Raw genomic sequence first — 144,179 nt, 5'->3', positions numbered from 1 at the left:
AGTATTGGAGTATGGATCTAGCACTAAATCCTTGAGAAGTAAGAATAGCTGGTTTTCATTTAAATGTTCTAATATTAGTGCCAAGACATTAACAGATCCTTTGACAAAAAATATTTAAATGTTACTAAAGCTCTCAAGTTCTGACACTATGTAAATTGTCTAAATATAGAAATAAAGGAGAACTATTGGTGATTTAAATAATTTTCTTTTAAATTCGGATTGATTAAAGAGTAAATCAACAAGTTTATTCATCTGAGAAGATTTCTTTCCAATACTCGGTGCAACAAACACATTTGGGTTGGTACCAGAAAAGCGTTATGATTTTATACCCAGCTCCAGGCGAGTGTGCTGACAGAAAGCAGTGCTGAATCTCTGGCCTTCAAGAAACAAGGCCAGTCCTGTCTATCAGTCAATTAGTACAACACACACACACACAAGAACACACACAAATGAGCTATATCCATCCAATAAGCCTTCAGATCCATTTAATGTCCTGGTAGATAAACTTTTCCACTTCCCATGGAATTGTACATACGCGTGTGCGTGTGTGTGTGTGTGTGTGTGTGTGTGTATTATTATTATTACTAGTAGGAGGTGGTGATGCCCTGAGGCTGTACTTTGCTCTGATGAGATCTTGACAGCTAAGGTTTATTCCTCTGCATCACTTTCTCAATTTACCTCCCTCACCGCTTCTTCTTTTCTCTTCCATATTTAATTGCTCTTCCAATCTGTAGCTCTCAATTTCTTGTCGATCAGTTTAGTGGGCCTCGCCCCTCCATCCTCCCCTTCCGTTTCTCATTCTAAAACCCTCATTCAAATTTACTTCTTTCTTTCCTCCCTCACTTGCTGTGTCTGCTCCTTTTGCTTGCCGTCCACTTTCAGGTCCACCTTCAAGTCCTCTCATCCTTTTATATTCTCCTTCTATATCTGTAGATCTCACTCGTCCCTCCCCCTCATCTCATCTCATTTTCAGGCTCTCCCTCTGTAGCTGATTAGCAGTGTAGAGGTCAAACCATGTGAACCCTGTGAAATGAACAGCTTTACTTCTAGCCCAGCAGAGGTGTGCAAATACTGTGCGCGCACACAAACTCGCGCCTGCAGACATACACACAATTCACTGGCATTGAGGAAAAATAAATGTCTGCTTTCTTCCACTTGCTGTTATGAACTTGACAGTCATCCTTTCCTAAACTGCAGAGTGTAATCTTTCTAGAGCAGCATCTCGACTACTCTAATGCTCCGGTTTGTGTGAGTAGATATAAAGAACAAGCACCATACACACAAACTTAGATACACAAAACCATAATGACTCTGTCGAGCTGTTCTCCGATATCAAGATCGAAATGTGATTACCCTTTTCTCAAACCAAAATTAAAGCAAAGCGCGGCTCACAGACTGGTCTCCAACTGCTACGATAATACACCACAACGTGTTACAGTGATATTTGAGCCTGTAAACTCGTGCTGCACAGATATATAAATCCATTATGCCTTACAGTGTGACATTTCAAAAGGTCATGCATTAAGGTGATGATGAATTCATAGAGCCTGGGAGCAGAATGTATTGTGGTCATATGCGAGACCTACTAATGTTTTGTATTTCTGTGATCAGATCAAATAGTAGGTTGTGTTTTTTTTTATATTCATACTCCACATACAACAGCATTGTTAACGCCTGAGGAGAATTTTTACGCAACTCCTCTTAGCTTGTCTAAAGATTGTCAGACATCTGTGTCACCCTTCTTCATCAAAAAAGAGCTGAACAGAGGACAAACACTTCCATTTGCCCTCGATTCAGCTTTTCTTGGATCCTTTTTGCTTCGTTCTTTTGTCTCCATCTTTATCTGAAGTCAACACAGGCACAGAAATCATCTGAGTCATTGCTCCAAACACAGACTGATGTATATGCTGTTAATGCTGGCCCCCCACTATAAGAGGGCAGATTTCATGTGTGATTGAACAATCAGGGGGGGAATTCCCGATTCAAGCCTGATTATCTGCCAAAATGATTGTGTAATGTCAGGGGTTTACAGATATAATTACTGAGTTTCTGTAACATGTCGGTGACTGTTTTCTCTTGATAATATAATTTATGCTCAAGTATTTGCATAAAAAAACTGCTCAAAATAATGCTCAAATAATCTTCTGTGTGGTAACATGGGTGACCTGTATTTTCTTAACCTCATTTAGTGGTCAAGCAGTGGAGTTTATCCCATTAGAACAATTTCCTCTTGTTTTCTAGTTTCATGTTTGCGGGCTTTGAAGAAATGTGCACTATGAAACAGATTTGTGAAAAGACTCCCCTGCATGCTCTCACCTCTCACCTAGCCCAAATTTCAGCCATGCATAATTGATGCTTACTCACTCTTCTCCAGACACACTGATTCTTACTCTCCACCACATCCACTTACAAGGATGCTGAGGCCTTACATGAGTGGAAGTGTGTTGAGAGTACACGTGTGCGTGTGTCTGTACTCCATGTGTGTGTTCATGCATATTTCTACCCCTCTCTCTGACAGGATGGCTCAGAAACTGTCCCACAAGTGTCCTCCAGGTTCCACCTTGTGTGGCTACATGCATAGAAAGTGTAGATTGGATGCAAGCGGCTCTCAAGTCTCAAGTTGCCTCCGCAGAATGTGCAACGCATATAAAGACCCTCACACGCACCTTCACTCTTAACGATTCCGGTGGTGCACACATGGGTAAAGGTGGTGCAAACTAGTGTTGGGGAATCTTGTTTTGGTTGCACACAGATATGTGGGGAGGGAAGTGCCATCATTAAATTGCTAACTAGAATTGCCCCTCCGGTACAACCAAGTGTCTCTAATTTACCCAACACCCCTTCTGGCAAGTGTTCCTGCACTGTGTGTCATAATTCCCTGCTGGTACACCCAGGCACCCCTCACCAAGTGATCACTTGGTCATCTTAAGTGCCGCTGTGGTACACCCAGATTCCTTGGTTAGCCAGAGTGCAATTCCAGTAGTCCCTACAGGCCCTGGTAAACCAAAGTGCTGCTAAACCCGTCTGTTGCAGAGGTGCCCTTCAACTCATCTCCCTCGTCTGTACCTCATCCTTTCTATTCCCTCCTGTTTTTCTCTCTTTTCTGCATTTGAAATTCATTAGCTATGACAAAAGGAGAGAACCCAAAGCCATCACTGTCATTCACATGAGCATATACGCAGTAAATGGGGTAAAAAATGTATGTTTCTGGGAGTGGGCGCTCTCATTTGCCAGAGAAGAAATGGAAGACGAGCAAAGGGTAAGATAGACGTGGACAAAGTATGGGGTACAGATGGTAAATGAGGGAAGAAAAAGAAAATAAATTTGATTATTGGTCTTCCAAAATGAATTCAAGGCTCATCTGCACAGGGTGATGTTGGTGTTTACGGCCAAACAGCTTCGGATAAACAAACTCTGCTCTGAAAGGAGAACAACCAGACATCATCATCTGTTGTAGAGAAGGGGGGGGGTTTAAAAAAAAGACTAGAGTTACCAACTAGAATCACAATTGTATGTGAAGTTGCAGTATTCAGATGATTTTTGCAATACAGATTGTGAAAATACCTGTATTTGTGTGTACCGTCACTGCAGGAAAAAAACAAGTCAAGTCAAATTTCTCAAAAAGTTCCCATGCTTGGCTAATAAAACTGATTGTGAACAAAAAGTTGTCGTCGTGACAGTTGACAGTGACTCAAATATGGATGTTGCTGCAAAGAAGCTGCAAACTCTAAAACTTCAACCCACGGCAGCAGAAGGTCTGTGTAGTCACCCCTGTTTCAAGGTTTCAAGGTGTAATGAAATCTCCTTCAGGCATTCGTGATTTGTTGTGTCCACAAGGACGGGATCTACGTGAGGCTGCAGTGACCTTTACCTTTGACCATCAAAATCAAATCAGTTCATCCTCGAGTCCAAGTGAACATCTGTGCCACATATGAAGAAATTACTTCGAGGCTTCACAAGAGAAGGACAGAGCGATGCCTTTTGTTGGAGAAATGACAAGATCATAGAAATATCATTGTAAAGTACAATGTTAAATTACCAAAAAATAATAATGAATCAGAATTTTAAAATGTCAAAAACAGGACCTCAGTCAATGTATATGTACATTGACTGACCCACTCATGACCTTTTAATTTCAATCTTTTCTGGTCCTATTCTCCTTCCCTTCTATTATCTCATACAGATTCATATCAGACTCAGATGGTTTTTAACTGAGACAGTTTATCGCTCAATTTACCTCAAAAGCTTAGGTACCAGTCTGGGGCAACATAAAGACAGAAGGAAGGCACTAGGAGCTGATTAGTCTCACTTGCCTGAAGGTTGAAGGCTCAATGCCACACGGACTGGGAAGTTAGTGAAGCGGGCATGTGTGTGTTAAACTCTGTGCAAGACGATTTGACATTGGCGTAAAACAATGCAGTTTTCTTTTTGTGCATGTTCGTGTTAAAATGTCTGCCTGCTGTATTTGCACATCTGGTGAAGGGCCTGTTTCTGAATTGGACTGTATAACCATCAACCACTTTACCGCAGAGTGACACGTTAGTGTGTGTGTGTGTGTGTGTGTGTGTGTGTGTGTGTGTGTGTGTGTGTGTGTGTGTGTGTGTGTGTGTGTGTGTGTGTGTGTGTGTGTGTGTGTGTGTGTGTGTGTGTGTGTGTGTGTGTGTGTGTGTCCTTAATGCTAGTGTTTCTGAGTCTGTGTTTCTGACTTTCTGTTTGTGTGTTGGCCTTGGCGGTGCCAGTCAGGCATGACAGGAGGAGAGAATTATAACCCGTAGGCACAGAGGGACCTTCTCACATAACAGTGTGGTGTGCGTGTGTGTGCGTGTCTGTAGACAGTGACCTTCTCTCCAGACTAGTGTCACAGACGGTAGGTTTTGGTACCAGCCTCTGGCTTTATGGCAGCCTATGGGCAACGTATACTACTGTCTGGGGAGAGTGTTTAAATTTGAGAGTGTGAGTTGTGTGTGTGAGTGTGTGCTTGCAGACCTCCCTTACCAAACCACCCCCCTCATGGTTTTCTTTCTTGCCCTTTCACTCAGGCAAAATTTCTCCCACGTTTTTGTGTTGTTCTATGCATGTCCAAAATGCTTGAGTTTATGTTTGTCATTTCCCCCCCTCACTTATTGTCAAACAGTTTTTAATTCTGATACAGGGAAAAACAACATGGTCACTGGTCTCACATTACTGATTTAAGATATTCTCTTCACCAATTAAAAAAGAATATACATACATTTACTCTGTACTTGGGAATTACTGATGAAGGATGTGTAGTCAATCCTTCCTTCCAATACATGCCACTCTCTTCCATCCAACTACCCATCCAGCCTTTCACCCGTACAGTGGTCTATAAATACTCGACAGGCAGAGAATGCTTGAGTAATGCTAGAGGCCAGGAATCACTTACAAGGGAAAGCTAACATTACAGTCTGTGCCAATTAATGAGCTCCATGAAGTCATGGGAAAATTTGTAAAAACACAAAAGGAACTTTTAATGTCTGCATTACATCTGTGTCATAAAGTGTCTTATTGTCTGCTCGTCTACTACATCTGAATGAATATAAAGACCTTGCACTCATCGCATTCATCAGGCAATTAGTACGAGCTCACAGCACAGTCTCCTACTTCCTAACTAACGTTCATTGAATCCAATTCTCAGAGTGCATATGTTCATATAACACATTTTATTTCAAATTCAAGCCTCTCTGTGGGGGAGGTTTGCTTTGTATTCAGCTCCAGTCATGCAAAACCTCTCCTACATACATATGCACAGATGCTCTGTTATAGTCTCTCTCTCTCTCTCTGAGCCTCCATAGGCCCAATTAGAAAGCCATGATTACTGACAGACAGGAATGAGTGGATGGAATTGAAAACAGTATCCCTTTTTTAAACCCACATTTGATATTTCATTGCATTAACATCCCTAAACATGACACTTGTAGGAGGGAGATAAAAGCAGAGGAGTGGGGAACATAGAGGAAAGAGGAAGAGGGAGCGGAGGAAAGAAGACATGTTGGAGAGAGGAAGAGTGAGGTGGTCAATTTAGTTAATTTAGCAAAAGCACAAAAGCCATTAAAATGAATGCACTAATTGTATAATTCATCCCTCTCACGAACACAAATGGAAATATTTTTTAAAATATGAATAACCCGTCAAACCTCAAGACAGTGGACATGAGACATTACATGTGTCTAATTACTTGAAGAGGCAAAACTAGCACCATAACTAAAAAATAACTAATTCTGAATTTAAAATGAAGGGAAGGTAATGAGTTGAAACTGAAATGACCCTGAAGTAGACTGTACTATACCAGACAGAGGTGAGGCTGAGGTTGCAGCTAATTGGAAATTTTAAGTGGATTAATATGTTGGTTGTGGCGACTCGCTCCACCTGCTGCTGCTGCTGCTCTACACATTCACATGCACACACAACCCTCGCTGTCTCTGGCTGCCAGAAAACTGCTGTGGCAGCAGAAACCTGACAGGGGCTCAACTTGACACATTTTCCCCTTTCTTTTTCTCTCCATGTCTTTCTCTAAGGAATATGCACACAAACACTGAACTGCCCACCAAAATCCTCTGTATATATGTGTCTGTGTTCATCTCAATGTTTCATTCTTTCCCATTATGCCAAAGTGTGTGTGTGTGCGTGCGTGCGTGCGTGCGAGAGAGAGAGAGATATACCCAGAGAGGCATACCTCACGGTGGTTTGTTATCACCAATGGCCTGCTAAATGAATCAGAGCCCCTCAGGCCTCTTGACCAGACCACACACACACACACACATCATGTTTCACAATATTGCAGAGGCATCACTCACTTGGTCAAACAGACCCAACAGCACCCCGTGGAGAAATATTGAGACCAGGTGAGAAATATCCAACACACACTCCAATACAAATACACAAACGGACACACGTACATGAGTACAAAGCAAAACACGCAAAGCTTGTTTGTGTGTGTGTGTGTGTGTGTGTGTGTGTGTGTGTGTGTGTCCATGCAATGTAGAAGAGTAAATTCTTGTTCAATTTCAGGCACACGCTCAAAAACACACTGACATATATGAAAGCACACACACCTATTTTCCCCCCAAAGAGTCAAATCCTATTCAAACATCCTCACTCTCGTAAAGTACATTGTTTGATATCACAAACACTCAAAACACCTTTGGTCCCGATATGCCCGTGTGCGAGTGCGCGCACGCGCACACTCGCAAGCACACACACACACTCGCAAGCGCGCACACACACTCGCAAGCGCGCACACACACTCGCAAGCGCGCAAGCGCGCACGCACGCACGCACGCACGCACGCACACACACACACACACACACACACACACACACACACACACACACACACACACACACACACACACACACACACACACACACACACACACACACACACACACACACACACACACACACACACACACACACACACACACACACACAGTCAAACCGTATTCCTCCTTCAGAGATTGACGTCTAGATCAACTAAGGATGAACATGTCGCATGCATATTAAAAAAGAGGAAGTTACAGTGTTTCTATTCTTTGAATCACTTTCTGGCAGACACACTGAATGTGTAAGCCTCAGAGCAAAACCATAAAACACACGTCTTGCTTCTGAAACATGAATTTCTCTTTAGCAAGCCAACTCGCTTGCCCCAATGGGGGAGAAAAAAGTTCGGAGCATGTCTGCTTCTTCGGAAAAAAAAAATAGGAAATTTCAGTTCTATTTTTATGTCAATCTGTGTGTTTGTTGCCTAAAATAAATAACATTAACCTGACAGCAGCACAGTGGTAGGTAAGTAATGGTGGAGAGAGCTTAAATATACCAGGTACTGCCAATTATTAAAAATAAAAGAGGTACATCTCAGTTTTGACTTTTTGACCTTAGTCAATAAGCCTTTCATTCAACTGCGTTTGTTTTATGAGCTTCAATGTTAGGCATGTTGTAGAAACTTTGTCACAGAACATTGGGCTTAGAAAAACTCTAAATAAACATTTAACCTTGACTTAATTAGTTTTCGGCTCCTGAGCAGGAAGTGTTCATCTTTGTCTTTCAGTTTCTTCAATCCTCAGCTGCAGTTTTAAAACAGCAGACAAACACGTAACATGTGTAGCATGTAGCTGTGGTTGTGTGTGTGTGTGTGTGTGTGTCTAGGAGTGTGAGTGAGTGAAAAATATTTTTTTGTGCATAAACCTTGGCAGGTGTCCAGCTCCACTTGGACGGAGCTCAGTGAGAGAAGGGAAAGACTTGTCTTGTCTTAGCGGTTAAATCCCCTCTGAGACGGCGAGTGAAACACGCTCCAAGAGTTTTATGTATTGTTGTGAAGCTGCCTTTTTATGGAGTTAAGCAGTGTTAAGCACCCCAAAAGGCTTCCTCAATCGCCTCGCCAACAGGTATTATAATACACAGGCTAGAGTTCACTGACAGACCATCAGCAGAAAAGGCTGTGTCAACTGTTTGCAGAGGATTAGGCAAATAGCATTAAACAGAATTATGTATGCTGGTTGAACAACGCATCTAATTAGCAATACCTGCGTTGTGTGCAAATTCAATTGTTTATAGATAATTAACTACATTTCAATTCCAGAGAGGTGTAAATGCATTTTAAATTCATTTTATGAATAAATAAATAGCCCTACAGACACCTGGACAGGTGTAAAATATTTTTCATTTAAGCTATAGGTGTGAGAGAGAGGATGTAAGTGTTTAGCCTTGAGTCACTGTCAGAGATATTCTATGAGAAGGTCGAGGCTGACAAAGGGAGAGACACTGGCACAAGGGGGATTTGAAACTAACAATCACGCCAGGACACAATCGTATGTAACACTGGGCAACAGGGCATCAGCAACTTGATGACGTCAAGAGTGAGTTTGTAATCATGATGTCACCAGTCCAAAGTTTCAGAGCAGCTGGTAGCATACAGTATGAAAGAATATTATATCACATAACAGTCAGAACCAAAAACAGACAGAAGAGACTGAGAAAACTAGATTGCCATAAATTGCCTTGAAAGCCAGTGTACGATGAACTGACGTCAAGCGAACAGGAAGAATATAGCCCTAAATTATAATCAAATGAGCAAGGCACTGAAATCAGAGCTTAGTCTAATAAAAATGATGATGACAGGCACTTCTGATTGAACTTTGCAGAAATAATATGAGTCAAGGTGAATTCTGGAGACAAGAGAAAGAGAGAGAGTAAGGGGAATTGTAGAGACATCCATGTTTTCTTTCATGCATGCAACGCAGTACATCAAATTCCTCATCACAAACGTGCCTTTCTTAAAGAGACAGGGGATCACCAAACGAGATTGTCTGATTCAAACTTTCATGGCAACGTCATCAAACAGTGGTTGAGATATTTCAGACAGCTCGTGTAAAGCTGTGGTGTCAGTCAAACACGGTGTACACCGTGTTCCAGTGCAGTTGTTTCTGTTGCTTTTCATCACCGTGTGACATTTGACAATGTCCTCATTCTTTAGCCTGATTTTCACATTCAACATGAAAAGGGGTGATGGGAGGAGAAACAGTGGAGAAAACGCTGCTCAATGAACACCAGGTCTGTTTTGAAATGCAAATGGATGAAAACACTTATTAATACGTGTGATAACTTTATAAATAGGGTGCGACTGTATGTTTATAAACAGCAGTCCGGCCTTCTCATGTGGATGGAAGTAACGTTGGACCGTTCATATGTACATCTCCTCTTTGTTCATCATGTAAACATGGGACAGACTTACCACCACTTTTACCTAACCTCCCTCTTCTTCTGTTTCTTCCCTTTTCCTGTGCACAAGCATGAACGCTGCCCGTGGCAGGAGTTTTTCAGCGTGCACAAAGATCAGACAGATAGTGGACCGTGAGGAGATATTCACTGAATTTGACATGATGTGTACTGGATTAGATTCAGCGAGTGTACCTTAAAGTTAGCTTCTGCACACAGCCACTGATGTGAATCTGTTTCCATCCTTTTTTCTCCAGACTGGCTTCTCTGCTCCAGCTCCTTTACTCTGCTTCCCCCTCTGCTCTACACAAAGGCCAGTGTGAACTAATCATACAAATTGTAATTAATTGCAATAGGGTCAGCTAAATGCTCTCCTGGTACTATGTTTTTATTTAATTAAATTTAATTTGCAGTCATTGTTTTGAGATTATCCACATCAACAGCTGACACACTAGAGTTGGATTTATTCAAATCAGAAACCAAATCAAAGTCACACTCAATGGGCCTTCAACATTTTGCATTGTCAAAAAAACTACATAATCAATCATGTAAAACATGGAAGAAAAAAAAGGCAAACCACAGACCTTACAGAGACGGAGCACTTTTTGTCTCTTTGCGTTACTCTCTAGCTGCTCCGTGACAGACAAGAGGGAACACATCAAAGCTCTTTCTAAATGTCATCCTAATTATCACAGACGTTATGCTGAAATATCAAAAAAACATCCCAAAATACCAAAGCCTCAAGTATACTCTCATCATGTAATCCCTTAACCTGGAGGTGAGTCAGGCTATCTGTGTGTGTGAGATTCACTGTGAGTCACATCCGACAATCAGCAGCGATTACCACAAACTTTACTGACTTCAAAGAATAACTAGTTCGAGGACAACTTGTACCAGAACTAAAAGTGGTGTATTTTTGACACAATGATTACAGGTGGGCTCGCTTCTTACATACTGCTACGATGCATCTACTACCACTACAGCAACTAGGATTATTTCTAGTCCTGGTGCCACTGTTATAATGTTCACTGCGAGTACTACACTGCTCCTCCTTAGTACAACACCTTTTCTTTAATCCTTGTAACAACAGAAAGTGCTGCAGCAAAACAAAGGGTTCACCTTCACCCCCTTTATTCACAGACAAATGGTTTCTTGTATAAAGTATGGTTATCTATGGCAATATTCTTCAAAAAAGTAAAAAGGGGGGGAGACATATCATGTGAAGCATTAACAACTTCATGACTGTGCCCAGAATCATTCACATTTCACTATATGGTCCACTACAGTGAGTTTGCCATACATACATAGTGAGAATGTGTTGTGCACATGTCAACTGAGAATTTATTATACCATCTAGTGGACTTAAATTATCCCACAAAGCATTGTAAAGAGCTCAGAGCTAAACATCATTAAGCATCGTGCAGACAAGGAAAGAAGGTACATTTAGATGACTGTTCAAAGAGATTTATGACCTGTGTATCCTCTGAAATTGTTCTTAGTTTTGCCATGTGACACACGACAGTGTGTTTTTTTCTATATAGAATTCCCCTTACAAAGTGAATAGTAGATGAGGATTTTTTTCACATAACATATCTTGACATCTCATACACAAACATCTGCATTTTTTTCCTGTGCTGGCACTGGGACACTTGATAAAGCAGAGCCATCATTAGTGCTGTGAGTCATACCTGTGCTTTCCCTGCTACGATAAGTTCCAATGTATGAGTGAAAGCTGTATTGCGCGACTACCTCCGCCCACCTTCAACCACAGCAGAGGTCTAATCTGCTGACTGACTCAGCTGCGGGCCTTTCCCTCAGACGCCAAACTGCAAACGGAAGTTCATAATGTTTCTGATTACTACTGTGTGTAAACATATGAATGCAACAGGCTTATGTTTCATTCATTATATGTGACTAAGCATGTAATTTAGGATTAATGTCACTGATTGTGCATTGAAACCAGGGGACCAAAGCACAGCTGCACCTACAGCACTGTTGATGTTAAGAAACGTCATTGACGGACTAATGAGGTTAATATATGAATGTGGAGTTCAATAATTCACCTGTGAAACTGGTGGATTGTGACGCATGACGTTTTTGGAAAGTTTCGGAAACAATTTAAGCTTTTTCCTCTGGATTCATTAAAAAAGGCAACAGTGTGGGAGACGGCCGCAATGAGTTTGGTTTTCCAACAAAGATACAATAAGACATCGACTGACTTTTATCCCATGGTGATCTATTCCGTCACACTATTGACCACCATTGATGTAGCTCTCTACCCGTATAATAGCATATTATATTAATAATACTAATATGAATATAGATTAAATAATAGCACTGTGTAACTGGCTGCACCGCACAGTTAAATGCACCACCTAGCAGCACTGCATCTGAACTGCCCTCCGACTGTGCAGGCAGGAAGACGAGCAGTGTGGACCTGAATGTCATCTGTTGGATTCACTAATGACTAAAACTGTTCTTTCGCTGGATCCGGGAGCTGTGTGCAAGGAAACGTGCACATGCTCGGCCAGCTGCTGTACACAGGAAGCTCACATACATTTTCCAGATTCCAGTTTCAGCTACTTTAAATAGGCGGGAGAGAATAATAAATGACATGAATAGCCAAGTCACAGATCCTCCTCAGTTATTTCATGGTGAGCATGTTAGCAGCCCTCTAATGTCCATTACCAAGAAAGACGTGTGTGTGTGTGTGTGTGTGTGTGTGTGATTTTGGGAGGGAGAGGAAAAGTGAGTGCATGGGGCTAATCAATAGTCTAAAGTCTTAGCCACACCGGCCTCTTACTAGCTCCCTCTGCTTCACTCACCTCTTCCACTCCATGTTCCCCCTCTCCTTCCCTCCAGCGCTACATTACCACAGGTACACAAAATAGCCGATAATTTGGGGATGTGGAGAGAGTGGGAGAGGAAAAAGAGATGAAAAGGGTGAAAGTGTGAAAGAGGAGAGAGGGTTGAGAGGAGTGTCAAGAGTGTTAAGTTTGGGATGAAAAGAGGGATTGAAGGATGTGAAGGGAGAAATGACTAAGGGGGGGGGGTGATTAAATGGTGAGACAGAGGGGAAAAGCAACCCTGGAGAGAAAGAGAGAAAGATGAAGGGATGCAGGGTGTTGAGTTTGAGTTAGATCCAGGGGAGGAGAGAGATAAAATGAGGGCTTCATAGTGAGAGGTGAGAGGTCACACTCTCCTCTGGCAGAGCTGTGGTTATTCCAAAATTCTCTCTCTCTCTCTCTCTCTCTCTCTCTCTCTCTCTCTCTCTCTCTCTCTCTTTTTTCCTCAATGATCTTCCACTCCTCTTTTATCCTCATCTCTCCTTCTGTTTCATTCTCCCTCTCCCTCCTCCCTGTGTCCTCCCTCACTACTTTCCCTCTCTCATCCTCTATGCATAATTCAAGCTGAGATTCCAGCATGACGGGCGTGGCCATTAAAAATACATGGGGACGCTGCGCCGAGGCCGTTTAGTGCTGCCTTACCTCAGAGGAGCAGCACCACCGGCTAGGGCAGCAAAGGCAGAGCAAGGGAGGGAAGAGCAGGGGGGAGGGAGGGAGGGAGGGAGGGAGGATGGAGATACAGAAGAGGAAAAGCCTATAAGCTTTAGAAAAGAAGGGAAAGGGAAAAGCTGGTAAAGGTGAAGTTGTATTATACTTTCCTTTCAGCAAATATTCGCTCATATTCACTTTAATTGAAGCCCTGAAGACAAACAAATCCAACCATGTGCTTCTTGTTTGACTGCTCTCCACCTGGCATCAGCAAACACGCAGGTCAGAGTCAACTTTGTCTAACTTGGACATGTGCATGGTTGGCCAACAGAAAAATGGAGAAGCCATTACAACTTTTTCAATATTTATGGAACACGCGTTGGGCGATGTCCGACAATTTGAAATATGTTGATGTGAAACATCACGACAGATAATGACAATGGGTGACAGACAAAGACCTGCCCCTTCTTTGCCTCTGAATGAGGCATTTTTTGTTCATGGACAGCTGACTTAATTCATAATGCTATATAATGAAAATAAATGACCTACAATTCCCAAAACTCAATTGACACAGTACAAGGGCCTGTCCATATCACCAACCACAAATTTCACAAACTCAATTTCTGGCTCTTAACTCTGTAGTTCAGTTCTTTTTGTTCAAAGGTCGTGTCCAATTTATCCGAGATCCTTGGTGTCAGTATCCTCTCTGGCCCATGCACTTTAAAAAGATCACACAGCAGCTTTAACCCTTCATTTTAATAACATCAACAATAACCGAGGGGACTATGTCACTCAGCTGAAAAGACAAAAGGCATTTGTCTTTTGATGACTACACAGACCAAACTAGAAGCATTCATAGCCATACCCAAACTTCAAATCTCTATAGGCCTTTTAGTGTCACTGATTCAAAAGTGAAACTGAAGCAGCTAAATGGAATTCAGTTGGTTGGTCTTTGGAATCTTATCAGACACCAAAACACTGCTTAGTGGTTTACACTGCTATCAGACATGAATTAACAACACCTCCAAATGATCAAAACAACAATTATTTAATTCACTTCCGTGACAAATTAGTGCCAGACCTTTTTTTTACAACCTTGCAATCACTTGGATTCATAACGGGCCTGTATTCTTTCCACGCAGTGCTAATGTCAATTTGAAAACAACATGTGGATTGCTGGAAGACGGGGAGGAGAGGAGAGGGAGTGTAAGAAGGAGAGAGGAGAATCACAGGAGAATGTTGCTGGGGGGCAATGAATGTGGATTAAGGCAGGGAGAAAGAAATATTTTCTGTCTTTCTCCTTCTTGACCTCAAGCTTAGGGGGGTAATTGGCAAAAACCTGCGAGTAATGCAGTCTATCTTTCTCCCTCTCTCTCTCTCTTAAATACACAAAAACAAACATGCTAATACTCCCAACTCTCAGTAGAACAATCCCACACGGGAGCAACAGCCCAATATAAACAGAGAACATGAACCAATATGCCATAAATAAGCTCCAATTTTACTCCCCATCAATCAATGAATCGATGAAATCGATTACTGACATTTGAATACACAAACAGATGGAAGGCATGGGAACACAGTAACTGTGTGTGACAGAACCAGAATGAGGAAGATTGTCATTTCCAGCATATGCCATGATCTATATAAATCTCCAAAAGGAGGAAATCTATTTTAACCGCACACATGCACATGCATGCTGTCAACGTGCACACACAGATGTTTTTTGCAAGAAGACATTGTCTGTTTCTGCTAATGTTCTTTCCATGTTTTTCGCCTTTTTCCTTTCATTAATAATACGCTGCTGCTAATAACATGGTCAGAAAAAGGGTTGCAGGAGATAGTGAGCAGACAAGGAAACAGCAGCAGCAGAAGGAGAGAGAGAAATTGAGGCATGCCAAGAGCAGCAGAGCAGCGATGTGGAAACACCAAACACTTAACATCGTTTTTCCTTCTTCCTCCCACCTGTTCTCTCTGATCTAATGTAACATCACAGCGAAATGTAAAAACACCTCGTGCAAACCACTTTTTCCCACTCAAATCTTCCGCCGCTCGTCTGAACTCTTTCCCTCTGACGATTACCATTTTACTGCCTCTGTTACTCTTATCCATCACCTTTACTGTCTTGCTTCTGTCTGTCTGTCTGTCACTTTCTACTGTCCGTGGGATGGAAAAGAAGCAGAACCAAAACAACAACGAAAAGTAAAAGGGAAGGTGGATGAGAGGAAACAACATAGTGACACTACAGTGGACTAAAAACAGATTAGGAGGCAAATCTGAATAATAATGAGGAGACAGAAAATGTGAAAAGCTTCACACCATTTTATCTCCATTATTTGTTTTATAGCTTTCATTCCAACCATTCTTACCCGATGTTCACTGCTCCGTATCAAACATACACAGGATATCTTCTTGAATTTTAGCTCTACAGCAGCAACCACTTATTTAAAATGTGTACTTTTAATTTGTATTTTTGTACAAATTTGTTTCTCTAAAATGGTATGAACAAGTATCATTCAGGAACTGGTTCCAAAGTCAAAGTATATCTGTACTGGTATTGAAGATTTTTGAATGCCCCTCGTTCCTTTACATTTCAGTAATAACAAATGTAACAACCAACAAGAACATTTGGTCTTTTCCAACAACAGAAACACACCTAGCAGACAAAACAGCAAGTCAATACATTTGGACTGGAGGTAACAGATTCAACAGAATCCCTGTTTCCCTATTTCAAACAACTTCCCTGGTAATTTTCAGGCTGCCACCAACTTTAACACCTGTATAGCAGCACTGTTCCCTGTGTTTGTGTGTGTGTGTGTGCGTGCGTGCGTGCGTGCGTGCGCATTCTAACAGGACTGAAAGATGACCCAAACAGTTTTGTCACCTATAACACAGCACTGAGCCAATATGCCACAGTCCCCTCAGTCAGGACGTTGTCACGAGTTAGTGTTTTTGAGATGCCGACCTCGCTAGTGGGCCACACAGTCATTCTCCAAGGTTCAGATTAAATGAAATAAGCTAAAACAACAGAAAAGACAAATGGGCACACAGATCTGCACACGCCATTAAAAGCTAAGCCAGGGGCCTGACGGAGAACAGCTGACTTGGTGGAGGTGCCAGTTCAATTATCTCTTGAGCTACGCATGAAGTTAGACAGCAGTGAGGCTCAGAAGCAACGTAGGACACATCACCTGAGAAACAGGACATGAAGTGGGAGAAGAGGTTATTTTACCAAAGCTAACAAATGAGGATTGTTTAGTGCCGTTCCACTGTGGAGAGATAGAAAATGACACACTGCATACCATTTGTGTGTTGACATTTGTATATTTCTTGCAAAGATTTTAAGTTTGCAATGATATAAAAGAGAAAAGCAGCAAATCCTTATGTTTCTGAAGCTTCATTAAGTACATATTTGGCTTTTTTAATTTTGCGAGTGGAGAAATTATTAAATACAAAACACAACTGTTGCTGATCATTTCTATTAAATCGATCTCTACTGTGATACATGTACACATCAGTACTCAAAACTGAAAAGACACTTGAGTTTATACTCTCCAGATAAATATCACTGCATGTATCAGATACATGACTTACTTACTGCATATTCCACACACAACCAAGACCAGGGTGGAAAAATACTCTAAACCAACAAGCACAACCTCTGCATAGGCACATTCAGTCACAAATCACAACATCATCCAATACATACAGAACTGGAGACAGTCCAAACTATTGGGCTTATTAATAAGTGAAGAAAACGTTGTATGAAGCCAATATATATATATATATATATATATATATATATATATATATATATATATATATATATATATATATATAAAGCCAATACATAAAGCCAATATCAGTGAGTACATAGCAAGGAGCTAACTGTCAGACGGTGAACCACCTGGAAAGACACGAGTTGTTTAGAAACTGACAGACAGACGCGATATTTCACTCACATGATTTGATGTCGAAGTCTCTGGTCTCTTCCACGCAGTTGAAAATATTTATAGCCAATCCATCGGCGACGTGGTGACGTGGCACGGCGCGTGTCGCTGTTGTTGTTGATGTTGTTGTTGTTGACGACACACCTGCATCACTGCTAGGTGGCTAGCTAGCTAGCTAGCTAGCTAACTCGTCTCGCATTAGCCACAGTGGGACAGGGACCATTGGCTTTCCGTTAACTTTCTCAGCGTTTACAATTTTAAAAAAAAAAAAAATATATATATATATATATACGTCAACTTTTCCCTGTTCGTGAAGAAACGCCGGAGGTGCGCGGGTCGCGCGCACCCGACCCGTGACCGAGGTCTCTCCTCCGTCAGCGGACCGAGGTGTGCTCCGGTGGGGAATGATCGGCAGCCAATCAGAGCCTCGAACTCGCTCAACGGTAAATTAAACAATGGTCATTTATGCTGAAGTGAAAACACCTGCGATCACTGCAATGAAAGTGCCCCCGCACCTGTGATTTCAAATTTAAAGGGATAGTTCAGGGATTTTTGAAGTGGGGTCGTATGAGTTACTTTTGCATGGTTAATATGTTACCTTATGGAGATGGTGATCGGTGATGTCGCTTAACGGACTGTTGCAGAGGGGACCACCGAAACACATTTTAAAAGGTTACCTGCATATATATATATATATATATATATATATATATATATATATATCTGTTCAATTGTTCGCTAAAGGACGTATTTTTTTTAGCCGTTTTAGTTTGCACTTTTTTTTCAAGCGTACTTCGGCCATGAATTTACTGCTTAATGACATCGCTGATCACCATCTCCATAAGGTAGCATATTATTAAATATGCATAGGTAACTCATACAACCCCACTTCAAAATCACTGAACTATCCCTTTAAGACATTACTGCATGAAGAGGGTTCCTAAATAGAACTGATACTTCTTCAGTATCGGCAAGAATAACACATTCAGCAAAAACTTGGGGAGGTCAAAGACACCACAACAGAAAGTGACTGCAAAAATGTCATCCATCAATTTCCCCTTTCATAGTCTTCGCTCCAATACAAAGTACAAACTCATTTGTACATTGTAACATGACTGCAACCCCATTTGCTTTACTCCAGATATCACGCTGTAAAGTTTTGGAGCCGCACTCCTCCCTGTTCCCCTCCCTCGCTCGCTTTCTTCCCCTCCTTGTCCAGTTCATTTATTTCAAATGAGAGAGTCCATTACCGCGGCATCATCCCAACGCAGATCCGCTGTCTTCCAAAAGCAAGCGGTGAAGTGATGCGTGCGGAAGACACTCCATCGGGGGAACCGAAGTTACGACAGAAACTCATGTCGGGACGACAGCCAAGTGCTTGAACCGTGTTGTCCTTTTTACGGAGCAAGGCACACTATATGGCATTTAAGCCCCTTAATACACACGCAATTGAGGCCTCCGTGACACAAGATACAGGCAAACACAGATGGCCAAAATTATAATCCAATTTATTATTATTATTTTATTCCTTTCAGGCGATAATTATCTAAACCTTTTGCGTCGTTTCTGCTGCAGCCAAGCTCTCTCGCTCTCATTTTTTCACCGTGGACAGTTTGCCTTGTCGAACAGGGGTGTGACCAATGGCACGAGTGACGTGTGCGTGTGCCAGGGGTCCGGGTATTGTGCATGCTGGCTCGCTGGCGTCGCCACCCGGCTGCTCCACATTCGCCCATGATTGTTGGCTCGGAAAGCCAAAGCACTGGCACAGGTCCTGTAAATCACACCGGGCCTCATCCTTTCACCCCAGAAACATGCCTGTTTTGGTCTCAGGGATGGATATAGAGGAGAGAAAATATTACCAGGGAGGGTTAGCGAACAGGCCCGTCTCTCAGCGGTCGTGGCATAACAGGAAAAAATTAGGATGTGACAAATCACATTAACGTTGGTTGCGTTTAATTTGTGTCGTGAATTTCGTTCACTTTAATGTTATTAGTTACACCAGTGTGCGACAAGCCCAGATTCCCACTGTGAAGAAAAATGAGTAAAGAACAGCATGTGTCATAAATATATCGTCCGGCTGTGATGTGTGAAAGCATCGCTCAGAGAGCAGATAGAATCTCACTCCATTTTAATGTGCTCTACAGGTCCTTCTCGATAAACACTCACGTGAAGATACTACACACAGACAGAGTCTATCTCACTCGCTCCATCTTTATCTCTCACACACACACACACACATTCAATTAGTACTTCAGTAAACCTTCTCACACAGGCAGGCGCACACATACTCACATCTGTGGTCAAGTAAATAAATCCACACATTAACACGGTCAGCAGTTTCACTAAACACATTTTTTAATGACTTGATCAGAGATCCTGATTAAACTTTAAATTACCTTCCTGTCTTATCAATTACCAAAACTGTGGAGATTTTTTTTAGATTTCTTCACTGTCTGTGTAGATTTAGGGGAGAAATTGGGATTTGGTGCTATGCCATAAAATCATAAAAGCACATTTTACACCTGGAAAATGTGTCTATTGAACTTTGCTGCCTGTCATTTCCCAAGTCAGATCAGAAGGATTTGCCCTATTCAACAAATCCAATTTACTCTTACATACTGTACGGCTCTTATTTTGTAAATGAATCACAACAAGGCAACACTTAACGAATGAAAGTAATAAATAATTTCAGACAATTAGGTCTCCCTTCACTAACCATTTGCTCATTAAAGTCTGCCTTCGTTAGTCGAGGTTGGACGATCGCGTCCTGCGCGTTGTGAAGAGTGAAGCAATGCGCACACACACACACACGCACACACACACACACACCAGCCCAGACACAAACAAGGAGCCGCTCACGTGCACGAGTCGGCACGAAACGGAGACCCTCTCATGTCCTAATGAGTTTTTCTGCTTGCTGTTCAGTGTGCTCTCTGGCTTCATTATCATCGCCCTCTTAATGCATAATGCCTCCATGAAAGAAATCAACACCACATCATTACACTCTGGAGGATGCCACAGTCTCTCCTTCTCACTTCTCCTGTGTTTTTACCCCTCTGACTTTTCCCTTCTGTATCTTCGTCCCATTGTCTTCACGTTAACCTTCATCTAATTAATTGTCGTCTCTCTTGTTCTGCCTTATTTCCTCTCTCTGTTCCATCTCCCTGCTTCTCTCAGGGTCTCCTTCACACTCTTTCCTCTGTCCGCTGTCTGCCCTGTCATTATTTCATCACACAGTCTGCTTGATTAGGACAAGGCTGCGGACGGAACTCCGCCTGACCTTGAGAATTAATAGCAAATCCGCCAGGAATTGCGTCGGAATTGGCCCTTTGAACAAAATGACCACGTTTCCTGTTAATTGCATTTTAATGTTGTCATCCTTTGCGGCGCCGAACGCCGAAATGATTTGTAATTCAGAGGCAGCCGCTGTGCATGAAAAGGAGATTGTTCTAGTGTGGCTTTGAAGTGCCCAAAAGCTCCAGCCGGCTCTACGTTCCGAGGGTTTCTGCAAACATTTTGCCGCCGCTAATTTGAAGCGAGTGTGTGAATGTAGTTGCACGCGTGTTTGGTGACATACTGTGCACGTAGAAAGATGAGGATGCATATTTGTACTGTATATACTTTCATTCTCTGTGCCTCCTGGGAGTGTGTGTGTGTGGGGGGGTTCATGTCACATGTGATATGGTGCAGAAATCCACTTCAAACAATAAAGAGAGCAGTGCTCAGGAAAGCAATCATGGTGGCGGCAATACACAGGCAGCTGAATATATCAGCGATATCACGCGGTGCAGCAGTTAATTCCCAGACAGACAGAGAGGACAGGAGGCTGCGGCTGAGTTATGGAAGCAGTTGGAAGGCTATGCCACTATTCTTCATACTGGCGCGTATGGGTAGACACGTATGCACATGTAAAACATACTTTACTGAGATGAAAACCCTTGAGTTGTTGCACATTCTCTCTACACACACACACACACACACACACACACACACACACACACACACACACACACACACACACACACACACACACACACACACACACACACACACACACACACACACACACACACACACACACACACACACACACACATTGCCCATGCACAGCTAGAGGCACATGAGGAACTATGGGGAGGGGGCGTGGGAAAAGCCTCTGCTTCTGACCCTGGCCTCGAAACACAACTTCACACAACTTCATACAGCAGAGACACTACTGTCTACTCAAAGAAAACAAGTGTGTTTTGTGTGTGTGTTTGTCTTTGTGTGTGTGTGTGTGTGTGTGTGTGTGTGTGTGTGTGTGTGTGTGTGTGTGTGTGTGTGTGTGTTTGCGTGTGTTTGAAAGCCTCAAGCAGAAGGAAGTGGAACTGAGGCTGATTGAATGCACGGTAGAGACTTCAATGTGTGTGTGTGTGCGTGTGTGTGTGTGTGTGTGTGTGTGTGCCTGTGTTGTGTGTGTGTGCATAAAAGCAGTGTTTCCTAAATTCCCCGCAGCAAAGTCATTCCATTTGCTCTCACCAGGGGACAGCCACCACTTATCAATTTATGAATTGAATTTCATTTTCAGCTTCCGACACGCAGCGTGTGGGTGTCGCTGAGTGAAAGGCGCCTTTCAATTCATTGTAAGACAGTGAGGACTTCCTTGCAAAAGAGCAGACAAAGACCCACACACACACACAAGCGCACGCACGCACGCACGCACACACACGCACAAACACACACACGCGCACACAAAGTGAGAGAATCCATTAGTGATAAGATTGATGTGAAGGCAACTATCACCTCCGCCCTCTTAAAAAAGAAACACCATTTGTCATCGCAGCCATAGCTGATGCTGTTTAGCCGTAGCTTTTGGTGTTCATACAGTGTGTGTGTGTGTGTGTGTGTAATTAGGTTTTCCAGTACAAATATTGGGTAATGCTCTGTTAGCTGTGGCCAAGGTTTGCCTCAAGGTAGTTTTGGAGGTGACCTGAAGTCTCAGGGGTTCAGCGATCCATAATGCCGCTGTAATTACCAGCCATGCACAAACACAATCAATATTCGGGGGACGAAGCACGTGGTTTCTGAAGAGGAGCGAGAAATAAAGACAACATAGAAAGAGAAAAAACGTCTTGACACATTAGACCCAAAGTAAACAGCTGCTTTTTCACACGCCCCGGAACAGCTGGAACGATTATTATTTAAAAGAGAGGTCTGTTCTGTACAATACAAACCTGAGGCTTGCGTTGCAGATTTCAATGATCAGTTACATGATCACAATTAAATAAACACGATAACCTTTCAGAAACTGTTTGCTGAACCATCCCGGCCATCAACACAGCTGTTCCAGTGCAATGGGGAATTATGACCAACAATTTATGGTTATGTCATTTTGTTTTTTTAATCTCCCAATAGTTTGGATCAAGGTTTCCCGACCTAATCAGATTGTGATCCTGTTGAACAAAACTACATTTCAAAGCCTCATTCGGTTTTCCTGGAATATTCAAATCATTTTAGAGGCCAGCAGAGGTAAGAAGAAAAAAAACCCTCCATAATTTCTCAGCTATCTCATGACACCACCTGGGCATCCTGACTCGGTTGGGCTCCTACATAATCTGCCGCAACTGTTTCTGTAATTTGCACGGCCCTTCATCTCTTGCCTGGTGTGTCTTTAACTTTTGGTTTGACGTTTTCAATGTAATCATAACGAACAGAAATTGTAGCCAAAACTAAGAAAATAAGACCTGCAGTCATCTTGGTGTCTTCACACGAGCCCCATTTTCTCTTTCGTTCTTTTTATAAACTAAATTCCATTGGAACTCCCTCTGAAATCCGCCGCTGCAACGTCCTGGTATCCCCATAAGGATTAACAAAGTTTCATCTTATTATATCTACTGTCACCCACCCCCCCCACCCCCCCCCCCCCCCCCCCCCCCCCCGCATCCCCCGGTCCTCTCTGTATCATTCCACAAAGCAGCAACGGTTTTAAAGATAATCTTCAAAAGAGGAGCCAAACAAAAGAAACACCAACAACTTTTGTTCGACATGATTTCTCTACGTTATGACTGTCAGCGCTCGGCTCCCTCTGTGGCATGAGCCTGGTGGAGGGAGAGAGGGGGAAAAGCAGCTGTTTTCTTGGGGATTTGGACGTGGAATATTTCACACAATCTGTTGTTTGAATCTCCTTTGTCTGCTGCTAGATTAAAAGACACACACACACACACGCACACACACACTCTCTCTCTCTCTGCGCTTTACTTGCTTTCTGAGCCCCTTGTGTTGAGTGGGCGGCTATAGCTGTGACTGGCACTGTCAGATTAGACCATTTAAAGGACATATGTTTATTGAGGAGTGTGTGTGTGTGTCTGTGTGTGTGTGTGTGTGTGTGTGTGTGTGTGTGTGTGTGTGTGTGTGTTTTCCAGACTATTTTCAGACTCTGACGAATGCTACATTATCCATGTTAAACCATGCTGAGAGAGATACAGTCTTGTGTCATATAACACCACCGCCACAGGCCTCTCGTTGATATCAACACACACACACACACACACACACACACACACACACACACACACACACACACACACACACACACACACACACACACACACACACACACACACACACACACACACACACACACACACACACACACACACACACAAACACACACACACACACACACACACACACACACACACACACACACACACACACACACACACACACACACACACTCTCACACACACACACACACACACACACACACACACATATCTTCGCTAAATACTTAAGACTCCCACACACACAATCCCTGGCACATATTTGTTATATACCGATGGACACATAAGATTCACTCCCACAATAACACACACACACACACACACACACACACACACAATGCACTAAATCGTATTAGGCAAATGAGAAGGAGGCAGCACGGAGCCAGAGTAGCACTTGGTTCAAGTGCCGTTGATGAGACAGATCCGGGCATAAATCATGTTTAGTTGTTATTGTTGTTGTTTAATATGCAAATCTTCCATTCAAAGCACAAGCCGGTTGTTAACAAGTGCGTTCAAACACACACACACACACACACACATACACCCACTGAGAGTCGATAGATGAGGATGTGGAATGCGCTGGGCGTCACTACTGGAGTCATACTTCATAATCATACAGCTATCCATCAGCCATGTCCCACTAATGATGACAACGCCGACACACGTGCGCTTAAGCACGCACACATACAGACACACGCCAGGAGAGTAAAGTATTCTCCGTCACAGCTGTGAGACACAAACGTGAGCGGCACAAATAGAGAAGACACACACTGAATACACATGAGCGCTGATAAGGAGGCTCAATTTGGCCCACACACGTACTAGAAGACACACGAACACAAAGAGATGTTCTATCATCACACACACACAGACACACACACACACACACACACACACACACAAACCTGTGCTGAAGTGAATGAAGTGGCTGTTGACAGATTTCAGCAGTAATTGATACCCTTGTTTGGCAGCCATTTTTATTTGGCTGAACCAGAAGCCAGGAAGGATCTAAGCTCTGCAGCACACAGGCACACACACACACGCAAGCACACACACACACACGCACGCACACACGCACGCAAGCATGCACACACACACACACACACACACAGCCCGTACTTACAAGTCTCACTTCACTTGACACATTGTGACTTATCTCTTCACACACACACACATTTGAACACACGAGATGAAATCACACTTTACGCGTCTAAAGACAAATGCGCAAGCTAAAAATCTGCCCTTCCCTCCTGATCGGTACAAGGAAGAGGTGGCGCTGCTGCGCGAGGAAAGGATGACTACATTTTAATTGGTTGTCATCATTGAACTTTATCTGCTCGGTGATGGTGAGGGAGGGGAGCGCTATGGAGGTGTCTGTCGCGCCCATCATTCAGGGAAAAGTGTGTTGCCGAGAAGAGAGGAGAAGAGAATCTTACCTTGAACAGGCGCAGGATGTTGGCCACCATGATGGACACCGAGCTGGCTGCCGCTCCAATCACCCCTACAATTTTATCCGGCTTGGTGAAGATCGGAGGGTCTCCGTTAGCACAGCGAACGTCGGAGCCGTCCCTCTCGATCAAGGCCTGCACAAAAGTCAGGGACTGCTCCAGAGCATATGTATCCCTGGAGCAGGTATCCAAGATCCGGGCCCCCAGCGTGATGTTGGGCAGCAGCTCCGGATCCTTGTTGATCAGGTCGATAGCGAACATCATGGCCTCCAAACGATGGATGCCCTTTTCCTTTTTCAGCTCCCCGCAGGGCGTGCCTCGGTCACCCCGGGAGTGGACAGGAAATAATCCTCCGAGGATGATGTCCCCATCCAGTCGGATGGAGTGGGCGTACTCAGGCGCCGCCTGAGGGTCTATGGGGATTCGCTGAGGGGAGGTGACAGGAAGGAGCCAAGTGTACGAAGTAGCCACAAACAGGAAGATGACAGAGGGAGACTGTGGGTAGGAAGTGGGGTTCCACTGCAGCTCCATGATCGGCAGATAAGACACACAAGCGCAAAGGTGATCTTGGGGGAGTCTTTAAGGTGGGGTATTCCAAAACCGAGGTTGTGCCTTCGGGAGCAAGGCCTTCCTATTCGTCAAAAAGGGAGGGTTGGTGGACCCCAGGCACGGAGCTAGCCGAGCCCCATGAGCGAATCATAATCCAGAAGAGACAGCAGGATAATAATTTTAAAAGGTGGCGGAGAAGAAAATGTGGCACAGATGTTGGAGAAAATCAATTTAGGGCCTGTAATCCACAAGTCCTATCTTCAGTGGAGCCTGTTGAAGAGAGACAGAGAGGACGTCAAAGTATCAGTGTGATGTGAATGCCAAGCGGCTGCACTGATGTACAGTCCGCCTGACAAACAAGTGTAAACCACCCTTGGGCAAGGCAGAGGTGCAGTCAAGCATGCTAAAGCCCCACGAAGCCACAAATACACAATGCTCGTTGGCCTGCACACACTCACAATGGGCACAGTCTTTCCAGGAGACCCATCAAAGATGTTCACCGTCATTGCATAATTGAAAACTCAAAGTCTGTCGGTTTTCACAAACACACGCTCATCTCTTGGCCTATCGATGAGCGGAGCAGCTGTTGGAACGACGGCCGAGAGCCACGGCGAGGCTCCTCGGGCGACTCGCGCCAAAGGTGGCAGGCGACCTGCTGCGGCCGAGACGATGGAAGGAGACACGTGGGACGCGGACACAGAGGTGAGACAGGGGGCGAAACCAGGTGAGACGGGGCGAGGGAGACGGCGGTGAAAAGACGGAGAGTGGCGCCTCGGGGGAAAATGCGCCGCAACAGGTAGATTTAACGTTGAATATGGTTTCTTTGCATTAGCGGCACTGAGTGTGCCACTATGTGCTTGCAGCCCACCGCAGGGTTATTGCACCTCCATCCCTGGCAGTAATAATGTCATGCTCTGCCCGCCGAGCTGCGCATTACGCGGCCGTATACCTTGAGTGGTGCTGCGAGTCGGTTGAGGCCAGGTCGGGAAATTGGTTGTGACAAACTGGTTGGTTCCTGCATGATACAAGCGCTAATGTGCTTTCATTAGCCGATGCCCTGGGGATTTATTTTCTCATTTGCCCGCCTTGATCCAAAAATCCCTGTTTTTATATTTTTTGCATGGAGGCTGTTTAAAGTCAGAGAGGTTTTTTTTTTTTTATCGGGTTAGGTGGGTTAATTGTTGATTTCCTCCTTACACTTTCCCTTAAATCTGCCGTGAACAAACACACCGTCATTATGCAATATGATCTCTTTTTTTAAAAATTATTATTCATGGCTTTACCTCAATACTGTCTCAAAGCTTAGCTACTGGGATGGCTCAGTCAGGGCCGGTTAATTAGCCTTTTAGCGCTTTCCGTTACTTATCTTGTCGCAAAGACGCCGCGGTGGCGAGACACCGGTACTTGTCCTCGGGGCTCCCGAGGATGCTGGCAGCCTGGGAACAACCTTAAAAAAATCCCAATTTGAACAAATAACCCAGAGTTAAACTTCTGGTAGGATTCATAAGTGGCCAAAGGAATAACATGGTGAAAACAGACTCGTAGGGACCATTACGAGCGCAGGCGGCGCCATTTTTCTATCGCCATTACACTGTGCAATCAGCTTCAACATCATAACCACAAGTTTGAGCCCAAACTTTTTCTATTTCCAAGCTACAGGCACATGAGAAGAAGTCAGAATATCAATTCCAAAGAAATACTGAGATTCAACTTTTTCATTTTTTGGACATTGGTGCATGCATTGTACAGTACGTGTCCATGAACCAAGGCTACAACCGAGTCGTGATACCTAGCAGACAACCAGCCCAGGGCCCTGGGACCCTCGGGGGCTTCCAAGACTCCTGGTTCACCTTGTGGTGATATGATTCCTTATGAATGTGTCTGTCAATACTGCGTGCCTGCATCATTACCCGGTCTTGAGGGAGGGTGTCAACAGAGGCCTCCACCATCATTTTTTCCCTGAGGGCAATTTAGTTGGTTAACCCAGTCGTGCTGACATGATGCTACATCCTGAGATCAGCATCTACCCCATTAAGTGCTACACTGTTGCCCCAGCGGCTTCCTCACGAGCTCATTATAATAATAGTTTAAAAAAAAAAAAAGAACCGACAGAAAAGGCTGGGCTTACACTGAACGCAAAGCCTTATTCGAGATACTTGAAACTTTCGAAAACATTCAGCCGGCCTGCCTAATTTCCCCCTCAAGGGCCCCTCACAGGTTTTGGGCTCAGATCTCATCACAGCGTGAGCCTCTCTCTCGATGAATTCCATTTATAATTCGATTCTGTCCCAATTAATTCATCAGTTTCCCTCTCTAAATGGAATTAGGTCAACGATACTCATTCACAGCCAAGCCCCCGCTAGGATTAAAAAACCCCAGCTTTATATAGGTTAGCCGGCTCTGATTCATCTGCAAAACACCACGTATTCTTCTCCGCAGCAATATTGTTCATTCCACACTTCTTCTCCACTTGGCTCGGGCACGCAGTGGGTTCAAATGAGGCTCGGGGTCCCTGTTATTGGGGCTCACTACATGCAGTTATTGGACTGACATCTGCCCCTTCATATCTGATCGGGTCCATTATGGCTCACAGACTCGTGTTCTGTTGATCCTCTCTCCCATGGTTTCACTTGGTTCGGAATTGGATCTTCCCAAACACAAGGCCGCCGCGTGTACTTAGGAGGACCTAATGGCGATCTTGGGGAATGCATTCGTGACTTAGGACTTTGAGATTGCTTTTAGCAATGAAAAGTGCCCTATAAATAAAAAAGTATTATTATTATCATTAAAATGTCAAAAAAGATATGAAGATGCAGTCAAGATGTAGCTGCATGCAAACGCCTGAAAGGAGAACAAAAAAAGAACCTTGTGTCGGGGCGATATGTGATCATCTCGTCAGTCGTGACTCACTCTGTTTTATGTCTCATTTGCACTCCGATTGGGAATTATCACATTTCCAGGGATGTGACAGCCAGTGACATCTACACTATGTCTGCATGTTCCCATGTCGTCGCCTCACTCCTGATGATATTTCTTAATAACCTGAACCTCAGCTATTAATCCCCTTCAATCTTAACGGGGGCCCAGCGCTCCCGAGAGCGTCCTCGTACCTTCTGAGGCTTTGCAGAGGTTCAAAAAACTGGATTTGTGCTCCTGCGCGACAGCCTGAGAGGAGAAGAAGAAGAAAAAGAAGAAGAGAAATGAAAAGAAAACGGCAGCGGCAACGGCGGCAGCAGCAGCAGCAGCAGGCATCACGAGGGAGAAGGTTCACCTCTGCTGTGATGGTAAGTGGCTCGAGGATGAGGAGGGTCGGCCCCCGAGGAGGGCTGCGGAAACTTCATCAGTCTTTTTCATTTACGCCCACCGGCCCAGGTGACTGTTTCCCGCCCCTTGTTCGACACATGGTTCTACCTCGTCACCTGGCCTCTCCTTCCCTCCCGCTCCTTTCACACCCCCCCCCCCCCCCTGCTCCACACCTGGCCTCCTCGCCTTCCCCTCTGCCATCGCCTCCTCCTCTCGCCTCCTCCTCCTCCAGGGAGAGGCGCGCTGCTCTTTCCAGAGAGTGATGGCCCTGTTCTCTCCCGATCCTTCCCTCCTCACCCCCGCCCCCCCTCTCAAAAGGGGGTCTTCCTCTGAGTCGCTCGACAATTCAGGGTCTATGAGACGAATACACACACGTCGGTCGATCCGAGCCACACTAATACTAATACTAATCAACTGCATTTGCATTTCCCCGTCTCCTATGAATGCCATCCACGGGCGAGACGCACTCCCTTGCTCCCTCTTCTGTCATCGTTCAACCGTTTGGGTTCCTTCCGTACGTGGATACGAGACACAAAGGAACCCCAGCATGCATTGCTAAGAGACAAGAGATGCTGTGGTTCACCCATCTTCTTTTCTTCTTTCTTTTTTTTCTCAAACACATGCCTCTGACGTGCTTGAGTCGTGCGTGTCTGGAGAGAAGATGCAGCCCCACGGGTTCAGATAGGAGACTGCACGTGAGATCAAAATGTGCACGCTCATTACGCAGCCCGATGGGCTTCTTCCTGTTGCAGCACTGGTGCTGTTCTGATTGCACCCTCATTAAGACGGTGCACATCCACACAGTGCAACAACCGGCGCAGTGATACAGTATCTTCAGGGAGAGCAAATGATGGAGCTTGTTTTCTCGTGCACCCCCCCCCCCCCCCAACTCCAAGAAATGCACAGACATGTTGAGTTACTATCCCTCTATCCCTCTCTCTCTCTCTCTCTCTCTCTCCCTGTGTGCCGTCGCTAAAGACATGTACTCACCCTCCCTCACGCTGCAAAAAGCAATCCAAGTGAAATAAGCAAAATTGTGAGTTATGATCAATAAGCGCCTACGGTGGAAACAGGGCAGCGGGACCAGCTGAGACAGTGACGGAGGAATGTGGGGATGCCACCGGCAAACAGCAGTGCAACAGCATTCAGTCATGGAGAGAGAAAAGAAAAGAAGAAGAAAAAAAAAGGAAAAGAGACAGAAAAGAAAGGAGGTCAAAAAAAAAAGAAAAGAAAGAAGAAGGAATAGGGAGTTAGAGTAGATGTGATACCTCAGGAAATCAAATTCATCCGGCAGTGTGCGAAGGGTGAGAAGCTCCGTCTCCAGCCTCCTCCGCGGAGTCCTCGGGGTCCCTGCCCGCCCCAGGCAACTTCCTTGCGGAGCTCAGCACTTTCTCTCTCTCTCTCTCTCTCTGTCTGTCCCTCCCCCCGCAAAAAAAAATAACAGTCCTCCTGGTGTCAGATTTTGCTGTTCTTCCCACAGCAGCAAGGAATATTAGACCATCCGCAAAGCCAGAGACAGGAGAAAGAATTAAGAAAAAAAAATAATATATATATATATATATGTGTGTGTAGTCGATGTCTAGAAAGTGATCCGTCGTGACCAGCAGAGATGATGCTGCTGGAGAAGGTGCATTATTGATATTACAATCAAAATAAAAAAAACTGCACTTGTTTAAGGAGACAATAGAAGGAGGCTGCCTGTAATGAAGTCGATACCCAAGAATGAGTCTCCGATTCACACAGAGAGAGAGAGAGAGAGAGAGAGAGAGAGAGAGAGAGAGAGAGAGGGAGAGAGAGAGAGAGAGAGGAGGGGGGGTGGGAGCAGAGGAATTCATCACACACGGACTCTGTCACTCATAATCAATAACGTTGCCAAAGCCCACCTGGTCTTCCTTCTCTTCTCTTCTCTTCTCTTCCTCTCCATCCACGGTCCTGTCCGCGCGAGCGTCCCGCACTTTGCGCATGAACCCCCCTGTTCCCGCGAAGTCCTCCGCTCCCGCACGGACGCGCGCGCGCGCGCGAGCCCCTCACACTCCGGCTGCTGTCGGTGCTGAAAGGGACAGCGCACGACTCCGCAGCCGAACGACGCGCAGGCAAACGTCTGCGTTTAACACCCCCCCCCCCCACCCTCACCCCGACCCCACCCTCACCAAATCATCGTCTAATTGCACCGGCAGGAGCGCGCCACCGCGTTCAATCAAGTTTATGACGAATCAATGGGATCGATGGTCTCCACAGCGGAGGGCTTGGGTTATTTCTACACATTTATAAGTCATCACAATACGCTCACGCAGGCGTTGCACCGCACTCGTTAATTGTCTGAACTTCAATCCATTTTTTACTGCGCATTGATTCCGCTAGTGAAACCAAAGCGCCGTGGCTTTTTTTTTTTTTCCTTGTTGCTGGGGGGCTGGTGGTGAGTGGAGTTAAATAAAGGAAGCGCGCCGCATCTGCTGCGCAATAACACTTTGATAAGCGCAGCGAGGAAGAAAACGCAGGCGGTCGAGCACACACCCGGGTGTTTCTCTCGTGTGACAATGTGGAGGAGGACGGCGGGCAACACGTCCGAGTCTGTGGCCGCGCGGCTGCGGAGAGGAGAGGAGAGGGAGGAAGAGACGCGGTGCAATGGCGCCACCTGGTGGAGGAAGTAGCGCAGGTGCAAGAGAGAGGGGAGAAAAAGAAGGAGCAGGTGGAGGAACTGGAGCAGTTGCAAGATGATCTTGTGGCACATTAGTATCATCCACACGTTCTGATGTTCGGATGTAATACACTTAGTATATTTTTTATACTTAACTGCAGTTTTCCTTCATTCCATGGTACATTATACTACTACGACACCTGGAGTATATGCTAGATACTTGACTTTGACGTTTTTACCTAGTTAATAAAGAGCATTATTCTAGACTAATCTACACAGTAATATGAGGGGGACGGCTCCAACTTCAAGTGCAATCATGTAATATACGATAGTATCACGCTCACAGAGGCCATTTCTCTACTTCACATACTTTTTAGACATTATTTTGCTCGTGACTTTTTCTTTTCCTTCATATTTCAATGCAGGACTTTTACTTTTAATAGAGAATCTTTACTGCATGGTATCGCCATTGTGCTGAGGGCTGTGGGAGACAAAAACAAATCAATGGTTAGAATTGAATGACTTTTAAAGCCCAAAACACAAGGGTCTTACATTTCCCATGATGCAGCCATCTTTTGTCAGACAGCCCGTTTGTAAACGTCACACATCCACTTGGAAATTAAGTGTAAAAACCCAGTAGTAGACAGTAAGTGGACATTTTAGTTGATTATTTCTCAGATCCTTTCACGACCTGCACAGAAAAAAACACTTGGCGTCAGTCTTTGGGACGTCACAGACAATGACGTACTGCAACACAGGGAACAATGAAGAAGGCAAACTAGGAATCTCAAGAAAATAAGTGAATATGTAAATGTCCAAAGAAGCAATTTCTGTGAAGGCAAATGAAATCTCCTCTCTGGAAATGCAGCGAACAATCATGAATGATGGAGGAGCTGTATCTGAAAAATAAATAAATAAAAATAAATAAATAAAAATAAAACCACACGACTCCTCTCGGAGGTTTGAAGCAGTACATTTTTATTCATTAAGTGGTTGGTTTAAACATTCCTGTCACATCTGAAAGGCTTTTTCTAAACTCTTCTCAGGTTCTCTAGGATGTGAGCTTAATAACATATTACGACTGACGATGAAAGAAATGACAAAATCAAATTGAGAAGGAAAAAAGGAAAAAGTCTTAAGAGACTCTTGAGGTTTGATTCCCGTTCTCCTCTTGACTCATCCCAACAAAAATGGCCTCTTTCAAAAGGAATGAGACGCAACAAAAACAACAACAAAAAAAGACGACGTTGACTAATCACGGAACAGATCAGCGTCGGTATTAAACAGTGACATTAGAAACTAGTCCGACATATGGTTGAAGCATATGGTCGACCAACAGTTACGCACATGTCAATAACTATTGTGACTATTAGAACTATTATTTATAGGATGAATCCATATATACATGTTTTCAAGACTGTCGCGTTATAAAAATAAAGTTTGGTCTTTCCTCTTTTGTTTCTTCTTCATCGTCCCGGTTTTGTTCCATTTCATGGCTTACTGTTCGAAAATTAAGACGTATCTATACATTTGGTCGTCCTCGCTCTTCTCCTGCCAGTTCTCGTTGTGTGCCAGTGTTTCAGAGACTACCTCAGCCCCGCTCGCGTTCGAGTACGGAGCCAATGCAGCATTTAGTCTTAAAAAGAATAAATAATAATAATAATATGGAGATTATATGGGGAAGGTTAAAAAGTTTAGACAAAGAAAAATTTGAGCGCCTGCATTTGTTTGTTTGTTAATGGAACAAAGAGTTGAATGTAAATTTTTAAGTTGAGCCACGACGCTGCGCTGTTGTCATTTTGTCTTTTAGCTCTGATTGGTCAAAATGTTTGAGTGATGTGTGGGACGCATGGAACAGAAACACAGTGCGGTTATGATTCTCTTTTCCTTTCAGTCTTCCAGTTAATGGTTTCTCATGTTAAAAAAAAAAATTACTCCTCATATTATGTGCAGATCCTCTGCACAAGTCATGTATCACGTAGGGCGCGTTTTGCCTCTCAAAAGATCAGAAGAAGAACAGAGCTGATGAAATTTCATGTAAAGTCCTTATTGGAGCCTTGTAACCTGATGCTCCTGCTGTGACCAGGCAAAGTCTGGGCCTGACAAGGTCACGGTCAGACAGGGTTTGGTCAAGGTAAAGGAAACGCCTGAAGTGTAAGAAGAAACGCCAGTGACCACAGGAAAATGAGAGGAGAAAAAGTGCACACATAATTCTTGGGGAAAACTGCAAATATACTTTTTGGCTCCTCCCGTATTTTGACCATACCCTGTAGTTTATGAACATTTGATGATCTAACAGAAGACTGCATATGGTCACTGGAAATCACAAACAGGTCACGAAATAAAGACTACGAGCTGCTAACATGAAGAACATTACAGATCCGGGGGAAGATCTGTGGGGGAAACGCGTACATGAGGAGATCGAGGTGACGTTCAACACTAAGGCACGCAGCCGGGAAACACTGAGGGTGTGTGTTCTCTCTCCGTCAGGACACAACTGAGCTCCTGTTGTCAGGAGAACAAAGGGGAGCAGAAAAAATGGTCAGGGATGGAAATGTATCTCGCGTCGATCTGTCGAGCGAGTGGTTTTTGAATATATCAATCCGAGGCCGCCCTCAATATCCTGAATACACAGACGACATGAAGGTCAGCTGATTTGAAATGCTCAAAGTGAAGGACCCACACATGAATATCTGTGAGAGTCAAATCAGATTCTGTTTTCTTTTAAACAAAAGAAAAAACCTGTGATTCCAGTTATGATTTGCTTCTTCTCTCTTTCCCTCTCTACAGAGAGCGCAGCAGTACAAGTCAGTAATCTGCGTATGGATCCATATCTACATAATGTAGCGGGCGAAGACAGACATGTACAGCAGGAGTGAGCAGTCTCTTGGTGGATAGCAGCGCCGCCGTCCAGCAAGCTGTCTGGCTTCATCGTGAAAATATACAAAAGTCACATCAGATTCCAACAATATATTTGGTTCTTGAGCAAAAGGAGAGAGAGGAAAAAAAAAAACTTTTGTACTTCACTTCCAGTCGTTCTCCACTGTTCCTCATGTTTCTGTTTGCTTCTCCATTTCTGCTCTCGGTTAGTTCCACGAAGCCATTCATTTTCCAAATTGAAAGTTTTGAATCTCCTTCTTCTTCTTCGTTCGTGGGCTGCTCGTCCGTCGTCCCCGGCGGCCTGCAGCGGAGAGAAGAACAAGGTGAGGAAAGAGAGAATACGGACTGTGAGGGGAAGGATGAAGGGACGTGAGGGAGGGAGGGAGGGAGGGAAGAAGGAAGGAAGAGGTACATTGCTACGAAAGATGCAGGGGGGAAAGAGGAGCAGCAGTCTGACAGAGGAGGAGGTTTTGTAATGAGAAGCGTGATTCACAGAGATATAAGCTGAGAGGAAGGTTGCAGTGAGCGGCCGGAGTGCTCAATTAGAGGGCCGCAGAGGGATTGTGGTTTCACATCTCTGCCCTCGGACATGGTCGTCTACACAAACGTTAAAACACACACTGGGATTCTGAATACAAAGGGAGAGGAGGAGGAATGGACGGCGGTGACGTGTCAAAGTTTGTTCTTACGCCGTGTCTTTTCACCACACCAGGGATTTGGAGCGAGTGCTGACTCCTTTCCTCTTGCTGGCAGCGGCCGTTGCCGCGTTACGATGGCTTCGCTTGTGAGACTCCAGGTACAGCTGACGAAATACAAATCACAGTCACAAGATCATTTAGATCAATTAAACATCAAATTGCAGGCAGAATGCAGGTGATTGGAAAAAAACACAACAGCTCCTCACCAGAATCGGCTAAAGTGTCGGGATACAGAGGCAACGACAAACAAATATACTAACAATGAATCTTATATTTGTATGATGGAGTACTATTATTGAAAAAGAGTGTGCATTAAAATGAGGAATGTGGAGCATCTTGTTAAGTTATACTAAGTAAAGGTTTCACAAATAATGAAATTGTGTATATTCTGAAGAAGGAACCACGTGGACTTGGAGGAAATTGTCTCTTTTGTGATAAACTCATTCTAATTATTTGACATTTCATTTCAGCTGCACTGGATTCAGAGTGTTTTCACTCAGGTAAAGCAGACTACTGGCAAGAATTCAAAACTCTATGATCTGAGGTTAACTGCATCGTCCATCACTATGAAGACCCTGAAACTAAGTGCTTCTTATTAAATACCTTCTTGGCGAAGGCTCGTCCACATTGGTCACAGGCATGGAGGGAGAAGTTCTTGGTCACCCTGACCTCCGTTGAGGTCGTCGCCGCGCCGCTGCTCTCCGACTGCGCGTCGTGCCGTCGGGTGTGTGGTGGCTGGTTGCTGGGCGACGGGGCGGAGGTGGAGTTGCGTGGGTGCATGTGTTTTTCACTGCGGCGGGTCAGCGGCGGGCTGACGGGGCGCTGCTGGCGGGTCTGGTGTCTCTCCTGCTTACGGGTGAGCGGAGGGGACGGGTTGACCACCGGCGATGACATGTCCTGCTGTTTTCGAGTGGCGGGGGCGGGAGGTGGGGCGGAGGAGGAGGCTGAGGAGGAGGTCGGGGCAGCCGTGGAGCCCTCTTGCTTGCGCGTGACGGGAGGGGAAGGAGGGGAAGGGGAGGACGAAGAGGCGTGGCGTCCGTTCACTTCCTCTTTGACACTCGTCCTCTTGTTGGGGCTCGTGCTGCTGAGGACGACCTCGGCGAGCCTCTTCACCGCCCTGCTCTCCAGTTTGGGCATGATCTTGGCGAGGTATGAAGACGACTGCTTGTGGACCACGGTCACGTGGCGCAGCACGTCGCGCTTGCGCCGCGATTCGTAGCGACAGAGAGGGCAGCGGTAGAACTTAATGAAGATGTCGTTGCCGTCAGTGTGCAGCTCAATGTGCTTGGTTAAGTTCTGGCGTGAGCTGAACTGCCGCTTGCACAGTTTGCAGAAGAGCTGCTTGAAGTCGAAACCCACAGACAGTTTGGTCATTTTGGTGGCAACGCCCCCGCTGCCCCCACGGGAGGATGATGAAGATAAGGATGGCGCCACTTTTGGGCTCCGCGGGGCCTCCTCCTCCTTCACCTTCATGGAGTTTTGTGCAGCAGGAACAACTTTGGCCGTACCAGTGCTGTCACTTGGAGACGGGGCGGGAGTACTGTCCATTCCCTCTTCCTCCTCTTCCTCCTCGTCTTCGCCTGAGGGCTCGACTGCTTCTTCCTTCACTCGGACGTTGTTGCTCGGGCCTGCGTTAGCACTGCTGCTGTTGGGAGTAGCTGCTGTAGTAGCAGCGGCAGGTGGTGCGGCGGCAGGAGACCTGTTGTTTTTCACACTGTATATTTTGTGGACAATACGCATGTGCCTCTTCAACATGAGCTGAAACACAGATAAAAAAAGATCAATTGAAATGTCATTGATAATTACACACATACAATTCATGCAATTCCTGGTTTTGCTTTCCCTGGATTCTCAAGGGTAAAGGCAACCCATGTAAGATTAATCACAGATAAATAAATAAGTACCCACAAGACCAGCGTGAGAGTAATGGCTACTTTTAAGAGAAGAAAGCCAGTGGTGCAATAAACCAACCTGAGAGCTGTAGTTCCTCTTGCAGATCGTGCAGCGGCACGAGGCCGCCGGGTTCACAGGTGGAGGCGCCGGGGTCTGACTCGGAGGTTTGGCTTGGTTCTGATTTGAAGGCGTCGTTTTGGAGATGACAGGGGTCGACTTGGAGCTGTGGCTCCGCGTAGGGGAGGAATTGTTGCTCTTCCTGGGAGGCGTGGCCTCCAAGGCGAGGGGCTGGCCGCCCGGCCACGTGGTGGTGCTGGGCGTGTTGTCCCTGCGCAGGCCGCGGTGCACCTCGTCAAAGTGACGGCGCACGTTGGCTTTGGTAGCAAAGGTTTTGAGGCACACGGGGCAGGACTTTCCGGTCGGCGTGCTGAGAGTCCTCGGCCGACCTCCAGTATCAACAAGAACAACTATTATTTCGACTGATCATTTAGATAAAATATTATTTAGATTTAAATAATTTGTTTTAGATTATAATTATATTTCTTTCGTCTTGTTGAGGTTTTAAGAAACCCAGTTGCTAACACAAGTATATGAGCTCTTTTGAGCATATTTTCACAATAGTTACAATTAATATTTTATAATACTGATCAATGTATAAGTTATAGTATTTCTTATTCATAGTTTGTGTTCACTTGCACTTACCTTTCACCATCGAGAGCAGGCTTGTGGGAACTGTACGCGTCTCGGTGAACTTGCGGAGCTCCTCCAGTTTGGTCTGGTGCATTTTGCGGCAGTGGCGCCTGATGCTGCGGCGCGAGTTGAAGTCCTGACCGCACAGACAACAGGAGATTGTCACATCCTCGACCTGATGGCGGAGAGAGAGAACAAAAAAAAAGGGGGATGAGAGATTGACTGACCAACAAACAAGGAAGAGTGGGAGATTACTATTGACTACAGGCTTCTCAAATGAATTAGAAGATGTAAATGACCTCCTGACGTGCCTGGTCACCTACCCCGCTGGTGGATCCCTCGTCTTCAGGCGGTGGCTTATCTTCTTTAGCTTCTTCCTCCGCCTCCCATCTCTTGGGTGCCGGGCTGCTGTTGCTCTCTGGTCCACCTCGCTGGCTCGCCTGGCTGTTGTCCCCACCCTCCGCTGGTTCTCCCTCCCATGCTACTGGGCTCTCTCTGGCACTGTTAAGTGCATTAACATTTAGCTCAAGCCTACATCAGCTACACTGCATAAGCATCATTTCATTTATGCCACATTTGAAAAGTTATAGTATGTTTTACTCCATCAGCATACCACCGACCTGGGTGTTTGTGATGGATACCTAGCCAGCTCCTCCTCCGTGGTGATGTGCTGGAACACAGCCTTGGTAGTGGTCTGAATTGGCTCAAGTCGGACCACGTAGTCTGGTCGGTCGGCTCTGGGATATATGGTGTCCAATAAATCCTTCATGGCCACGCTCTGTCTGTCGTCACCTGACAAAGGAATAATCCAAAATATTTGTATCATTTAAAATGATAATGATAAAATATAGATTCTCTAAAGAAGAGAAAGTAACAGAGCAGGGAGCTTTGTTTTACAGCAAATTCAATCATTTTCCCCTTCTATGACCTTCTTGGCTTGATATTCTTCTCTCACTAAATGTGCAACTTTCTTTTTTTTGAATTTTTCATAACAGGAAAAACACAGATTTGAATATGAGGCACTTGAGAAATAGACCACAAATGGAGACAAATTTAGTGTTTCGAAGAAAAATCTAATTAGTTTATCCAATAAACCTCACCGTCATCTCCCAGCACTTTGACGGTGAAAAACAGACAGATTAAGTTGTCAAAATGACAATACAGTGCACTTTCCACCACTAATAATGGACTCTTAATCGAGAAAAATTAAGTCAATTATGCAAGAAACAACTTAATTAAGACAATGAGCTGATGTAGAGAAGATTGCTATTGCTGATCATTACAGTGGATAAAAAGGGAGCAAAAATATAATTGAGTGTTTGTGATGAGATTGATTTCTATTTTAGGAGGAGAGAGGAGGAGGGGAATGACTTTAAGAGTCTGCCGGGCTTCCTCCCGTCTGAGTCTGCGACCACTTCTGAGCAGAAAAGAACAGAGATATGGACACATACTGTGGCTAATGAGAAGTAGATAAAACGCTAATGGTGCAAGATCAAAGTCACACGTTGTGATATGAGGGAAGAGCCCGACGAAAACTTTACTTTGTGTAAGAGAAATGATTGACAGATTGAAGATGATACAGTGTGTGTGAGAAGAAAAAGGGTCTGTGTGCCGAGAAAGAGAGAGATAGTGGATAAGAGGAGAATAATGAGCAGGAGACAGATGGTGTGAAAGAGATAGTAAAAACCTCGGAGTGACAGAATTTGAAAGTAAAATGTGGAAACACCTTAGGAAACTTTGAAGTTATCAGTGATTCCGTGCGTGGGTTTTTGTGTGTGTGTGTGAACTGAAGTGTGTGGGTGTGTGTGTTTGGAGCCCTGGCTGAAGCCAACACTGATCCCTGCCTCATTTAGGGCGCCACCGTGTGTGTAATCTTTCCAAGTTTTGCATTTGCATGTCGTCAGCATGCACAAAGCCTCTGACCCGAGCTGTGGGAGTTTGTGTTCTACCTGTTCTGCCTTTTGATTTTATTATTGAGTTAATGGCCATTTGGGTGTTGTTGTTATTTATTCTTCATCTTTTATGTTTTTGTGCTTTCATTTTAGAACTGTAAAGGCAGGGCTATGGTTATAAAACATGCATGTATAAATATTTGAGACATGTTTAGAGTTGTTCATGTGTCTGGATGCTAATATGTGGCGTCGCTAACCGTCGGTCTCAGGCAGCCGTGATAGGCAGTAGTACTCTTTATGCGTGATGAGGTTGGGCAGGCCCCTGAACAGACTGCGGCACAGTTTACACTCGAAGATGGTGTCCACCTCCCTCAGCAGCATGTGTCTCAACTGGCTGGTGCCTGCGGGACAAAGATAAGTAGCAGTGATTACCCCCAGTGTTTTCAGACTAGCAGTTATAACACATACATGTACATACAGAATATTGTAAAATGTCATCAAAACCCCAATCATGAAATCATCAGTTTCAGGCTTGCATAGTGTGCATTGCAAAAAAAGATTTTGTTAAATGCGCAGAAATGTTAATGTTAATAAAATAGAGTTGAATAAAATAGAACTATATAAAAACAACTAGACACAGAAAACAAATTTACAGGAGTAGCAGTGCACCCAAGAGTTACATGCTTGAACTATTAATGCAATACCATGTCATCATAACCCTAACTAATTATTTTTTGATAAATATTGGTCTACATCTCGTACAAACGAGAACTACGAAGGGAAAAGAATTGTAGACACAGTTAAAAGTGTTGGAGGAAGCTCAACCCTCACACACCAAACTGGGCAACAAGCGCTTTGCCTGTATCACTGAGTTCTGATCACAGTGAACTCAGTCAACGGGCACATTCCAAAGAAAGAAGAAAGGAAGGAAAGAAAGTATAACAGAAGACAGTTAAAAAGCAAACAAACAAACGGACGTCAAGAAAAGACAAACCTGAACGGAAGCACTCAATTATCTGCTGAATCCCAGACTTGGAGGTCTGCAGAGGCTGTTGGAGCAGAGGAGGATCTCCGGGCTCAGCACAGACACCTACACAGAGGAACAGAGACAGAAAGATGGTGCTGAAGTAAAGCTGGCGTATAATTACATCAGCGTACTAGTTTTTGAGAAAGGCAGCGTCGCCTGGGAAATACTTGGGACCTGGTAAGACACACTGTAGATTGCGGTATGCTTAAAGGGTTACACGCAATCAGAGTCAGACGATGGGGCCGCTATGGGACAGTGATTCCCTCTGACCTCATTACCCTGAGGCGCACACACACACGACTGTGAGAAAGCAGGTCATTTATCTTTTTTTCTTCTGAGATCAGTGAACCTGAGATGTGAGCTGAAAAAAAACACAGGTAGCAGACATGAGTGAAAAACAATCCGCACAAATCAAAACAGTGATGCTTGTTCAGACGACTGAAGCTAAAGTAGGACCGTTGGAAAACATGCAGTGGGGGGGGGGGACCCGTAAAGAACCCACGCAGACACGGGGAGAACATGCAAACTCCACACAGACAGGGCCTGGGTGGTTGGTTAGTCCGAACCGGAATTCGAAGCAAGCACCTTCTTGCTGGGAGGCGACAGTGCTAACCACTACTCTTATCAATACTAGCATCGGGTAAATAATGTTTAAAATAAAAAAATATGTGCAGTTTAGCACAATATATGCAATTAAGAAGAGATTTATTTTAGCTTCTCTTTCTCGACAAAACAGGTTGGTTTGTCGTCTGACAAAATCTCCAACCACTGGGATTAAATCACTACAAAGAACAGAATCATTCCATTTTCCTAAAAGACCATTAGAAACCAAAACACCTTGCTGCCTTGAAGAGAAAAGAAAAAGTGAACAAAAGTCGCTTCAGGGATGTTTACTCATTGATCCCAGTGCCAGAGAACTTTATTTTTCCTTTGTATAAAACATTTAAATAAAAAAGCAGGAGGGGGTTTTGATTACTGCATTATTGATGCAAGCTGACTACGGCTCCATGACCCAATACTGAGATGGACTGTGGGGAGGTAAACTGCTCTCATTCAACCTGATTTCATGCTTATTTTTACTTCAGTTTTATCTTAACACACAGCAACATCTATCATAGGAATGGGCATAAAAAGAAAGAGGGGTCAACAGCCCTCAAGAGTCAGACCATTACTCTCACAAACAACCACAGACCCCGGTATCACCTCAAATATCTACGTCTCATTAGATTGTATCGATGTGAGAGAAGGAACAGGGAAAGTTTAATTTCTAAAACAAAAAGACCATAGTGTAAAACTTCAAAGCTCCAAATAAAACACTGTCAATGTGCAAATACCCTTGGTATTGAAGCACACACTTCAATCACAGCCTGGAAAACTATGATGTATCTTATCAAAGAGGACAATGCTGTGTTTTGATAATTTAGGACAAAATATATATCAAATAAAAATTGTCTTTTTTGTCTCTTTAACTAGACAGATTTTTATTTTTTTTACTTCATGGTTTTGTTATTTCGATGATTAAGTTACTTCTGGTCAGAAAACCAGATGAGAAGTTGAGACGTTGCATGTTTCAAGCCCTGATGGCTCCACACATGGTTGAATGCACACGCACACATGTACACACACACACGCAAAAATAAAACCAATACTACATCATTGTAACGTTGCCTGTGTGTGTGTGTGTGTGTGTGTGTTTGTGTGTGTGTGTGTGTGTGTGTGTGTAGGTGAGTGAGAGACAGACAGAAGGCAAAAAGCCCAGCAGACAGACTGTCACACCCAGAAAGATGCAGACAAAAGAGAGTGAGAAACGTGAATGACGTCTGTGTAAGAGGTTTTGGCAGAAAGCGAGATGGAGATTATGTTTTAATGTGTGACAGAATGTGTTTTCCTTGTGCCCCCCCCCCCACATACACACACACACAATGCTCCCAGGCATACCGCTACAAACCCAAGCAGGGCAGGTCAGTGACCCACCGACCTTCGCACCTCCCTCTGCAAGAGGGTCAAAGATCAACCAATCAAAAGCGTCATTCGACACAAACAACTTCCTTTGACTGCGAGCGGTGCGACTGTTTTCCGGGCAGTAAAGTCTGGATTTAACTCTCGGCATGGAATGTACGTGTGACTCAAGACATCCACGTGAGTTTAAAAGGAGACTGTGGATGGAAGGAGGAAAGCTGAGGAGACGGAGAGGCAAAAAGGAACCTGGTGAGGGGAAACCTGAGAGGACGGAAGACAGGGAAGGAAACAAACTTGCCAGTAGTCAACAGAAAAAAATACATGGACACAATGTTACATCTTACAGTCCGCCCATCAATAGTTGGCCGGGCTTCAAGGGTCATGTAACACGCGAGCATTCAAGGGAACTAATCACACCCTGTGGTCTCAGAGGGACATTGCTTACAAATTGAACTGAAATAATCAGAAAACGCTTCTTTGAGAGAATCTGTTTGAACTGCATATCTCAGTTTCAAGTTGAAGTTTTACTCTTATTGTTGTTTTCTGATGCTTTTGGGTCAGTTAGGACCAGTTTCCTGTGTTAATGGCTCTGTTCTGTTGATTTATTGGCTTCCACAGCAGCAGACAAGACCTTCGAGTCCATCAAGAAAATACAATAGTTATACAAAAGCCAGTGCAATAAATCTTCCAAATAAAACCTTCAAACCTTCAAATGTTTGACGGCACAAGCCAACCAGTGGGGCACCAGTGGTGCTCAAAGCTAAAGGCACTTCTTTTTTGGTAATTTTCTCTTTGAGAACAAAGTGTCTTTGTCTGCCTTTTTTACATTTTGAGAATAAAGTCGGAATGTCAAGAATAAAGCTGAACTATATGAGAGAAAGATTTTCTTTTGTATTGCGAGAATTAAGTCTAAAAGTTGAGAAAAAAGTATAAAAGATAAATCAGAGAAAGGTGTGTATCTTTTGCATTTCGAGAATATAGAGAATAAAGACCTAATAATACATAGTCATATGTGTTAATGTTAGTATTTTGATTTATTCCTGAATGTTCTATTTTAATTAATTTAAGTTTATTCTCGACATTTCAACTTAATTCTCGATAATCTAAATGTTTTTTTCTTATTCCTGGTCTTAATACTCTTTCGAACATTATTATCTCTTTTAACTGTCAATTTATCACCAAAGCAATTCTCATTTATACATTTGAGATGGGTAAAAAAATGAATGTTTAGAGCATGTGTCAATTTAAGTGCTGTGATGGTTTTAGTTCCCTCAATGTTTCAGTGGGGAGATGACCAGTGCGTCTGGTGGAAAGATGGCTGTAGGTGGATGAATAAAAGCAGCAGATGGCGCTGAAGGGAGAAAATGTACTGACCTGTGTTATGACCATGGCTGCCGGCACTGGTCTGCTGAAGATGCTCCTCCGTCTGGCAGCTCTGGTCCTTGGTCCCGGTGGAAGTGCTCCCGTGGTGCTCGGGGTCAGGCAGCAGAGGGGGAATGGGTTTCCACATGGGCCTGGCCTGCGCAGCAGAGTCGTCTTTCTCCTGGTCCCAGTTCTCAGACAGAGCCTCAGCTGAAGCGGAGGTCCCGAGTTCGGCTCGTTCAGAGGACTGGTCTTCTCCATGGGGCTGCTCCTGTGGTGGCTGCTGGGCGTCTGACAGGGGCTGGGCTTCCTCCATCTCTGTCTGACCACCACTCTGTGGGAGCACAGCCGGAAAAATCGTGGAAGAGGAATGAAAATATGATGGAGCTAAGTTAATAAAACATTATTGTGATTTTAGATATTGTCAAATCCCCCAAAATCAACATCAGCCATGCATGGTGAAGTTTAAACATCCATTTAAGCATCCAGGGACACCGTTATCCACTGACTACTAAAAATACTTAAATACATATTTGAATATTAAAAAAAAGTGGATCAGGAGAAATAATTTTGGTTCTCATTGGAAAATAAGAAAACCCCTCCGCTGGACAGACTGAGGGGTCACCACAGAGGACTTTAGGTCTGTATGTGTGTGTCCGTGTTGCTGAGCATGCAGAGTCACTTACAGAGTGTAAGTGACTCCAGTGTCTTCTGTGTTTACACATTCATCTGTATGTGCAAGTGAGAGGTGTGTGTGTGTTGTTGTGTCTCTTGTCCAGACCTATTTCTTCTTGAAGTCCCCAATCTCTTCTCCTCTCCCACCCACCAATTTATCTTAATTTCTTCTCTCCGTCTGTCCCCGCTGCCCTTGAAGAGGGATAAACGACTCCACCGCTCCGGCACATTACGGCACATCTCCACAGAACAAATAGGCCACTTGGACACTGTGTTACCCCCCGTGCACACAAACACAAATACAAACACTCAAATGCAAAATGAAACGACCACAGATTAGCCCGACATGCCCAGTGAAGCCATCTGTACAGTACAACACAAACACACGTAACCTATTACAACCATTGAACTTCAGTGTCACTTTCAAAAGAAAAGAGGACTTAACATTATTAAGATACATGACGGTAGTTGTTCAAATGACATAATAGATGTGTGTTTTCAATCTGACAGGGCATGGAGACAGACGGGACAATCACATTCAGGGATTGTTGTATTTTTTTGTTAAGTACCTGTCTGCGGAGAGCGTGAGAGCTCTTCCTCCCACTTGACTTATGGGCCTTTACCATCCTGCCAGGACTGGCTTGCTGCGCCGCACGTTCACTACCAGCACACGCCTGTGACCTGCAACAACAACAACAACACCACACATGAGCCGAGGACTGCACTGGATGAAGAACCTGCTGCTCACTGTACATATACCTCATACTAGATAATGGAAATACAAGAAGATACAGAGAAACCCTTTACTTCAGAGATCGAAAATGTTCAACCAATTTCACTTGGCCAAGCAGCTTCCACGTGCAGCGTGTAAACCATCACAAAATGGTGAGTGTCATCACATGTTGGAGAGCAGGTTATACTATTTTGTGTTGCGACGCAACGGAAACACAACTGTAGGTAACTGTGGTTTGTGATGATCTAACTTAACTGAAAGGAATTTTTAGTTTATATTCTTATACCCAGTGCCATAACCAAATTAAAATAAAAAATTAATAAGTTAAAGGCACTGGCAAAGTAGTAATCATTAGGAGCATAGCCAATATTATACCCACATGGCACATTTCTATACTGGTATTTCTTGTGAAAGCATATATAATGCATTAGTAAAAATGCAGCAACATTACAGCTTTATGTGTTTACTGGCTGTAGAGTGCTCACCGCTCAGCGACCACCTGGACACACACTAAACAGAATTGAATATTTTTAGATCATTGTAATAGTTCTCACAATTTCTAATTCAGCTCCTGGTCATATTGCTGGCAGGACAATTACACTCATGTTACCTGTACCATTAATCTGCATTAAGCACACACTCTGTGTGTGTGTGTGTGTGTGTGTGTGTGTGTGTGTGTGTGTGTGTGTGTGTGTGTGTGTGTGCGTGCGTGTGTGTGCATTTAAAATGAATCCCCCGGCCTCCCTTGCATAATAGATACATATGCTCTTCCCAGAGCACCTGACAGTAATGGGAACACTATTACTGGGTGTACAGCGCTTTCCCATCGGTCTCAGATGTTTGGATCCCATCGTGTTTGTTGATCTGCATCTTTTTTAAAACTAGTAATTTTATGCAAAGTGAACACACACACGCACGCAGGTATATATGAAGTACACAACGCACTTCTACTGGGAATAGTTTGAACTTGCTTCAGAAATCTGTACTGGGAGTTGAGGTCAACAAATATGCATCAAATTTTTTGTTTTATTGCTCTTGTATAAACCTATTCATGGCAAATTACAAAATGTTTCTATTGTGTTGCATCCTCCACCGTGCAATATATCAGGATACCTTGGACAAATTCACAGACGTAATATTAAAAGTAGATTATGAGCCCCAACACATTAAGCCATTGCGTATCGCTATTAAAACAAAAAAATGTGTTTCATGTCATTCTGTTCAATCTATGATAGTATTGATGATGAGATAACATTTTACTGCCCTCTAGTGGTGTTCAGGGTTAAAACAGTTTGATCCCACTGCCACAAGCCACCTGACACCACATCAATGCTCATTTCCACTGGCTCGGCATTACATGCCTTCGCAGCACTGTGGCATGCTGAGTTGCCTTGTCATTTTCTGATTCCTTATCCTTTGTGATACCTCAAAGCTACAAGAGGTGCAGCCTTATCAGTCACGGTGAGAGTAGACTTCATTTTTGTCTTTAGCAAAGAGTGAGCTTTAAATGCACCAAGAGTTGAACGATTCTTTCCATGAGCTGGAAGTGACGGGTGCTCAAGGAAGTGTGGGGACGACACTTACGGAAATGTGCACAACAACACTTAACAACCTGACAGAATGTGACTAAAGGGAAAGAAATAATCTTTGATTAGAATTAGATTGTATCTCCTGAAAGTCTAGGGCAAATTTACATAAGTGCATAGTGTGATGTCCTCAAGTAGTGAATATACAGACTAACAGCTAGAACAATTGGGAAACAAAGATTAGAAATTATAGCAAAATTTTACAGAAATTTGTATTTTAAGACTACTTAAACAAACTGACTGTAGAAGTGAAGCCTACACCTACAGTGATACTGACAGTCAGGAATAAGACGCCTCCTCCACACGGCCAATGTCATACTGTCTCCTCACATGGGTACCTTTGTATTTCCACTGAAACTCCAGCAGAGGGAGACACAGTTTGCACGTAAAGTGCATTTCCAACTGAAAAGTTCTGTAGTCTTAAGAAGTCTCCAAAAGACAAGCCACGGAGAACCATGCAAAGCCGACGAGGGTCCCACCAAAACAACGTATGCAGTATCATAACACACAGGATGAGAGTAGGTCCGCTAGTTGAAGAGAAGGGAGCAGGTGAGAGGGTTACATTTCACAACAACTACACAAACCAAATTATTTGCCACAAGAATGCCAACAAGAAACTGCTGTATGCATGAAAAGGCAAAGGTCAGATTGCTCTTGTGATCTCGTGATGGGGAATTAGGAAATTTGTAATGCAACAGCTGTGTAAATAGTGTTATCATCAAATACAAAGCTGAGCACAGACATATCACTGTCACCGGGAGGGGGCACCGGATGATTTTTACTGCAAAACCAAACGTCCATTTCAGCAAATTCATGTCAAGCACTTGAAAATGCTCAATTAGTGTGTGGAGGAAATGATTCATACATTTTCACGCCTTCTGTGTGATTTTCGTTCACAGTGGCCATTCGATTGAATGATTGTGGTTTGCTACTAAAAACAACATACTGTATATGTGTAGCTATGTCTATTATGCAGACAGTATTTTTTACATAGTAGCCTTAGGTATTGAGGAAAACAATCACTATCACAGCATTTAACAGACCACAGTCACGCGCGCTGCAATCAATTTACCCTGATCAACCAGCTCAAACTAGGGGACGAAAATATTTTAACATGTTGGATATTATCTTGATATCCATAAAAAAAGACATTAGATAATTTAAAGACCACTATGGTCCACACACACACTACCAGATGTTAGCCACAGTTTTGTGGTGGTTGGGCTGTTTTGCACAGACCAGCGCAAACTATGACGGCATCAGGGTTGCATTCAGACTTCAAACTGCACATTTTGGTATGAGCTATCATATTATATGACTTTTATGGGAAATACTCCACACGGGCTTCTGTGGGAGCTACACACACTCACAGGAGAGATGCTACAGGTGGAGGATGATCCGGAGACTTTACTACTGAACCGTTTCTTAGCACAGGTGTGCTTTGTTGAGATTTAACTACCGTGAAGACCGTTCATTTCAATTGGTTAGAAAATTATTTATACCCTAGCAAAATTAAAAGCAGGCAGATTAATGCGTTATGCACCTTCTCAGTTTCTATTTATACCAGGGAGGGAGATTAACACTAGTCATTAACTCTGATGGGAAATTTGGACCCTGCCGACCACTGAAGTCAGGAAATAACCTAATTTAAAAGACCTGTTCCTTTATTTGAAGAAATAAAGTTAATTTTAGTTGATATAACAATTAAAGGCAAAAAAAAAAATTCCACTCTCAGCTGGACTCATTCCTCTTTCACCCTCCTCTCAAAGCAAAACCCTGCCTGGGTAGATGTGTGTGGTTTGCGTGCTCTACAGTCCGCAGACGAGCCGACATGATGGCTTCCGTTATGGGTGTGAGCTTGAGTGAAATTGACTATCATGTGTTAGTTTGTCAGCTCTGTGGCCCCTGATGACCTGTTGACGGTGTTTCTCAGCATTCCGTCTTATGCATGCTGGGATGCGCTCGAGCACCCTGTCATTCTGAATAGGAATACGGCTTCGTGGGAAATGTATGTGGACCAGAAATTTCAGACTAATGTTTACCCTCAAACCTCAAATAAATACTGAAAATGAAAAGCAGTAGGGAACATCTTGGTAAAACCTTCACAGAAGTCATATCTGAAATAGTAACTGTACTGCAGTCAGTCACATCTACCTCATCCGTTTGGTATGGTAATCAACAGAGAGATTTATCTTGGGATGCTGAGACTCACTTAAGTGCACCGTGGCATCGAGAAGGTTGTGAATCCAAACCCTAAACCAACACCAGGCGGCCTAATTACTTTGTTGAGGAGTGTTTCATTAAAACCTGACAAGCGGCAGTGTGCCAGAGCTGACCCACGCCTAAAAACCCCAGAGTGGACAATTGTTTGAGAAGACACTGGCAACACCGCTTTTCTTAACTCACTTTTAAAAAGGGGTTAGAAACATTACTCACTAACTAACACACGGGACTCCCCCATTTCTGCGGTAAGACGGTCGAGGCTGTGGAGTAGTCGCTCATGTTCCGACTCAGGTGTCGAGACAGTTTTTGATAAACAACTGTTGATGATGAGGGCAGCACTGGAACAATGGCTAAATATTGCAGAAAAAAGATAAATGGGCGAGATGAGACCGAAATATCTAAGGTGGGTGTGGGGAAAAAAAACAATCTGCGACAGACAATCCCGAGAACTAATTACTGATGACTGAAATTTAAAAAATAAGCCATTATCTTCTCCTCTGATATCCACAGATGCAACCCTGAATAAATCAGCCACAGCCAGGTAACCGAAGCAGATTCATGACTCACTCCATCAGTAGCCGTTTCACTAAATCGACAATTTTCCTGCAGCAAAATTCCCATGGTCCGGACACACCATTAGCTTTTTTTCAGCAAAACCAGGTATCTGACATCAAATCGCTCAATATTTCACAAATACACCATCTTCTCCTGTGTTACATATTTTTAAAAAAAAAAAACATTTAGGATTCCTCTCGCACAATAATCCATAGTGAATTTTGTTTATATGAGCCACAAATCAATTTGTTTAAGCACTTCCCATTTGGGACCATGTCTTATTTTGGGAGACAAATCCTCATTTGCCCTGTCAGAGGCAAAATGTGAGGAGAGTCAATCAGTCCCTTCTTCCAAAACCTCTGCTTTTTCGCTGTCGACTGAATTAATAAAGATTAGCTACTTTATTATCATGTAAGAGTGAGGATGTATATGCTGCATGTGATGTATGTGTATATATATGTTACAATAGTGTGCATGGTTCAAGGGCCGACAGATGTGTGGCAGCGGATCCCTGCCTCCTCATAGTGATTTGCGAGGGCCGTATGGATGCGGTCTGACAGAACTTCCTCCTAATGGAGGTACTCCACACTCTGACATAATGCTGACAGCCAGCAACCAAACCAGTGATGCCACCGGACCACATGAGAAGATGGGAACAATGATGTGGCCCACAGACACTGTGGACTTAAAAATATTCTGTACAGTATCTCTGAAAGGTAGAGGTCATGTTCTGCCCCTCTGGCTTTTCACATGCCTTAGTTTTGGTTCTCCAGTTGTTGGTAATATGTTTAAAACCATGTTTTATTTTATCAAGTGCAGGTACGACATTTAACTCAATATTTAATGTGTGCGTCACAAAGTGCTACAGGCAAAACATAAGCAAGGTGGTACGTTGCAATGTTGAACATCCACACTTCAAGCTAATCAAACTTCTCTGGCAAATAACAGAACAGAAATGAAATATGTAACATGACAGTTTTTCTGAGTCCAATGCAAACCCCCATCCCCAGACATTTTAAATCAATTGCCTGCTTATGTTTTCCTGTGGAATCACAAGTTCTCTTGCATGTGTTTCTGTGCACCTGGCTTCCTGAAGTGTGGGAATGACACAAATGTCAAACTACACTCAAAAAAAGTTAAAGATGATTTACTTAGCTGCCTGATGTATTTGAGAGGTGTAAAAATAAATGTGGCATAAATAAAAACAGGGAGGAGCCAAACACTTTATCAACATTCAAATGTGATGGACTGAGACATCCTATGTGCTAATGATATCTCACACACACGCCAGCTGTTCCTAAGTGTAGAAATATCGTACGACTGTATGGGGAAACACTCCTCTCTGAACATTACTCACTGTGGCGACAAATAACTCTGCAGAGATTTCTTTGCAGATGGGAAACTCCGTGAGGTGTGCACAAGCACACACAAAAATTGCACACATATATTTGGGCGCACACAACCCCTGTAACTACAGAAAAGGTCTTCAGTCTCCTTAATTGCGACATTTACGCTTTTGACTAGTTTGCATTGCTCTACAAAGTTTACTGGACTGAAAAAAAATCAGTTTTAAAAGGTGCAATAAACACACTTCCTCTGTGATAACTTTCATCATCCAATCCAATCTTGACACACTTGGTGGTAGGACAGTGGATACACAGGCGTCAGATTTAGGAGAATTGCAACTAAATTTAAAAAATATATATATTATGGGAAATTAGAGCAATGTAAAGAGATGTAGTAGAAATGGATGCATAATGGGATTTCAGGACATGTGATCCTATGATCATTAAGATGAAGTCTCTGAAATGTAAATGTGTGATTAACCACGAGCAGTGTACTGTATATGTGATGTCAGCGTGCCGTGTCAAAGCAACAAGGCAGCGGTTCTCTTCCTGGTTTGCAGGTAATGAGACTGTCTAACACACTTACTGCATCACTAGTTGACTGACACAGATTTCCCTGGTCGCCTTCCTGTTTGTTTGCCTTACTGACTGGTTATATGACGGGCAGGTTAATGGGTTTGTTGACGGACCAAACTTGTACATTGGTCTGGCGCAGCGACTCGGTGACGGAGCGCGGCGGTGCATCATTACACCGACTGAATCATGCGCTGACATCATTAAACCGTTGCAGTCAGCGTCCCCTCTGGTAAAAAAAACTAAACAATGACAACTTGGGAACTGAATCGAGGTAGAGAGCCAGGCAGACTTGAGGTTGCTGTTCTAACAAAGGAAAAGACTAATCTAAGGATTTTACACCAAAAGTCTCATGAGATGATAGGATGCCAGTACAAGACTATATGGAACATATATAATAGGCTGTGTTGTAAAACAAATATGAAGTATTTGAAATATGCAGGACAATTCTGGCAACTTCTGGCCAATCTTTTGTCTCCCCTTTTATTTCAGTTCATTATAACCCACTTTCAAAAAATCTACACTCATGTCCTAGATATCCATTCATACTCCTCCTCAAGGTTAGACCGTCCATCTCCACTGTGTCAGAGTCACTCGGAGGAACTTCAGAGCAGACGTGCAGCAGTCGAACCGTCTCTACAAGGTTCTCTGTCCGTGTGCAACGAAGAGTAAAGTTTTCAAATCAACCAAGCACATACTGAAAGAACAGCCACGTGCAGGTTCAGAGCTGCACAAAGCTGAGCAGTATTTTGGGAACCTCAAATGATAAATAATTAAATAATGGTCCATATAGCTGCAGGGCTACCTGCTGCCGGGGCTGAGCCGCTACCTTAGGGGGGAAATATGTGTCAGGGAGCAGGAAGCAATCTCTACTGCTTGACCTGTTTTTTTAATCAAAGCTTATAACAAAACACTTTTCACTATATGGTTGCTTCCACCGCCTCTTTTTTTTTTTAACAAAGTACAAGAAGTGGACATATATATATATATACACACACATACATATATGTATATATTCTATAAATGATTCACCATGATTTCCAGGCTGACTGACTCTTAATGTCACGACTTTCTTTCTGGAGCTCTTGGTGGATGATACTGAAACCACGTGCAGTGCCCAAAAGCGCAACAGCAACAAATAAAAGCTCCCTGGCTAAACACGCCCTGCTCATCTCCGGACCACAAACGCGTGGCGCGCTGTGCGTGCGGCAGCAATACGGCGCGAGAGTCTCATCCAGTGTCCGAATCATAATCCGACCTTCTTCTTCTTCTTCTCCTTCTTCTTCTTCTTCTCCTCCTTCTGCTTCGCTGCGCTGTTAGTCAAAGCTTTACGGTCGAAGCATCTCGGTCCGGCCGAAAGACAGTTATCCACACATGAGCGACTCCACAGCAGCCACATGGACCGAGCACCATGAGGGGCGGACGGGACGGACACACTGCCCGCCGACTGGCCTGTGGAGCCCGTGCGCGGGTCTCGCCGCTGCGTGCACGCGTCCACTTACGCATCCCGGGCAGCGTGATGGGAACGGAACCCTCGCGAAAGCACCGCGCGGTCTTCCGCGTTGACACACGAGCGCCAAGTCGCTGCTGCTCCTGGAGAGTGGAAAGCGCACGGCGGTCGTTGCCGCCCGAGTCCGTGTCTATTGGTTCTCGTTCAGCTGGGGCAGCGTCAGCACGCACACGCACACACACACACACACACACAGTCTCCATTTGCAACTCCATCGCCCCCCATGGGCGTGCGAGGCCGCGGGCTGTGACGCAAATGGCACTGGGTGATTTGCAAATGACATATCTTCCCAATTCAGAGTCGTCGCGCCGCGGGGACTGATCCAATTCACACATTACACACGGAGAATTATCCATCCGATGGTGGGTGACGGGTGAATAAGGGCGGATGAGCAGTTTGCTCCACGGGGATGCGGTTGCATAACTCGGCAAACTTGATAAAAATGTGCAACGCAGCGAGCGGTGTGCCGTCTCCACGGCTGGTGTTGCGCCGTTGTTTCGATTCGATCGCGGTGGCCTGTACCGGAACACTCGGCGCCCGCACGATCGCTCCTCGACTCTTGGCCACGGGTGGAACCAGGCACAGCGTTCACACTGGGAACCGAGTGGCCTCGCCATGGTGGATGTGTGGTGGCCAGTGCTAGGACGCATGCACGTAGCTGACGGCGAGAGACAGGACAGCCAGAGTGGGACTTAGGACCGCATTCACAGGCCATAAAGGGCCCGCGGGAATACTATTGTGCTCTTTTATCCAAGACTCCCCAACTATTTACAAAAGGTTGGCCAACACACACACACACTCTCTCTCACACACACACACACACACACACACACACAGAGAAATGTCGCGGCGAAATGGTGGCGGCGGTTACAGCAGCTGCCACTGTGCCCTGCGCAAAGGCAGCAGCACAATCATTGCGCAGCGCCGGACTTCCCCAGTTCTGTATAAACTATGTGATTCGTCCAGAAGACTTTTATTTTTTCCCCTCTAAACCTCATTCAGCCTGTCCTCGTCTGGCGAGCGGCGAGCCAGGGCGCAGGGCAGCTCGCCGTTCTCATGGCACGATTTGCATCGCCCCCATTATCCCCCAAAATCTCCTTTTACACGGTTATATTGTCAGCCCCGAAACGCCACTATTTTGAGCAACAAAGGCGCAGCTTAAGTTGATCAAAGGACGAGTCGGGGATGAAATGCACCTTCCGAGCCGTCAAAGAGAGGCCCCTCGTAACGATTGCAGCATGGAAGCGGAGTGCGGCGTAAAAACGAGCTAACCCGAATAAAACCCACACAAAGACAAGGTGCAGCACTCGCACAGATCCGTCCATCACCCCCCCGGTCGGAACACGGACCCGCCCGCGGCCAGTTGGACGGGCACGAAGCCGCAGAAGATGGCACTGGAGCGAACGTAAAACGCTTGCGTTTTGCGGCTCCGTGCCACCTCTTCCAAGAAGCAGCTTGGCGCACAGGACCGGCGACCCTTCCATCTTTGCGCGTCCTTCCACCGGGCGAAATCGCGAACCGTCTCGTATTTGTCGATTCGCAGTCGAATAGCACACCTCGCGGCAGGCGACCCCGTCTTTGTGGACACATAACGCCCCGCGCCGCGGCCGCCACACGTCCCTGAAACCGGTCCTCTCCCCGCCGCGGCCAAGCAGAAACAAGAGGGCGATGACGCCATTTTCTGCAAAAACAACCACGCTCGGCAAGCCGACGCGGAGGTGGCTCAGCCCGCTCCGCAGCCCTCCGGTCTCGCCGGAACGCCTCGAAAACGAGTCCTTACCTTGTGCTCGTCGTGCGGGCGGCGGGGATCCGTGTGCTCGACGGGGCCGGAGCAGCGCGGCCGCGGATGCCTCGGGTCCGGAGGGTTGTTTATCTCGCCTCGCAGCGTCCCCGGTTCACTCTGAACAAGTTCCTCTGCGAGCCGCTGCCTTTGTGCACCCGGCGGAGCCGCTCGGCGTCCACCCGGGCTCTGCGCAAAGGTGCACCCGCGACGTCCAGGTCCGGCCGGGGAACTCGGGCGGTCCAGGGCGACTCGAGCAGACGCAGGTTAACAGACGCGAGCCCTCTGAAATTAGAAGCAGCGCGATTATTTTCCAACTTTTAGCCACAGGCCACGGCGGTGGTGCGGGCTTGTCCTTCTCTCCCCAAAACGCGCAACCGCCTCGCAGCTCTCCACGAGAGTCCACGACGCAAACGCGAAATGAAAGCAGGGGGTGGATACACCTTCCCAAAACTTCATGCAACACACGAAACACGTTCTGATGAAGGGACTCGTGGAGATAGTCGTTGAGCAGAGAAACAGGCTGACGGCTGAACTCTTTGAGTGATGCGCAGAGACCTTTGGGCAACATTTGATGCAGATTTTTGAAAAAATATATACACATTATTTAAAAAAAAAAAAGTCCCGTTCAACCACCTTCTTTCCCCTCACATCTTGTCCACATGTGAGAAGTTGGATCTCCTCCTGGGTGTTCTGTGGAGCGTGGTTCATCACGTTCAACCCGTCGAGCATCACTTCCTGCACGGTGCAGATAACACATGGACACTAATGGTAATGACCTCACATTCATCCTGCCCCCACCCCAGGACCCCTTCGCTGAACTTTGGCAACGCGTGAGGATAAATTCATCCTCTTTCACAAACCGCTGATTCCAGTGGTTTTATTAGTCTCACTTCCAAAAAAAGAAAAGAGAACGGTCCCGTGAGAGCTGCTCGCCAGCGCCGCTGGGTCCGTCCACCACGGACTCTTCGCGGCTGACCGTTAGGAGGCGTTCATTATACTGGACCATTTGTTTTCGATTACATGTTGATAACTCGTACGTGTGATCACACAACAACAACATTCAGAATCATATTCAAAAGTTTAAATAAAGTTCTTAAAAAACAACAACTATAGACTTGATTTTCCGGCGACCCTTTCTGCTAATGTGTTAGCAGTAGCATGGTTAGCTAAGTAAGAAGTGTCCACTGTGGAGCCTCACTTACTCTCCGCCCACTTTCCCGACAACTTGGCTCGTAGCTTATCGAAATAACCAGACAGGTGACGATAACCAGCTTTTTTTGTGTGTGTGTGTGCGTGTGATATTCCATCTTAAAAATATCTCGCAAGTGTGGGAATATTTGGGCTGGCAAAATTCCACTTGGTGCCATATTACACCGGGGCTAGCCGGCTAGCTTACCCAGCTCGTCAACAGCTGCAAGCATCAGCAGCTAGGTCAGCCTTATTGTTATTGTTATCATTTTTACACCGAGAGGTGGGGCAACAGTTCGGCCAGCCTTCTTTAAAAAAACAAACATAATACATATATATATGAAACTAATAAGTACAGTTTAAACCGTGTACAAGCAAATGTCACTTCGAGACAAGTTAGCTAAGTCTTACCTCGTTTCCAGACGAAATAAAAGCATCAGTTCTTATCAGCTGAGTGTCATATAAATGTCATTAAACGTCAAATAAATAGGACCACATAAAAAAAGGAGCTGAATATTAATTAACCATCTGAATTAAACGGGCCCGAGGTCTAATTTAAGTAGCTAACTGCCATTAAAGAGAATTATCAGAATAGTTAAGCTAATTAGAGCCAGCTGCAGGGTTGCCAGGTCCACCGCAGGAGTCAGGTCTGGGAGGATTTGAGTGTACATCAGTGATTTAATTTAAAAAATATATATAGATTTGTTGTTTTAAACAAATATTAATCACACCATCAATGTGTATGCAAAACAGGTGTACCCAATCAGTGTGGGGGGTGGGGGTTACCGCGGCAACACTTCAAATGTAGCACATTCCCGCGGGAAGACCGCGGACGTGGCAACCGTGGCCGGCATGGCTCATGGACCACGGTACGCGTCCTAACTGTGGGATGGAGGAGACGCAGGTGAAGAGGCTGCGGGCCTGGAGAGCTGCGTCCTTGAGGGGGAGAGTGTGATGGCGGTCGACAGAAGGGAGGAAACCATGTTGTCGGTTGAGAACATCAGGCTCCACGTGTCTGTCAGAAATATGATTGACACTTGGGTGAATTCACGTGAATCATAAAGAAAGAGGGGTTTGCAGTGACTGAGGTGAAACTTTTGAGAGTAAAGAAGAGCAGAGGGTGGAGCAAAGAGATTGATAAAGGATTTTCTTTCAAATTCATTAGTGCATTATTACATTAGTGCAATGTTGTAAAATCTACATTTGTAAAGCAACAAGACTTTTTTCTCAGTGTAAAACATGAACTGTCATGATAATGCTCAAAGTCAAATAATCTACTAAACGACTATGAGGCATTTATCAGAAATAGTACTCATATAGTTCAAATAGGACATACATAAGAGGCACTATAATCGCTCGATTGTAAAACATACCGAGGCTCACATTTACAGTACAGCTGTTAACAAAAAAACGTTTGATAATAAAGGTACTATTACATAGACATCTACTCTGGAATGAACCGTTTGTTAGGCAACATCTAAGGTATTAGTTTTTGTTACTCAACAACACTGTGGGCATATTGATGTTTCAGGACAGCAGTGTGTGTCCTCTGCGTGTGGCAAGGCAACGAAAAGGTCCAAGGTACGAGTCCTGTCAAACCAGAAAATATATAAAAAAGAACATGCACATCCAGTAAAAAAAACTTTTTTTTTTGATGGGTGCTGGATCAACAAAATATCCCAAAGTTTGAAAAGAGAACTTTTAAGCACACCGTTAAAAGGATTTTATTTGCCAAAGTGACGTTTCAAGCCCAAGGCTCGTCCTCGGACTTCTGATAAATACAATGGCCCCTTATCGATAGTAAAAATATCATAGTGAATAAAAGGAATATATATTTCAAAAAGTGTATAAAGATAAATAAACATAGGTTAGGTTACACATGTACAAAATACACACGGAAAACATAAAAATCAGGTCATATTAATAGTAGGTACACCAACTTGGAGTGTGGATCTTCTCCTTTCAAACTTCCCATGAGCGAGACAGTCAGAACCTACCTGGTGCTTCACTTCATTCAGAAAACTGTTATCAGCCGAGCGCCTGGAAATGCAAAACAGTAAAGCTGGTTAATATCCCCATCAAACTGTCCCGAGATTAACTTGGAGTATGGAAGTTTAGTTCAGAAAAGTGTCACACTTGATCTAAGCTGCTGTCCATACATTACCCAGAACAGGACGGCGTTTTAATACGGACCCATTGTGAACAAACTGATGTTTTACACCTGTTGTAAAGAATCCTTCTTATTACAACAATAACTCAAGCTTTTATATTACTAAACACAATATTTTATTTAGCCACCAGATTAGGCAGTATTATTTTTGGACAGCACAAAAAAGCGGTTCCTCAACTGAACACGTCCTACAAATTCTTAAGACAACTCAAATAAAGAAAAAACACTCAACTCGTTCAATGCAAAGTGGGTATAAAGTGGGGTTGTTGGGGGGGAATTTATAATCCCTGCCAGCTCTTTTCCTTTAGGCTCACGAGAGCTCCCAACAAAAGGTGCCCACCACTATCGCCTATACACAATTAACTAAAGCACCAGCATTATTCCATTATCATAAGAATGCTGTTTGCAAATGGGGGGAGAAACTCCTCGGCATTCATGGCCATGGCCGAATAGAGCCGAGAGCTTTTATCTTCTCGGTTACATGCAGGCCGCATTTAACACACCACACAGTGACATGTTTGGACACTTTTTTTTGTGCCCGGAAAAATAATTTTGTTTACGCTGGTAATTTAAAAAGCCAGTTTTATAATTACAGCATGGGGCCACAAGTGGGGCGAGTGGGGAAGGTCCAGGGGAAAGCTGGAGATTAGGGTAAAACTTATTTCCAGTGAGACCCACTTGGTGAAAGACGAACATGATCAAGACTGGACTGTTGAAAGCCCTTTCAGGAATATAATGGTTGACAATCTTGTTAACAATATGCAAATCTCTTAACATTTACTTTCTTAAGAGTAAAAAGTTAAATTGAAGTCTTTTACAAAGTATTTTTTGATTTTGTTTACTTCCCAATAATGAAAATCTGCCGCCTTCATGCGAACATCTTTATATCTGAGATATCTGCAGTGATAGTTCATCCAAGCCGGAGTACCTGAATAAATAAAGACTAAATAAGACGAGTTCCTGACTGTGGGTTCAACGTCATTTGCTGTGCATTGAATTTCCTCCTGAGTGCCGTTTGATGTTATATGCGGATTGATGCGATTCGGGGTCGTGTCAAGAGGTAACTGGCCACAAGGTGTCAATGTTGTGGGGGAATGTTTTTCTGAGTCTTGTCATTTCGGATCCATTCATGTAGAAGCACAGAGCAGAGCGGTGGGTAGAACATGCCTGCTGGTTGTCATGCTCAAATAAACCTAATTGGACACAGTGATTTGTCTGGAGAGCAGTAATGGATGCCAGCCTGTGCGTGTGACAGCAGCCATTGCTTCGGTGCTTTCGCAGTAGTTCACACAGGGTCTCTGTACATTCAGACACTAGGTGTCAGCCACAGGACAGCAAGCTCTCTGCCGTGATCTATTCACAATCAGCTTCTTTTGTTTTAATGAAACACATTTCTAATTGTTTATATTAAAAAAGGGAGGATCAACACCTACTTAAATGCCCTAAAATCTCATGTAGTTTTTCTAAAGCAGATACATGTATATGGCCAATCAGTTTTTTTTCCTTTTAATGCTCTGCATTACAAACAGAATCCTAAATACAATACACAGTGTGTTTTGGGCTCAGTCGCTCATTTTTTTGAAAGAGAAAAACTATGTTTGGAAAGCAGGGTACCGATACATGAGCGAGATCGCGGAGCGCTGAGCGCAACAGTGATCATGAAATATAAATGCAGCAGCTACTTTTTGTGTGCGGAAAAACTCCCTCAAACTCCAGGCGCAAACATTGGAGTAACGCCTGAGGCCACCGACAATGGCCGCGCAGTGTTGTGAGCAACATTTACTTTCCTCACGTCCGCCTGCCGACCGAGTCCCTGCTCTTCTGACCTGTCACCTCAAAGAGAACTACCATGACATACGACTTTCAAGTTTGAGGCCTACTGCGGCCGTTTTTCCACTCCATACGCTAAAGTCTCTAATCTTACAAAACCGCACAAGCTGACCAAAGCAATATATCAAAATTTAGGTTGTCAAACAAAGACTCTACTAATCTTAACATTTACACAAAGACTTTAGCTTTTCCCAATTGCTCTGATAAGTAAATCTCACCGCCTCTCCATGGCCACCACATTTCTCTTTAGTTCCTTATCTCTTTTATTTTTGGCTCAGTCTCTTTTTCGCGACCACTCTCCGGGGGTCCGCAGTCACATTGGACTCAGTCTTGAGGACAAATTAGCTGTTCTCCACAACAGTGACTAAGAGCACTGGCAAAGGCCTAAACGGGAGACAATTCTCAGTCGGAGACTGTTGGCGAATCCATCCATCCATTAGCTGTACCGCTTATCCTTCGAGGGTCACGGGAGGGGGGCCGGAGACAATCCCAGCTGACATGGGGCGAGATGCAGGGTACAACCTGGACAGGTCGCCCGTCTGACTGTTTGCGAATCCCGGATACAAATCCTGTTTCTATCGGCCTCTTTTTCTTAATCTGTAAAATGATCAAAACGAGCCTGTTTCATCGTGTTAAATGTTACCGATGTTTCCCTTCAGCTGCTTAGTTCTGAATCAGCTGCGAGTCCTCTTGAGGTTTCCGATCTGGAAAAGAACAAGCGAGGGAAGATTAACTGGATGCCAAACTGATTGTGTGCATTTATAGAGGAGGCTGTGGCTCAGTCTGTAAAGGAAGATCAACAGAAGGAATGCATTGCTCAAGTCTGGACCAGAAAGTTGCTGTTAGTGTCATGAAAAAAAAATTCATCAATTTGAAAAAAAAATAATTGTTGTAAAAAAAATCGTTTCAAAACTCAAAAGCGAAGCACTGAGCAGATGTCTGATTACTGCCTGCAATGTCCTTTTTTTGTTGTTGGAGCGAACGGATGGAGCAAAGACAAAGTCGCTGTCGCCTGTTTTCCCCTGTAAACGGCAACAACATAAAAATCAGTGCTGCACAGAGAGAAGGGCCGTAAATGTCACCGCAGAACCGCCCGACCTCAATTTAGTCTCAGCAGTACAAGAGATCACTGTTCTAAGAGACGATCTTGTCTGTGTGGAACTTATAAAATTAAAGAGTTGTTGATCACCAAAAAGGGAAATTCTCTCACCGTCTCACTTGGGAGGTCAGGGCCAGTTACACCACCACTGGAAATCGGCCTGTGATTGATCATCATGCTGCAAGATGTTGAATACTCGCAGCATGCAGGTGTCAGAATGACGTTCTTCGAGTAAACTGTTGGTTTTCTAACTGATACGATTATTTTCAGTGTTTAACAGGTGATGAAGGACGAAATAAACACATTATCTTCCAACAAGCTTGAAGAGAGGCTCCCCGAATCATCCCTTGTAGAATTAGATACTCCACAAAATGTGTTTTTGGCAAACTATTCATTCCAACGTTGGGGATTTGAAGAGTCAAGAGAACAAATAGTACATTTGTGTTCATCAGTATTTTAACCTGGCAAACCCTTCTGCTGTGGAGAAGAAGCTTCAGTCACAATCCAAATTCCTTATTTACAGTTCAGAAGAGTCCTTAACAATTAATGAAGTAGGATGTTGTAACCACATGACTGTCGTTAATAACCACAGTCATGTTTTAATTCAATACCGTTGACTGTATATGTTGTCAATGGAAAGCTCCGAAATTGGACATCAGTGCTGGACAAATTGAAATTCTGATAATGATGGCGCTACATGAAAAATGTCAAACACTGTCAAATGAAAAGTTGCTGGATGAAAAGTCAGGGGATCATCCTCCGGGCACCATGAATACCTAAACCAAATCTTCATAGCAATCCATCCAACTGTCGTCAAAGCATTGAACAAAAAAAGCCCCAAAAATGTCAACCTGCTTTTGGTTTAGGAGAAAACGGTCTGAGGATTACCACCGTGAGCGGGACTGATCCTCTTCATCCTGCTGAGAGATTTCAGTCGAAACCAAAGTGGTGGCGGACCGACCGACACTCGCCAGCACTGGAACCAGGCTGCTAAGATAAAATAAGTAAATGTGAAACAAGCTTCAAATCTATACCTATATCTAAGAACTACTCAAGTTTTGTCTAGGAGGCACACAGGACTCGGCACGTCAGTTTTCTAGAATGAATATACTTGTCACAGATGCATCTGGTCAAATTTAAACAGAAATTGTTCAAAACAGTCAAATGTTACAAACTATGCACACAAACAACCATTAAAGCTCTTTTTTTTTCTTCTTCTCCGGCACAACAGAAATATGTCAGGCAGCAATGATGAGTGGTTTAGACAGAACACATTCAACAGATAGTTGCAGTTGTGGCAAGTAAAATATACAAAACATTTAGCAGTGGGAGTTTCCTTCAAATTCAAAAACGGCATCTTTGATCTTTGAATCTTTGATTAACAAACAACACGACATCCACTCTCAATCATTTAATAAAAGCTTGGATATAAGACCTTTTAAATTGTTTTGCTGCGAAATCCTTTTTCTGATGCAACTGCACTGAGACGGAATAAAGCCCCAAATATTACAAGGCATCTTTCAGACATTCAAACACCGGTTCTGGATCAGATACAAAGAAATAAAAAGTAAAATAAAAATCAATAACAAACGCGCTGGTTTAGGGGCCAACTCACCAAGAATAAACTGTACATCTTTTTCCTGTAGTTGCCAGAAACACTTTTAAAAATATATAGAATTTCTCTTTTTCAAATATTTATATAAATAGAATTTGATTAAAGATCTGGGAATTATGACAAAGTGCAAAAAAAACAACTGTGTACGTTTAAGAAGAACTGTTCATACCATAGAATATAACAGCAAATAAAATATAAAACTTTTCTGAAAGAAACATCCATAATTTTAGCTGCAACAAACTGTTACTTCTCATTTCTGTTACTACCAGCACTAAGGGTTTCCCCCACAACATCTTAGCACAAAGATCATCACCATCATCTTTGATCTCTAGATTCTCGTGAGAAGATACTGAGCTAGGAAAATCAAACTTCCCAACCACACTCATTTTTTTTTACGCTGGTAAAGCAACATGATCAATCTACATACTAGTGTCTTTGTTGACTCTTAACATGTGTAAGCACGGCAGGTGGCAACAGGCTTCAGAATACAGAAAAAAATGCAAAAACATTTAACCTAGCTGGTATCACTAAACCGATCTATGAGCTGAAGATCGGATAAAGGCAATTTAAAAGTATTGTTTTGAACGCTGGACGAAGAGTGAAACAAGGGTATAACCACAGGAAAACAGGAATGTGGGGCCCTTTATGTGAAAATACAGAAACGACCGCCTGGTTTCTTCTATCAGATGCACATCGCGTACTGGGGTGGTATCAACGAGAAAACACAAAGACAAAATATCTGTTGAGAGGCATGGAAGAACTGTCCACTGACATCTTGTGAGAGCAACAGTTAAAGATGTCAAAGTCTTGAATGAAAATTCTAAATGGATTCTGCCAGTGAAAATTTGCGTTTTGGGAGCGACCAGGAATGGGACTGAAGAGGCCACACATATTTTAAATTTTTTGGTGGTTATGAGTAAATTAATCGTCTTAAGTCAGCCTTGAAGAACTGAACAAGGGTAAATATCCTGACTAGCACATGGGGATCAATCCCCGACCTCAACGACCTCCTCCTTCTGGATGGAATAACAGACAGAACCATTTGTGACATGGGCCTCGTCTTCTGTAACAATGTCGATGGGTCTGTATCACAAAAATACTAGAAGAAGCTTTAAAACACAACACAGCTGAGTGAAATGATAATATTAACCTCTTATCATGTGACTGAAATGATTTGGCCATGTGATGACAACAACCTCCACGACTCAATCTGCTGATGAACACTGCTGCTTTGTCCCAAACTCCACACGGAGCAGGTTTCGAGTACGTAGTGTAAAAGAGAGTACGTTTAAAAAAACAAAAAGCAAAAACAAAACTCAGCATACACGGGCTGTCGATAGACGGTATTGGCCTAAAATGCAATGCACATAAGAAAATGGAGGAGGTGCTCACTGGTGCAATTATCTAAATAAAATGCAGGTCGTGGCAAAACAGCTCCAGAGAAAAAATTGAAAACCTCAATGTCAAGTCTTTGAAAAAACAACACATTTAGCTTCCTTTTCTTATCACTTCATGTTAGTTAATAACAGTTGAATGTATTGATTACTTGCTTATTAACAGAAAATACAGTATACTGTAATGTATGGGATGAAATGAATACTGTATTATATTAGAATGGAGTAGGGACACAGGACGATAGATGCGGAAGAAAGCTCTAGAAAAAAAAATCGACAACATGTCTGATGACTTAAGCCATTGGACGTTGCCTGAATAAAATATTTTGCAGAATTGACCGCAGGTTGTTGTTACTTGGCAACACACCTAAATGACATAAACTAAAGCCACAGTCAAAGTTCATATCTGTCCGTGGATGAGTGTGAAATATTCTTAAATTCCAAACGTTCCAAAGGTTTTGAGAAACCAGACTCTTGTGGATGTCATGAAACACAGACCGAGGTAAGAGGGTGACAATACGCCCTCTTTTAGCTCATATTTTAGTCAAAGGGGACAATCATTAATAAATACAAAAATAATAACATGTATACATTTTAACAATATGAAACATAATACTTTCAACATTTCTTCAAAATGCCATAGAAATATTTTTTTTTGCTCATAATGTCTCTGTAGCTCAAACCTCATTGGTCTGTTAGAAAACAAACATTCAAGTACATAAATTAATATTTAAAAAAAGAAAAAATAATCCAACACCGTAGCAACAATTCCTTTTTTGGTGCAAGTCCTGACACACAGACACGAGTTTGTGTTTCTTGCAACATTTAAAGCAGAACAGAGATCAAATAAAATCTGATTTCTTCCTATATTGAAATTACAATGCATTGACGCGGCGTCGTGGTAACACAGACGTGTTTTTTTTCTCCTTCCCTTCTGTGAACAGGTCCTTACGTGGCACTGCTGGGTACAGCTCTGGAGTCAGCGGTGAGGGAGGCGAGGGCCATAAGTGCACTTTGAACATGGGCATGCTGGGATGGATAAGGAACGAGGGGCAGAGAGATAAAAGAAGAGATTTTCAGATATGTCGACAAAGTTGTTCATATGAAGAGTGGTGAAGAAAGACGGGTAGGTGGAAGGTCAAACCCGACTAAAACTGAAGTTGTGTCCTCCATCTTTTTTAGAGGAAAAGACTTGTCAGTATTTCCTTTAACTATCTGACTCCCAAAAACTATCACAGGCCTTTTTCCATGTCTGCTGAGTGAACACAGCGACCAGGAACATGATCAGAAAAACTAAAGTAAAAATTCTGATTGTTTTTTTTTTTTTATGCTTCCCCAAAGATTGTACTGAGGTGGTCATATCAACAATGCCTTAAAAAAATTCAGAGGCAATTTCCCTTTTCAGAGGAGAAGTTTTTGGATTCCACCGCCTTGTTCTGAAAATACCAAGACCGCAGTGATGCGCGGCAGAGTCGCATCAAAACGATCCGGAACTATAAAATGGAGAGTGGAAGCATCTGCCGGCCCCGACTGTGAGCAAAGATTCCAGAGCCCCCATGACACAGCGGGTGAACCGAACCGTCATTGGGTAAACAGGGGTGACATCGCCAAGAAGCAGCAGTCTGATTGGGGATGTCAGTGGAAGAGTGGTGAGGTCAAAGGTCACCAACGGCGGTGGCCTGCACAGCTGCCCGACACTCAGTGAACGTGAATCTGGTTCCTGTCAGTGATGCAACTTGGCCTGCAGAGAGAGAGAGGGGAGGCTAGAGATATGTTATGGCTTTCATTTAGTGTGGGTTCGCTGTGTGGATGACATTTTAAAAACGTTTTTAAGAATATAGATAGCCACAGAAATATGGATAAAGTTTAGCGATGAGGAAAACTTTTTTTATGAATCTGTGAGCTTTTATATACAGTGGTTACAACAACTTTGATTATTTTGAAGATTTAACATCAACTGCATGGTGCATGTTAACATTAATATTAGTATTAGAATTCTGAGTGGGCTTCCGTTGTTTTCTTTGCAGATGAAATTAAAAACTTCAAGCTTCACAGAGCCATTGGCATGGCTTATTCTCTCTTTAAGATCAACTTGACTCGATGATTCAGATTTGAGCAAACCAAATCATACTCTTCCGTTGCCTATAATCGAGGACTATGAAAAGACGTGTTGTAACAACCTACCTGTCTCGTGGACTCGGCCCCTGATGTCAATATCCCCCCGATGTCGTTCCCTTTCCCAAAGAGGCTCTCCAGTCCGCCTGGCTCGCCGAGCTTGCTGGCCTTCCCTCTGTAAGAGCCGGGACTCCTCCTCTTCCTCCCTTCAACTCTTCCCCTGTAGGCCAGGGGTGCAGACGGGGGAGCCGGGGGCTGATGAGGGGCGGAGGCGAGCTCCCTGGTTGAGTAGGCTATACTGGTGGTGCCAAGACTGTGGCTGGAGAGGAACAGAGGAGGAGGAAAGTTGCCATTAATGACACATGGTAAGCTCCACTTCAGCCTTAGCTGTAGAGTACGGTCTGTTTTAATGAGGATAAAAATCATCAGAGCAGATTTTACAGTGCTGTATATTATCAGAGCAAAGCCAAACACCTGTCATCACAGTCTTTGCTCTACTGGCACTCTCCTCTCTGTTTGCACGCTGCTATACTTTTAATGAACCATCCTCTCATGTGTTTCTCTGCACACTACTATGTCATCTGCTGAGTCTGTATTGTTGCTGTTGGTAACCATGGCAACAATCAGAATTCCCCTTGTTATGCTATCAAAACACAAACACAAAATTCAATTTGTCTTTTATTTGTGAGTGCATTATATTTCAGCTGATATAAGGCCTTCTAATGAGTGGTCAGATCCTATCTGCCTGTATCTTCTGAAGAATACAAACTGTCATCTTCTGGAAAACTATTTTTTTTTTTTTTTTTTTAAAACAAAACCTTATGAAATCTGGAGAGAAAGATGAAAATTTCAACATGTCAACATTAACTTATTTGAGATCTAGAGCAGAAAAAATACATAATAATGTAATATCATAATCATCATAATGTTCACTTGCGACCCACCTGCTCTGTGAACTGAGGCTTTGAGACCTATCAGATCTTGATAGCCAGTCATCTCCTCTCCCCCCGCGCCCAAGTCCCTGTTTCCTGGCTGGGGAGGCGGCGCCCCCCCTCGAGCCTTGCGATATCGGCTGATAGCTGCTGCCGTTCCTCTTGTGATAATCCACAGGAGAAAACAAAGACGAAGGAGAGGAAAGGGGGGAGGAGGTGGAGAAGAAAGAAGAGTTCTTTCTCTTCTTAGATCCCGCTGCGGAGTCCTCCGTGTCTTTGGGTGCGCGGCTGGTTTTATGGGTGCCGTTACGGGCTTTACCCGGTGAAGAAATGGGGGCATCTCGGATGCTGAACGCCCCAGCTGTGGACGTGGACTGAGGGAAAGTGGCAGAGTAGGAGGGGGAGTCGGAGGGGGAGGTGACAGAGTTGGGGGAGGAAGTCTGCTGTGAAGTGACGGAGGAGGTACCGGAGGAGGAGAGGAGGCTGTCAGCAGCCAGAGGCACCTTCCTGCAGCACAAAGACACAAAGTTGGCACATTGCAGAACTAAACCTTTACAACCAATCAGTCCACTGTATGCTACTGAACAACAGTTTTCTGTGTGTATGCGGTATGATTCACAATCTTGTCTCTCTAACCTTGTTCCTCTTTCTTTCCCAATCTTTCTTCTATGATTCTCAAATCCACACTTGCACGGAAGCCTATTCTCTTCATGCATTTGTGAGGTTCTTTCTACTACCCTTAAACAGTACATTAACTGGCTTTTAATGACATTAGAATAACAAAACTTCCCATCGACCCAGTAATCAGTATTTATCTTTCCCTCAAAAAAAATGTTGGAGCACTCATTTACACCTGTTCTACATCTCATTTTTAACAATCGGTTTGATTTGAAAGAGTTTTCTTGTGAAATCCAAAACGAGCAAGACATTATTCACACAGTGTCTGATATAGAAGAGAGATGCGTTCAAGTGAAACAGCTTGCTCCCAAACTATCCAAAGTGTTTCTTTTCGGACACTCACCTCCACATCTGCGAGCTGAGGTGTTTCTCTACCATGCTCTGCAGCGCCAGCCTCATCCTGTCCCATCGCCTGTCGAACACATAGTGGCCCCGTCCCATGAGCCTGCTACTGAATACGCAACCCTGGGGGGGGGTGAGAGTGGCAGGAAGTGGGAAAATGATGGAAAGCGAAGGGAAGAAAGGTGAGGCATGCAGAATGGAAAAAGGAAGAGAGAAGGAAGGATACAGAGGTAGACCGAATGATAAAAGAAGAATAGATGTTCAGACGAGAGAAGAGGGTGTCGAAAAAAATGAGAAAAAAGGGAGGGTGGGAGTGAGAGGTAGGCAGAAAGGGAGACAGATGTGGAATAACAGAAGAGAGAAAAGAGATGAAACAGAAACATTTTTTATTATTGCAAGAATGATGATCTACAAAAAGCAATGCTAAAATGCTAAAAAAATAAATGTTCAACTAAAAACACGCATGTCAACTTGTAGGGCAGTCAGAAGGTAAAATGACAATATAAAGTATAATGTATAAAACAATTATATTAGATATGATATGGAGTCACGTAGCCTTTCCTCCTTCAACTTTGAAAAAAGTCCCATGTCCTATGTTTCCGGTTCAGTTTTGGCTTGAATGAATCTGTTTGCCAAGCATTTGCTTCAGACTTAAATTTGACTCCAGAAAGCGCAGCAAAAAAAAGTAAATTCAAGCAGCTGATGAAGTTGTGGTATGTACCCCTAAAGGCTGTGGGTGGTGACTCGAGTAGTGAAAGGCAGGTCTGTCAGTGTCCTCCGGAGTCTCAGCCTCTCCCTCGTCACTGGAAAGCCGACAGCCGTCTCCTGCTGACGTCACCCAGCTCAGAGGGGAAAGCTCTGGGTTAGGGGTCGGGGCAGGGACTGGTGCGGGGGGCAAAGGACTGGAGATGGAGGTGGTGGAACCGCCTGGAGCCCTAGAGTGGATATATTGGAAAGAGAGAGGGATGAATAAAACAAAGAGAACAGATGGGGAAATCACAGAGAATAAAAAAAAGGAGCGAGATCGAAACGAAAAGCAAGACAGAGACAAAAGTGGAAGGGGAGACGGACGAGATGGGAAGATTAGCGTAACTAAAAAGGGAAGCGAAATAGAAAAAAGATTGATGAAGGGAAACTGGATGGAGATCGGGAGAAGAAGAATGGATTAAAAGAAAAGAGTGAGAGGAGGAGAAGAAGAAAAGGAAAGAGGTTGTGAGAGAAAAGCAAGAATGAAGTAAAAAGCAAGAGTGGCGGAAAAAGAAAGACAGAGAACAAGCAATTGACAGAAAACTCTTTACAAATAAACATAGGAGCTCAAGTCATATCTACCCCGACACTGCAATCAGTGTCATTCTGACTGTTTGTCTCAGCAACAAAACCCCAAATAACTTCCTTTTTCAAACAGAGGATCATCTTCTAAATGGAAAGAGGAAATGAGTTTCTCATAACACAATGACAAGGGCAGATTTAACATCCTTCCACTATTGTTTGTCCTTCCTTGCACGCTTGTTTACAGTACCCCCTGGTGGAGATATACATGAACAACCCAGCATTTTCCAAGCATCTGTCCAGGTCGTCAGACCTTCAATGAGATAAGAATTCAGCTTTTGTCCACAAAATGCTCCTTTTTCTTATTAATAGTGTTTAGATTTATTTGTGATATCCACAAAAGACGAAGTATCAGGTACGACACTGACTAATTTTACACCGTTTTTGAAATTCCACCACCTGACATGACTTCTGGCAGATGTCCTACCTGGGTATGTATGCATTTGCCAGCCGAATCTTCAGCATGGACAGGGGTCGTCCATTGGGGCAGTGAGGCTTGCTGGGACTCTCTTGTGACGAGGTACTCTGGCTGCAGCTTTCCTTCCCTCCTCCCTGTGCACCGCCCCCGTCTTTCTCTTTCTCCTTCTCCTTCGCTCCCTCCTTCGCCCGTCCCTTGTGCTCGGCTAAGAGGACATCGAAATTGTTCCTTCGGCCGGGGACGGCTCGGCGGTGCGTTAAGGAGTGAGTCTGAAAGGAAAACAGAGGAGGAGAAAATAGGTTGATAAACAAACTACTTTCTATTTATACCAAACTATTGATCCGTGATTAATACAGAGCTTTGTTCAGCACTCGCAGGGACTTGGAACATGGCTCTTTGGTGCCATGCTGCTGACCACGTCACACCAGACTAACGCAAATAAATAATGCCCGCTTGTCTCCCCTTCCAACTACTTTGGAAGGTAACCAGCCATCAAACATTTGATTTTCCAATCTTTTTTTTTTTTCTCACAGTGTGTCTGAGGCTGCGAGAATCACTGCAGTTACTGCAGCTTGTAGAAGGAAATACTTATACTGCAAATGTGATGACACCTGCTAGTAGGAATATTGTAGTTTCTAACAGCTGCAGTTTGAAGTAAGAGTAAAAAGGCAGAAACAATTGTCCAAATATCTTTGATATAAATAGCCACAAAGATCACAAAAAATGACATCAGCAGCATTTAATTTTAACCTACTTTATCTCAAAATAAGAAACATTTCAAAGCACAGCTCAGAGGGTGACTTTAGCTCTTCAAGAGTTAAGAGGGACATTTTAGTCAAAAACTAGACCTTGCTGTGAAACCAGCCCTGAGAGTAAACTCACACCTCGCATTTCCCTTGTGTGAGAAAATGAGAGAATAATCATAATAAGCTCCTGAAAGCACAGCGCAGTGCAGCTGGATGAAAGGAGCGATCATTACACGGAGCGATGCATCCTTGTATTTAAAAATAACTATATCTAAAGTTTGACTAAAACCGAAACAACAACAACAAAGTCGTTTGTAAAAGGTCACGTTCAACCAGTGAACATTTGACAGTATATTAATGTCTGTGCCTTCAGTATGCTTGTGTCGATCAGCGACGGGTTGGACTGAAGAAACATCATGGTCCACAAATGTGAGAGTGATTTATTTTTGTCAGTCGCTGAAAACAGGAACATTATCATAGGTAAATAATCACTTTGTCAAGTCATCTAGTGGGCTGGCAAAACCATAACTTTGAATAATGGGTCTGTATGTCCTCAAATTGCTACTAACACCTCAAGAGCAAATTTCATAAGTAAGGAAGTTGTCTAGGCCCCTATATATCATAAAACAATGTTGAATAAGAAAACTATTAAGACAGGGTAAAACCACTCCAAAGAACATCAACACACTAGTCTGATGCATCTTTATTTGCTTTAATAACCAGTTTGAAGTGATTAGTAAAGAGGTAATTAAAGGGGAGTAGAATTGAGTATTACTGCAAAAAGATGTCTCATCCAAAATCTATAATTACCTCATCAAGGGAAATATACGCCCCAATGATGCTTTAGCACAGTTACCCAACACGAACTGAGAAATATGTGTTGTGTTGAATGCAGGTGCACCACAGAGACGTAGAGGGGGTTGACAGGGTCATAGCTGCAGTTTGAGTCCTACAGTCGTGATATCAGCGCACCCTTTAATATTATTACTATCATAAACAAACAAAGCTGCTTTCCTGGTGAGACGGCCCTGAGACAGGAAGCAGGAAGAAGGGTCAGAAACTGTTATTGTCTCCACATAAATTACACTGAGTGTGCGGGGCGTAATTGATCGTGCATTTGTGTGCGTTTGTTTGCGTTACCTTGCAGGTGAGAGATCGCGTGCAGGGTCGTTTAGTCTCTGGGTCCTGGACGCCACAGTGCTTGTTCGGATCAAACACTCTCCCTGTAAAACATGTGCACACACACACACACAAATAGCAAAGGGGCTTTGTAAGTCAATGCAACACTTGTACTGTCAACATGTACTTTTAAACTGTTACAATGAATATTTTCATACCAACAATGGATCAATTGATTGCATGTGTGTGAAATAAGTCTCTCAACCAACCCGCCAACAACTATCACCCAACTCTTCAGTTTCCCCTCTGCTCCACAGAGCGTATTTCACATTATAACACTTTTTTAAGTCAGTGCCGCAAATTTTACTGTTCAGGTTGACTCCCCCTGCTCTGATCAGCATAGTTTCCAGACACAGCCCAACCCACTGTACGCGACCTGCACAGCAGCAAACAGCTGATGGACAAGATTTTTCCTTCAGACGTTTGTGGAAACTTAAACAGAGCTAAAGACAAGAGTGAACATTGACAATATATTCATCAGAGCGGACAGAAACATAACTCCAAATGAATTATAATATTGCTCTCATTAGCCCACAAAAAAACAAACAGTAATTGCAGCTTTAATGATAGAAACATCTTCAAAGTTTTATTTTTGAATATATAAAAGGAGATTAGTGAATTATTTTAACATTATAGAATCTGCAAGTAATTTCCCAGTCAATAAGGTCTTTGAAAGACACACTTTGTTACTGCACAAAACTAGTTGGCCAACAACAACCTCCCATCAGCAGGTTATCTTTTACAGTGTTGCTGTCAGAGGGCTGTAATCTTGTGCTGGCCTTTGCTATAATCCCTGTAATCATTCTGTGTTTGCGGTATGAGACGACAGCTCCAATGGATACGGGTGGACAGGCAGACACATGCAAATGTACAAACAGCGACTAACATGCTCTTTAAAATAAAGAAACAGCTCACTCACTCAAAAGTGACACAACCTTTAGAATGGAAGGCGAGGAAAGAGATAGAGAGGAAGACGGGTGGTGTGAGCAAATTCTGAAGGAAGACACCGATGAGAGAGGGAAACCAAACATCACAGACAGGCAGAGAACAAGATGAGTGAGAAACAAGACCACGATGAGCAGCGAGAGACAGCCAAAAAGAGAGGAGGACACGGCAGTGTGTGAAAGAAAGAATAAAATCAGGACAGAATATGAGTGTGTGTGTGAGAGAGAGAGAGGAGGAGGAGGTCGAGGCAGGAGGTGGAGAGTGAGAAGATGATAAAATATAAAGACTCAGAAGGTGGGGAAATCTCTCAAGAAGACGAGCAGCTTTTTGGCAGTGGGAGCTCGTGAATTAGAGGGTGTAAATCAGACGCTTTGAGCACAGCAAGACACGGGGCGAACGATGAGAACGAACAGAATTGAGGAGGGGAAGGAGAGGAGCAGCTGAATAGAGAATAAAGAGAGAAATATCAAGAGAATGGTAAGAGGATGGAGAAAACTAAAGAAAGAAAGTCATTAGAAACTAAAAAGACATGTCTCTCCTTTTCCAAAATACAGTCTCACCCCAGCACCTTCCTGTAGCCAAACATTAAGGCTGAGGGCTCCCCAAAGATTATGACGATTGAGTAATAGTGTGGTAGTGTACAAACAGTTAGTGTCTGTATAAATGCATTATTGTAGGATTTCGTGTATAAAACTGAGAATGGTTGGCAACGGCCATCATTCCACAGAACTAACCTGATAGTCTTTTGTGCGACCTGGAGGAAGTCTTAGTCCCATTCTGAGGCTTCTTTTCCAATGGTGACAGTGACAATGAGGATGAGGATGATAATGATGATGATGACCGGTGGGAAAGCGAGGGTGACAGGGAGGGTTTTCGGTCCAGTGGGGAAGGAGAAGGCGTAGATGTTGGCCGTCTCTCCAGTGGCGAACGCGCCGGACTGGGACGCCCGTCCAGCGAGGAAGGAGGTGTGGCTGAGCCAGTGCTGCGACCATTTGTGAGCTTTTCGCCGGAGCGCTGAGAGGCCGGGGGAGTGAGGGATGGAGGTTTGAGGGAGGATGGGGAGTGGGAGGAGGACGAGGAGGAGGTGGTGGTGAGGCGCACATGTGATGCAGGGTCGGCTCGGTTAAGGCAGGGCATCTTCTCCAAGCTCACGACTGGAAGCGATACACTGAGGAGACAAAGGGAGAAGAGAAGGAGAGAGTGTGTAAAGAGATTGCAGGACTAAATGAATGCTTTGGAAGCAGCGTGTAGTATTTAATTAGACCTTACAAAAGTGTTATGAAGATGTTTTAAGAAAATGAAACCCACCATGTCTTGTTCCGCACCCCCTTTGGTGGATAGACAGCAATTGGTGCCTTGCTGAAGCGGGAGTGAGGGTAATCTTTAGGGACCCTGAAGGCCAGCGTGTCCCCGGGACACGGAGCCACAGCAGGGGCCACAGCTGGTGCTTTGGGCTTCATGGGGACCAGGGGGCTCCTGGAGCGGATGGGGGAGCCGTGACGCTTCTCTGATACAGGTTATAGAGACAAAGATCTGTGATGTATTTGAGGTCACACACATTCATGACACATGCACTAAAATGGTTCAAGACACTCAATCAAGTATAATTAGTTGGTGATTTTGGAAACTGATTTGCATCTTAGCACTTGAATCTAGTTCTTAATTTAATACAGTGCAGTATTAACACCAGCGTCTTTTTTTGCTTAGGTGCCAGTGTTGTAACACGGGAGAAAGCTAATTTGTTCGACGTGTCATATGACGTGTCCTTGCGTGATAAACCTTACCAATCTGTTCACCATGTCAAGTTCAAACAAGAGCCAACAGTTAGAAATACCTCTTGAACCAGATCTGATCAGAATACACCAGTGAAAGAAAGTTGGGACACAGAGGGGGAATGTCGAGGGACACAATCCCAAGGCAGTGGGGAGAAAGTAGAAAAGGAGAGGAGCTCACACTTACGGTTTTTGCTATGCATGTCTTTGTGGGAGCAGGGTGGGGAGGGGATGGGAGGGGTGTGCGCTCCAGGAATGTCTGTCTCTCTGTCTCTCTCACAGGGAAACTACACCCCAGCTACCTGAAGGGAAACAGAGGGATGAAGACGTCGTAAACACAGAGAAACGAGGTGGGGGAAACACTACATACACACACACAGAAAGACAGCATTTTGGACTGCTAATGACGGAGTATACAAATGAGGTGTTGTGTCATACTATGTTCACACTTTGTAGCACGTAATGTTGTCTCTCTTTAAGCAAAGGGTAAACAACCATCATGTGCAAGATCTGGCAAGACTTAGCTGACAGAAAAGTTAGTGAAAAGCAGCTGTTCATTTTGGGATGAAACCAACCATCATGGTTGACTAAATTCCTCTCTGCTGATAAGACGTCAATCTAAAACTGTAAGGAGTGGTGAAATTATTAAATACACATCAGCTCAGGTAGAATGTATAGACTGCTGTATATAAATACACATGAATGCAAATTGCCTCCTGCACAGAGTAATGGTTACAAAGACTAGTAGCAAATATCCAAAACGTCTGTGTCCACAAACATCTTTTCAAAGGCGCTGCCTTAAAAATACTAGTGTGATAAGTGCAAGCCAAAACAACTCCCTAATACAACTACACATACACACATAGGCAGACAAACAGTAAGACAGGCTTACACACAGAAAGTGCATCCAAATTTGCTGATCTACAGAATTAATGTAATATAATTTAAAAAAAGGTTTCCCAAGTGTAAAGCAAACTACTGAACACAGTGGTACTGATGTCACTATTCGATCAGTGAGCAGCATGAGCAATCATATAGTGTGTGTGTGTGTGTGTGTGTGTGTGTGTGTGTGTGTGTGTGTGTGTGTGTCAGTGTCACAATGCTCTGGCTGTACAACTCTGTTAATGAGTGTAGTAGTAGGCTTCTAACAGCAGCACCGTTTGAGCAGCAGCGCTGAGCAGACAGGACAGACTGATCGACTCTGTAAGTTTGCTCAGGAGTGCATGAGTACACAGCCAAGTGTGCTGCAGGTGACCAAGGAAGAGAGAGTGTGTGTGTACAATTTGTATGTTAAGTGCGTCTGTGTGTTGAAGAGATTATCCACAGCGTGCAAAAGTATAACAGGTGTGTGTGGGTATGATACCACATGGTGAATGTACTATATGGTTTTGCTGAATATGTAAGCATAGCAGAGCGTGAATGTTTCTGTGGGCAGTGTGTGTGTGTGTGTATATATATATATAAGCACAAGAGCATCATTTGCATATGTGAGCATGTGTGGCAGGTGTGTAAATAGGCCAGTGGAAGCAGAGGACCAGGGAGGCAGCTGTGATCACAGTGGCAGGATCAAAGTCCGGAGCCACATTCACAGGTATGCAGCGACAACAAGACAAATTAAATCACACTGCTCTTACGACAGCGCGCACGCACACACGACATCACGCACGCACACACGCACCACACAATGAAGCTGTACGGCACAATTAGACTGGGGGGGGGTTTCTCTTAAAAATAATTGTGCAAAAGTTATGGGATTTATTGAATAAATTTTAGTTCGAGAAAGAAAATTCAAATTTTAATGACAAAATCAAAGGCTGTTCAAATTCTTGGCTTAATGATGATCTATCGACTTGCAGCTCGTATATCTATTTGTGCAGTAAGACAATGAAAAATGAACTACTTATCCCCCTCCCGGAAAAAAACAGACAGATAAATAGTGATTTGAAAGACAACTCATCCAGTGAGTACCGGAGCTAGTGGGGAGCTAACCATACTGATTTACAATACATGGACGTTTGCCCAGGCAAGGTCACTAAGCCACTCAACCACAAGGGCACTCTCACTACTAATCTCTCCTGTCTGCCTGTCGTTATGGCAATGCTGAGAGCCCAGCTGGCTGCCAATTGGCCGCTGACTCATCCTGTGGGTGGAGCTCTCGCGTGATGAGGAAGCAGAGGCTCTAGCAGCTCAGCTGGGTTTGTTTACATTGAGAGGGCAACGGGGGACATAAGAAGGCAGAGAAATGCAAGGACTGGAGATGTCTGTGAAGATCCACAGACAGCCCTGGCTATAAGCATCAAGTTGAATAACCAGCAAGCAGGGAAAATAACCAAATCATGAAAACAAAGGAGCAGTGGCCTTTGGTCAGGTTTATCCAATATCCTAAAGTGGGAACCACTATACAACTGGGTTGCCTTGAGGAAAGGTTAAGGATTTTCCATTTCACATACAACCAAGCCGCAACAACAATAATAACAGTGGAATAAGCAACACCACCACCAGTACGAGAAACCAAGTAGAAATTTTGTGGTTAACAGACAAACATAGCGTGAAATGAGCAACTTCACCGCAGCACGGCACTTGTTGAGTTCAGAGTGGAATGGAATTGAAACGGATTTGATGACCTGCCTCAGACTTCATTTAATCCGCCACTACAGAGAAAAGTTTGGAAGGCGAGTAGAAAGAGAGACACAGACACTCCCACCAACAGCAACAACATGACCCTTTCATAATGCGCTCCACTTACTCACACACAGCAGGCCACCAGCAAGGGAGAGAGGTTAGCAGAGACGGACTGAGAAGAGTGGAGAGAGCAAATCACAGTAGCACTGGGAGGAAAACACTGAAAACATCTGAACATGTCACAGAGAGACGAGTTACCCAAACAGAGAGGCTTCAAAAGCCTGACTTTAAGACAAAATGAATAACGTATCATTATTTGCACATTGTCTTGTATTTTAAATGTTATTCAGGGAAGGAATCTGCCAACAAATGAAATGTTCTTTGAAATAAACCATCAATTATGCTCGCCCCTATTAAAAGAAACTTTCATATGAAGGAAGGTTTCAAAACTTTTTCCAGGATATCTACCATAGTGGTAAATCACACAAACTCAATTTATAGGGAAAATGTCTGTATAACATGATTGTGTGTCTGCAATGAGCTTTAACGTTCACCCACAACCATTAAAAACTATTCCTTTGCTAATTTCTTTCTTTAAAAGCTTGCAGAAAGTATGGCACTAACACTGCCACCATGAGGGATTCATTTGATATCCTACTGGGGCCACTTGTGCTAAGAACATTCGCTTGCCTTGCTCAAAGAAGATTCAAATATACAAATCCATTGAATGGTGCCTTGATGTTAAAAAAAACAACAAAAAACAGTACATCTTAACTTTATTGAATAGCAAAGAGATCTTATAATAATCCTAGCTGTAGGTCATAACCACTCTTTTCTTCACAGACAGCAAAGCTGAACAGCAAACTGGCCATGCATAACTAGAAGCCACTGACCCCTGAGGCTGCCAGCCAGCCCTCCCTCCTCTGTGTGTGTGTGTCTATCTGCATGCATGCATTTCTGTATATCTAAAGCCCCAGTGCCGATTTGATGCACAGGTCAAGCATGAAAGCGGACCCCCATGATGGATAAGCACACAAACTCACGTACAAGGCCAGTGCATTGAATGCGAACGCTACTCAGGGTCACAACATTGAAAGTAGAATCCCAAGCAAGGAACAATGGCACCATTCTGGCGAGGATACTACAGTGACATGATGGGAATGTGCAACAATGGGAGGAAATGCTGGACCACTTTAAGAATATCTTGACAGGGGCAGTTCCTGGAGGCAGTCCACTCAGCAGAGGTCAGGAGCAGGATGAAAGAGACTAGTTGGGCTTGTAACGCCAAGTCAATGAATCAACTTTAGCAATGGGACAGTGTGACTTGTAGGTCAGCGTGCGACTGTTAAAATGATCGTGACAATAAAAGCAACTTTTCTACGAGTCAGCATGTGACTTGGCCTACTGGTCCACTACAGCGCCTGCTTATCATACTGTGGCCTAAGGATTGTTTTGTTTTATGGGAAGCGCTTAGGAGCTTCCCAATCCAGTGTGTGTGTTTGTGGGTGTGTGTGTTTGTGTTAGAGACCTGTTGTTACCTGACTTTGTGTCCGTGTCAGCAAGCACAAATGCCGGCAACAAAGGAAAGAGGGGGGGCCCCCAAGAGCAGGACAAAACAACAGAGGCTGCCAGGAGAGTGTGAGTGTGTGTGTGTGTGTGTGTGTGTGTGTGTGTGTGTGTGTGTGTGTGTGTGTGTGTGTGTGTGTGTGTGTGTGTGCATACAACTCCTCCTGCCTCTCTCGGAGAAGCCGTGTGTGTGTGTTCATTAAGCATGACCACGTGTCCTCCACCCCCACCCCCCCAAACAGACGGCTCAGGCTGGTGCACGTGCCGCCAACAGAAGGAAGCAGCGGCTAGTGGGCAGATGCGAGCGCGCTCAGTGGAGCCACAATCAAAAACAAACAGAGGTAGACGGACAGTGTTAAGGACCAATGAGAGCCGGTTTCTGCTGCCGGTTTCTACTGGACTGACACTGCTTTGTTTCCACACATAATCCCTCTGGAAAAATCTAAACTTTGGATTTTAACTCTGTTTCCGTTTCATTTAATGTGTGGATGACAACTGATGCAGCATTCCCAACTAGATTATTAAGTTTGATGAGTATGTGTAAATCATATATGTGTTTGCTCCTGAAAGCATTGAGACTTTTCAACAAATTTTCTTTATCAAATTAACTTCAGATGATTTCACAACCCTGGGTAAAAACTCATCAGAAACTCTGCCTTGGCTTGGACATCGTTTAGGAGCACAAGAGCTGCTTAGAAAGAAAACTCAGCCTAAATTCAGAGGATATACTTATTTACTGGATAAAAAGGCCTGTGCACAAAGCTACATCTAGTCAATTGTTCTGTAAATTATTTAGTATTTTTCAGCTGTTGCCAGCCTGCTGGGTATTTGGGAGCGTAACCATGCTGTGGTTGTTCATGTGGAGAATGAGGACTTTATGTTTTAAGAGGCCTTTCAGGCATTTATAGAAAATAATTGTATTGGAGTAATTGTTCTATGCCTCTGTGTGACAATTGGAGACACCCCAAGGTGTGTGTGTCTGTGTGTGTAACTTACTGAAGTGTATGACTACGCCCTGAGGTGTAACTGTGTCTGTGTGTGTGTGTCTTACCATAGTGTGCGAGTATGCCCTGAGGAGTGACCACCTTATTGCAGAGATGGCAGACAACAAGAGTAAAATCCTCCAGTGATGGACACTGGCTGTAGACAAACATCTCTGAAACACAGACATGGAGGAGGAGAAACCAAAATTTAGACAGTGAATAAAAAAAAGACAAACATGATTCTAAGGAAGGAAAGAAGACACAAAGAAAGAACGATCATAATCAGAGATGAATGCAGCATAATCTTCGCAAAATTGAGATGTTTTTCTTTTAACAGCACTAAGTAAATATTAATATATACACATTATGAACTGCTTCAATTTGTGTTCATTTACCTGTAGGTCGTTGACACAATTATTTCTCAGAGGATTTAACAGCTTAAAAACAGTTAAAAGCCATATTTCAATATCAATTAATTTCCTAAATAAATTCATTGATAGTAAACTAAATTAAAAAAAATCCATCCGTTATCTATATCGATTTATCTTTTTAGGGGTTGCAAAGTAATACAGTGTGCTAGCAAGCATGCAGCTTCAGCACATGGTTCCTAAGACATACAGGCAACAACCCACCCACTGGACAAAATGTGAATATTAACACCAAAAAAACGAAAAAAGCCTTAAGAAATCGATCTTCTTACACCCAAACAAGCTCTGCTGACTGAAATCGCAGCACTTATTAGCACAGGGTTTAAGACAAAACTCGCTGAGAAGAGCTGGGATGTGAATGGATGTGTGTGTTTGTGAAAGCCTGAAAGGAGAATCTGTGGGTGTTTGACCGTGTAGAGCTGAATGTGTCGGCATGACCTTGCATTGCCAGCGAGTAGAAGAGACAGGTACTCAAGTCAGTGTGTGTGCGTGTGTGCGTGTGTGTAGAAGATGAAAAGGATCTATTACTGTAGGTCATCGCAGGGTCAAAGTATACCACAATCATACTGTATAGTTTATATTCAGAATGTGTGTGACGTTGAACTTGATACTTGAGAGTGTGTGACAGGCTGAGTCACTGTGTGTGTGTGTGTGTGTGTGTGTGTGTGTGCGTGTAAAAGGTCAGACCTCGTCTCATCCTCATACATGAGGTCTTGAAGGCCAAATACCAATAGACACTGTTAAGATCACTAGTGGGTGTGATGCATGACTTCAGAGTCATGTCATCATTGACTGAAGCTAACTGGTAATTAAATACTGAAGAGTAAATAAACTGAATCAAATTCATTAAAATAAGATGTTAGTACACAAAACATGTCATCAGTTCTCCAAAGGAAATGGCCTTTCTATCAGATGCTGAGCAGCTGCACTGACATAGATAACTATAAAGCTGCAAATTCAAACTCTCAGATTCCTGTTTTTGCCGACCAAAAGCTGCTTTTCCTTCACTTGCAAATAAGCTGCAGTGTTTGACTCCCTTCGGACTTGACTGAAGGCGGTGAGATCAGACACAAGTGGAAAGGTGTGGCCGAGGTTAGAGAAGCAGTTTGTGAAACATCTTCATAGACGTCAACAGGTCCGTAAGTGAAAAGGATTAATAATTGTGTAATGTGAGCAGTCAAACAGAAACCGAGAGCCTGGCAACACCGTTGGCAGGTTACTTCTGCCTGCCAAGTGGTTTCAGTTTGTGTCTTTCCTGTCCTCACTTTCTGAGGAATGAGCACATTTTTCTTCATGATAAACTGTCCTGCCCCTCAAAAAAATTACATTGTGATGGGAAATGTTTTTTCTGACAAATGGCAAATTCTTAAGTTTACAGTAACAGAAAAGTATGCAAGAATATAATTTCCTCTGCATCTGCCAAGTCAAACGCAAACAAAGTGCATAACCTATTTCTGCGGCCTAAAGTGTGTGTGTGTGTGTGTGTGTGTGTGTGTGTGTGTGTGTGTGTGTGTGTCAAGCCAACTGCTATAGTCTGCCAAATGACTGACAGGCCAGGAAATGAACTACAAAAACAATCACTCACTGGTGAATAAGCATGTTTGGAGCTACTACAACAATCTATCATTCGACACTGATTACATTTAGAACAAGTAAATCAAATTGCCATTGGTGAATTAGTGTTTGGAAAGCCACTTAAACCAACTCAAACAGTTCCAGGGGAGGACAGGGGCGACAGAAACAACTTCAACTGAAGCCGTTTTTATGGAGAGGCACACCAGAAGCAGAAAAGAAGCTTATCAGCGGCAGGCTGGCAGCCGTTGCTGTTGCAGGACCTCTGCCACTAGCCTCTTGTGTATCACAAACAAGTCCCAGATACAAATCTTGGTAAAACTACAATCATTCACAGATGGTCCTTGCATAAGGACAGACCCAGGTCATAAGACAGGTAGACCGTATGTAGGAGGCCAAAAATTGTTTACTTAAATTTTTTCGGAAACAAAGCTGTTCACAAATACCAATGTAGGTGAAAAGACGGCATGAAACTGAATGACAGACAAATCCCCACGCAGAGGCAAAAAAATACCTTCCTCTGTAAGGTTAAGCTCATTCAGTTCAGTTGGATTCAGTCGCTTCTTTTTTTTTCCTTGCGCGTTTTTTTTTTTTTTTTTTAAATATGTTTCCGTTCCAACGATAGAGCAAGGCTTTTTGAGCAGGGCTAATGAATCATTTTCAGTATCGATTAATTTGCAGATTTTCTTTATTGCTTGGTCAGTCATTTGCTTTTTTAAATGTCAAACTTCACAATTTTCACATCTTAAAATTGTTGTCTTTATCAACTCGTGATGCAAAAGCAAAACAATTCTCAGTTTACCATTAGAGAAAGACTGCACGTATACGCACATATCATTTTTTATTCGACTGTATTCCAGGGTTGATATGGTAATGTAACTAATTTAAGCACAAACCACTTGAATGTAGACAGCAGCAGCCCACTTTACTAAGTGACTAATTTTGAGTACTCTGCTGGATAACAAGAGATGTCTCAAACCCTCATCAGAGGAAATGGCACATGTACTGCCAACAGTATTGTGCCCTCGCCTGCACATTGTGGTATGCCACCGTGTGATGCATCCTGCAGTTGAGTGCAATTATCCTCCCAGCACATTACGCAAAACACTTGCAGGTATGTCTTTGACTATATACAGTCATCTGAATGATCTGTTTTTTACAATACACTCACATTTTTACAGAATCCTTAAAAGATATTAGGAGCTTTCCAGCGATTGCCATCCTGTCTAAAGGAGAGAGTGGTAAACCTACAAATAGCAGCACAGCAGCGTTTCCTATTTCTACTGGGATGATGACAGCGTCTGCCACTCAAGTCGGGCTAAGTTGCTGTCAGTTGTCATCATCTCCACTGAGTATATGTATGCAAGAGGGAGATAGAGACATAGATACCAATCGTGACCTGCACCTCACAACAATTTCTGCCAACCTGGCCACACGATCTAAAAACGTCTGCACTGAGGTGTCAAATGAGTTAAACATTGTTCGAATAATAACGCTATCTCCGCCTGATAGGAATTTACAAATGAAGCATTTCCTGTGGGTTAATGAGGCTTGTAGATGGCTGAGTGTATATACATATCACTCTCAGCAGGCCTTAGTGTCATGTTACCAGCAGATCAGCAATTCTGGAAACACCGCTCCAGTTTGGCTCTGAGAGAGGAAGGTGAGGGGTGTGAGTGCGTGTGCACGTGTGGGTTGGGGGCAAGGTTGGTATTCGACCAGTGAGAGGGAGAAGAGTTTCCCCGGCTGCAGCACGCCCCAACAGGGATGACTCATGCGTGCTAGTGTGCAGCGCGTGCTCCTGTGGGTATTTATACGTGGTGAGTTGTGGAGGAACTCCTCGGGCTATGACCGAGTACCCACTCGATGCATTGGGGCACCCCCACAGCCCCCCTCCATATTATGCTTACACATAACACCGGCAATATTTTTGACCAGGAAAACCCCCATCGCCACTCAGTTCGCAAAAAGATCTAACACGGCCATACCCACTACCTGGATACATATGTGCAGTTCATTTGAACAGGGTCGGAACTATGAATTCAATTATGAAAAATACTCTAAAGAACATCCATGCAAATATACCGTAACACCCTCCAGCAGGAGCACTCCTAGTTCCCTACTACTGCCAATGTACCACTTCAATAAAAATAATAATTACTAATGGTATCAAACAATGTATTTCCTTTTCACAGTGACACTTGCCCGGTTTTACACCGTCAACCAGACACCCGGGGAACGAAAATCAAATGCCAAGACAAAAGTGCAAGCACACAAGTTGTGACGTTTAGTTTAACATGACACATCACCCAAACAGCTGCTGCATTGTAGCCTTTCTAAAGCGTTTATATTCGAGACATGTCTGACACCTTTGCCGGAAGTTAACAGGAAGATTTCACGTGAAAGTAAAAACAATACTGTCCAAATACTGTCTGGCTTCAGCTTGTTAAAGGTTTTGCTTATCTTTGTCAAATATGATAAGCTACATTTCTTTTGCTACATCGGGTTTGGTCTTAAGTAAAACTGAATCTGAACACACCTCCTTGCATCTAGGAAAACTACTATTATTTTTATTATGATTATGATTATGATTATTATAGCTGTGGGCATTTCCCCACAGCTCTCCGACATTTTAATGATAGAAGACAGACGTGCCACAGGGCATGTGTGCCCACCAAACAAAAACAATAACAAACCAGCAGCTGCCCCTCACCTTGCTCGCTGAGCTGAACAGCTTCGCCGGGGCAGCGGGGCTCTTCGTCGCCGTGGCCCAGGGACGAGTCTGCGTCTGAATGAACGGAGGGAGGAACAACAACAACAACAACAACAACAACAACAACAACAAAACAGCCGCGTTTACAAACCACCACGGGAGCGTTCGCAACAAAACTTCGGGGCCGCGCGCGGCGCCCCGCTGGGTCGGGGTCTGTCCGCGCAGCGTTAGCTTGCTAGCCGCGCTGTCAGGGCTAACCAACTTACAGCTGGACGGCTCGCGGTCTAATTACCGCACGCGCCGACGGCTCGAGCTCGGCGACGCTTTTTTTTTTTTTAAGCTTCGCTCTGCTCGTGCTCGTGCCCGCGCGCGACTGTCGAAGCAGCCCGTTAATAAGAAAATATCGCACTCGGGTTAGTGACAGAACATTTTTTTTTTTTTTTTTTTGACAGTTACTACTTCGGCTGCGCTTTGACAGACGCTGCGCGTGCGCGTGCGCGCCCCCCCTCAACTCAATCACAGGCAGTTGGGGACCACCGCGCACTTCCCCGACAGTTTGTGCGCGAGCACGACGCCGCCGCCGCCGACGACGTGCGAAACTTACTGTCGACAATTCGTAATTTAGCCGCGCTGACGAAGGACGACCAGGGCCCGCAGAGGAAGCAATCCGGACTCGGTATTTGGCGATCCAGTGTCGCCATTGCTCTTCCTTCTTGTTTCTCGCTCAAAGCCGTTTTTTCCTTCCTCTCCCTCTCTCTCTCTCTCTCTCTCTCTCTCTCGCTCTCTCTCTCTCTCTCTCTCTCTCCTTTGCACGCAGCAGGCGAGAAACGAAAGAACGAGATACGGTGACGTCGTCATCGGCGCGCTTCGGCCTGGTTCGGCATCGGTCGGGTGGTTGAGAGGTTGTTGAGCCAAAGTGGGTGGCGAGTAGTGGGTGAAGGCAAATACACAGGCCTGAAAAGTTCCGTTTACTGGGACAGTCCAAACAAGACACAATGATGTTGTTTTACATAAACAAATATATGAACGATCAAGAGAGATCAATTCTCGCATCTCACTGTGGCTGTGGCACATGCGTGTTCATAAAGCCTGTCTCCTCCTGATCCTCTCTACTATGGTGCACTGAGGTTTATTGCTCGCCAGTGCTCGTTGCATGCTCTGGCTGTTCGATCTTGTCCACCTACACTCTACCAGACAGTATACTAGGGTCATTCTGGGCCTGTGTGAGATATTTTGACAGGAGGCCAGAACCATGAATATACCATTAAAACTCCCAAAACCTCACTGAATGGCAAATAGAGACAGTCAATATCATTGCAATAATGAAATTGTCCTGGTCAGCCCATTTTATGAAAAGTAACTTTTCCATAAAAGTGGATGAAGCCCGTGGCACTACACTGACCCCTTGTGGCTGAAATCAGAACCTGCGTTTCATGGTGCAAATTCAGACTGGATGGAGATGTTCAGTATCGTCTCCTTCCTTTTCAAGAAGCGTCACTGTCAAGAGATCACCTCAGTCCGACTGAAACGCGGATTAAACACAGCAGTTCTTTGGTACAGTCGCGTGATGTTTACATCTTTATCTCGCGCCTCTATAATTAATGCACCGCAAGGAGAAAAACTCAGCTCTAAGCAATGCTGGAAAGTTACATCTCAAATAATTTGATTCCAGAAAAGTTCACATACATGTCCCTGAACGCAGACAATGACCATGAGTCAAGCTATGACACATTGTTGTCAAATAAAATACTGGAAAGAATGTAATAGCGCACTTTAACACACACACACACACACACACACACACACACACACACACACAGTTCAGTCTTTCTCTTTCTGTGCTTGTGTGTGTGTGTGTCTCTCTCTCTCTCTCTCACACACACACACACAAAGGATGACTCAACCACAATGTTGTGTTTGTTTCCCACACAGTCACTCACTGAGGTCACAGGACAAACCAGGAAGCACAACGTACATTTTTTCTGTCTCTTCCAGGGTCTTGCTAATGGTACGTCACAGATGCTTCAATGTCTTTTTTTCCCCTCGTCACCCGTACTGCACCTTAAAGTCTTTAGTTTCTCAAATGACCAGGGGGAAAAATATTCAGGACAAAAGAGATTAAAGAAAGAAAAAAATCATTTCTTTATTGAAAACACAAATGTACCATGAAATTTGTCATGTCACAGAGTTTATGTCTCTCTGGAATAAGACAGTTTGGCAGGCTAAGTGCATAGGAATCATTGAGAAAGCTATAGCGTGTCGGGGGATGATTACAAGAGTGCAGCGGCATAACCAGTACACCACACACGGCTGCTGTTTCATTCATGTGTGTAAGTCAAATGATTCAGCAAGACCATCCAACATACACTTTTAATATAAATGCAATAGATCAAAAATTAAGACAAAATCAAGAATGACTCCCACATACACTAAATGTGAAAAATAAAAACAAAAAAATTGACAGTGTAAAAAAAACAAACAGAACACTAGCTCACGGTTCGGCATCTCCGGAAAGATTAAAAAACAACAACTAGACAATTAAAAACAAGAGCGACTGGTTTGTTTGCACAACAACATGATTTAACATCACGTGAAGAAATTAAATAAGCTTAAACAGGGAAAAGGAAAATGTTGCTCTGGCTGGCAGAATAGTTTCTGATAATAGTGAGGCAAAAAGAAGAGTAATAAAAAGCAGAATCAAAAATTAAGAGGAAGTAACTACAAAAATTTAACATGATAATAAAAGAAAAAGTGAAACAAATAAACAGGATACAATGAAGGGAGGATTTATCGTTTAACTGGTACTTTGGTATATCAAAGCTTTTCAGAGGAAAAAAAAAAATTCAAACTTTGTCTGCAAACACACACACACACACACACACACACACACACACACACACACACACACACACACACACACACACACACACACACAGCAACATGTGAACTAATCAAGTAGCCGACTGTCAATCAAGTAATCTTCATGGCTTCACACTCTCACAGTGCTTTGTAGGACATGACAAAAGCACAATAAGCACCATAAGGTTGCACTGTTGCATGATGTGAAAAGAAAATCACACACTGAACGTACAAACTACCTCCATAACATTTGGGATGGATTTACAATTTACATAGCGCGTGTGTCTCGGCATCTTAAAGCTTGAATATTTAACTCTTCTGCTTGCTAGCAGAGATTTACCTTACTGAGGAAAAGCACTTGAGGATTAAAGCTTTCATGGCTTCACCTCCTCAATGTACTTCAGGAAAAAATGACACGTCCACACTAGTGTAAATTGCTAATCCTGGTTTAGTCTTGTATGGACATTTCCGTGCAGGATAACCACTTCTATGGCAAAAGGACTCAAAGTGAAGGAACCCATGAATGAAAGAAAGAAAGACTGAATGAATATTTGAGTGAGTCATTCTCTGGATACACAAGTGCTTTGTATCTAAAAATATACATGTGCAAAAACAAAAACAAAAAACAATAAGACCGAACACTGAGGCCAAATGTATGACTCAATTTCACAGCCCATATCCAATTCATGAAATATTAGTCAGTGAATGCAAACATTTCTGAGATGGTTGAATGGTACAGAGGATTATGTTATGACACATCATAGTTGTTGGTATCAACCTCTGCGTGACCCTGGAAACCTCCAATCGCATTGTCCGCACTGAAGACGTGAGTTTAAAGTACCGTATAATAATCAAGCATGTAATTCAAAACAAATGTGAATGGTTCTCTAAGACGTAAGAAACCCTCTCTTCAGGAACACAGGCCGCGCCGCTGGCCGTGAGGCTCACGACATGCGGTCGCTGTCTGTGCATGTTTCGCATTGCTAAAGCGTAAGAAACCATCTCTGAGCAGTTGTAAGAAGGCACGCTCTAATCGAAAGCATGTGGAGGCTGCAATTGCAATAGTGTTGCTATAGTACGTGGCAAAAATAAAGGCAGGCGTGGCAGACATTCAAGGTGCTATTATTTATCGCTGCATGGCTATTCGCTTCTTCAGTCTAGAGGAAACGTTTCAAGTGCAGCATCGAACTTCAACCCTTTACCCGCCGATATCTCTTCAATCTCTCGTCATTTATTTTTCTTTGCTGCTGAAAATTGTTTCTTGCTCTCGGGGCACAACACTTCTCCGTCCTCTACTTTTACACTAAGGGAAAACTCTACAGTGACTCACTGTCGCCTCCCTGATGTACCGAGTGGTATTACGGGATGGGCTGGGGCTAGCTGGCTATTACGTTATCCTTCATCTTGCTCGTCTTCATCACATTCACACAACGTTTTTTCTATGTGCATGTGTGTTTACGTCTACATGCACATTTATCCGTTTGTGTATTGTACATGCATATTTGAGTGTGTGTGTGTTTGTGTGTGTGTGTGTGTGTGTGTGTGTGTGTGTGTGACTGATTCTGCACTGGGCGGTGGTGCGTGCATGTCAATTATTTTGTATGTGACTGTGTCTTTGTGTGTTGCTGTTGGATGTTAGATGGGTGCAGGGACCTGTTGCCTTCCATGTCCAGATGGGGATGAGAATTTCTGAGAGTGCCAACGAGTCTCCTTGTACACAAACCAGGCGTTTCCCGCCCACACAAACATGTTGAGGTAGCCGAACACCTGGAAGAATAAAAAAAGTATAGTTTGATATCAAACACTTTTTTAATTCGGGAGGAGTGTAAAAAAACACATTCAAAAAGAGGAAAACAAGATATTTGAGGATCAGTCACAAAGGACTTGGGCTTGGGTCACATTTGTGTCCACTGAACTTCAGTCCAATAAATTTGATTTTGGACTTGGAAATATTCAGCAGAGCACGGCAAATTTGCCTGAAGAAAATCAAAGTGCTGGTGATCAGTGTCGCATGACTGTGAGTCAGGCTGCCTGGTGTTTATACGTGTTAATGCATTATTACATAAAAAGGAGTGGTGGGCCAGTGCCAGAGTCACCGACTCTTATTTCTTTAATTAGATGAAATGGCCTATCCGCTTGACAAATGTTTGGATTCACAGGGTCAGGAGTCAAGCGCGGAGCTTGAAAAGTGATGACACCAAACCAAATTATTAATTCATCCTGCAGATGTGTTTCAATCGAAAAAAACAAATGACTGTGAAACTGAAAGGCGTGACATCAAATTAAGGCAGTTTATCATGCAGCCCCCTGAAAAGTCTTTGTACAACTAGCGTGTGAACGGACTTTGATGTGGAGTTCCCCTTCACCTGTGAGAGAGTTTGGTACGCGCGCAACAAAAATCTCAGAAAGTAATTCTGCTCCGTTTTTTATTTTCTATTTCTCACCACAGAGATGTTGAGGGTGCGCAAGTTGGCGAACTCCGTGACCTCACAGGTGACGTTGCCGCCCTTGCAGAGTGCCAGCGTGGCGCTGACGCCTTCGGTGTCCGTCGCACCCTTCACATTCTGCAGGCCCTTCGCCCAGGCGGATGAACACACCAGCCACAGGAAGACCAGGATCGCAGTGATCACAAAGTCCTGGGAACGAGGACGGACAGCGCTCAGCACCACCGACAAAGAGCTCTGGATTTGTTTATTGGGAAAACGGGACAACCGGATCAATACTCACAAAGATGGGCCCAAAGTCAGAGTCCTTGTAGACGTGCATGTAGCCTAAGTAAACCAGCAGGGCCACCATGCTGTACAGGAAGCAGACGATGGCGATGCCCACAAAGAACTCAGCCGAGGAGGCCGAGTCTCCCACCATGTGTGTCGTCGTGACGGAGTGGTTACAAATAGTGGTGTTCCCCTCGACGAGCGGGACTTGGCTCAACCTGGCCGCAGACACAAGACGGAGGCGGTTACAGTCATTGTGTTTTTACTGACTTGAAAATTGCCTTTCCCCTGATTGAGCAGCTGAAGAAAAGAATGTGTTGAGATTTCTCACCTAAATGGGTAGTGGAAGTTGGCGGTGAGAGTTTCATTCCCGCCGTCGCCGCAGAACAGAGATATGATGTTCCTCCCAGAGAAGCCGCCGCAGCTCCCAAAGGCAAATATGGCCGTGAGCTGTTTGGACAGACACCAGAGAGCCGGAGATGAGGGAACACGAGGAGAGGCGAGGGAGAAATCACTGGGGAAGGAACATCTGAAAAATCCGGGAACTCATGATACAGGAGATTTGTTCAAGAGGCGGGAACGGTATTTAATATATTCTTTGTGATCAGCCCACAGTGCAAGGACACTGTCACTGAATTTGCAGTGATCTGTAATTGAAAACCATCATTATTTTTGTCTAACAAACTAGACATTTTAATCTTCCATCTGTTTTATTTTATTTCTTGAGGCTTTTTTAGATCAAATTTTAAAGGATGTTAAAAGTGGATCCGTTTTGGGGGCTGAAGATAAAGACGAGTATTTTTTAACTAACAATATAATTTTGCACGCAACAAAATAACACATTTAACTGCCGTAATGAAACGTTGCTACACAAACGCTGTCATTCGTCTCTTGAATTCTTTCTCGCAGGGACAGAGAAGCCTCCGATTCGGCGGCGGCGAGACCATGTGACCCGACTACTCGCCTTAAAATCAACACAGACCAAATTCTTTAAGCTTAAACCTCACACCGCAGTGGGAGAAACACCGATCCAACAATTCATCATCATCGTCATCGTCGTCATAATGGGCGGCGACGACGAAATCTGCCACATGAACCACTGCTGAGGACGAGGATTTTTGGTCTCCTCAAAATCTGTTGCTGACATGGGTGAAGCTTCACGTCTGCGCACATCCTAACTGTGCAGCCATCTTGCCTCACACAGCAGGTGTGAGCAGCTGTGTTTCTCGCAGATGCAAATTATACAAAAGGATTTTCCATTAAAAGGAATATGGAATGAATGGCAATCAAGAATACCGTTAATGCGCTGCGACCCTCGGCAGAAAATGAGGAGAGCTGCAGAGTGAGTTGGGCGATAATCCTCTGTGGGTTTCGTCACTATGAGCGACCCCCCCTCACATTACGCAGTCATGTGATCCACGATCAATCTAAGACGAGCATCGACTATAGCAGCTCAGAAATGAAGATGACCTCTGCCCTCTTTGCACTGTAAGTGTAGTGACGCGGGAGAATAAACAAACTTTGATTCACACAGCACTTTGCAGGATGAGGACAAACATTTTAAAAAGAACACCTTTTTACTGAACTCTGTTACATCAGCACAGATTTATCACACACTCACATCCATGTAAAGTGCTTACAACCGGGGAAACCCCCCCCCGCCCCCCCCACACACACACACACACCTTGAGGCCTCTCCCTCCCCACATGTTTCTCCAGATGTCGCTGGCTGCCACTTCCTGTTTTTTTGGCTCCACACCACAGTGAGCTACTTCTCTCACACTGCTGCTCCACAGACTCTGTCACTCTCCCACTACGAGGTCCGGTGGAGCCGCAGCACCAACAACTGTAACAGCCCGTCAGCACCCCCCACACACACTTTACAATGTACTAGTAATAATAAAAAATGATAACGCCTTTTTTCTCCTTATCTGTCACACACACACACACACACACACACACACACACACACACACACACACACACACACACACACACACACACACACACACACACACACACACACACACACACACACACACACACACACACAGGCTGACATCAACATTTAGATGATTCTGTTTATGCTCACATATTTGAACGGCATAAATACCAGACTGTTCCGTCTCAACGGAGGCTGCCGGAGGCAGCGCGTTCTCCAGACAAGGCGACTTCCAAAGACAGCGGACATACAGCAGTGCCTTCCAGCGCCTTCGTCCTTTATCGGAGGCATCTCAGACATCTGCAGACTCCTGCGCACCAATCTATGAACATTCCTGAGGCAGCCAAATGAAATTAAAAGTCCTCCCACACAATGAAGCTGTGAGGCAGCATCATCACTTTGCACTCAATGCGAGCGCAATCACAATGTGCAATAGAAAGTGGAGGTCCAGGTTCCTGTTCGAGATCCTCATCAATCTGAAATGTCTTCTTAGAAACAGAATAATCAGCAGCCATCCCATCAGTTCTTACACAGAGGGCACTGGGTTCAGGTCAGTCTGACCAAAACCCCCAAAGCCACTGGAACATGTCCCTACTTAGCCACCGGGCTCCCCTCACAATCCCTGCAAATCTGTCTCTCCCTCTTTTGGCAGAGGGAAATGACAGTGATCTGCGAAAGGCCTTGTTGCATTTACTTCTCTGATCTCTCCTTCCTGTTTGCTACTGTATGGAAGATAATATCTGGGGAGTGTTTGGGCTAACCCTTGTTTTATGCTATGTGACTAATTTTTCCATAAATTGTACATTGTTTGCTGAAAACGCGACAGCTTCAAGTAAAACAAAAACGTAGGAGATATTTGTCACGTTGTAGAGCGCAATTAAAAAGTGGGACGTTTGCCTTTTACAAAAAAAAGTGAAGGGTTACAAAAAGGGTGGGGCTGCAACCAAAAATCATTTCAATATCAATCAATATGCTGATTGCTTTCATGATTATTTGCTTGGTTCCTAGAAGATGATAATAATATTAATAATGTGCAGGTTATGATTTCCTTGTTTTGTCCAATCAACTATCAAAAAGTAAGAAGTTTGCTGCCACTTTAGACCAAGAAAACCAGAACCAGGTATTTTTGTTCGAAAAATTACATTATAATTAATTTTTTTCTGGTGATCAACTAAACTATTAATCGACTAATCATTTCAGCTCTAACATAAAGCATAAAACCTGCTCATGCAAACCTGGAAATTACTCGTTTAAAAACTTTGAAATTCCATCTCATGGCAGTGAAGGTGAATGACACATCATAATCATCTTTTATAGATTTGGAAAAGTATTATTTGGATAATGCTAATCTACCAAGCGGTGCTTATGTCAACTACTTGTGCTCAAATAGTTCATCATCTGTGATGTGTTTTGTTTTAACGGTGATATTTTGTTCAAAGTAAAGTCGTGTTTGTTCAGCTACTGCTCATCAGCCTCATTATGCTGATGCCACACTCACACGTCTGGAAGCCATTTAATAATGTTTGATGAGGTCGTTAATGCTGTTGTGTGAGTGAGGATGACGAGGGTGAGTAACACAGAGGAAGCTCCCGGCACCAAAATGAGTGAATCTGCGCACACGATTTATCATCCAGGCCTTGGGAATAGGAAAATGTTGTGTTAACTAAGGGTTACATAAGGCCAACACAAACACACCCACACCCACACACACACACACACACACACACACAGGACACACACAAAGCATTGTCCGGAGTCAGATGACTGGTTGTTACTTCATGTGTGTGTTACGAGAAAATAGAACAGCTGAGAAAAGCTGAGCTGCATTACCACCACTGGATTCCTCTGACCCAGTTGTGTGGAGCAGAACTGATTGGTGGACTGTTCATGAGAAACTGCTGCGTGGTCGCCTACACAAGTGTGTGTGTGTGTGTGTGTCTGTATATGAGAAACCAAAATGTTTCAGTCGTGTGCAAAGGAGTAAATTATTGGTGAAAGGTGCATTAATCTGTAACCGTGTCGTGTGAAGGGCAGGCTCGTGCATTCATCCGCACTTCGTCAAACTCAGTTTGTTTGTCACGTTCAAGCTTCAAATCTCCATTTACATTGTGCACGGAAGCAAATGGGAGAAGGCAAATCAAGTTGAATGAAAATGTTTCCAAGAAAAACCTAAATCATTGTCACGATGCACATATTAGTATTGCCTATCTGTGTATTATAAGCACAAATAAAGTTGACAAGATTACTCTGCATGCATGTTCATTTACAAAGTGTAAGGTTACGCATTGTGCAAAAGCTCTGTGCTGCCGATGGAAGCAGGATGTAAAGAGAAGTTTGACGTGTACTCTCTGTGGGAGTTAAAGTTATGTTCATATTTGCCTGTATGTAAATGTATTTGAACAAATTCCTTTTTGAAACAGATAAGGTTATTCAAGAGTAAAAAAGAGGGAAAACCCAAGGACTAAGGAAAGGATTGGACCTCCCTGTCCTCTGGGTATGACACACACACACACACACTCTCTCTCTCTCTCTCTCTCTCTCTCACACACACACACACACACCCATACAAACATATATTCATCTAACTTACCCACTCCACCAGCTTGACGAAGCCCAGAGGCTCCTTCAGCGGCGACAAGTTCAGCCTAAATCCGGTCATCATTATTGCGCTTTGTGCTCCAAAATCTTTTTCTCTTCCAGTTGTTCCAAAACTATGGTTGTCGCTCCAACTGGGTGGAAGAAAAAAAAAAAGAGGGGGGGAGTTGTCTCACAGAATGACGCGGGTCTCTGCTGCTGCTTACGCTGCAAAAAATGACCACGCCGAGATAATTTTAAGTGAGTTCCACGACCCAACTTTGTGCGAAAGATGGGATTCGATTATTTTGCCATCGAAGTGAGATCGCGCGGTCTGACTGAAAACGCACCTCTGCGTGTTACGAGAACTTTTAGCCACAGATGTCAACGGGGTGTGTGGGGGGGTGAAGGGAAAACGCTGAGTTGGGTTGTTGTTTTTGCAGTGTAGCTTGAAAAACGATCGAGTTCCTTGTGCTCCGCTGGGTGACGCGCAAATGCGCAGGCGACGCACAAAGCGCATAAAGAGCGTAAAAGTGTGCCAAATTACGCGTCGCTTTCGGTGAGCAGGCGTCGTGCGTGTAGAGTTACAGGAGAGGGATGCTGAGTCCCACGCTGTTGCCAGAACGTTCTGTTTTGCCTGAAACATAAAAATAGATCAAAGTTAAACTTATAAGTAAGGCCAGGAGAATCGGCTCCACACACACTTTCAAGTAACTCACTTCATCCGAGTGGAGGGGAAAAGGGGCCATAGGAAGTGTCCCACTGCCTTTTCATTGGATCCATCCGCTGGAACACGGAGGCAGCCTCCCTCCTCGCTGAGTCTGCTGATCCGCCTCCCTGCTGCTGCCTCCGCCTGGGTCCCATGACTCGTCTCCGCGGAGCTAAACCACGGATTCTCAAAGTTCTTCCAACCGAGAGGGAAAGAAGATGGTGGTTCACCCCAGAGACCGTATTTATTTCACCCCCAGAAGACAGATGTGCTCCATTGGAGTCCCACGAGTTAGACATGAGGCGGGACTGCTACCGTTTGAATATTTGTTTCAAAATTAATCCACAAGTAGGGGTGGAAGAAATAATAATTTTAAAACAATTAAAGGTGCAGTCCACTAATTATAAACTGTGAGATCAGTGTGCTCCGATAGTGGCTTTTTTTGGGGGCCAATAGTGGCATCCATATTTATGTTATAAACGAATCAGTTTACAATATACTGGCTGATTTTACTATATGATGAGATATGGATTTTTTTTTAACTGACAATTAACTAAACAGGACATTTAACACTGGGAAAATGTATTCAGTGCTCTCTGCTGGATAACGTGAAACGGAGACGCTGTTTTGAAATAAGATACATTTTGTACATGCATTCCTTGATACAAAATTACCAGCAATATACGCTAATACTTAATACTGTATATGTGCAACGAGGAAAATATCAAACTATGCAGTACTGGAACTAAAGTATATCAGCAAGGACAGTATCAGTCTAGAGGCGAGGGGAGAACGAATTAGCCTGTAAAAGCCAGTTGTATATCGTCTTGATTATTAGGATAAGACTGACATTTTTCATTTCCCCGTCGACGTGGGAGTTTCCTGTGCTCTCTTGTACCTGTCAGTGTACGCGGCAGGGATGTCACCGTGTGCTGACACACCCTGGAAAACACAGCGAGGTGACAAGTTCAACATGGATGAGGTCAGCCAAGCTGAAAGTGCACGAGGGTCACTCACATACCCCCTCCCCGCTCTTAATGAAGTGCAATACAGACTCACAGAAGCACCTTTTCACATCCTCCTCGCGCACACGTCCCTGTCTCCTGCTAACTTAGGGTCCCGTTGTCGAGACGGCGCGGAAAGCAGCAGGCCGACTGTGTGTGGGGGAAGAAATGTTAATGCCGAGTAAATGGAGAACGTCCAGGATTTCACAACAGACGCATACCAACTCTGAGCAGACGGTTAACAGAGGTGTTGATTGTCCGAACGCAGCTTGAGCAGTAACACAGAAATACGGTCACAATATATAAATGATAAAAAAAAACAGCATTTTCTTTTCTTTTCTGGTCGTTGCAGGTAATCAGTAAAAACTGGTGGGATACTGAATGTTAGTTAGGCTTTATTCTACAGCATCACAATTTCAGCATAATTTCAGAATAATTCACAAGTTTCCTAGGAAGACGAATGTAATTTGGAACTAATCATGGGGAGAAAACATGTCGGCAGGTTTAAACGAGTACACTTCAGTTCACTTGCAGCCCAATCCAGAGAGTCGGTGCACAGCAGGTCAGCCTCACATGCAGAAGTGTGTCTACAGACAAGCATACTTATGGAATATGAGAAATAAAAGAAATCCTGACAATACATCGATAATAAATTTGCTATTTACCTTGTAATTACAACCGATTTAGAAAAACATTAATCCAGGTAAGTTCCTCGGAAATTATTAGGAAATCACAGACCCACAAGGTGTATTTGGGTTTCAATTGTTAATAGTTTTGAAACCTGAACTCCAAGGAAGATGTTTCACTCGCCAAATGGGGCTCGTTTATAGAAACCAATATTAGCTGTTGACGACAAATATTGTAAAAGGCATATAAAATGAAAAGAGCAAAAACGGAACAATATCAGTCCTGTAGAGAAGTGGCCATGAAAAATGAACAACGGTTTCAAACTGAGAGTGTGGCATCTTTAATCAGTGTATCAATGACAATATAGCAACTTGTGTTGGGTAAAATACCAGTTGTGTCGGGAGAGAATTTGGGACAACCAACATATACATACGAGTTAAACAACGACGACAACGTAAAGGAAAAAAAATATATATTCACAAAACACTTTTTCATCCGTTACACAAGGCATTCACAAGAACTACACACACACGCACAAACAAAATAGACAGTCACACTGACAGTTCAGTCAAGCAGTTTTGAAGATTTTCCATTGGTACAAAAATGGTAATTCTGACAAAATAATAATAATTAGAATAATAATAATATTATCTGGTGTGGTCATCTCCCTTACCTGCCCTCTCTGCTTTTGGTCCATCAAGTTGTTGTATGTACAAGTGAGAAGGCAGAATGGCCGCATCATTTGGAAGAATATAGTTGGCTGGCTTTTTCTTTTCTCCTTCATCATACAAAATAAAATTTCTCTGAGGTAAGAATCGAGACAGTATGAAAACAGTCAAATCATAAGTCTTCTAAAATAAAGCCTGCCGTTGAAAAAAATAAAGAGAAGACAACTGTGCTGTTGCTCCGGAACAATTGGATGACAAATCGTTTTCGACAGGTGACACCGAAGAAACAAGAATACAAATAGAAATAACTGTGGTGTTTACCAGCTTGTCTGAGTGCGAGCGGGTTGGTCTCAGGCAGCGGCGAGAGGCGAGGGGGGCGGTGACGTCACAGGTTTCTTCAAGGTCGAAACTAAAAATCACAGAAAACTGAACAGGGTTACGTGTCCCTGGGGGAAAGTGAGTAAGGTCGTGGTCGCAGCGGGCAGCTCCCAGGTGAGTGTGTGTGAAATGACGAATGTGAAGCAGCAGAATGACTGGAGAGACTGAAATGGCCAACCACATTCTCCATCCGAAGCTGTTTTCAAACATGAACTCTGGAAAATGGCCGGAAAATTGGGTCCGGACAAGTACAGGATAATGTCTGAAAGCAGCTTTAGTTTGCCGTATTATCTTTCAAGCACTTTACTAATTAGCACTGAACCAAAGCACAAGGGGGGCAAATGGGAATGTCATTAATGTTGCAGGTATTGCAACCAGTGTTTTTATCTCTAATCAATTCATGACATTCAAGTCGTGAATCAGCCTGATAATGTTCCCCACAATAGTTTGACTATGGCCTTTAAAAAAAAGTTTCTTGTGATGTCACCAGCTCCCGGCTCTCCCTCAAAGATCTGACGGAAAAATCCCCTCACTCTGAAAAAGGGCCGACTCAGCAATGTGACTTAGCGCAAACTACAAACAGGAATGACGCTCTGAACGGGAGGATAATTAACACCCAGAAAAGTTTCCTTTCAGAATAAAAAGTAAAGTAAAAGGAAGAGTTTTCGCCATTCCCCTGTTCAACAATACACATTTGCATAAAGGAATACTACACAGTCCTTTAAAGAAAGAAAGTACACACACACACAGATCCAATCTCTCTTTCTCTCAAACACACGCACACGAGCAAACATTTAACACTATCAGGAGTCACATATGTAATCTTCCATTACATAATTAAATCATCTTAATTCCAGTGAAGACCACTTCTGAGATGTATATTTTTTTCTTCAAACATAAGCTCTTGGTCGTATACAGTAAAGACTGGTTTCAACAGTATTCATCATCATGAAGACCCGATCCCAAAACTTTTCACTCCTTCTAGTCCACAAGAAAAAAGTAACGTAACTCTGAAATTATTGATTGAAAATGAGCTTTTCTAAATGCCCTTTATTAAAACATCACTGACCATGGAGGGAGGATTAAGCCAACCTCAGAGTTTGTGATTTTTGTTTTTGAGGTATGATCAGATTGTGGATTGAGCCTCCATGATGTGAACGCACTGTGGGCAGTAGATGATCATTTACATAACTGCAGACATGCACCAATTAAAAGTGTATTCAGAGTAAGAGTACAAAATACTCACGTAATATTCAATAGATGTTATTGATTAAAATTGAGAGACAAGTGGGGAAAAATGAATTCCTTTATCGTCCACGACGAGGTAAAGGTGCAGGTTATATACCATGATCATCCTGTGCATCCTTCACATTAATAACAAAGCTAAGTAGATTCAGACATGTATGGGTTTTTTTTTCTTCTTTCTAAACAGCTCTGTACACAATACACGGGGCACGGTCATCTGTGTGGGCATGGGCGTGGCTTCACATTTCTCTTTTCCTTCATGACCGTTCTGTTTGGCTCACCGTGCCTTCACTCCTCATGCAGCTGCCGGGGGAGCTTATTCGGAAAAACTACAATCACATCTCATTGGCTGTGTGTCGGCACGGAAAAAAGTCTGCAGACACATTGCGCTATCGACAGCCACTCGGAATCTTTATGTTGCAATATGTTCAGCCTATCAGTGCCACATGCCGCGGTTCAAATTTAGGGCAGCAGCATGGAGACGTGAACCCACGGTGTATCGTGAGAATCGGCTGCCATCCCCGTCGCTAACTGTACCTCTCAAATATTTTCTCTCTTTTATTTTTCCACCTCATACTCATACGGTGTTTCGCCGTTGATCGAGGGTGTGTTTCCAAACCTCTCACTCTCCACTGGAGAACACAACCGTCAGCGTTTTGGAACAAATGTGGGTGAGGTTCCTCAAATTTTCAGGGTGTCTCAGGTTGTTGGGGAACGTTTCAGAGGGCTCTCGGGCTTTGGGAGTGGGGGCTATTAGCAGTGCACGCTACCTCCATTTTCTCGGGTGACGTCGGAGGCCAAAAAGGTGAAGGGGTTGACGGGGGGGATGGGTTATTTTGGGTTTCAAGGAGGTGGGTTGGGGGCGTAGTCGTGCTGCACTCAGTGCAGCAGCTCTTCGAGCTCGTTCTCTTTGAGCTTAGCATTGTCTCTGACCTCATCAAATGTGTACGTCTTCACAATCTTCCCGTTCTGAAAGACCGTGTGCAGCAGGTCCTGTGGCGGGGATGGGCAGTGCGAAACAGAAAGACAAAATGTGAGTGTGAGACAACAGGCAGGTCAGAGTTGGTGAAATGAATTCCCTCAAAATCACTTAATGTGTACGAAAGTATGCTGGGCCACTGAACTCACCACGCCATACTCCTCCAGGTCGCCCTTGCCCTCCTCCAGGGTGACAAAGTCTCCGCTCTGCGTCCGGTGCAGAGACAGGCGACCTTTCTTTGACCTCTTGTTGGGGTCCGCCACTGGGTCCTTGAACACGTTCACCTTTTCTCACAACACAGAAAAAATAAATATATGGCACATTCAAAAAAGGGAGGGAACTCAAAATTATGGTCCACTGAAAAACGGTGACATTATCACCACTGTTGATTATGTTTGTGTCTCATTTAAACACCCTGGGTACAATATGGGACCTAAAACAAAACAGCTGCATTGTTAAAAAACGGCTTGCCGCTCCTCACCCCCAGTCCATTTGTGACCACGTAGCTGCATTTGAAGGAACAGTTGAGCAGATCTCGGGTGAGTTTCTGCAGCAGAGCCCCGCCGGAGCCGAAGGAAATGTTCTCAATGGACCACCTGTGTTCCTTCATGCCTTCTACGATCTGTGGAAAAATGTTCACATTCAAAACTCATTCAAGCATTGGATTCTTTCTTTTTTTTTTTTACCATCTGGTGGCATATGTAAACAATTGTTCCATTGGCTCTACCTCTTGCAGTGTGTTGATATCGACTCCGTCTCCTTGTATGACTCGGATGTAAGGAGGGAGAACCTTAAAACCTTTGGAGTTCTCCACTGGAGTAAACTTTTTACCCAGGATCTCCAAAACCTGACAGAGGAACAGGAAGGTAGTACACAGAGAGGCGGGGGTTAGTTGCCTCGTCGTGTCTTAAGATGCCAGTTAAAAGGCGAGCAGGCCAAATGAGCTTACCTTCAGAACTGTATCGAGTGGGTTTCCTGAATCTGGTCGAACGACCAATGGAGCATTTGCGCTGCGCTTGACTATCAGCTCCCGTAGGTCTTCTCCCCAGATCTTCTCGCAGGCGTTATAGATGTCATAGCTGTCGCTGACTATGGACACCGGCACATTGGGAAACTGCTTGATGATGTGCTCAAAGGCATCTTTTTCATGGTCCTTTCCCCACGCTGTGATGGTGCTGCGGGGAGAACGGCAGAGAAACCATCACGGTTCGCTCTAGAATCATCTCTTTTCGCATGCGCCTGATCAAAACTATAGCATATATTATAGACAACGTAGAAGGAAATAGAGATAGAAAAAAATAACAGAGTTAAAAAAAATGAGATGGAAAGACGTATATAAAGAAAAAACACTGAAGGATGTTCTCTCAAAATAAAGATCCAAAAGGACATCCACGAAAAGATACTGCCACAGATTGTCCAGAAGAGGGCAGTGAACTCCAGGTTTTTTAATCTAGAATGAAAACCAGACAATGGCCAAAATTTTATTTCTTCAGCAAAGATTAATAGTTTTGCTCGAACCAACTCCGATACGATATGTATAACGGTCATTAGGCACCAGAGCAAGCGGAAGAAAGTTAGAGAGAAAGTCACCTGTGCGTAATGATTAAGGAGTTCTGAAGAGAGGGCTGAAAAGATTAGTTGATTAATTGCTTCATCAAATTATATTGGGACGAGGATGTATTATTTTTTACCGTTCATCTTTGCCCCAAATTTTTCCAAATTTGATCCTGATGACAGTTTCGGTTTTATGTGCTGAAATCATGAGACATCAAACCAAAGGAGTCTGACGGCAGCGGAAATTGTGTTTCTATAGTTTCACTGACCCTCCAAAGGTATTGTGCCATGAAACCTGTTTGCGGTGAACCCGAGTTACCGGGCAACCTGGCACTGGTCAAGACTAAACAAACTCAGACAGACGGTCTATGTTTGAATACTATTTGACACTAATGACAGACAGAGGTGGACTTTTTTACGAAGGACAGATTTGACAACTTACTTGTCAGTGAAATTTGTATTTTTAAAGTTTCTTTTGATTAATTTTTTTCTGGAGTTTTGATTTTTCCATAACATTTTCCACAAAAGAGATTTGAAGGCGACACCTCTATCCTAGAATCATCCCTTCCATTCCTTCAAAGATCAAAATCAAAGTGGAATTTCACCGCAGCTCCTCCCGCTGAGGTGAAAACCAAGGGGGCTATTACATAACTGTTCCTATGACAACTACTGCCACCTTCCCATAATACACTGGTGCAGGAAAGAAGGGTGCACTGGAGCAGCAGTAACTGCCCTGGTGGGGACAGAGAGAGGCAACTCTGTGTGCATGAGAGCAAAACAGGAAAGGGAGTGAGTGTGTGTGTGTTTGCGCGCAGGATAAATGCCATAAACCAACACCAAAGACATGCAAGGGATTATGCACCTCAGCCAATCAAAACCCCCTCCTCGAGCCAATCACAGCCCCATTCACAAACTGAGTTAGACGAACCAGATAATGAGCGGGGCTGACCGAGCTCTAATCAGAGGAGCAAATTAACGCCAACCTCGGCCAAGTGCTGGAGTTCAACATTGCGCAGGCTGATGATTATTTGGACTATAGTTTTCTATTTTGGAACTCAAGTTTGGCTTGTGGATGAGCGAAAGAGTTTGCTTTCAGACCTTGCTCTTAGCCAAAATGTGGACTACATCACAACACTGGAGATGAGTGGAGCCGAAAAAAATGGCCTTCGGCGCCCCCTGGTACTTTCAGGAAATATGTTAAAACAAAGCCGATTCTCATAAATAATGATGTGCACAGGAATTTTGCCAGCTTTGTGTATTCCGTTAGGGGAGTGATGAGAACTCTGGCACACACCCATCTGAACGAACACGACTGGTGTGATAATTAAAGTGGGTAAGGAACTACTGCCCTACTGAAAAAAACGTGCCACTACATCTTCAGTGAAAGCCAGGAAATACTTCAGAGCTAAGAAAAGTAGGCTACGCAGGGAGACATTCTGTCTCTTATCAAGGACAAAGTAAAATAAGTCAAACCTGGAGAGCGGTGTGTGTGTGTGTGTATGTGTGTCTACCTGTGCTCTGCAGCAGGCACTGAGAAGCCTGGCACAGGGTCCTTGGTGCCGTAATACTTCTTAATGACTCCGATGCCGGCAACCGTGTCGGTGCCCTTGAAGTTGACCAGATGGGCGGAGGCCCCGATGCCTGCAGTCTGCAAACAGGAGCGGGAGGGGTTATAGGAGATAAACGCCCATTACACATTTTACATGCCGTTTTGTTTCATCGTACCTTTTTACTTCTACATTTGGATTTTTCTACACGTCATCACACATCACGTGATTTGGTTAAAAACTCCAGGGAAAGCTTGGAAATTGACTTTGAGTTTGAATTGGTACTGGTGAAAGTGGTACTGGTGAAATCTGGAAGCTCTTGTCAACAGAGCCATCTTAAAGACCACATTTGATTTACCGTTCTCAGTATATGAGAATACCTCTTGTGATGAGACGCCCCTGTATCCAAAGTCATGTAGTTTATACTCGAGTCCCTCCAAGTTTCCGGAGGTCTCTAAGAGATACTTGGCGAGGATCTTCTTCTGCTCCCTGGAGTTGGTCGCCACAGTTATGGGGTACCAGATCTGAACCAGGATTGTCTGATGGAAAGAGGAAAGAAGAAACAAGTATAGTTTATAGAGTATCAGAATGTTTCATTTCAAAGCTTCACCTGTTTTAAAAAGACAAAAAAAAAGACAACATAAAGCGTACAATAAGAAAGTCAAAGCTGTGTTTACAGTAATGAACAGACCTGTGACCAGACCAGTCTGGTCCAACTTTCCTGCTTTTCCATTATTCAACTGGCACTAAAACCCTAAACTAACATGCTCAGCGGGATCAAAGGGGGCTGATCATTCACACAAGACAAACTCTGGGGAAAATACATTCCTCAAGGCCGCATGTCAACTCCGGCCCGGAGTCATACACTTCAATATGAAAACAAGTGGCTTATCTGTACTCACCACCACCACCACCTGGGAAATTTTATGAAAAACACAAACTCCACAATCCAAAAAACGTTCAGTATGTGCAAAATAAATTTTAAGCATCAAGAATTAGATGCAGTAAGAACATGACATGTGAACAACTAATCATTAAATCACAATGTCATGTCACTAATTCCACTCTAATATGAATCTAATATGATGATATTACATTTGTAGTTGCACTCTGTATGAAACGTGACTCATATGAAGCTGTGTGCGTGCGTGCGTGCGTGTGTGTGTATAACAGGAAAAAAGCTAGGTCCAAATGTATCTAACCTCGTTAACAGCAGATAAAGTCAAGCATGACAAACATTTTAAACACCAGAATTTACAGATGTGTCTCCTGCCCCCAGGGGTTTGACAAATACTTAAGGGGGGTAAAAAAAAAATAGGCTTGACTTTGCCGACTAATACTATGCAGTGTGTGTTTTCACCAGCCCTGAGCAGGTCACATGCCCCCACTGACTAATCATAATCTAAACCATAATATGGACTCATGTGACTGCCAGAGCAAGGCCAGTGTCCACACTGACTGGTGTGTGACTGGCACACACGCGCGCACGCGCGCACACACACACACACACACACACACACACACACACACACACACACACACACACACACACACACACACACACACACACACACACACACACACACACACACACACACACACACACACACACACACACACACACACACACACACACACACACACACACACACACACACACACACACACACACATTCATGTGGTCTCTGTCTTATCTGCATGTTGACCTTTTCGTGAGTTCACGTTATAACATTTAACGTAACCCTAAATATTGGGAATTGGTAAACATGCGTCTAGTTTTTTCCTCTGAAAGTCAGTTTACTTTTCACTTACATTTTAATATGAATAAATTGAAACAATAAAATGTTATATGTGATCATAACATGACAGTCTGTGAGGGATGATATCTCTCATGGTAAAAATTGGACAGGACCATAAAAACAGCACTTGGGAGGAATGTGAGTGCGCACACACAAGCACAAATACATTTGCGTGCCAGCATAACTCGTCGGTCAACCTCCCAGAACAAAATGGAGGGGGATGAGGAACGACAGAGAAAAGCAGTACAAAGCAAGGAATGCAGAGAGCGAGGGGTAGAAACAGAAACAGAGTTTGACCTAATGACACCGCTCAAGGTCAGTAGGTTGAACGCTGCAGCTAATTTTACCATCAGCCATGAAGTATGACCGCGTGTGCAGGGATGTATTTTTATAACAGTCGTAGAGACTGACTAAGCGTGTGTATACCGTGTGTGTGTGTGTGTGTGTGTTCAAATTTTTCATGGCATTGTGAGCGTGCAAATATGTTGTCACGGTGCTCTCTGCTGTGGGTGACCCATGTTTAAGCAGCCCTTCATTTTACTGGTGTATTTACCATCACAGTTGAGTGTATGTGCATCACATTATCCAAAATGTATTCAAAGTCAAGAAGCATTACTCAGTTCTAATTACTTAAAAATGTGTCTGCAAGAAAGAAAGCCTCTTGTTTCTGTGTAATCATATTCTAAGAGATATGTTTTAATCTGCGGCAGAAGTCAAACATGGTATTAGTGAACAGGGCTGACGTGGTGAAAGAGAGAGACGCAGAGACAGCATGAGGCAAATGAGGGAGCAGTTACTGCACGTGGTAAATTAACATAGTTCTGTGGAGTCACTGTCGAGTCGGCAGTCTGTTCATGCAGCGTTACGTTTGTGATCTCGGGGGAGGAAGCACACTGTGCATTAGATCAGTGTAATATCAACACTGAGGAGGACGGAGTTTAAGGCTGCAGACTGTTAATAGTCTACTCAACCCTTATGTTTGGGTGTTTTAAATGAACACTGAGTTGACAAACAGTATTTGTCTCCACTGTACAGTATGAATATGATGATTACGATACATATTGATCTTAATTTCAAACATCCGATATCGATTCATCAAATCCTTAGATCGATCTTTCAATATACCACGGTGAAGTAATTTTCATATTTCACACTGGTCAGTTTTCACGGCTGCTATCTTCCTTAGCTCCGTGTCTAAACGTCGATCTTTCCCAGTTTTGGGAATATGATGGAGAGCTCATTCAGGAAGATGTTTCACCGATTTGATGACGATGCAGTAGAGCGCAAGGCGTTGAATGTCTGCCCATCTAATATGCATATTTCAAGGATACCTCAACTTGCACCTACTACATCAGTTCAATTGTCATCATACAAAAAAAGGACAGGTAAATATATAAAAAACTACATGTCCGGAATACTAAAACATAACCCGGAGTAAAACAACAAACAGATGTTTATATATGTAAAGGGAGATTTATAGATGTATATCAAAAGTTCAACAGTTTCTTTAATGAAGAATCCATCCAGATTGTTCAGAGATGTGACGCCTCAGGAAACAGAACATTTGTTTGGGGGGAGGAAAGGGTTGATTTAGGTCTTCAATTATTTTGTTGACTTCCAAAAACAACACACGAGGATTGTCCCAGGAGTGAAACCACATCTCTGTCCCATGATTAAGCAACAAGCCACGACAGGACAGTAATTCAGTGAGATTTAAGGAGGGATCAGAGGTGTTGTTGGGCCTGGCGCCAAGCTAAATAGTATATGGCTTTTATAAAACTGTTAAGTCTCCAATGTCATAAAAGGGGCATTAATATTGCTAATATCTTTTGACTTTAATCGATTATCAAATAAAGCAAACCATTAAATCCCGCCAATAAGCTAAGCAACCCAGCTGTAGTAGAAATATGAGAAGCGCATTAAAATTTTAACTGTTATGTGAGGGTATAGGGGCGAGAAATTTACAACCACTGACGCAGCAAATGTAAAACTGGAGACTGATACCATTAAAGGAATTATTCAGCTATTTAGTGGTGCACTTCCCAAAAGTTGGGGGACAAACAAGAGACAGATTACAAAATAAAATGGTCAAAATCAAAGCAGCGGAGGCAGAGATATACTGACGTTTAGTGCATAGTATGGGTCAAGATTTTCAAAAAAACCCCAACTGTGTCCTACATTTCCCACAATGCAAGAACACCATATTTTAGTCTATTAAATGCCCAGGCCTTACAAACGTCATGTCAGTCTTTGTAACACATGCTTTCCACAGTACTACGAATCATAGTCAAAAGATAAAAAATAAATCAAATTCATTGATAAAGTAAAACAAAAATAATGGACCTCAAGCGCAGGGGGACCCTAACAAATCAATATACTTTGTCTTGTGTCATTCGGGGCCCTGAGGACAAACAAAACAAACTCACCTCCACCCAGTTGGTGAGCCAGTAGCATTCAGGATCCGTGCTCTCCACTGTGAACAAAACATTGCCTCGAGGAATGACACTGCCCTCTGGCACCGCCTTGATTTCAATGGGCAGGTGGCCATTGTATTTCTGCAAAAACACAGAGATAAGCATTCATACGTGTCCGATTAACAATCAGACTCACACTGTCACGGCATCTTGTCTGTAATAAGTCTTGGCACTTTAAAAAAATATATATATTGAGATGACAAGTGACATGCATGTGGAAGCAATAGAGTTCCTGGTGAGAGTGGACCTTCTGACCTGTGCGTCACACATGATGCTGTGTAGAAATGCAGCGAGGTTACGAGAATTGCTGCATTTTAAACCTGGTCTGAAGCAAATGTTCAAAATCTCTCTCCAAGGTGCTGAAACACTACCTCTCAATAATCTATTTCTGGTTGATGAATCTGACTTGCATTAAGATTTTTTAATGTTTTGGTACTTAAACCACAGCACCGAATGCAGTTTAAATCTTTCTTATTAAGGCACACAGGCTTTTGTTTATCTTTGGCCCCACCTCGAGGCTGCAGGATGTGACCCTCACGACAGCGAGTTATGATTAAATTGCTCCAAACAAACAGAACTAATCTCTAGAAACAAATTCAATTGGCCAGTAATAAAAATGCAAGCCTGCTCTATGTACATGTTGTGCGTGTATCAAGAACACACTGCATGTCCTAAATGTGTGTGTGTGTGTGTGTGTGTGTGTACGCCTGAGACAGACCTCTAGCATCTCTGATAATAGAGACATCACCTTCAGGATGTTTCATGTGCAAACATGAACGTGTGCTTGCACCTGCATACCTATTTCCACCTTCATTATCTTCAATAAACACCATCCATAAAAACTGTCTGTTACCCTCATGGGAGTCTACGCAGAATGATGTGCATAAAAGGTGTTTTGTGGAACTGCAAAAAGATGAGTCTGGGCACTGTTAACAGTCCCTTACATCCAAAATGTAATTCCAGCCCTTCTCGTTGAACACGTCATCCTGGAAGTGCTCTCTGTAGACTTCCTTTGCCTCCTGGATCTTCTCGGGAGTCACCACCTTTCCTGCAGAGGAGGTGGAGGAGTTGGGGAATGAGAGAGGAAGGGGGGGAGGGAGAAGAAAGTGGAAAGACATGAAGGTATGGTTACGTTGGACACACACACACTCTCACACACACACACACACACTCTCACTTTCTCTCTCACACACACACACACACACACACACACACACACACACACACACACACACACACACACACACACACACACACACACACACACACACACACACACACACACACACACACACACACACACACACACACACACACACACACACACACACAGTCATGTGGTCTCTGTTACATAATGTGAGTGTTTGAGTCCATCTCTAGTGAGTCGTTAATTGTCAATCAGCCTTAAAAGGGTTCACTGGACGTCTTTGCTGCAGAAATCAATCAGGGACGAAATCTGTCAAACACCCAGAGAATTAGGTCTGTCACAGAAAATAACTGTGCGAGATGAATGAGAGCGAGAGATGAATGAACTCACTACAGTAACTCAAGTCAGCTGACATGTCCACAGACGTCCTACGGAACAAAAATTGAGCAGCTAAACGCTCATTACAGTGTCAGATGGGAAGATGAGATAATTACAGTTGAAATGCATTCACTGTGAGTCCTGTCACATCAGTGTTGCATTGCAAGGCGCACAGTGTGGTTCGCTCGCCAAAATGGGTCTAACTGATTCAGGTCATTGTGCCAAAGCCCTCAATACAAGGAGGGAAAAACCTGTTTCCCCTAAGCTAAGCAGCTGCAGGCATCAGCTTCATATTTACAGTACCAACAGGAGAGGTATCAGTCTTCTTATGGTAATCTTGCAAAAAGTCAATAAGCATATTTCCAACCTATTGGCTTATTCCTTTTGACCTGGTTAGTCTTCTCAAAAGCTTTGGTAGTGAACTTTTTAAACATTGATCAACCTGTTTTCCAAAAATAATTGCTCAATGTCCTCTTTAAATTCAAGACTAGTGTGACTAGTGTGGTTTCTTTTTCATAACTAACAAGGCCGTTTTGGTTCACTGCGACTCTTCCTTTGTACAAGAACATGTCAGTCATGTTTTTACTGCTGCACCAGTCCCTTGATGAAAGTGCAGTTAAAGAAGATTAAGAGACACTCCAAGTCTAGAAGAATCACGACGCACGCTTTTCTTAGTTTTGGAGGATCGAGGATGCATCTCTAATAGTTGGCCTCATCACGGAGCTCAGAGGGGACGCTCTGTGGAGACAGCTGGCGATTTCTCCCTCCGATGAAAGAGCAGCTGTGCTTTTGTCTTCTCTCCCTCTGTTACCCCTGGCTCTCCCGTCTCCCCCGCACCTCTGCAAGCGCACCATGAAATCCTCTTAAGGGAAAGGAGGGAAATGCTTTTTTTCTTTCTTTCTACCCCGTCTCGTTTCTGTCGCTCTTGCTCTTTCTCATGCCCCTCAAAATCACGCCAACTAACCTCCTAGCATCCACCTTTGCTAACTTGAGTTAATTAGAGCACAGGGCATATTGTACGCACTGTATTTTGCCTCATTTCAGCCTCTTCCCGATTGTTTTCTTTGTAACCTTTGGCTTCGTGCTGCGCTCTGTTGAGTCCAATCAAATGCGAAGCACATTGTAACATTGTGGGGTTTTTTTTAAGCAAGTAAAAGGACTGTTGCTGTGGGACACAATAGCAAGCACCTTCCCTGCTGAAGTGTCCTTGAGCAATGCACTAAACCTTGAGGAGCTCCACGCATGCTGCTCTGAAGCTGACCCTGTACCCCGACCTTGCTCCCAAGAGAAGAAAAAAAAAAGAAGATAAATCTCCCCGTCTGGGACCAACAGAGTATCACGAAGCCTGCTGTGTTGACTTTTTATCTACATTTAATAAAAAATTACAGGGTATGTGCCCCGATTAGAACCTGAAACTCACTGTGCAGCTCCCACAGGATGAGGGCCAAATAAATTAACAAGTTTTGAAAAAGGTGTCCGCCTGGATTATATAATCTAAGCATTAAATGTTACCCAATAATTCATTAAATTGAGTGGAAACATTTTTATTCACACACATGCTCACACACACTGAGGAGTCGGATGCACAGGGGGTGGCTTCATGATGTCAAACCTACAAGCTGCAAAGTCATTCAGTCTGGCAGCCAGCGCAGCTCTGACTGGGTTGCAGGTCAAAGTGTCAGTATTCTGCTCAAGGGCACTTTGATTCAAAATTCAAAATCAGAGTCAGGACTTACCTTTAAGGTATTTGTGGAGGACGTACTGGAGGCCGTAGAAGACGGTTTTGTCATATTTGACTTTTCTGCTTTTGGTGGGATCGGTCCTCGTCTCGCGGCACTCGAAGTAGGAGTACACTTTACTCGTGTTGGGTGGGTACTGTTTGTAATGTGTTACCTTGAGAGATAGAGAACATACGGTGAGATTGGAAAAGTCAGCCTCCTAAGACCAAAGACCCCAAGATCTATCAGGGCCAAGACTCACACTGACACCAACGACTTTGAGCATGAACGATAAAAGAGAAAATTCATCATCCTTGTTTGCTCTTGCTGTGCTGGACTTTACCTCGATGTATTAAAGGAAATGATCTCTCAATGCCACCCATAGGCCTCCTTCATTAGGGTGGTCAGGAGACTTGCATGATTCCTCAGTAATGTAAAAACTGATGGAAATAGACAGTAGATGAGGACATATTATTCTAATGGTTTTGTATTATGTCTGAGCAATTGTTGGGATGCAAAGATAATACCAAAACATTTTTCTAGGAATAAATCAAAAATGTCCATGCTTGAAAACAAAGGAGTGTAAGGATTCAGCAGAGCTGTTCAGAGTCACAACACAAAGTTATAGGTGCAATGCCATCGGGGTATTATACCTGTATCTACAGCAAACATGCAGTTGAGCAGAAGACACGTCAATCTATAGTGTTGAATCGGACGTGATACAACCGGAGAGTCAGACTTTGCCCACGCAGACACGCTCTCTATTATCCTACCACCGTGTTATTATTCAGAAAATACCAGTTTCGGTTTGTGGGTGCAAGCTTCTAATCTATTATCAACTGACTGATACCAGAAACATAGACATTTAAAATCAGGCAAACTGTCTGAGAGGTGTCCGGGCAGGTTTCACATGCATAGAGAAAATACAGTTGGAGAAAGAGAATACACCTCTGAGGTACACACTAACAAAAAAAGGAGGGAAAAAATTATACAGCGTCGTCAGTGGTAGCCACCCCCCGGACATCAATTAAATCCCAAATGAAACCAGGGATTTTCACAGAGTACAGTGGGGCACTGTATCACAGCACCACTTGCATCCACTGAACTCATCTGTCATGGCATTAGCAGACTGAAGAAATGAGGACCAGGCAACATTTCACTGTGAGAAGACGAGCTGCGAATGAAGCCACAAGAGATGATACTGTAGTAGCACAAAAAGGTACTGGTCATTCCAGACCTTATACAGGCTGATCTATTAGATTGTAGTAGCAAAATGCTACTTGTGACAAAAAAGGCTTGTCTCTGGAACAAAAACTGAGCTAAGAGGAGGGAATATTGGATTTATATTAATCGGACGGCCTCTTGAAGAACGCTAACGCTGCTCTGAGTTTACTTGATGACTCATTTTTCAAGTTTTCTTTTTGCTACATTCGCCAACACAACTTTCAGAGGTGATAATACAAGTCATGTTAACAAACCTGTTCTCCGACCCCAAGCCAGCCACAAACAAAAAGGCCCAGTCCTGCACATTCATCTGTGCAGAAGCGGGTTCTGCTTATTCAAATCCAGTTCAGTCTCCGACATAATGTTACCTGTGAAATTTGAGGGTTTTTTTCCGCTGAAATATTTAAACCAGCCTCCTGCTAAAGTCTGTACTGTAAGGCCATGATGGTGTTGAACTAATTCAGAATGCAATACAATGGCTGAAATTACAAACACAAACATGCCTCACCTCTCTTTTAAAGTTCAGAAAATCCAAGCAGAGCAAGTAATTCTCTGGCAAACAGTTTGTCCTCTTACAACACTCAATGGCTGCCTCTCCTTCCAGGCAGGACAACATCTGAAGCATGCAGCAGCTGTCAGTGTGGCGAAATCCTTGATGGGGCCATCCCGTTACCTAAATGTCACAGGATCAACCCCCGCTGTGGCCATTCTGCTCTTTTCTTAGGTTTTCCCATGAAATCCTAAAGCCCTGCCTGCTTGCTAACTGTAAAAATGATATGTCATGGCGACATACTTGTATTACCCTTAAGATTCTGTGTGAACAATGACAACGCTGTACACCTCCACCGTGTTGTATGTTCGGCATCAACAACATCCTCATGCATATGCGTGTGTGTTTCCAGACAACAGTCGTGCTTGGCTGTGGGATCCAGACAAAAAGACAAAACCAGACAAAACACTTTTTCGAGAGAAGGCCTCTGGTTGTTTTGCGAGTCTGTCGGTTTGCTTGCATCACTCCTCTCTTGACAAAAGGTTACCACACGCACGGATAAGATAAACATACACGCCGATCCTCTAAGTGAAGCAGTGCGCCCCCAAGTGCAAACACAGCGCTTATGGCATAACAAACCGATCTTGGCTAACTGAATCTTTTGTGTGACTCAACTGGTTCTCTGAAGAGACAATGAGAGTAACTTCAGCCAGGCAGGTAAACACAGGTTCACTTTGTACGGCAAAGACGCAAACATGAAATTTGATCAGTGTCGCCGGCCCCATCAGTTTGTCTCTGCCCTCGTTCAACTGAGTTGCTCCTCTCCACCCTTCAACTGTCTTGACTGAAGAGGAACCAAAGCATCTTTCTTCAGTTGGCCACTAAGAAGCGAACATAAGTCATGGTTGAGGAACGGACAAAGGGATATACAACCTCTTTGGTTTCCGTAATGGGGAACTCACACTATTTCACCACGGAATCAATGAGAGTAGATCAGCGCGCGCGCACACACACACACACACACACACACACACAGTACTTGTGCAGTTGAGATATACGATATAGAAATACAAGTATCACAGAGTGCCTTCTGTGACTCAGTTTGATCTTTATACACAACAAATGATAATCGAATAAATGTGATATCTCAAAGTGCCTCCATTTCCAAGATGAGTCGTTTTTTTCTTTGGTGAGGGAGTTCCCATGAACACACCACTTTCACTTGTGTTTTGAATGGAGCGTTTGCTGGCAGCCATCTGAGCTCTGGCACAACGTTACCATCAGTCTGAGAAACTTTCTGTTTCAATTTCAGCTTGGACGTGCGTCAAACTTAACCTCTGCCTTAATGTCCCGCCGCCCCCCCCCCCCCGCGAGTGTGTTCGGTCTGTGGACGTTGGCCACCAGCTGCCGGACCTCGGCTACATTAACGTCCCCCGCCGTCGTGTTCGTGTTTGCCCTCGCGAGCCCGCAGTCAACTGTCAAGTGTCGTCTCGAGGCCCCGAACGCCTCGTTCTAACGGAGGACTCCGGCCGCGCCGAGGGCTCTGACGCGTCCTTTTCACTTTCAGTTTTGATTCTGTCGAAGCGGCGCCTGGGACGCGAGCAGCGGCTAGCTGGACGCCGGCTAACGTTCCGCCGGTTTGGGCTCTTGAATGACACCTCGCCCCTGTGCGGTGCACGGGGCTGTCGGCACGGCACTTGCTAACCATAAGGCTAATATTAGCTTTTTTTAAAAAAATATATCATTCCCCTCCGTCTGCGCACACCGAGAGCCGTGGGAGCTAGCAGGCTAGCCAATGCAGTTAGCCGGATACCCGGAAAGCCGGCGAAGAACTGGCGCCGAATTCCCAAGCGGGTCCCCCCGGTTCTGTTAGCTGCTTCAAAGAGGGATGCTTGCTTTCTGAATGTGGTACCCGGTCTCTGCTGCACCGGCCCTCTCCTCCCTCCGGCCCATTCGGCCTGCCGTGGAGCGACGCAGACCGGCCAGTGCGATGGCCTTGGGACTGATGATGAAACCACCTTGACTTTAGCAATTTTCTTGCCGCTCCGCCTCCCCGCCAACACCAGCCTCCCCCCACCACCCGGAGCCCCCATGCGTACGGTACCTTGTATGAATCGGTCGCTAACAGTATGCTGAAGTCGGTGTCTCTGCGCTCCATCTTTCTCCCCTCGGCTGTGAGTCAGTCGCAGCTGTCAGTGTGTTGTGTTGTGTTGTGTTGTGTTGCGCGCCGCTCTGCCGGAGACTCTAGCCTCGTAGTGGATCTGGGCAGAGGGGGAGGACGAGCGGAGAGGACCGGGCGGGGAAAAGGGGCGGGTGCAATGTCGTCACACAAAAAAACTCGGCACACCTCGACTACATTCGGTTCTACTCGGCCAAAATGCCCAGTCAGCCAATCAGAGAACCTGGTTTGATCAAAGATTGTGTATTTTTACGAAGATGAATCACTCAACAAGGAAGAGGAGAAACCACAGTGCATTAAAAAAATGTTGCCATGTAGCGTCATATACAGACAGTTCCCCGTTGATGCAATGATCAAAGGATCGAAGGCGCACACACACACACACACACACACCTTGAGCTTAAAATTATCTCCATAGTAAGACTTATTACTTTTGTTATTACAGTCTCAGATTATCTCTTTCTGCATTTGTATATTGTTTAAAGCTCTTCTAAAAAAGGTCAATATGATTATGGATTTCCTTCATTCTCAAGGAAATATTTAAAAAAAACACATTTTTAGATCAAAACATTTCATCAAATTTTCCAATTTAAACCGCACTTATTGCATCAGGTGTAACTATGCTGGTGATTATTTTGAATGCCTCAGAATTACAAATAATAAGGTCATACATAAAAGTATAATAATGGCAGGTTTAAGATTTTTGCATTTTAAACCTCACAGTGTCATTATATGTAAAACATGGAAGGATATTTAATGCTGGAAGCGCTGTTGCAGAAGACTGGCATCCTCTAACTGCCTCAGCACTTTATTTTGACTTTGTGTGCTTCTATAATACAAGAAAACATACACAGCTAATGAGCAGAAAGTTAAGGCTTCATGTCGAAGGATGTAACAGCTGTCAGTCTGTTTCTGATACAAAGTACTATTAAAAGAATTGGAGCTCTGTCCTTCATTCCCCTCCTCTGAGATATCATTAAGAAGTGAGCCACGATTACGTGCACTTTCCAGGCTCAGCAGAGGGATGGCAGTGTTGGCCATAAAAATGCTTTAAACAACATTAGAAAAGAAACTTCTCAGGTCACTGAGGTGAACGTGCCAGTGTGCATACATTTATTCACAGGCTGTCATTACTCAAGCAGTTACTGTGGAAGTGTAAGGAACATTGCCCATTTGCCGATTGCCTGTATTACCCAATTAACACAGGTACTTTCATTTATCACAGTTGATTAGACCTATGGGCTCTGCTGGGGTACCTTAAGCCCATGCACCACCGCAAATGGAAAACAGACAGATAAACAACTTGGTGCAACACAGCAAACAGGAAAATGAGGGCGATCGCAAGCAACCTCAGGCAGCACACATCTAAACACTTCTGAGAGGACGTCTCATTAGTCAAATAATGAAAATAAGTGTGTGTTGGCGTGTGTGTGTGTGTGCGTGGATCAAAAGTGTGCAGAGACTTTAAGGTGTGAGAAGATTTTTAATGGGCTATATTGAATTTAACACCAAGTCATTAAACAATCAATAAACAGTTAATTAATCATTAACAGAGTACTTAACATACATATCCACCAATTCTACTACTTAAATTGTGAAGTTGAGGAAAAGGGAAGCACATCATCAGTTAGTGTTCCATGTCCCAAACGTTTGGAGGGAGAGCAGGTATGTCACTCAAACGGTAATAATAATAATAACAACAACAGCAACAATAATAATAATAATTATTATGATAAATAAGTTGTGATCTCTTAACCTTTTTTGAATTGGCCTATATCATACGCTTGTGTTATAAAATAATAAATAATCAGAATTACTTTTATGCGCTTAAAACAGTGAGACAATGGATTTCCTTTTCCTTGGCTAGATGTTCATCTGGATGTCGTATTAATGTGTGTGCGGTGCAACATTTGTGTTGTTTGAATTGGAAAATGTTGGAGCTCAACACATACGGGTCAGGAAATCATAGCACACAGAAGCACACTATATCATTACTGTAATGACAATAAGTAATCAAACAAATAATTAAGCATTTGTCAACTTACTGTACGAGTTGCAGCAGGGATCCCTCCGTCTCTGAAGTGTCTGACTCTGCCTGGATGTTGGAATCATTCAGCGGGGTGGTGAGAGATTCCAAGCCGCTGGACTGATGCCTTCCTCGGCAGCGATTTTCTTTTTCCCTCGGCAGTGTGATTTCCCCCCTGCGGAGGGAGGAGCCACAGCAACTCTAAGGGTGAAAAAAGTTTGATTTCCGCGTGTCATTAAAAAAAACCAACCCAAAGTTTGTGTAGTTGAGAGGAAGAAGAAGAGGGCGATGACGTACCTGGCCGCTGCTGCGCTGCTTCCACTCGGGAACAAGTTCAGACGCTCGGTCACATGACGCCAACTCCGGGTCGCGAGACACTTCGCTGCAAGGTGCCGCCGCCGCCGCCGCCTCTCCACCGCGAACACACCTCGGGAGGACTGTTCCATTTTCAAAAGAAGGGACTGTTTTTGTTCTGTTTGTACACATGCTGAAGTTGAAGGAAACGTTTGACCTGCACCGGGATGTGGTGTCGGACGTCCTCAGGAAGGAAGCGTCCGTGTGCCGGGTGGAAGGTGAGGCGTTCAGGTGTCCTCGTCCCTGCTGTTCTCCGTGCACCATTGAACTAAACGGGTGGCTAACAGTGCTAAGCTAAAAGCGGCGGGTTCAAGCCAAGCGACGGTGACTTCGTGAAGTCAGAGTGAACGTCTGTGTTATACACTTTTGTACACGTTTGAGCGTCAAGTTGCCTGATAGCTATTGAAAAGACAATGTTCTGCGGGGTGTGTTGCTCACAGCGAGCGTCCTTTTAACTGTACCTTTAGCTAGTAGTAGAAAAAAAACATTAACTTGTGAAGGATTTTACGGTGTGTACCAGTTGAGCACTAGATGGCGCTGTTTACTCTTTAGTATTTCTGCACGTCACGTTTTTGTTATTCCAGTCTATGCATTTCTCTAAATGCTGTATGAAAACCATTTGTCACTTCACTTCAAAGCAGGTTGCATGCATTCATGAACAATCCTAAAAAGATGCTCAGCATCTGAGAACATAAAAATGTGGTTTGGAAGGCAGGGTTAGGGTTATCCATTTTCAAAATCAGAGACCGAAAGGAAAAACAATGCAGGATCTAAAATCCCAGCAATACTTTCAAATGTCATACATCTTCTAAACAATGACACACTAACAAAGAAGAAAAAGAAAGATGGGGGAAAACAAAACAAAACAAAACCCCCCATTTCTGGCCTCTTTTTTTTGGCATTATACAGTGGAAACTATATATACTCATGGAGCATGACACCTCTTGTCTTCAGCACAAGCAGTGATACAGGGATACATGGCCGTTGTCAGGACTCACTGTTGTTTAGAGGGAATAAGCTGTATGGGTTCCTAATAATGATGCTGTGTCTGCAGAATACTCCGGCGCAGTGGACGCTCGCATCCTGAACATCGAGAGTGACGGGGGCATCCTTTACTCTTGGAAGGCAAGTCCACAGTGAAGGCACTGCATATTAGTCATATTCAGTGCTCTTTCTGTTTTTTCCTGCATATCAGCATCTCTTCATCTTATTATTACTCCATAAGCAACACATCTTGCACTATATAACCATCACGTTTTGTCATTTCCCCAATGCAATATGTAGAACTGGGATATAATCAGTGTACGATGCCATGAAGCTCCCACATTTCCATATTGCATCTGCTACTTTACCATCCTAAATATTAAAATCCCCATATGCCGTTTTTTAATTGCCTCTACCATTCCTCTTCAAGTGGACGCAACCAAATTAAAAGATGCAACATTTTTTCATACTTTCATAATATGCACAACATATTCAGTATTTTTGGAAACCTTGGGATCCTTAGATGAATTTAAAGCAAGTTCTCTGTGTTGAACCCTGTTTCTCAGCATACAATGAATTTTTAATGACGGAGCCGCCAAAGAGGCCGAGGGTTTAGGAGGTTAAAGACAGTGTGCAGCCGGCAAAGATAAAATAATCTCTTCTTATTTAGTGCAAGGTTTACAATTTCACGCATGCCTGGCTGTGCCTTGGGTCTCATAGTAGACTTGCTTTTAGTTTAAGTCGTCTGAACCGAAAAATCGGGCAAATCGCCGGTTTGAGGTGAAGTGGGTCTCGTCGGGATAATCTGCAAGGTCGGCCAAGGTATTGAAGAGGTCAAGCGTGGCTGGGAGACCCAAATGGGAAAGTGGGTCCACTCGTCCCCACAGGTCGCGATCATCCATCTCTGCCATTGTGATTGGCTTAATGACACATGACATTTCATTCTTTTCTATTCTGTCCGGACAGGGAGCAACAGCGACCACTAGGATCGGGAAATATGACTCTAACACCAAACAGAATAAGGTATTGTGTTGGTGTCCCATTTCTCCTTCAGTGCTGCAGGATTTGCTTGTGTGTGTGTGTGTGTGCACTTATTCACACTTGGCTGCGTTCTTGTTCTCCGCAACAGCTCCTGTACTCATTTGACAAGCAGGTGTGTGTCAGCAGCTGTTCCCTGAACAAGGAGGAGACGCTGTTGGGTGAGCTTCTGTAATGTACAGATAATGAATTATCAGCAACAGACACTCGTTGACAATAATGTGCTCTTGGCCCAAAATCAAGTCAAAAGTGTCAGTGTCTAGGGAGCAGTTCAGGCTTATTCCTACAACAATACTATCTTGCAACATGCGGCCCACAAGAATAAGATGAGGGACACAGTTTGGGTGCAGATTAATGACTGCAGAGGTGCCAAAAAACTGATTTAATGGCACCGGTGTTGCCTCTTGTGGGAAACGTGTATATTAAGTCACGTCTCACCTGGTCTCTGCTTTTTTCCCCCCTCCCTCAGCTGTCAGCCTGGCACAAAACACCAGAGGGGAAGAGCGCCTCAGACCAAGTAACACCCACGATTTCTTTTCTCTCAGTTTCATTTTCTGGACATTAAACCACTCGGTTCTTTAAAAGGATCCCAAATCCACTTCCAGCATTTTCAATCCCGGCTGTGCTGAACTTGTGTCTTGGTCTTTTTTGCAGTATCAAAGTGTCTAACTCTCCTGATTGAGATCCATCCCATCAACAACACTAAAGTCCTCAAGGCAGTTGACTGCAGGGTCAAAGTTCAGGTATGTGTGTATTTGTGTGTGTGTTTGGTCTTGCCTACTTTCTTGCAGGTTTTACTGCAGCCACAAGCTGACGTTGCAGTTATGGAGCATCCGAGCTCATAGCTATGAAGCACCTGAGACTATTTATTTTATTTTATAACCTTACTGGAAGTGCACTGGTCTGTATCACTATTCTTTCACTTCCCTCTTCTTCACTTAATCTTTTTTTCAATTATTTCTCTTTCAGCCACAACATTAAAACAGATAACTGGTTTTATTGTTGTGGCTGATCAGTGTACGTCTTTTTTTTTTTTTTAACTAACAGAGGAATATAGATAAATATATATGTCCATAACCTCTGCAATCCTCACTGATTGTGGACCACAACGTTGCCAAACCACCCACATATAGATATGACGAGAATGTTTGACGACTGCACCAAAAATATAAACATCAGTGAGTTGACGGCTTTGTCTGTTGAGTGTTATAAACCCACACATTCAGATGCTCACTCGCGTTTCTCTCCATGGCTTTTCCCCAGTTCCTCCACCAAGACACGGGCAGGAGATCAGTGCTGGAGAGCCACCTCCTCCTGCTGACAGAAGACGGATGTGAGTGTCTCTCTGAGGCTGTATTTTTCAAGAAATAGGACAACAACGGAGAGAAATAACCCGTCAGTTGTCTGGAGAAACATTTCATTGCACATACAGTAGTTAGACGTTATAAACTCCTGTGTGTTTTAGATGTGGATCTGTACCATGTTCTGCTGACCAAGTATGAGGGCTATAGAGTGGTAAGCTGCACTCTACATTCACCACACTGCCTCCTCTTTTTCTCTTTGAAGGATATGTCTGTGGATATTTGCCTCAGCTACACTATAAATTGCATGGAATATTTTTTTATCTCTTGCTGGTGGGTGTGTGCATTTTTAATAGGCATAAATTCTTCTCAGGCGTCCAAACATCTAGCAATGAATAAGTAAAAGAGTTTGAATGTATTTACATCAGCCCGTTCGGAAAAAATATATTGAGTCGACCTCATTCTCCGGCTATAAACTATACCATGCCTCTCGGTCCTCCGGGGGAGCGTCGCACATTAAGAATTCAGAATATGCAAAGCTGCGTATGAATATGTTTGTGCGAAACCAGGTGATGGCGAACCCTGACCGTCTGTCCAAGACAGTGGAGAGAATAGTGGAGGATTTAAGTTGGGTCCAGTGGGACGGACACACACAGAGACTCTACTATCTCACACACAAGGTGACACAGACACACACACACACACACACACACACGCACACACACACACACAAGCATAAGCTGCAAAATTGAACTTCCATGTTAATCAAACACATTACGTGAATTTTACAGGACGAGTTCCTGCTGCGATGTGTCCAGTTTTATCCCAACCATAACTGTGAAACTGTCGTAAGTCACATGTCTTATAATTTAATGATTTTATGCCATGATCACTGTGTTGCATTCTTTTGGGAGTTATTTTTTTTTGACCAACAGATGGAGCTCCCATTAGAGCTGCCTGATAATCCTTTCCACACAGTCAAGTAAGGCAACAGCTACTACTACTGTATTAAAAATATGTTTTCTCAGCATCCCTTCGTATGTTTCTGAAATGCACTTGCAATTGAAGAGAGAAGAATTAATTCCTCTACACATCCTGTGCTGTGCAAGTCATTAGTTTGCTGTGTACCCTCATAATTACTCCGGTTGAAAAGTCCCCAAACATTCGTATTGTACTTATTTACGTATGTTTATCTTTAACTAAAATGCATTAATATGGGTATTTTTCTGTGTGGCATACAGGTTTGTAAGCCTGGGCTTTGACCATTACCACACGGAGAGAGCAGAGCCGGAGCTCATTAGCATGAACGTGTTCACAAACAGAATAGGTAACACATCCTCCACACGCGTGAACCCTTGCATGAATAACGTGCTTTCACACATCAGATATGAAAAGAAGTTTTCCACTTGAGTTATTATAATGCAATATCTTTGTGTGTTTTCTTATTCGTCTTTGTAAAAAACAAGAAAGTAAGTGCCTGGAAAAATTCAGAAACTGTATTACAATCTTTAGTACGCAATGATTCTGCATAATAACTCAATTCAACACCTCCTGTGAGAACCAATCAGAAAAACAATCAGCATGATGATTTTTTGGAAAAGTTCCATTACAAAATGGAGTGCTGATCAATGAACATCACAGTGAGCTTTTAAAATTCTAATTGATTCAGTTGCCGAGTCTATAATATCACTAGATTAAAAAGTGGAAGCTCAAACAAGGGCCGATTTGTGGTTTCTGAACCAAAAACGATGCCCCTTTTCAAAGTTTAATGTTTAAATGTGAACAGACATGACGTTTAATTTTGCATTGACTATCTTGAATATTGTCACGGAGGTTCTGCTTTGTGGTCCATAACCGCTCCTGTCCTGTGGTTTGTTTTTTAGGAAGCGTGTGTGTGTGCTACAGCCAACCTCTTAAAGACAAACAGGAACTGATGTACACCATGGTCTTAGTTCACAAAGGTGTGTGTCTGTGTGTGTGTTATCTACTGCTGTCTCCTTTACTTTTCTACTTCAATGTATTTATCTTGAGCTCATGGCGACAAATTTTATCGCTCTCTGCAGACTGCAGCAAGACGTTCAGAGTATCTCTGGGCGGCGAGCAGTCGCAGCAGAAAGCCAAGGAGCTCCATCCGCTCTTCATCCCCATGGGTCAGTGCACACACACACACACACACACACACACACACACACACACACACACACACACACACACACACACACACACACACACACACACACACACACACACACACACACACACACACACACACACACACACACACACACACACACACAGAGAGAAAACGTAACACAGTCACACGTCAATTGCAATCCTCATAAAATCAACCAAGTGTGTGTGAGTGTGTAAGCGTGGCTGCCAAACTACTGGCAAACACAAACACCCGTGTGTATCCTCATGCAGCCCAGGAAATGTTCCGGTGTGCAGTGATGCTGTGTTATTTTTGTATGTAGGTTACTACATCCTGGTGTATCTGCAGGACCATTTCCTCCACTATATCAACACCCGACAGGAGGAGATGCTCTGTCACTCCCTCTTCCTCTCCGGTAAGACGAGGTTTTTGTACAAATCATGTCTCGGCCGAGTGACTGACGGCTGTGTAGCAGTTTCTTCCCTTAATCTTTTTAACAGCTACAGTACATGCTCAAAGAAAGTGGCCCTCATATTGATTACATTTTAATAATTGTGTCTCATTCTCCATCGGTGTGTCTGACCAACCTTAAGGTCACGATGTGGACCTGGGCATGCAGTGTCATCCGGCTGACGTCACCGTGTTGCACGCAGAGGAGGAGTCTTGTGGGAGTCTGCTGGACGTGGCCAGTGGGAAGATCCACGCTGCCGAGCTCAGCCCCGCCTACCTGCTACAGATCCTGCGATCGCACACATCCTTCAGGTGAGCGCGTTGACCTACTGCTGGAAATGAAGGAAGGAACATAATGAGGTTATTATTTAGGCGGTATTTCTAAAAACGCAGAGAGCATAGGAGGCATATAGGCTGGCACTAGGTAGGAAGCAGACAGGTGGAAAGTTATTTTTGAAAGGTTATTTTCATGTGCGTACACCTGCTGAGCTTTCTTGAAAACAAATTTGGCTTCAACTTGACTCTTTGCCACCTTGGATCTAACCATCTTACCCAATAACAATGCAGCAGTTTGTTTTTTTCCCCTTTGACAATTCTTTTCAAATTCGTCTCATTTATTCATTTATTCCACTTCTTTTTTTAAACGACATATACATCACTGTGCAGCACCTGACTGTTGGCTGTCTGCCACTGCATCTGCTTCTCTGTTTGAATATGCTTATGCTGCATAAAGGTAAATTTGCGATATGTCACCTCCGTCCAAGGTGTCCCAGTGCGGGTCCCCCTCAGCACCTGGCCGCCCTCCACTGCCTGCTGGTTTACATGGGAAACGACCCAAACCTGGAGCTGAAGGTACAGATAAACGCTAAAGTTCTGGTGTCAAATTTCTACATAACATTTTCCCAAATGAAGACATTAATCATCACCTGGGCCCACGGGTGACAAACACAACTTTTACTTTGCGTGTTTATACTAAACAGATTTAGTACAGCATAAAGTCAATGGAAAATTCTGCCGTTGTCAGGATTTAAACAACGTCAAAACATCAGTAAGATCAGTTTGAGTACAAGAAATGTTACAATATACACATCCATGTAACTGTCAGGTTTAGGGAAAATTAAAGTACGGAAATAATGATCAAATAAACAGATGACGGTCGGGACGGCAGCTTTTCTGCACTTCTGTGTAAATTTGGTAGGTGTCAACGTTGAGTTGGAAGAGAGCAGATGGAGGCAAGAAGACAGAGAGGGAAAGACAAGGGGCTGAAATAAAACATCTGCGTAGAGAAGAGAAGTGACAAGGATCAAACAGAGTCAGACAAAGACGGGAAAGGAAAGGGACATACATCTTGCTGCTGACAGTGCTGACTATGACTCAGACTCTATTAGACGTCCACCTAAATAAAGATGTTCCAGCTTCTCTGATAGATTGTAATAAATTCTTTCTTCAGAGGTTCAATGAGTCACCGGCTTCAGTGCTGCAGCTAATACTGGGAAACTGTACACCGCACTTAGCTTTTGTATTCTTTGTAAAGTCTGTTAATGGGGTCAGCAGCACAAAAAGAAAGTATTGGCTTTAATACAGGTGATAGCTTGTTACCGCTTTTCTCTTTGTTCAGATAAGTTTGTGACTTTTAAGAAAGTCCTTCAACTTCCACCTTTACATGTATTGGTTATTGTCATGTTAAATATTTCTGCACGCAGACTGACCCGCGGCCCAGACGCACTAAAATTAGTTTTCACTCGGATGCGCCGGGGCTGCAAGATTTGAAGGGCCTATCTTTGAGGATATCATTAATATTTCCCATTTCTGCAATGTAAACGGTACACAGCCGCCGCCAGATCATCCCAAACAAATCTTATCAGGAAGGAGAACAGTTATTAGTATTGCCAAACGAGATATCAATCTGCAGCCATATGATCAATTCAATCTTCTTATCTTACTCTCGGCAAAAAAATCAAATATTTCCCAAAAGATAAACAAATTTTGCAGAGTAGATTGTCCACATTCCATGTAAATATACTAATGAACATGTCTAATGCTGAACTCTCACCTCTGTGACTCTGTGTTGTCTCTGTCATACCACCAGATTATTGAATGGCTGTGTGACAACGTGAGCGCCTTCGAAGCCTTTGATCAGATCCAGGAGTTCATTCTAGGTCGGTGGCAGCTGAAGCACGGAGACACAAATCTCACTATCAGTTCTTCACAGTCCAGCGCCTCTCTCTTCCTTTTTCTTCTTCTTCTTTTTTCATGCCTCCTTTCCTTTGTGGTACATCTTGTCTACGCAAAGCCAACTTTTTTCACCAGCTCTGTTTGGCTCTTACGTCCCACCTATCCCCCATGTGCCTCTGAAGAGTTAGAAAATAGATTTAGTCTTTTCGGGAGCTTGGAGACTCGGGCACACGACGGCGCAAACATGGTTACGTCCTCGCAGACACACAACAAAACATTCTGTGCGTCTGTGTGGCATGCTGTTAAATGAAATAAAAGAACGGAGCGTGATGCTAATTTCACCCAGAGAGTAGATGATCACATTAGATGTTCGAGCACCTTGCTGCATAAATTAGCATTTTATCGGTGCGGCAAATCACAACTTTAACTTTTCTCCTGGATACAGAGGTCATATTCATTCAGACGTCTCTGCTCTGTGCAAGAAGTCCGTAGTGTTGTTGACCTAATTAATGATGCATTTGTAACCTGGGCTCCCTAATATATCATAGTTAGAATGGTGGGACGTGGGCTCGAGGGCCTCATTTGTCTTGCATCTATATTTATATAAAAATATAGAAATATTCTAAATGAGTGTGTATGAAAGCAGAGCAACTGCCTCTGACTGTCTGTTTCTCTCTCTCTCTCTCTCACACACACACACGCGCACACACACACACACAGCCTCTTTGTACAGAATAAGCTACGAGAAGTCTCTCAGCCTGGATAAAGTCCTGCCTTACTCGTCAGTATTCGACAAGAAGGTACCACACACACACTTATGTATTCTGTATGTTCAGATATAAATGCAAAGAGGACACAGCTGCAGTTCCATTGTGGCACTGTAGTGGCACACACACACACACACACTTGTATCTGTCTGTGTGTGTTCTAGGAGGTACCAGTGTGTCTGCTGGAGATCCCCGGTGTCCTGTGTACCACTGAGCTGCATATTGAGGCTGTATTAAAAGGGAAGGTAACAACATGTTCTCCAACTTTGAAAGTTCTCAGTTATAATTAAACAATATGCATACTTGTTGTATTCATGCAGTCTTCTTACCTCTCTCTGTCTTGCTCTATTTTTCCAAAAGCAGCGAATACAATTTAGGCCCTGGAGATTAAATAGAGACAATTGAGCATGTGTTACGTAATATGTTACAAGGGATAAAGGTGTGTTTGTGATGCAAAATTTCTGTAGCCCATTGTATTCAGACATGAAAAAGGGACATTTAAATGTAAAACAGTGTGATTTTAAATATTCTGGGTCTGCTGGAGTGAAACTCCAATGCAATTACTCTCAGTTGTTTTCCCAGCAATGTCCTTGTTATGTCAGTTTGATCTTGGTGTTTAACTGTGCGTGTGCGTGTGTGTGTTGGTCTCCAGGGTTTCTGGACAGAGCTGCAATGGAACACTGAGAGGACAAAATATCTGCACGCTGTTCCCAACCCGAGATACAGAACCTCACACATACAGGCTGACTGGGATAAACTGGTGAGTGTTGTGTGTGTGTGTGTGTGTGTGTGTGTGTGTGTGTGTGTGTGTGTGTGTCTTATGTATATCCACCAACACAGTCACCATTGAATCATCATTTACATATCAGAAGTCAAATTGATCATTGGAAAGAATTTACTAGTTGATGTAAAAGACAAGAAAACGTGTGTTCCTGTCGATATACCTTTGGAGCACGTTTCCCTCCCTCACACGCTGGTGTTGCTCGTTTCAGAAGTCCGAGAGGAGACCGTCCAGCCACATGAATCACATTGAGGAGAACACAAAGAAGTAGGTCTGCCTCCCACTGCTGGTGTTACTCTCTGCTCGCAATGTAAATGTCACAGTTTCTAGTTACTTGACCTCTTGTTTCTGGTGCAGATGCCCTTCTCCCTTTGAAATCAACTCGTCTTCCACCTTCCCCTTTTTGCTTTTACCCCCTTTCCAATTACACACAACCCAGTGCCCGCCCTTTTTATTGTCACGAATGACCTGCTAGAACCCCTCTTGTACTTACACGTTCCCCCCCTTGCACATAAAATATCCACTTTGAATTGAAAACGCCTTAAATACGGGAGTACAACTACAGCGCCCTGAGCCGTTTATGGTAAGTGACTTGACGACAGGCACGTACCTGAACGGGCCGCTGATGAAAACAACTCTGTCCTGTTTGTGCGAGGGATGATAATGAGCTTCTCTTCCTTCAGGCCAAACCTCAGCACCTGCTCACAAACTCTTTTGCCTTTATAGTTTTGATTTATTTATTTTTCTGCCGACTGCAGCATTGTAGCATTATACTGCCTCGGCTTTCAGCATAAAAAAAAAAGTCAGACTCTTCGTATAATGCTGGCTTGAGGGACTGTTTTCACCCAAACCCTCCTTTTCTTGTTTTCTAGAGTTCTGTCGATGGTGGATACCTGGTGCCTCGGTAAGACGGCCTAAGCACACTGAACATGCACGTGCATAGACAGACATAAATCCATAGATGCAACGCACGCAGGCACACCAACAAAAACACAAGGAGTGTGAATAAATAACAAAACCTTGGCTTGTAATGGAACTCAAATCTGTGTTTGAAAGTGTTTGGGGGTTTTTGTGTGTGTGTGTGTGTGTGTGTGTGTGTGTATGTGTGTGTGTGTGTGTGTGTGTGTCTGTGTGTGTGTGTTCTTTGGAGGTCGCATTCTTTGTGCCCACTGGAGAATTCAGCTGAGGTGAATCACCACACTAATTTATCTTGGAAGGAGAGGCTGAGGAAAAAAAAGCGGAGGGGAAGAGAAGGGAGGGAAAAGGGAAAAGGAACAATAAAAAAAAGAGGAGAGGTGAAAAATGCTACAATTATATAACAGTGGGGAGTTAGGTACTTCCTTCCCCTCTCTTTTTGTCTGTCTCTCTCTCTGTCTCTCTCTTCATGACTGTGGTGCAGCTGTTTTGTGTCAGCCACAACACGGGACCTGCCCGTACCTCAGTTAATCCACATGGATGATCTCACACGCCCACGGCCTGCCTCGGATTCATTTGTAAAACACGCCCTCGCTACGTTTTGATTCACTTTTCCATGAACCGACCTTTAAACACAGATAATAGAACTCCTCACTGACTTTATCACGGCTGTGTGTGAAACTGTGTTTCATCCCACGTACCACAAAGGCAGTAATCGGAGGGGCATTGAGATTTAGTTCAGGGCTGCTGCTTAGAATTATGTTTTACTTCCACCAAAGAGGTACGGTAACAGGTGATCCAATTTTGGCAGCAAGAATCTTGTGAAGGATTGCGAGATAGGGATTTTGACGGGGGTCTGCGCTCTTTCAGTCCTCTTGTTTTACATTCATTTTAAAATAAGTGTGCGGCTTTTGAAGTGTCAAAAAATAGTGTAAAAGGCACTGAAGTGACCCCGACGTGATGTTCTCAGGTGGCTTGTTTCGTTCGACAATCAATGCAAGACCAAAGAGATTCCATTTAAAATACAGAGCAGCAAATCCTGTTTGAGTTTGAGTCGCTCGAACAAAACTGTTTTCCAAAATAATGTATCAAAATAGTTGCAAGTTGATTCTCTGATAATAGATGACTAAGGTCCAGCTCTGCGGTGGTTATGGGAAACCACCTTGGATGTGAAGAGCTTGTGAAGACACACGTGTGTGACGTGCAAAAGACAGCCTCTCAGTTATCCGTTACCTGCGAGCGCCTTGAAGAAGGCCAGCCTCTTTCTCGCATGTGTGAAACAGTGATCAAAACACGGCGTGTGTTTGTGTGTGCGGGGTGGGAAATAATTCATCTGAAGTTACCAAGCGTGTGCAGTGTGGTCCACTTTGTGTGACTGACATGAAAAATCGAAAGCATGCATAAACACACACTCTCTCTCGCGCACACGCACACACACACACACACACACACACACACACAGCAGGATTGCAGCGTCAAACCCCCAAGCCTTGGCATGTAAAAAGCGAATAACCCCCCCCCCCCTCTCCTCCAAAAGATCTATAAATGTCTTAGATTCAGTCCTCCTTTTTTCCCATTTTATTAAAGTCATAAACAAGTCAAGAGTTTTTAGGTTTTTTTTCCATTTCAACTGTTTAATGATGTTACTGCGCTGACACACCTGAGGCCGCCTGCGGTCTTCAGTCGTCGTGGAGCCGCAGCATCAAGGGTTGCTTCATACGTCTCTTTTATGTGCACACAACACTCTCTCTCTCTCTGTGCGTTGCCCTCGTCTCTTCTAGATAAGAAGCTGGTGCCACTGTTCCAGGAGGAGGACCATCAACAGAGGGTGCTCATCGGCCTGGTGAGAGAGAGAGAGAGAGAGAGTGAAGCCCAAACCAGTCAGTGGCTGCAATATATTTACACGGACACACACGTTATGGTCAGACGATTGCTTTGAGATTGAGTGGAGATGGGAGAGATCACCAAGCATTCATCCCAGTTGTGATTTGAACCCGAATGTTGATGGGAAATCTCTTTACAAACTCGGAAACTGGTGATAACAGAGAATATGACATGACCTGAATGCAGCATCATCACATGGCCTCAGTAAACCTCTCGTGGCTCAAACATCTTCGCAGCCTGGCTCCAAAATGTGGTGGAGAGTCTGGTGACTCGCTGACAATTGGCTTAGCTCAGTATAAAGACTTGAAACGAGGGGTAACTGCTAGCCCGGCTCTGTCCAGAGGAAACAAATTATTCCTACCAGTCCCTCTGAAGCTTACTGATTACATCTTTTCTTTGCTGTTGAATCTGTTTGGCAATTTACCCCCCAAAAAATGCCGTCAGTCAAATGGATCATTAAATTAAAAGGGATCAGTCAGTCCTGACGAAAACATGCAGGTGTTTCAAAAAGCGACAAGTCCTTCAGCTCACGAAAGAGCGAGTGGTTAACATCCTGACCCTCAATCAAAGTCAAAATCGAACAGCAGGAGCTGAATCGGAGAGAATCAAACACGTCAGCGCGCGAGCACACACACACACACACACACACACACACACACACACACACACACACACACACACACACACACACACACACACACACACACACACACACACACACACACACACACACACACACACACACACACACACAACTTGGATTGTTTTCTCAGCAGCTTATGAGATGCGGCGCCTACTTTGATGTCTTTGAGTTTGGATAATTGTGAACAATGCACCGCGCGCGTGCGTGCGTGCGTGTGTATTCTCTCTCCACCATCACTAACTGTAGTGGAAGTGAATGAGGCACATATAGGAGAAAATGGCTCAGTTGCCTCACTGCAAAAGGTAAGCAAGTATCCCAGGCTGTTGATTTACAGCAGTTTCAGATCCCCAGGAGATGGGAGGCGGACTCATCTTTTAGCGCGGGCTGATAAACGGACGACTAAAAGATCCGTTGTGAAACGCTGACAGCTGATTACTTCCCTCCATAGTCATCTTTTAAGGCGAAGCTCCTGTTACCCTTCAGATGAGTCGACACTTTAACAAAAAGAGGGCATCTTAAGGTCCCTGCCCTGTATTTCTTTCTTTTTTTCCTTTTTTTTTTAACCGTGTGCTGTTTGATGGACAATTTCATATCCTTCAGTTTCCCCTTTGCTCAGCATAGTTTGTAAAGAGCAGATAGCTGCAATTTAATGGAGTTCAGCCGAGATGGTTGCAGTCGCTCAGCTATTATTAGAATTACCCTCTGCTCCTGTCGCTGTCTTTATTCCCTCCATCACCTCCTCCATCTTTATTTCACTACTCCTTCGCTTTCCCCTTCTTCCCTTTCAACCCCCTCACCTCTCTGCTCACGTCCCTCTCCTCCTCATTCCCGTCTTCTCCCGGAGGGATATCAAATCGTTCTGTCAACTTTACACTGTTTATAGATCTTCACTCATCCTCTGTACTTTTCCACCTCTCACATCCACTGGACTCTCCTATCGCCTCTGCTCCCTCCACGGTTTAATCAATTTTTGGGGACACTGTAGTCGAGGGGGGCGAAAAAATCGAGGTGAACTCAATTTGACCTTGCTGAGTGCACAGCAAAGTATGCTCAAAACACACACACACACACACACACACACACACACACACACACACACACACACACACACACACACACACACACACACACACACACACACACACACACACACACACACACACACACACACAAACTCACAAACTCGGGGTACATACACAGGAAATAATCAGTGTGCTTTTTTTCCTTTTGCCTTTTTGCCTCGCAGACGGTTGACAAGCTTCGAGAGCATCTCAACAGACACCTGCCTCGGCTGGGGAAGAAGAAGGCCGACTCACTGGTCGTCTGCTACGTAGCCAAACTGGTTGGTACAATGTGTGTTTGTGTGTGTTGGTCCGAGGTCAAGAGAGCCGCGCACATCCCTCCGACCACAGTCATTTAAACCTGCGCGAGCTCTTAACGTTCTCCTCAGTTAATATTGGCTTTCCTTACTCCCTTTTTTCCGGGGACGGTTGGGCGGCACTCGCGGCGAGTTTCCCGCCGCTGCGAACTGGTTTGACAGAGCTCACAGATGAATCTGTGCTCTCCAGTTCGGAGAGGTTGCTGGAAGCTGTTTCGGTCCTCTGGGTTCAACATCAAAATCCATGCTCCGCATCCTTCAGCTCTGTCCCTAAATGTTGAGTGTAGTTCCTTCCACACGAAGCATTTGGAAATCCATGTAAGCCAGTACCATTTAAGCCTGTGTTGTTTAAATTCACGTTTACTTGCCGACAGTCTTCTTCTTCCTCACCTGTTGATTTACGTGGAGTACTGAGGACTGTGTGTCCTGTCCTCTAATATGTTTCCCCGCGCAACAAACATAACCACATTGCTCCACAGAGCTACCTGTACATTGTTATCAGGGTTTTTACACTCTTTTTTGACAGATTAGCATTTTTAGTTTTTTAGTTTTTGTTACACTACCATTACTATAGAAAGCAATTAGTTTCTAGAATCATTTTTAATGTATTTAAATGAACATGTACTGTATATACATATATATAGTAAGTGCGTATAAATATCACTTCATTCTGCCTGCTCCGCACTACAAAATCCAGACCTGTGCCCCCTGGTTTCCACCCACAGAGAGGCAGGCGGGATCTGCATAACCAAGTGGAGAGATGTTCCCACTCTCTGCCTCAGTACCATGCAGAGGCGCTCACTGCTGTAAAGTCGGCCTTTAGCATTCCTGGAAGGTAAAATCCCCTCACAGCGAGGAGGCCGCTGAAAGCAGACGTAGCAGATGTCAACACTACAGTATCAAATCGGGTTCAAGGGTAAAGCTGGAATTGAATAGAAGAGCACAGCGTTTTGGGATTCTGGATGTAATTGCAAAACGAAAGTCCCCGCTCACAGCTGGGATGAGCCGACGGCTCAGCTCGGTACGACGGGCTCAGGACTGAAAGTAATAATGAAAAAAAATCTGCGAGTTGAAAAGTTTCTCATCCTGAGAGCCGGGCTTTCTTAAGGCAATCTCACTCAAAGGCCCAAAAGAAACGGCCAGTTGACTAACTCACCGGCCTGGGCGGTGTGAGTTCACGTCGGGCTGACTCGTACTTTAAAAGCTCAGGGTGGTAGTGTTTCAAAGTGGCCCGACTTCTCTGCGCTACAAAAAAAAAAAAAGAACATCTCCCCCCCTTGTCGGCGCTTATTGAGACGAATGGTTGCGATGACACAGGTGAGGAGTCGGGGGGGTGAGAGAGATTACAGCTTTACAGAGCCAGGGAACTTCTGCTGTGATAGATTACAGCGCCACAGTACATTATTGTCATATGTATTTACTTTCCTGTCCCCGAAGCTACAGACAACTGAGATAACATTTCTTTTTTAGAACACCGCCAATGTCAGAGCAAAGAACAACCCACTAAGAGCTGAATATGAATTTCCAAAGGCAGGCGTACATATTAAACGTAATGCAATGACCTGAAATAGCGTAGAATTGTTTTAATTATGCTGCAGAAAAGTTATTCTACACCCAAGGTTATTAAACTTTTATTTTCATTTTGTTCAGCAAGGGACCCACACCAAATAAATCCAGTGTCCCTGTCAGGCCGCGGTTCATTAAGACAAAGTGCTGATTTTATATTGTATTCGAATAGAAAACCACAGAGGGATTTACTGCACGCGAGTCATGCGTTGCTGAAAACCACTTTTTCAGCACAAAAAAACATCGCTGCTAAATATTTTCCACCCTGTTTACTGATTGTCAGGGGCCCGGGTTACATCAGCAGCGAGCAGAGAGATGTTAGTTGGACAAGAAATAGAAATTGGACTTTGAATAATTAATTTTTACACCATTAACGCAACCACAGCAAGAGCCGTTTGCTAATAAACAGCAACTTTTGATCTTTGTTGTTTTACGTCTATCATCTAAAATGTCTAAATCCTCTAAGTTTCCTTTTGACAAAAAAACCCCCAAAAAACCAAGGAAGGGAGACAGGTAACCACTGTCCACCAGAAAGAATGGATTCCCATAAAATTCAAGGCACACAGCTTTGCTTAAGTACAGAGTAACAAAGCCTGTACTGATTCATTGTGACTGCCTTATTATACAGACCAGCATCCGTTGACCAAGCAGCGGTTTCTTCAGGGTCAAACAATTACACGCAGACAAAGTAGACCAGCTTTCAGTCCAACGTGAGCTTTTTCTTCAAATCGTACACGAGGAAAAGAACGAGATAGAAAAATAATAAATGTGGTAAAACGTCATTCGCCCGGGCTCTAAGAGATGTGACGTGACTCCCTCACTTTGTGAGTTTTGCATTTTCATAGACTAGTGATAATAATGATTTCTTTTGTAAAACACTTTTCAGGCAAATAAGCACAAAGTGCTTTTCCAAGGTCAAAATGAAACATGCGACATTAAAAGATTACATTTTTTAAATAATCAAATGCAAGCACAAAAACATATATAAAGAATGCCCACGTGTATACCCACACACGAACACAGTAAAAAAGATTAAAAGTCAGTAAAAGAAAAAAACAACTCATGAAAATCAGTTTATAACTAAGTTTCTTAAGACCAGATTTAAAAGTTGCAACAGAGTCAGCTGATCTATGAAAGGCCGCGCCCATAGACTGTACGGCATATGAAAATGGACTTGGCCTGAAGCCTTTAGACTTTAAAACCTGGACTCTGGAACCTTTAGAAGACCCAGACTGCCGGACCTAAGGCGCCTGTTTGGTCTGCAAGGAGTGAGGAGCTCAGTTATGTAATCCTGGCGCTAGATCATTTAGAGCCTTGCATTTTTAAATGAATTCAGAAAGAGACCGCAGGCCAATGCAGAGAGGCCAGAATTGGAGTTGTGTGTGAGAAACGGTTTGTCTCGGTCAGTGATCTTGCTGCTGAACTTTGGATGATAAGCGTTAAGTGAAAAGTAAAAGAACATCTGCGCAGATGTGTTGGAAGTAAAAAAGGACAGGATCTTATTATTACATCTGTCTCCAACACCTCGAGTCCATCACGCAGAGCTAATCGAGAGCACGGAGCTAATTGAAATTCCCACCCCGGGGTCATTGGAGGACACTGCTGGTGGAGGGTTTCCCACTGGTTTACAGGATGTGGACGAGGCAGATCGCCTTCCTGTTATTCAACAGGAGATGAGAGAGTGAGTGAGCGGTCATTCGTAGAAATTCGTGGTGTGTGTGTGTGTGTGTGTGTGTGTGTGTGTCAGTCAGCACGCAGCAGGCACACTTCGGACGAGTCAAGTGCATCCCAGTGATCCCGGATGTGGTGAAATGATGAGAGATAGAGAGTGTGTGTGTGTGTGTGTGTGTGTGCGTGTGTGCGCGGGCTGACGGAAGCACGTGTTCCCACACTGCGTTGCTGCTCATCAGTGGAAATGAAAAAATGGGAAGTAGGAAACTAAAATTTAAAAAAATTGGGTAAGTGAGGAAATTAATCATAGAACAAGTTTACATTTCTCCAAAGAAAACGTTGTCATGGCCCAAAAAAAAAAAGAAGAAAGACGTCTGAATTGCATGCGTGGTGCAAAATTTCCAGGCGTCTGACTCAAGCTGTGTCGTAGAAAATGTTTCATTTGGATCTAATCGAGTATCTCCGTCTGCAAGCACTAACGTGTGTGTGTGTGTGTGTGTGTGTGTGTGTGTGTGTGTGTGTGTGTGTGTGTGTGTGTGTGTGTGTGTGTGTGTGTGTGTGTTTAGCTGGAGCTCATCAGACACATGCTGGAGTCAGTCTGGCTGAAGTACAAACTCGGCCCTCGTGCTCTGTGCTTGTGAGTATTCCTCCCTTCATCAGCCGTGTTTCTCACTAATGTAACACGAAGTGTAAAGCGCTGACAGAGTGTGTGTGTGTGTGTTCATCTTCACGCATGTGCGCTCCAGACCCCATCACTCCTCCGCTGTGTGTGTGTGTGTGTGTGTGTGTGTGTGTGTGGTTGTGTGTGTGTGTGTGTGTGTTCAAATTGTTGATGACCCCTCTTCGCATATGTTAATGACATTACGTGTGTGTGTGTGTGTGTGTGTGTGTGTGTGTGTGTGTGTGTGCGTGCGTGCTCTAGGAAACAGCAGGGCAGTCAAGCCGAGTGGTCCGTGTTTCACTTCATGTTTCGGGTCCTGGAAGCCACGAGGGGGCTCTGCCTGCCACTCCCACCTGGTATACTGTCACACACACACACACGCACGCACACACACACACACACACACACACACACACACACACACACACACACACACACACACACACACACACACACACACACACACACACACACACACACACACACACACACACACACACACACACACACACACACACACACACACACACACACACACACACACACAGAGTTTTGTTTGTCTTAATCCAGTCTGTCTCCGTCTCACCCAGAATAACAATGTGTGTTTGTGCTGAGAGACAACAGACACACACAGTCTCCGCTCCGCTAATGTAACCAAAAATATGTTAAACGTAAGCATAGTGCAGACATGGGTTAAGCCACGGTGTGAATACATTTACCATCGTTTGAATTCATCTTCCCACTGTTTGTGGCACAGAGCCCGTGTTACACAATCCCATCATTTAAAATGGTCAATGAGTCAATGTTTTTGTTGGTTTGAGTCCTAAACTGTCTGGGAGTAAGACAAAGGAGAGAAATGCCCTAAAGCAAGGCAGCACATTGTTCACTCTGGGGTTGTGGGTGTAAGTGTGTGAGTGTGAGCGCACTGACACCTTTTCCTTTTGGTAAATAAAAGGTGAAGAAAAGTGAACGTTGCTGTCCGACGTGGTCAGGTGGCTTTTTGTAGCTGAACTTGTTTGTGTTTAGTGCACATCACTAAGTAAGTGTCTTCCTCTTTCTGTCTCTTGGTCTTCTCCTCCTCCGTCTCTCTCCAGGCTATCACACCCTTTTAGCAGTGTTCGCTGTGCGTTGCCTCCCTCACCAGACCTTCCTACAGTACATCGATCACGGCTTCCTGCAGCTCACCGAAACCTTTTTGTCTCGGCTCATGACAGGTACACACACACACACACACACACACACACACACACACACACACACACACACACACACACACACACACACACACACACACACACACACACACACACACACACACACACACACACACACACACACACACACACACACACACACACACACACACACACACACACACACACACACACACGTCTTTCTTTGTGCATGTAAATATTATAATGTACTCAAGATAGCAGTGTGGACACAGCAGCTATGTCCTTTTGGTTCCACGCAGATCGCATTTGTACAGAGAGGTCAGTCGTGGATTTTTGTGTGGATTTCATACAGTATCATGGAAAGCCCGTCGTCCAAAGGCCAAACCCTGTGACTCGGCGCTGAAGTCAGCAGAGCCGAAAAATATCTGGCCTCGACCGTCGCTCTTGATCTTTACTTTTAGTTTACATGGTTCTTTCTCATGAAGAGAACAAAGACCCTCGACAAATGAGAAGTTTATTTAAAAAGGAGCGAGTCCAAATGGTTTCCAACTTCGCAGTGACAGAAAAGGCTGAGTCATGACTTTGAAGTGAGATGGTTTTCCGCGTCATTTCTTCCCAGGGATTAATCAAAGGTCTATATGTCTATTATAATTTCTTTATTTGACTTTCTTAGTGTAATTGGCTGGGCACTGCCACAGAACACAGTACACCTTCCACCAAAGTGATAGTGACACACTATCTCCTTTGCAGGCAGGCGGTCTTTTCTGAAGCCTTCGTTTCAAAAAGATTGTGTTTTCTATCCAAGGGAAACATTGCTCCAGTCTAATGTTTATTTAGCATTTGGAAGAACAGTCACAGGAAGAATTTAACATTCTGCTGAACACTACATCATCCGGGATTTAATGATTGTATTTGCTAGGGCGGTGATGACTGTTTTCTCGATTAATCGCTTAGTTGTCTGGTCCATAAAAAGGTGAAAAATGACGATCGTGTGTTCCCAAACCCTCGAGACCAAAGACACTCCGTCTACTGTCACAGAGGAGCAAAGAAACCAGAAAATATTCACATTTAAGAAGCTGAAATCAGATAATTTTGACTTAAAAAAAAAAAAAAAAATCGAAAACGACTCCAACCGAGCAATCGATTACCAAAATAGTTGGCAATCAATTTTGTAGTTGATTACAAATCGTTTAAGGGATTAATTGTTCCAGCCCTGGTATTTGCATTCATTTTTGCCCTAAGCCTTCCAAAGTTTTTCGAGCAATTGATCTGGATCTACAAGAGCAGAGGGAATGTGTGTGAGGTGAGTCTCAGATTTCTTCTCTCTTTTCCCTTCTTTTTGTGTTAAGATTTGGACAACAGTGATGCCAACGAGAGACTCAAGTTCAGCATACTGAAGAGACTACCTCAGGTACTACCGCGTGTGTGTGTGTGTGTGTGTGTGTGTGTGGCCAAACACACGGTTATGCAGGGAGAGGGAGAGTAGTTTTGCAGCATATATTATCAGCCCCCCAAAAAGATGACACGTCGAGTGAACAAGCCTGGAGGACAGAGATGACCTCGAGCACCGGTCCTCGGCTGGAGTGCGTTTTCTCCACCCGGATGGATGGAGGTGAGACAGTGCATGTGGTTATTATAATCCTGTCTGTTAGTGTTAGGGAGAGAGACAGAGAGGGGGGACGTTTCCATCTCTTCTGGAGCGGTTCTCTCGCCAAACTTCTCTTTCTGGTCCAATTAAGAGTTTGAAGTTATTTTAAGTCTCGTCTCCCTCAAGCTAATCACAAAGCACTTGTGTAATTGTGTGTGTGTGTGTGTGTGTGTGTGTGTGTGAGAGAGAGATCAGGAGGCGGTTGTGTATGTTGCTAACGACTTGTGTGTGTTTATATCCTAAGTCTTATGCAACTTCCACGTGCTCCTGGGTGAATACAGTATAATTCTATTGTTGCTGTGTGTGTGTGTGTGTGTGTGTGTGTGTGTGTGTGTGTGTGTGTGTGTGTGTGTGTGTGTGTGTGTGTGTGTGTGTGTGTGTGTGTGTGTGTGTGTGTGTGTGTGTGTGTGTGTGTGTGTGTGGTGTGTTTTCGGTGCACATTGCGATCAGTGGAATGTTGTGTGTTCCGTGTCTCTGATGTGTTTCCTGCCCGTCAGACTTTTGTTGGGTGAGTTTGGCAGGCAGGAGAGATTTAGTATGTACAGCACACACACACACACACACACACACACACACACACACACACACACACACACACACACACACACACACACACACACACACACACACACACACACACACACACACACACACACACACACACACACACACACACACACACACACACACACACACACACACACACACACACTGTACACGCAGCTAGAAAACAGGAAATGTTTGCCCGCTGTAGGAGATTTTGACCTTGACCAAACTCAGCGTCACCATAATTGTCATTATGAATGCATTTAACCTCCATAGAATTTCCAGGAAAGCTTCTAATTATATTTCAGAATTCTACAGCAGCAGATCACACAGGTGATCAGGTTACGTTAGCCTTTGATACATTTAATCCTTCTCTAACACTTATACAATAATGTTAATAATGTTGAAGTGGAGATATTGTCATTAGTATTCATTATTTTGTAGCCAAGTCACTAAATTTACTGGTACAGCCTAAATTATTAGGAAATCTCACACATTGAAACATGTTATTCCTCACTAAGAATTGAAGAGGGACTAAACTTGGATGGATTTACGTCAACGTGTTACAGCTCATTCCAGATGTTGAGTGTAACAAGAGAGTCAAAGATTTATAGATGAGGCCTTTACAGTTTATGGTCTTTCTTCGGCTTTCTGAACCATGACAAGGCTTTTAGCTCATATCCAGATAAATCTCAACACCGTTTCACAGGTTTTTTAGGGCCGCGCTTTGCTTTTGAGTCGTCGTACCAAAATAGAATAAATCACTCTTCTTGTTTGACCGTTATGTTCACATTGCAAATTGCATTGACAGTTTAATTCATAATCCTTATCACAAGGTGCCCTTCTTTTTTCTATTTGTTAAAAAAGTTGTTTCACATGTCAACAGGTATGAGTTCGACCATCTTCCGTCATCTTCCCTCTAATGTTGGTTTAATTCAATATGTTGGGCCGCAAAGAGGCAAAATAATCTGCCAACAATTTTTTAAAAATTCAAAATTAACTCATTCCCCTGGAGGTTTAGAATCACAGGAACCAACATTGGATTGGATAAACCATCACTCAGTTAAGCTCCTGAAAGATCTTCAGTATGTCATGATATTAAATGACAGAAGCCATATTAGTCCATATTGCCCACTCCTGTTACTAATAACTATTAGGAACTTGACATTACAGTATGTAAGTAGCTGGTGGGGCTTTTCAGAAACCTCTTCCCTCTGATACAAACAGAAACCTTGAAGTGATTCAGCAGCTCCGCATCGACTGTTCATTGACATTACACAACACTGAAGGCTAAGGTTTCACTGAAATCCCTCATTAGTAGTCAGCTCGACAAAAATGGTCTTGAGTTCCAGTTGGCAACATGGAAAGGTGCAGATGTTCACATTCTCCGGGGAGGACTTTTTTTTTTGACAGCACGAGCTACATGCGTAAAATGTAAACACTGTGTGTGTGTGTGTGTGTGTGTGTGTGTGTGTGTGTGTGTGTGTGTGTGTGTGTGTGTGTGTGTGAAGCCTATGAAGCAGAGGATCTACCATATGTGGGATCATCCCGTCAGTTCCGCGTCCATCTCCAGAGAGTACGTCAGGACTCAGCTGGAGAAACGCTACAAAAACAAGGTAACGCGGCACGCGGCACGGCGCGTCACACATGCTGCAGAGAATGCGTTTGTTTCTCTCTGCTCTCATGCGCACGCTTGACGCACTGCACACTGCGCCAACACCAACACCATGGGGAGAGTCTTTCGAGGCGTGCGTTGAAATCTTGTAGAGAGTGTGAAATGAACATTTTCTGGGAAAATTGCGAGGGGCTATCATTGAAAAATTTCAGAAACAAGTGTCCACCTTGGCCTTCTCTACTGAATGCATTTTCGAAAAACAGTGACACGACCTGCATTACATTCATGATGCCACTCCATGATGCCATCGGGCAGTTTCCTTCATCTGATTGGCTCGCAGCAGTCTGGCCTTGAGAGCCATTGGCATTTTAGTGCAGTGACGGTTAAGACTCAAAAGGCCTAAACTAACTGCAACCAAACGCGATCCATGAGTGGAAGTGAGTCAAGGCGACTACTGTCTGGATTTGCTGCAGATTTGTCTCGACTGTGTGGATCCTGGACAGGAGAAAACACGTGGATCACACTGTTGTGCTTCTGTGTTTTTGTGTTTTTTTTTTTCCTCCTCAGGGATTTGCATCCACCAGCAGAGATAAGCCTGGTTTCAGACCCGACTTTCTGCCTCTTACCTACCTGGCAAAAATACTCGCGGATATAGAGGAACAAGGTAGTGTGTGTGTGTACGTGTGTGTATGTGTGTGTGTCTACATCCTTCCTGGTTCGGATACAGACGCCTTTGGGGGATTAAGATAGAACGTGTGTGTTTATGTGCATGCTTGGTCAATTTCCATCATGTAGCACAGGAGGAAGTGTGTGTGTGTGCTTGTACATGGTGTTGTACCCTCTCTATAATAAGCTCCATCTCCCCCTGACTCCTCCTCTCGTGTTCCAGCCCTGAACCCTTTCGAGGAGCAGGAGAACGTGGACGCCAGCTTCGTGGAGGAGACGGCTCTGAAGCAGACACTAATACTGCTGGGCTTTGAGGAAAAATGAAGAATGTGGAGGAGGGCGGAGGGGCGGAGAGGGACGGCGGACGGATGGATCGCGGGAGAAACAGATGAGGGGGAAAATGCATTTGAGAGCACAGTCATCATTGACTGGGCCTTGAGGACAAGTAACAGATGGGTGGATGGTGGAGGGGCCAGCAGTGAAGGATGAATGAAAAGATTGAAAGGCAGAGCGCTCATAAACAAGCTCTGGCTGGTTGATGACAAATTAGGGTGCGGCGGCGAGATAGATGGATGAAGCAGGTCCAGAAAGGAAAGATGGAGGGGACAATGGGAGGCAGGACGGATGAAAAGTATAGTCTTTTATTAGAAAATCCAGAGGCGTGGGCGGAATAGGATGAACAGTGCTCAAAATTAAAACACAATAGGGAACACAGTTGGTGGTTTATCTCAATTTTTGGGAAACATTCTTTGGAAATATTTATTGAAAATCGATAAATGCAGGCAGCTATTCGTATTAACTCAATTTCTGGAGCAGCAACTGTTCACTCCAGAGCTCCCCCAACTATGAAAGTTCATCTCTTGTACGATTTATGAACATCAACGTCAAATCCGGCGAATGGCATTTATAAATCAAACGCCCTTGTTTATCCCCCGGTGCTTCCTGTAATGCCGCTGCAGCCCATCAACTTGATTACACACTGACAAAGGCGCCGCAGCCAGGGCGCCACGACGTGGACAGTCAGTGGCTGCTTTGCATCCAATCTGATTTCATCCCTGAGTTCTACAGAATCCCTGCAGGGAAAAGGGAGACTTGGTTGTTGTGATATTTGGATGATCATAATTAACATGGACTCTTTATGGGCGATTTGCCGATTATTCCTTTACACACCAAATCTAAATCGGGGGATTACGTGAAGAGCGGCAGATTAGCAAGAAGGATTTCCCAGCTGTGAGATGTCCAAGATGTGGATTAACCAAAAGTGGAAAAAAATTCAGGAAATGTGTGAAATATTAAATTCTCACTCTTGTATGGAAAATAAGGGCTGGGTACATACACATGCACGAAATGTTTGATGCTAATGCTGGTTTGATATCCATGTTTCAGTACATCACTGGGCCAGTCCACAATCACAGTCTGTCCAGTTAGTCCTGTCGTTTATTGTGGGTGGCGCTACACTATGTTTTTCTACACTATGCATGTAAGATTATCTTGTAATTGCCACTTATATTTAGCGTTTGATACACTGTGCATCAACGCGTACCAAAAAAAGTATTGACAACCAGTCATACTTAAAAATCAATGCAATGACACATGAGGGTGAAACAACAGACAATCGCTTCTATAGCACGATGCTGAAATCGATCAGAAAAAACTTTACAAACTATAAAATCAAACTAAATAGCAGAGGCTTAATAAGGCAATAGGAGCTGGAATTCCAAAAAGGGAAATGAATGGAAGGTCATTGGCTCACTCTGTGCACACGCTCAAACATCTGGCTTGTATCAGGTAAACGTGCGCCGTCAATCATGACCGAGCTCTTACTGTAAGAGTAGAAATTCCTCGGTAGAGGCTGCCTGAACCGTACATGTGTGTGGGGTGTGTTCATAATCCTTTTTTTCCCCCTCTCTCGAACCATAATAGACTGAAATACCAGAGATTACTTACATCTCATGTCATGCTTTCATTTGAGAAATTACATACCACTCCTTCGGAAACAAAAAAAAAGGGATTTTTTTTGACGCTCTCGATTCTCATGTTAACCCCGAAAGGTTTTGTAAGATGACATGTAAATAAAGAGATTTTTTTGTTTTTCAAGCTTTCTGTGTTTTTTTTTTCTTTTTTGGCCATATTTCTGAAACATCAAATTGGCGCGCACACAAAGCTTTGTGGCAACGGCAAGGCTCAGTTTGAGGTTTTTTTTTTGGCTCGCAATGACTAGCCTTTGAACCCTGAGAAAAGTGTTAATTACCAATTGCACTGTGGAGCCTCGAGTTAAATTGGGAAACGATCTGAAACAGTCCAATAGTTTGAGGCGTGGAAAGCTCTGCAGAGGAGGAAGTGCGCGGTCGCATTCTCGAAAACTCTGCAGGGTTCGCAGAAGTCGGGAAATAGTCTCAGCATCAGTCATCAGTCACACACGGAGTCACATTTAGAAAAGAACACACTTATCACGCCTTTGCCCTGTAATAGTCCACTTCTCTCTTCTTCTTTTTCTTCTTTAACCTACATTCCCCGCTCGATTGCCTCCTCCACTCTTTGGTATGCAGTCGGCGTTATGTGCCTGGCTAATAAGCACAATAGGTGGGGGGGGGGGAGATAAGTTAATCTGACAGCCCTCACCATCGGCCTGCCATGGGTCATCACACACACATCACACCACTGGATGGACAAGGTTGGATCAAAAACAATAAAATCAACAAAAAAAAAAAAAAAAAAAATCGGATGAAGTCAAAGCTGCTGCCTTCACGGAACTCTTCAAAAAAAGTTGAGCCAAACACTTATCTGCACAGTCTATTAGGTCATCCATTTCTTTAAGCCTACACTTGAAACTGTATTAATTCTAGGCAATCATTTCAACCATTTCTCAAACACACGTGGTCACAATTGAGCTG

The 144,179-nt window shown here is 43.9% G+C and overlaps 6 protein-coding genes across 22 annotated transcripts in view; 1 reads left to right on the top strand and 5 right to left on the bottom strand.

Moving 5' to 3' along the window:
• Positions 1–30,722, bottom strand: part of grm8a (glutamate receptor, metabotropic 8a) — a 350,909-nt gene extending 320,187 nt beyond the window's left edge. For 2 of the 5 annotated variants that reach the window (XM_047336164.1, XM_047336166.1), the window contains exons 1-2: positions 30,290–30,719; positions 25,158–25,988 (exon numbers count right to left, since the gene is read on the bottom strand). In XM_047336164.1, the coding sequence (XP_047192120.1) occupies positions 25,158–25,700 (543 nt within the window). In that variant the 5' untranslated portion in view covers positions 25,701–25,988; positions 30,290–30,719. Of the gene's footprint in view, positions 1–17,191; positions 17,418–25,157; positions 25,989–30,289 lie in introns of those variants that run through there. The other 3 variants (XM_047336165.1, XM_047336167.1, XM_047336168.1) reach the window with 3 other exon arrangements.
• Positions 30,723–32,616: 1,894 nt separating this feature from the next.
• On the bottom strand, positions 32,617–56,800 carry znf800b (zinc finger protein 800b). Of its 7 annotated transcripts, none has more exons than XM_035604632.2 (13): positions 56,644–56,789; positions 54,255–55,326; positions 45,305–45,416; positions 44,073–44,394; positions 40,707–40,802; positions 39,970–40,113; positions 38,441–38,612; positions 38,132–38,321; positions 37,833–37,995; positions 37,209–37,576; positions 35,841–36,995; positions 35,229–35,341; positions 32,617–34,840 (listed from the first exon to the last, which is right to left on the bottom strand). In XM_035604632.2, the coding sequence occupies exons 2-12, from the start codon at positions 54,257–54,259 to the stop codon at positions 35,240–35,242; spliced, it is 2,829 nt and encodes a 942-aa protein (XP_035460525.2). In that variant the 5' UTR covers positions 54,260–55,326; positions 56,644–56,789; the 3' UTR covers positions 32,617–34,840; positions 35,229–35,239. The 7 variants fall into 7 exon arrangements, with proteins under 7 accessions (XP_035460525.2, XP_035460515.2, XP_035460506.2 ...); XM_035604622.2 differs by lacking the exon at positions 56,644–56,789 and adding an exon at positions 55,678–56,146; XM_035604613.2 differs by lacking the exon at positions 54,255–55,326 and having other exon boundaries at positions 56,644–56,800.
• A 5,619-nt stretch (positions 56,801–62,419) lies between these two features.
• On the bottom strand, positions 62,420–85,482 carry atxn7l1 (ataxin 7-like 1). Of its 3 annotated transcripts, XM_035649642.2 has the most exons (13): positions 85,285–85,482; positions 84,681–84,755; positions 80,036–80,140; positions 74,984–75,098; positions 74,333–74,531; positions 73,759–74,192; positions 72,041–72,123; positions 70,164–70,423; positions 69,129–69,342; positions 68,409–68,530; positions 67,400–67,894; positions 66,525–66,774; positions 62,420–66,103 (listed from the first exon to the last, which is right to left on the bottom strand). In XM_035649642.2, exons 4-13 carry the CDS (start codon positions 74,997–74,999, stop codon positions 65,996–65,998), a joined length of 2,181 nt encoding a protein of 726 aa, XP_035505535.1. In that variant the 5' UTR covers positions 75,000–75,098; positions 80,036–80,140; positions 84,681–84,755; positions 85,285–85,482; the 3' UTR covers positions 62,420–65,995. The 3 variants fall into 3 exon arrangements, with proteins under 3 accessions (XP_035505535.1, XP_035505525.1, XP_035505542.1); XM_035649632.2 differs by having other exon boundaries at positions 84,681–85,482; XM_035649649.2 differs by having other exon boundaries at positions 62,420–66,081; positions 84,681–85,482.
• A 1,316-nt stretch (positions 85,483–86,798) lies between these two features.
• On the bottom strand, positions 86,799–95,689 carry sypl1 (synaptophysin-like 1). Of its 3 annotated transcripts, none has more exons than XM_035649707.2 (7): positions 95,489–95,689; positions 95,120–95,406; positions 94,786–94,924; positions 90,585–90,703; positions 90,267–90,471; positions 89,984–90,175; positions 86,799–89,306 (listed from the first exon to the last, which is right to left on the bottom strand). In XM_035649707.2, the coding sequence occupies exons 1-7, from the start codon at positions 95,516–95,518 to the stop codon at positions 89,175–89,177; spliced, it is 1,104 nt and encodes a 367-aa protein (XP_035505600.1). In that variant the 5' UTR covers positions 95,519–95,689; the 3' UTR covers positions 86,799–89,174. The 3 variants fall into 3 exon arrangements, with proteins under 3 accessions (XP_035505600.1, XP_035505609.1, XP_035505618.1); XM_035649716.2 differs by having other exon boundaries at positions 95,317–95,406; positions 95,489–95,645; XM_035649725.2 differs by lacking the exons at positions 94,786–94,924; positions 95,120–95,406; positions 95,489–95,689 and adding an exon at positions 92,367–94,698.
• Positions 95,690–97,425: 1,736 nt separating this feature from the next.
• Positions 97,426–114,984, bottom strand: nampt1 (nicotinamide phosphoribosyltransferase 1). 2 transcript variants are annotated; one of them, XM_035649697.2, is made up of 11 exons: positions 114,815–114,984; positions 111,015–111,171; positions 108,698–108,801; positions 107,706–107,834; positions 103,861–104,019; positions 103,445–103,581; positions 101,329–101,554; positions 101,107–101,226; positions 100,861–101,001; positions 100,529–100,663; positions 97,426–100,393 (listed from the first exon to the last, which is right to left on the bottom strand). In XM_035649697.2, exons 1-11 carry the CDS (start codon positions 114,866–114,868, stop codon positions 100,280–100,282), a joined length of 1,476 nt encoding a protein of 491 aa, XP_035505590.1. In that variant the 5' UTR covers positions 114,869–114,984; the 3' UTR covers positions 97,426–100,279. The 2 variants fall into 2 exon arrangements, with proteins under 2 accessions (XP_035505590.1, XP_035505580.1); XM_035649687.2 differs by lacking the exon at positions 114,815–114,984 and adding an exon at positions 114,607–114,701.
• A 2,137-nt stretch (positions 114,985–117,121) lies between these two features.
• On the top strand, positions 117,122–143,382 carry LOC118319317 (gamma-secretase activating protein). 2 transcript variants are annotated; one of them, XM_035649611.2, is made up of 33 exons: positions 117,122–117,487; positions 118,324–118,394; positions 119,220–119,276; positions 119,383–119,452; positions 119,761–119,808; positions 119,946–120,034; positions 120,555–120,624; positions 120,757–120,806; positions 121,162–121,272; positions 121,384–121,440; positions 121,528–121,574; positions 121,834–121,919; positions 122,059–122,061; positions 122,476–122,553; positions 122,656–122,742; positions 123,067–123,159; positions 123,338–123,506; positions 123,959–124,046; positions 125,284–125,353; positions 126,090–126,169; positions 126,301–126,381; positions 126,789–126,896; positions 127,129–127,184; positions 127,790–127,821; positions 129,614–129,675; positions 131,606–131,701; positions 135,541–135,611; positions 135,897–135,991; positions 136,730–136,849; positions 138,160–138,221; positions 140,516–140,620; positions 141,187–141,283; positions 141,509–143,382. In XM_035649611.2, the coding sequence occupies exons 1-33, from the start codon at positions 117,400–117,402 to the stop codon at positions 141,607–141,609; spliced, it is 2,598 nt and encodes an 865-aa protein (XP_035505504.1). In that variant the 5' UTR covers positions 117,122–117,399; the 3' UTR covers positions 141,610–143,382. The 2 variants fall into 2 exon arrangements, with proteins under 2 accessions (XP_035505504.1, XP_035505514.1); XM_035649621.2 differs by lacking the exon at positions 122,059–122,061 and having other exon boundaries at positions 117,123–117,487.
• The last annotated feature ends 797 nt before the right edge of the window (positions 143,383–144,179 follow it).

Source organism: Scophthalmus maximus, chromosome 12, assembly GCF_022379125.1.
Source record: "Scophthalmus maximus strain ysfricsl-2021 chromosome 12, ASM2237912v1, whole genome shotgun sequence".
In the NCBI taxonomy this organism is placed as follows: Eukaryota; Metazoa; Chordata; class Actinopteri; order Pleuronectiformes; family Scophthalmidae; genus Scophthalmus; species Scophthalmus maximus.
The sequence above is the reverse complement of the archived record's forward strand: the minus strand, read 5'-3'. Positions and strand labels throughout refer to the sequence as shown.

Excerpts from the sequence above, each read along its gene's own strand:
- znf800b (XM_035604599.2), bottom strand. The coding sequence starts at position 53,001 with ATGATTCGGACACTGGATGAGACTCTCGCGCCGTATTGCTGCCGCACG. Across the intron at positions 44,395-45,304 it reads CTCACGCTCTCCGCAGACAG|AGTGGTGGTCAGACAGAGAT; the intron begins GTACTTAACAAA and ends GTGCTCCCACAG. Across the intron at positions 36,996-37,208 it reads AGAGGAACTACAGCTCTCAG|CTCATGTTGAAGAGGCACAT; the intron begins GTTGGTTTATTG and ends TCTGTGTTTCAG.
- atxn7l1 (XM_035649632.2), bottom strand. Across the intron at positions 74,193-74,332 it reads GGGGTGCGGAACAAGACATG|TGTATCGCTTCCAGTCGTGA; the intron begins GTGGGTTTCATT and ends TTGTCTCCTCAG. Across the intron at positions 66,104-66,524 it reads GGGCCGAGTCCACGAGACAG|CCTCCCCTCTCTCTCTCTGC; the intron begins GTAGGTTGTTAC and ends ACATATCTCTAG.
- sypl1 (XM_035649707.2), bottom strand. The coding sequence starts at position 95,518 with ATGGCCCCTTTTCCCCTCCACTCGGATGAA. Across the intron at positions 95,407-95,488 it reads TTCCCCTCCACTCGGATGAA|GCAAAACAGAACGTTCTGGC; the intron begins GTGAGTTACTTG and ends TTTATGTTTCAG. Across the intron at positions 89,307-89,983 it reads GCACCCTCAACATCTCTGTG|GTGTTCGGCTACCTCAACAT; the intron begins GTGAGAAATAGA and ends TTATTCTTCCAG.
- nampt1 (XM_035649687.2), bottom strand. The coding sequence starts at position 114,663 with ATGGGCCGGAGGGAGGAGAGGGCCGGTGCAGCAGAGACCGGGTACCAC. Across the intron at positions 107,835-108,697 it reads GCTGGAATTACATTTTGGAT|AAATACAATGGCCACCTGCC; the intron begins GTAAGGGACTGT and ends GTGTTTTTGCAG. Across the intron at positions 103,582-103,860 it reads GGGGCGTCTCATCACAAGAG|ACTGCAGGCATCGGGGCCTC; the intron begins GTATTCTCATAT and ends TCCTGTTTGCAG.
- LOC118319317 (XM_035649611.2), top strand. The coding sequence starts at position 117,400 with ATGCTGAAGTTGAAGGAAACGTTTGACCTGCACCGGGATGTGGTGTCG. Across the intron at positions 119,453-119,760 it reads CAAGGAGGAGACGCTGTTGG|CTGTCAGCCTGGCACAAAAC; the intron begins GTGAGCTTCTGT and ends CCCCTCCCTCAG. Across the intron at positions 123,507-123,958 it reads CGATCGCACACATCCTTCAG|GTGTCCCAGTGCGGGTCCCC; the intron begins GTGAGCGCGTTG and ends CCTCCGTCCAAG.